This window comes from Myotis daubentonii, chromosome 8 (genome assembly GCF_963259705.1).
Source record: "Myotis daubentonii chromosome 8, mMyoDau2.1, whole genome shotgun sequence".
NCBI lineage: Eukaryota > Metazoa > Chordata > Mammalia > Chiroptera > Vespertilionidae > Myotis > Myotis daubentonii.
The window spans coordinates 7,918,673-8,051,341 of record NC_081847.1 but is presented as its reverse complement, the minus strand read 5'-3'; the positions used below and the strand labels follow the sequence as shown (position 1 = coordinate 8,051,341).

The following is a 132,669-nucleotide window of genomic DNA, read 5'->3' as shown; positions in this document are numbered from 1 at the left end:
GGAACAAACCTGGACAGTTTATTTTTAAGCTATAAATACATAGCTGAGCTAGCAAGAAAATAAGGGATTCCTGGGGCAAAAACAACCAGAATGCATAAATCCAGGAAGTTAACAGGACAGCTACCTGTCAGTTACACCAAGGACATTTATTAATCCCTCCTAGCCTAATTTCTGAGCTGAGTTTTCACAGGGTGGGAGCTTTGATCAAGACCCAGAAAGAAAGCCCAGAACCCAAAAGGTGCCCCCTCAGCAAAAGGGAGAACTTGACAAAAACCCTGCCTGGGAGAAGGAGGGTTCCTCTGAGACTCTGCACGTGCCTAGGTTTGCAGGGAGGGGCGTGGAGTTGGCACAGGGCAGGGTCTTCTCCGAGAATCACGTCCACAAGCTGTTGGTCCAAAAAGGCTGGAACAATTCACACAACCTGTGTGACTGGGAGAAACACAAGCCAGGAATTTTAGGCAACCCTAGTTGGCAGTGGCCTCAGGTACCCGACAGAAGCCAGCACAGATTCTCTGGAAGAACACATGGAACCCAGGCCTCAAGCCTCCTGATAAAGCTCTAAGACTCACGAGGCCACAACCCATGAACAGTTGGAGAAACAGCACTGTGATGAGAATCACTAGAAAACTAGAAACCAGTCAGACTTGGGAAGACTGATTATCAGATGCAGAAGAGAGGAGTATGTTTGAAGAACCACAACAAGGAATCAAAATGGGACCGAGGATCAAGACACTTCAGAAGTGACCAAGGAGATGGGAACAACCCAAACAGCTGTTAGGAAACATTTCGATTCCTGTAGCTTTCGCACTTCATGCTTTCACCCTGTTTCTGCAGCTTTTATCCTTTGCCTCTTGCTCCTTGGCCAGTGCCTGTCCTGCAGCCCCTTTCCCTGCGCCCTCGGGCGAAGCTGCCCCTCCCCCTCCCTCCGCCTGCAGGACTGCTTGCCTCTGGCAACACTTTCTGTCCTGCTTTTCCTCGTTCTCCGCTGATGTTCAGCCTTTCCCCCAGTCCCATGACCACTGCACGCCCACAGCAATCCCTTCGCTTTTTGTTCCAAGTCTTGCTCTGATTCCTTTTCCCTCTCAACCTTGGGATCAAAATTAAGGCTAGTATAGCGAGTTACCACTAGTAATTATGGTAGCTATGGGGTCTCAGCCATCCCATTTCATCCCTACGCTAAGGGAGGTAGGGGAATTTGTTGGCAGCTTATGCAATTCTAGTTTGACCAAAAGAACCATTTTTTATTTACCTTCACAAGGTTCAAATCTGCCAGCTAATCAGATGGGTTCAAAGCAGTGCAGTCTGGCGTTTCCTGCCACACCTTTAATGCTGGTGTCTGCTGTATTTTAATAAGCAGTATTGAGCCCAGCTGGTGTGGCTCAGTGGTTGACCTATGAACCAGGAGGTCATGGTTTGATTCCGGTCAGAGCACATTCCCAAGTTGTAGGCTCGATCCCCAGTAGGAGGCATGCAGGAGGCAGGTAATCAATGATTCTCATCATTGATGTTTCTGTCTCTCCTCCCTCTCTGACATCAATAAAAATTTTAAAAAGTAATAAGCAGGTATCGAGTGCCCAGTGTCCCACGGCCACTGCTCCAGGGGCTTGAGAGTTGCAGGTCCAACATGAGAGCAGTGGGAAGCATTTAAAAGCAAGTTCTGTAAATCAAAGCAATCTTCCTGCACATTTACTGAGCTATGGAAGTGATCAGACTCACTAGGTTCAGAAAAGAAAAATTAATCCCAAGTCCTGTTCTCAGTGGCAAATTTGTCAAGTGGGGAAATAATTACCTCATTGGAGTCTCACCTACTTGGTTCTCTTGAACTCGAGCTGTTTCAGCCTTGGGTTAGCAGGATATTGCGAGAGCCGGCTAACTTCCTAGAATGATCAGCTCTCGCAATATTTGAACACACAACAGACTCACTTGCTTTAAGAAGTAAATACGAGTGGATTACAGCAAAATGTGTAAGGCCTTTCATTCTGAAAAATGCCAGTGACCAAATATCAGGGTGAGACATCAAGCCCCTCTCGTTCACAAACTCCTGCATAGTTTCTGTGCAGGGGTTCATTTCAGGGCCAAATCCTATTGTTTTGTGTCTTGGTTTTGCTTTTTGGTCAAGGTGGTTTTTCCTAAGAAAAGACATGCAAATTGGAGCATTCTGATCTGTATGGTGAACTTGGGTCAGCCCTTTAGTTTGGGGAAGAGCTAGTATTAGGCATTTGCTAAGGTGATGAAGACTGTGAGAACTTGCATGGGTTGAAGTGGGCCTTTTTCTTTCCCGGGAGCCTTGGGTTCAGATTTTATCTCTGTCACTTTACCGTGTGGTCTTGAGCACATTTGTCTATCCTTTTATACTTTTTCCAAATATATACAAAAGTTCTATAATGCAATAGAAGCAGTGGTTGCCAGAGGCTCGGGGAGAGGAGAATGAGGAGTGACTGCTAAGGGGTATGGGGTTTCTTTTGGGGGTGATGTTCTGAAATTGGATAGTGGTGATGGTTGCACAACTCTGTGAATATACTAAAAAAAAAATACTGAATTGTACTCTCTTAAAGGGTGAATTTGTGGTGTGTGAATTATATCTTAATAAAACAGTTATTTTAATTGAATGTCAACAGTATAGAACAATGAATCCCCATATACCCATCACTCAGACTCCCCAATTTTCAGCTCATTGCCAATCTTGTTTTACCTACACCTCTATTCACTTCTCCTTTCTTGAATTATTTTAAAGCCAATTTCAGAAATACTTTCTCTGTATTTCAGTATCTATCTCAGAGATAAGCCTTTTTTAAGCACAATTTCTAGCATCATTACACCTTAAAATAGTAACATCAATTACCTAATATCACATATCTAGTACCGGTGTTCAAATTTCCTTATCAATGATTTGTTTTGAATTAGAATCCAAATGCCCATAGATTGTGAGTTGATGTGTCTTTTAAGTCTCTTAATCTTCAGATTTCACCTTTGTCTTTTTTCCTCCTTTGCAGTTTATTTATTGAAGAAACCAGTTTGGTTTTTTGGCCAAATCTCTATCTCTCGCTCTCTCCCCAAGAGTGAGGGATGTGTGACTTTTGTTTTAGAAAATGATGAGTTGTAGATAAGGGACATTTGGACTGAGCCCCTCCACTCTGGAATTTTCCCCTGTGGGTATATGCAGGGAAACATTGAGTGTAGGATTCATGGATTCCCACCAGAAACCTGAACCTCCACTGTCTGGAGGGCTCAGCTGCATCTTCCCCCTCAACGCTGCCTATGTCCCCCTCCCTCCTCCCCCCCCCCCACCCCCCCCCTCCCCCGCCAGCCCCTGACAGAGCCAGAAGAAGCAGGAACGAAGACACACCAACATTTAATCCAAAACATCGGCTGTTTCGGGTGCCCTTTGCCCTGCAAGTGTCACCAGCCACCCGCATTGCAGTATGATATTCTGCTATTCTAACGCTCTTATCTGTAAGACTAGTAGGATCAAAGAACTTCCGCTAGTCCCCACTGTTGTAACCTCAGCCTTTATGACTCACTGCTCTTTCAGATGAGTCTGCTTGTTTTCCTTAAATGGAACTTGCTAATTCCATCATTTTTCCCCAGTTTGCATGTTAATGGTGTCCCAACCGGACACAAGCTCTGCCTCTAAACCGACCTGCCCACCTGGCTTCTCACCTTGCCTTCCTCCTGCAGCCTTTCCGAAATGACCCCCCTTCCCCATCTCTGCCCTCTCCACCCACCTCCGCTTCAGCCTGCCCATCTCCCTTCATTCTGTAGGATCACTGTTCCTTCCTTGTTGTCAGCTCCCGTCAGCAACACATCAGTTACTTGGTCCAGGAAGTGAACTTTCAACAATGATAACAATTTAAATATGGATTGTCTCCGCCAGAAGTCGGTCCGCTATTTTCGTGGCAGCTCCTTCCGGGTGCTCAGACTTGTGGGGACTGCACACTGGGCAAGCAGCCCACAGCCAGTGAGTGTCATCACCGGAAGGGAGCAGAGAGGCGGCTCCTTGGAGGTGGAAGGGTGGGTTGGTGGGACTTAACAGACAATATAATTCTATTGCTATGGGCTCAGCATAGCCAGGTGCAGTCAGCACCCAGGAAAGGTGACCATCAACTGTTGGGTGCAAAGACCAGGAGGTGGGCATGGGGTCAGGGCAGGGAGAAGCATGGCCCCGAGTGGGGAGAGCCACAGGGACAAGGTCCTTTAGGGCCGTGCCCGGACTTGTTTTCTCCTGGCCGTCACAGGACAGTGTTAGGGGCAGGGAGGGGGAACACGGACCGCTCTCAGAAAGTTGGGCCCGTGGCCTCTAATCGGAGAAAAGAGCTTGGTCTGCTTGGTGTGGGCTGATCCACAGTGTTCCAGGGATAAGCATGCTACACGCTCACACTCTGAGCTTTTCAAAGTAGGAACTTCCACATACAAAGCAGAAGAGTGTTGGTGGGTTTTTTCTTTTGTGGTTTCACACAGCGAATGTATGACAATCTCTATTTATAAGCGAAGTGAGCCGTTCGGGCACTGGGGAGCAAGTGTGGCCAGGATTTCTGGTCCCCCCTCCTTCACCCTTTCATTTTTTCTCTTAGCCTGCTTTCCAGAAAGGGGGCTGCTGGGAGAGTCTGCTTGACTATTTCCCGTGCTGTCAGCTCCACAGAATTCCATTTCTGAGAACCTGCCCGGAGCATGCAGTGACATTGCGTAAGCCGCCTCCGGAGCGGGCAGTATTAGCCGTGGCGCTCAGAGCGACTGTTTCACCCAACATGAGAGGAGCGAGCGGCATGGAAGGGGCGCCCAAGGTGAGTGATGGGGGCCTTCTGAGTGGGCAGGGGGCAAACAGCCGGCAGCGACCAGTTTTTGTTCTGAGTTTAGTGTGTACTCGTAACATGTAACTTTGCGATGGGAAGGTTTCATGTCAGTTTAAGTGTAGAAAGTACTTCAAGCTCCTTACCAGTTTGACTCGGATGAAAATTACTTTCTAGCAGAAACCAGCTTCTGGGGTTGGTAACACAGTCTATCCCTTTGTGTCCATTCACCTTCTAACAAACTTCTTGAGCGAGTGAGACCTCAGCTCACCCCGACCTCTCCTTTCTCGGGACCCCGAGCACACTCAGTGTCACTCCCAAGTGTCCTGAGGATCCTGCGCTCCTGCCCCACCCTGGGCAGTCACTGTGGGTGCTCCTCCTGCTACCTTCACGTTAACTTTGGTATTGATCTGTGTGAGCGGAGCTCCAGGCTGGGACTTGAATCCAAAAAGAAGTCACTATTTAGGGAGTAGAAATGACTACAAAAAAAATAAACTTGCTCAGATACAAGGAAAGTGAAGCTCAACGGTTACTTTGCTACACCTTTTAAAAAAATATAAGTAGAACAGGAAAATAAGGAAACGGAACATTAAGTGACGAGTCTTCTTATATGAATTAAGTATATGTTACTTTTTATTCTAATAACTAGGTGTCATTAGTGGAATGTATAGTGGAGGTCGGGGTGAGCTGAGGTCTCACTCGCTCAAGAAGTTTGTTAGAAGGTGAATGGACACAAAGGGATAGACTGTGTTACCAACCCCATAGCTGAGTAACGCATGACATCCTCTCGTATGTAGGTCATGTGTAAATATCTTAGCTAGAATATTGTACACAACTATTTTCTTTGAAAATGTTTTAAGCCCTAACCAGTTTGGCTCAGTGGATAGAACATCAGCCTGCGGACTGAAAGGTCCCAGGTTTGATTCCAGACAAGGGCATGTACCTTGGTTGCGGGCACATTCTCAGTGGGAGGTGTGCAGGAGGCAGCTGATCGATGTTTCTCTCTCATCGATGTTTCTAACTCTCTATCCCTCTCCCTTCCTCTCTGTAAAATATCAATAAAATATATAAGAAAAAGAAAATATTTTAACCATGGGGAAAATAATAATTTAGTAAACCCCTGCATATCCTTGACTGAGATTCACCAATTCCAGCATTTATTTTATACTAGAGGCCCAAGTGCATGAAATTCATGCATGGGTAGTGTCTCTAGTGTCTGCTGGCTGCTGGCCGGGGCCTTCCTTCATTCCGTGCCACCCCCTGGTGGTCAGTGCACATCATAGCGAGCGAGCGATTGAACTTCCAGTCGGTCGAACTCCCAAGGGAGTTTACATGTTAGGCTTTTATATATATAGATGTTTAGATACTGGCACACAGTTTTTGTCAACCATTTGAAAACAAGTTGCACCTATAATGACACTTCCCCACATCTGCTAAAAACAAGGACATTCTCCTACACAACTCCAATATCAGTGTCACATCCAAGACAAATTACCATCGAATTAATAATTCCATCCTAACATTCAGCCCACATTCACATTTTCAAAAAAATACCCTTTCTGGCTTTTTTGGCTGTTATTTGTTTGTGTGTGTGTTTTTTCAAGACCACATGCTGTGTTGTTTGTCAGCTCTCTGTCATCTTTAATCAAGAATAACCCACTGCTTTTTATTTTTTTCATAACATCAATTTTTTTTTTTACTAACCCAGATGTTTTATGATTCAGATTTCTTATGTGCCACCTATTCTGCCTAGCTAATCTCTATAGCACTTGGTAATTTGTAATTAACATGTATGTGTGCATATAACTTATATTTGTTGCTCCCAGCATCGCCATAAAGCCCTATTATGACTATTATAGAGATAATAATAACTGTCGCTTTCTGGCTGTCCGTCCACCAGGCCTGCTGCACGTTGCATTACATCCTCACACCTTCAGGAAGCGGAGGTGTTATTTTAACCCCATTTTACAGACGAGGAAAGTAGGGTTCATTGACTTGCCAAGGCCACACGCTAGTGAGTGGAATGCCAGGAGTCAGACCCAGGCAGACGGAACCCAGAACTCGGCTCTTAACCAGCTCACTCTCTCCCGACCCTCAGACCAGCAGCTGGCAAACTTTTCCTAATGACCCAGATGGTATTTTATGCTTTGTGGGCCACCTACAATCTCTGTTGCATTTTCTTCTTTGTTTTCACAACAAACACTTTAAAAATATAAACTCATTCTTCACTCTCAAATCAGTCTTCCAGATTTGATTGACAGATCATAGTGGCCAACTCATGTCTTTCTTGGATGCATAATGTCTCAGCTCATGCCGGCTACTCCGCCCAATGGTGGAGTCTTGATCCTAGTCCAGGGACACACTCAGGGAACAGTTTCCTGGGTGCACCTACACAACTGTCAAAGCACAGAGAAGATAATATATCTCTAAAGGCTTTTCACAGACATGAGCAGTTACTGAAAAGGGTTGAGCTTCTTGCCTTTTGCAATGAAAAGTGCATGTTAGAGTTGCATTCATGTTAACCATTGATCCATTTCATTAGTTTTCCTTTTTGATATTTTTTTTAATTAATTTAGAGAGAGGAAGGGAGAGGGAGAGATAGAACCATCAATGATGAGAAAGACTCATTGATCAGCTGCCTCCTGCACATTGACTTGCCAATCCCCCTACTGGGGCTCATGCCCACAACCCAAGCATGTGCCCTGACCAGGAATCGAACTGTGACCTTCTGGTTTATGGGTCGATTCTCAATCACTGAGGACACCGCCCAGGGCACCTGATTAATTTTAATGCCTGACTTGTTCAATTGCTGTTTATATGGTAATGCGGTGCTTAAAAGGGCTGTCCTATGGGAGTGATGCCTTGGGCTTTACAGCAACCCTCGCATCCTGGGGCAGCCAGATGGCCCTTCTGATCCTGACTGGGCTGCGTGCACCAGATGGTGGCAACGACTGCTGTTTCAGCTGTTCCCTGATGTTGCTGTTGCCAACCAACAGTTCCACGTCGGCAGAGCTTTCACCTTAGTGTGGAGCAGATTTGTAGAATTGACTTTTATTATATTTTCCCCCAGTTGTCTTATAAAAAACAAGGGGACAAATGGAAGAGTAGACATGATGTTAGTGATAGGAAACGCCGGCCTCAAACGGTATGGTTGCAACTAAGATAGGCATCATTACACGTGGCAAGGGGGTAAATCTCGCCTGTCGCTCACAGGCTTGTTGGACTGTAGCTGATGGCTTCCCTGTTCAACGCCAATGCAGAAATGCTACAAAATTAGGTCTAAAACACAAGGTGAATGAGTGACTTTATTGTATGGAAGTCCTTGTTTTGGATTTTTGGTCATTGGAAAAGTGATTTTTGTCTGAGTGTGTGTGTGTGTGTGTGTGTGTGTGTGTGTGTGTGTGTGTGTCCACGCACACACCCCATTAGAGGCAATCTTGATCTTTTTGCACAGACATCTTATCTCACTGGGGCAAATGTCCAGGACTTGAAGGAGGATTACTGAGGTGCTCCTTCTGTGAGGAGGAGCCCTGTCAGGCTCCCCTTGACCTATAGCAGCTCTGAGATAGCAAGCAAAACATTTTAAAGTCAGTCTTTGTCCAAGAAAGGTCTGTGGGACCGTGCGCAGAAAACTAACTCAACCGTGGCCCACAAGGCCCTGCATGGAGTGCTCCTCTCTCGGCCACCATCTTGTCTTCACTCATCAGGATCTGAATTTGTCTCCCTTCTGGAAGGTCAGCTCCATGAGGGACACTGGGCTTTCCTGGTCAGTGCTGAATCTTGGTGCCTAGAGCAGTGTCTGCACATAGTAGGTACTCAGTAAGCACCTTGCGTTGGGTTGTGTGTGAATGAATGGGAGGTTATAGGACAGTGATGGCTAACCTATGACACGCGCGTCAGAGGTGATACGCGAGCTCATTTTTTTGGTTGATTTTTCTTTACTAAATGGCATTTAAATATATAAAATAAATATCAAAAATATAAGTCTTTGTTTTACTATGGTTGCAAAGATCAAAAAATTTCTATATGTGACACGGCACCAGAGTTAAGTTAGGGTTTTTCAAAATGCTGACACGCCGAGCTCAAAAGGTTCGCCATCACTGTTATAGGAAGTACAGATGGAGCCCCTTCTGACACAGCCTGTCCAGAGGCAGGAACTTCCTAGTTATCAGTCGTCATCCGTGACTCTCAGCCCTCTGACCCTACCTGGCCCCAGCCTGAACTTCCACGGAGCCTAGATTTCTGAGAAAAGGCCCCTTCCTTTCCCCGTGGTCAGATGTGGCCTTGGATTTGAGCTTTTGCAATTGAAGTCAAGGTCACGAGGACCTATGGCTTCATCCCTTCATCCACTTCCCAAGGCAGAATATCCCAGGCATAATACCCAGCTAGAAAACACAACTCGCTGTCCGTTGTAGCCATCACTCACACATAGTTATTGGGCTTGGAGGTTTGGGTGATCAACACAGAGCAGACATTCCGTGGGGACATATAACGTCAATAAGAGACTAAATGGGCACAATGATTTCAGGTGGTGAAAAACACCTTAAAGAAAATAAAACAAGATGATCTGATAGAGGTAATGGACAGAAAAGGGCTTCTCTGGAGACCTGAGTGATGGGAAAGGAGCAAGTAGAGGGAACAGCAAATGCAAAGGCCTGAGGCAGGAGTGGATTCAGCAGAGCAGAGTATCTGTAACAAGGTCAGTGTCGTTGGAGCAGAGTACACAAGGGGCGAGAATGGCCAGAAATGAGGTCTCGGGCAAGCAGAGTCAGCCTTGTAAGAACTCGGAAGTGCATTCTAATTGCAAAGGAAGCCACCGGTCTATTTAAAGCAGGAGATGACATGATCTGATTTGTGTTTGTGAGCGCTTACTCAGGCTGCTATGCAACCAGAGGGCTGTGGGCGGGGAAGAGCAGAAGCAGGACGGGGATCAGGAGGCGTGCAGGTGCCTTAGTCCTAGTCCATTGTGGGTGGTCCCAGGCTGTGCTCAGTGGACACGGAGAAGAACCGTTTGCTCTCTCTTTTGAAAAAAAAATAAAACGTTTGGTGTTTGAGCTGGTCAGGAGATGCGAGCAGAAACAATAGTAAAGGAAGGTGTAATAGCATGTATTTAACAACGTATGTTAGCTACCTTTTTATTTTATTTTTTAGAAATTGTTCCCCTTCCTGCCCACCCCCGCACCACCACCACCAACCTTATTTCTGTTTCTGTTAAGACAATATGCCTTGCATTCCTTCCGCCGATAGTGAGGGCCTACCCCGTGCCTGGCACTGTTCTTCTTTTTCTTTTTTAAGATATTTTTTATTGATTCAGAGAGGAAGGGAAAGGAAGAGAGAGAAACATCAATGATTAGAGAGAATCACTGATCAGCTGCCTCCTACACGCCCCACACTGGGGGTCGAGCCTGCAACCCGGGCATGTGCCCTTCACTGGAATCAACCTGGAACCCTTCAGTCCACAGGCTGACGTTCTATCCACTGAGCCAAACCAGCCAGGGCCCAAGCACCGTTCTTAATGCCACAGAGGACAAAGGAGTCCCACCCTCTCAGCACTTAATAACTTGTCATGGGAGTTAGTAAAGTGTCCCTTACAGCACATTATCCTTCCCCCCATGATAACCTTTTTTTTTCCCCCCCCATGATAACCTTTATTTTCTTAACACTGTATGTACTCGAGAGCTCACTCTTTAAAAAAAAAAAAACTAAACAGAGCACCATCCCACCCCAAGAGTTAAGTCTGCTGCAAACTCTTCAAAGGAACATCGCCCCCAGGATCATGGAAACAGGGAAGTGACCACAGAAACGTAGCTGGTCATTTGGGTACTGTGATGACTAAGGGTGGAAATGACCGCGGCCTGGAGAGGAAATAACTGCAGAGGAAAGTGGGAGGCTGCGAACAGAGGCCGCGGCCAGTGAGATTCTAGGCACCAGCCCGAGGTGCAGAAAGGGGAAGCGAACATTTTAGGAACCATTTCCAAATGCATTGCTCATGAGCCGCTTGTTGGCTGGATGGGAGAGGCTGTTGGTACACACGGTCCGAGTCCGGGTGTCCTCCGGGCCTGGGGCCTCTGCCTGGAGGCTCGCAGGCTCTTAGCCCTCCCCTCCTCCACATAGCCCACAGGGACCATGAGGAGTTCCTCACAGCGGAGCCCACGGCTCTTCCGCGCTCCCTCCTCCAGCTGTATGTTAGCCAACGTCCCTGAGCTCCTCTCTTTACTGTTGCTGCTCCTGAGAGTCCAGAGCAGCTTTTGTTTAACTACTGGCCAGGGATCCGTCTTCCGAAGGAAAGGAAGCAGTGGCCCCTCTCCCTTGGTCATATTAGCCACCCGGTGAACAGAAAGGAAGATGTGCCTTGTGCAATGTTCTCTCAGGCTCAGAATTTAAACTCGCCTGGAAGGGCGCAGGAGTCTTACTAGCAGAGTATGTCTAGCTGCTTCTCTCCTGCACCCTGTTCCCAAAGCGAGGGCTCAGCGACTGGAGGCGGCAGGGCCAGTGGCTCACAGCTGCTCTCTAACCTCCCGGTGAGGCAGGCGAGGCGCTGATCTGCCGCCCACCGCTGACAAGATGAATAAGCCCAGTGAGCTGGAATCAACTCACGCCAACAGAATGGAGCTTAATACCAGCGCGGCCCCTCGCTTGCCCGATGCCCCTGAAAATGACCCCGGGGGAGAGAGGATTCTGTGCGCAAGCTGGGCCTTCATTCCTCTCTCTGCAATCCCTGAAGTGGCTTCAGATTCCTCCTACCCAATCAGATGGAAAAATCACACCCGACAGGGACACCCAGGATGACTTTAGGTGCGGTACACGGTCAGGTAGAACAGTTTTCAAGGTTAGTTATATATTTTAATATTTAAAAACCCTCACCTGAGGATGTGCTGCTCTATTGATTTTAGAGAGAGAGGAAGGGAAAGGGAGAGAGAGACCAAAACATGGAGGTGAGAGACATCTATGTTGCCTCTCGCACGCACCCCAATGGGGGATCGAACCTGAAACCTGGGTATGTGTCCTGACTGGGAATCAAACCCACGACTCTTCAGTGCATGGGACGACATTCCAACCCACTAAGCCACCCAGCCTGATGGTCAGTTATGTATTCTCATTCCCATTAGAAAAAGCCAGAACAACTCAGCAGACCTGCAGTTTCATACAGAACACTGCTTCGGGGACATACGTTGTTTTTATTAGCTTAATTTAATATTTTAAGTTTAAAAAATGTACAAATGGCACATGGATATAGTTAAAGATGCATGAAGTTGAAAAAACACAGTCTTAGCCATGGCCAGTTAGGCTCAGTGGATAGAGCATCAGCTTGCAGGCTGAAGGGTCCTGATTCCATTGCGGTCAAGGGTATATACCTTGGCTGCAGGCTTGATCCCTGGCCGTGGCCAGGGCACGTGCGGGAGGCAACCAATTGATGTGTCTCTCTCACATGTACGTTTCTCTTTCTCTGTCTCTTCCCCTCCCTTCTACTCACTCTAAAAATCAATGGAGATATATCCTCGGCTCAGTGAGGATTAACACCAAAAAAACAAACAGTGTTAGACAAAGCTTTCTCCTAGGTGGGGTTGGTATAATTGTTTACGACCAATCCAGTAACACACAGCACTTTCTATTGTCTCCATGCCTTTCCTCTCCTTTCCCTTCAAAAAAAGAAAGAAGGAGGGAAAGGAAATGAGGAAGGAGAAGGGCCTACCTGAGACTTTCTTTACTCCCTCTGATGGCTTTCGAGAATGGAGAGACGAGAGTAAGAAGGGAAACATAGAATGTCGGCAGCTGCGGCTGGATGGGGCCCTGGACGCTGCCTCCCTTTCAGAGGAGGAAACGGTTACTCGCCCTTCTCCCTCCATGAGTTTCTCACAAGCAAAGACCGAATCCTCAACCACTGGCCTCGCTCTCCTGCAGCACTGCCTGCACCTCCTCTTTCCAACCCAGTATCTTAAACAGTGACCCAGGCACTCCGCTGCGAGGAGTGGACCTGGGGGAGGCGGCGGTGGAGAGACACGCTGGGGTCCAGGGCACTGCGGGCTGCAGAAGACGGTTTGGTGGAACATGGGCCACCATGGGCCACATCCAGATGCCTCAATCAAGGCCCGGGCCATCTCTCCTGTGGCGTCACCTCAGTCCTGAGCTTAGATCAAGCGCCTGGCTCACCCCGTCGCCCCAGCGCACATTGTCAGACACGCAGTGGGGTTAGCAAGCGACCGTGGAATCTCTGAGGCCCTGACAGCGCATTTCCGCAGGCTCCCCACGAACAGGACTAGGGTGTTCATTCCAACAAGATGATCTGGTCAAGACCCAAACCTGCTGGAAAGCCGCAGTATTGAGGCCTCAGGGGAGAACACGGCTCATTGCCAGTGGGTGGCTTGGGAATTTTTCTGGCCATAGCCTCTTCCTCAAAGTTTCGCGAGTGGGCAGCGCTTCCTGTGGCCGCGGAAGTCCCTCAATGCGGGGGCCTTTTCACCGGAACCACCAGCACGAATCCAGGAGGGGTCCCCGTGCAAAGGGAGGGTGGAGAACTCAGTTAAGGGTTGTGCTGTTCGCGGAATCCAGGGTCACTTGTAGAGGTGTTCACATTTGTCTTTTTCTCTCGGATCGCATCTCATTTCCAAGTTCTCCAGGTTTATTCACTTCGTTGTCCCCAGTGCCTGTAGATAAATTCGCCTCAGTGGCCATTTGCGCCCGGATGGAAAGGAGGGGGCGGTCGGGAACGTCCAGGGAGTGTGTGATGAACCGACCCCATCCCTCCCCGGGGCCGCTGGCTTCCGCCCAGACGCCCCAGCATTCCCGCTCGGCTACCGCAGAAGGTGCCCCTTCCAGAGTTTCCCGGGTCACGGAGCAATCACCTTTACGAATAATTTCTTTAAAGGATGAAGGTGAATGTGAGTGTCTGAGTTTCTCTTCTCTGGCGTCCACGTCCTGCTTGGAACACTGAGCTAGCAGTGGGAAGGAGCCCATGACTTGGTATTTCTTGATTTTCCCCCTTAAGTTTAGGGAAGTAGTAGGTTAAGATGTTTCCCAAATTATTTCACACCAGTGGCAATAATTGAAAGTTGTTAATGTTCCAGGTTTTGAAGTGAAAAAGAGAGAATTTATATTATGTTTAAGAAGTTATATTCTACTCAGTTACGTTTTTCTCGTTTCGCTTAAATGTTACTTTACATATAAAAGTAACTGGGGAAAGGGCATTTCAGTTCCATGACTTCAACCGTTTCCTGCACACTCTGGAGCCTCTCGTTCTAAAATGTTTCAACTTTTCCAAAAGGAGAACTCGGTGTTCCCAGCCTCTCTGGCAAATCAGGGTCGGCCGCAAAACCACAGCAGTTTTCTCTCAGCGTCTCGCGTGTAAATCTCTGCTCAGTTGTTTCAAAACAGCTCCAAGAGCAGCAGCTCTTCTTCTGTTGGCGATGATACAAGAACTTATTAGCTGTCACCTCATTATAAAAACTCTGTGAGAATGAAGCGCAGATGGGGGGCGGGGGGTGAGGAGGGGAGGACTGTGTCAAGGCCACAGCCCTGCACACGGATTCCCTCTGCCCATCAGCCTGACACACGTGAGGGAAGTCACTTAATAGATTTGCAAACCCCAGGGCCTGTTGTGACAGTGAGACACACCGTGCTGCTGTCTGAAGCGACGTGGCTCCTGTCACTTGTGGAATTCTACTTTTAAACGCTGATATGGAAAGCTGCAATCACAAGGAAAACAAGTCAAGGTCACGCTTCTTTCTTGGACACTGTGTCAGAAGGAGACGGTTTAGGAGGAGGGAAGGGAGAGGGAGGGGCAGAAGGAACACAGTGAGATGGAGGAAACTAGAGAAGATGAGCGATAGACGAGGCGAGAAGGGAGAGGAGGTGGCAGGTCGTGTGGTATTGCCATCTCACCCGCAGACCTCACAACACCCACGTGCAAGGAAAGGAGCAACGGGTCACACCCGCTGCCTCCCCCCATGTCACCCACGTGCGACACAGCTCCGGTGCCCTGCGCCTAATTTCCCATGTTGGCAGCATGTCTCCGCAGGGGAGGCCCTCCTGTCTGGTCCGCTGTTAGTGCAGGACCCAGATCTGTGCAGCTGGCTAAAGGGAGGCGGGCTGTTTGTGCAGGACCCAGATCTGTGCAGTGGCCAAAGGGAGGCGGCGCTGTTAGTGCAGGACCCAGATCTGTGCAGTGGCCAAAGGGAGGCGGCGCTGTTTGTGCAGGACCCAGATCTGTGCAGTGGCCAAAGGGAAGCAGTGCTGTTTGTGCAGGACCCGGATCTGTGCAGTGGCCAAAGGGAGGCGGCGCTGTTAGTGCAGGACCCGGATCTGTGCAGTGGCCAAAGGGAGGCGGCGCTGTTAGTGCAGGACCCAGATCTGTGCAGTGGCCAAAGGGAGGCGGTGGGGTGGTGGGAAGGGCAGCGCGCCTCCCGTTGGCCTGGACGTCCAGCTCCTGTGGTTCCCGGGGCGCCTGCAGGGATCCCCTGCTGAATCCCCCTCCCGCAGCCCTCGCTGCCTCTCTGTGTGCCTCAGACGGGCCCTGCTCTGGAGGAGCTGGAGAGAGGAACACACAAGGTCAGCAGCTTCTGAAAAGCCGTGAGCACTTCTCAGCATCTCCCGTGGCGGGATTGGCGCAGGTCCTCTGACGGTGGGGCCAGGGGAGCTGTGTCCGCGGTGTGAGTTGCCCTGAAGTTCAAGAGGGTTTCCCAGGTGCGAGGTGCCTCTGTGTGCCACGTGCCCTCTGCCAAGGTTAAGACTGGCCGGGAACTGGCTGGGAGTGGGTTGGGCATAAGCAGCAGTGACCCCTCAGAGCTTCAGGTCACCAACGCGGAAGCCGTGTTCTTCCACAGGAAAGCATCCTTATTAAAAACTAGATTTTTATATTGGAAAAGCAGAACACGTGCACGTGGTTTACACAATTTAAACTGCACCAGTGAACACAGACTGAAAGCATGTTTTCCTTTAATCCCAAATCTCTAGTGTCCTGGCCTCTGGTTCCCTGGCCAGAGGGGGAGAACCAGTGGCTTATGTAAACCTTCCAGAAAGATGCTACATTCATAAAAGCACAAATGAAGGCATACGATATACACAGTTTCTCATCTTGCTTTTTTTTAAGTGAATACTCTATTTTTACATTGTTCTAGGTCTGCTCATGAAAACCCTACCTTATTCTTTTTTCAGGGCTGTATAGTATTCCTTTATACAAAGATATCATTATTCATTTAGGTTATTTCCTGAATTTTGGTGCAGAATTAAATTCTGGTAAATAAACCCACAACTGAACCAAGTGAGCTAAAATGTTTTTAGCCGCTTGCCATCCCTCTCTCCAGCAGCACACCCTGTCATGCACTCATCTGTTGCCGTCTGCGCTGGAGTCTAAACACTGATTTGTAGGCGAAAAGAGCCAACTCTGGAGTCAGAACGGCCCATGTTCCAATCCTGGTTCTGTCCCTTTCTCTCTGAGCAACCTCAGGGTACTTACTCTCCCCCGCCCTCCCCTGTGCTAGCTTCCTCACCTCTTAAATAGGATATTAGTATCAGTACCTGCTTCAAGGGACAGTGACTCTCAAGTGAGATGATCAATGCTAATGATCGCAATCCCTGACTGAGTTTAAACTGTAAGGCCTCCTTATTAACAAGGCATCGGCTAAATAGTCAGCAGTAAAACTACCACGGTGCCTGACTCAATATCCATCCAAAAGGCTAGAGGGGATGTAGTTGCTCTTGGATTAATTTATAGGAAAATAATCCAGCTGACACCGACAGTAGGTAGCTAAGAAGTCTTTAGTGTGTGCGGTTTGCAAAGCCCAGATCCTTCCCAGGCCTTTGCTGCGACTCCTTAGTAAGTGTCTACCGCTCTTTCCACTTGCCCCAGGTTACTTCACAGAACACTGCTACCCTTCGAAATCATGTAGATTTTCTGTGTCTTCCTCTGAGCTGTCCCTCCTGTCTTCCTTCCCCTTTTTGGAAAATGTGGGTGGGAAAATGCAGGTGGTGAGGGAATTTTTCTTATGTTCTTGGAACTTCTTTTTTTTTTTTCTTTTTAAAACATGATGAGCTTTTAAAAAAAAGGAAACATTCACAAGCCAACACATTGCAGCATTCTGTGTGCTTTGATCTTCCCGAGCCTGCCCTTGTATTTTCATAACTTGAAACGCGTCCCAGCACATTCCAGGGGAGAAGGCTGTCTTCGCAGATGATCAGAGAGCTTTCTGGCTTCTGCACCGACTCCTGGGGTTCCAGGCTGGGCCCAGCCACCCTGGGAAGAAAGATACATCACCATTAGTTCACTGATCTCAAAGCAAAGGCTGCCTGGGGGACTTGCGGGGTTCACAGTTCCAGGCAGCGGAGGATTTGAACTAGTTGCAGGGTGTGCGTTTAAGAACGTTGTGATTTATCTATAGCTACTCTCCCGCGGCCCTCCTGGGAGAATGTGAACACTTACGCCGCCTTCCCCTGAGACGGACAAGAAATTCTTACAAGTCAGTCATGGAATCTGTGAGAAGGAAGTTAAAATGCCTAACACGGACTTTTTCAAGGGATTTTAATAGAAGGAAAGTGTCCGTCTGGTTAACATTGGGGTTCCATGATGTAGAGAGCAGGGGCCCAGCACTCGCTTGCCCGCAGGGCCCTCCACTCCCCACGGTCTCTTGTCTGGGGGGCTTGTCATTGACTGCTTCCTGCTAGGAGCTGTGACCATGCGAGATGATTGGCCACAGAAATGATAGCATTTGGTGACTGATGGGAACCATCTGAGAATGTCCATGCTCCTATCCCCGGCAGCAGCCTTTGACCTGAGGAGTGCAGGGTTGGAAGGGGAGCACTGTGAAAAGAGGGAGCAGCGGGCCTGGGCCCGGGGCTAATCTGACCCCGGGAGGGACAGAGGGAAGCAGCAGGAGAGGACAGACTGAGCCGCGCCTGGGAGCAGCCTGCGGTCCTGGACGCGACCCAGCAGTGGCTGCGGGTGGGTGAGCCACCGCGGAAGACAGAGTAGAGACCCTGTCCCTCTGCTTCCTCCTTGTCGGATCCCCTGTGAGTTTCTCCTCCTGTTTCACCCTGCCCATCTCACAAGACTCATCTCCAAGGTCACGTGCAACTTTCACCACCTCCTCCCTACAGCCACCCTGAATCCACCCTCAGCTGAGCCCTGGGCATGGCCCTCAACCGGGCCCTGACTCGTCCTGACTTCCCTCTGACCCCGCCCCAGCACCAGCAGCCAGATATAAACAGCAACCAACACAAAAATCGAGCCCCAGGTCCCCGTGAACGTCTCTGAAGCAGCCTGCTCATCTTTCAGTTCCTTTAACTCCCTACTGCCCACTTCACACACACTCACACTCACTCCGCTCTCCCACATTTCCTCTCTCTCCCACCCTTGATCAAGTTCCTACTCACCCCCAGTTCCCACTCCCACGGCCCCATTCCAGGTAACTCTCCCTAAGCCCTCGCCCATCATCACTTCCCAACTGCACCCACAGTTTCTCATAGCTTCTCGCGTTTTCCTTCATTGCTCTTACGAGAAGTAGAAGCCCTATACAGTTGGCATCCACTTATGGGCAGATTGCTTTCAATGAATAATGGACCAGTGTTTTCCCAAAAACAGTTTCTTTTCTGCAGCTTACTTTGTTATAAGAACACTGCATAATATACACAATAAAAAAATATGTGTTCATTGACTGTGTTAGCAGAAACGCTTCTTCTGCTCAACAGTAGGCTATTAGTACTTAAGTTTTGGGGGAGTTAAAAGTTATGTGTGGAATTTTAATGGGGCGGGCACCCTGACCCCTACATTGTTCAAGGGTGAACTGTAGCTACAGTATTCCTGCTTTGCCAGTGTATTTATTTTTTATTAGAGTGTCCTCCACGGGAATGGGCATTGGGGTGAGATCAGGAACCGTTTTGTTCACCACCATATCTCCAGCACAGCAGCGGGTACAGAGTAGCTGCTCAGTATGATCTTGATGAATGAATGAATGCGTGAATGAATGGATGAATGGATCCCAGGATTCTCCAAGTATAGCTCATTACCCCCAGAGCTGATCGCTGATTCAGCAGAGGTGAGCACATTGCATCCGGCAGGTGTGTGAAGGCCTCCCCGGGGAGGTGAGCGTCCCCATGAAAACAGGGAGCCTCTTCTTTGCCTTTGTTTCCCTAAGCTCCCTCCCCTTCTTCCTTCCATGTGTTTATTCATTTTCCTTTCTCCTCTCCCAGCTGTCGTATGAAGTGGGGAAATTGGTTAAGAAGGTTTCTTCCATGGTACCCAGATCTAACTAGCTGTGTGTCCACAGGGAATAAGAATATAAATATATATCATTTTTCATCTCAAATATTTATACAAATGTTTCCAAATTAACACCTTATTGAAAAATACAGAGGCAATTGTGATTGTTAGGAGGTTCCTTTGCTGAGGCTTGTCGATTGTGTCCATGTGTTGTCCACACAGAGGACAATGTTTGCTGCTCTTTTCTTGTTCATCCCACACTGCTGGCCTAGAGAATTACCAGCTCTCAGTCCCATGAGGATGGGGAGGAGGAGTGAAGCCTTGTGGTGGTCAGGGATGGCCTCTGCAGGAGGCAACTCCTGAGCTGACATCCGGAGGAGGAGCTAGTCATGCAAAGATCTGAAGGAAATAGTTCTGGGCAGAAAGAGTAGCAGGAACAAAGGTCCTGGGGTGGACACAAGCTTATCAGTGTGACTGAGCAAAGTAAGAAAGCAATGTGGCTGGAGGGAAATTAACAGGAGTAGTGGGCCAGGCAGGGCAATCAGGTGGGGAGTTCAGGTTTTGTTCTAAGCAATTGAAGGTTTTTAAACAAGAGGTCAACCGCTGTTATCTATATAATAGAGGCCCACAACAGTAGGCCTTCCTTCCCCCGGCTGCCGGCACCAGCTTCCCTCTGGCACCTGGGACCTGAGCTTCCCTCACAGCCCCAGCTTTGTCTGGAAGGTCGTCCAGTCTAATTAGCTTATTATGCTTTTATTATCTACACTAATAAAAGAGAAACATGGTAATTGGCGTACGACCGCTACCCTTTTCATTGGCTAATCAGTGAGATATGCAAATTAACTGTCAGCCAAGATGGCGGCCGGCAGCCAGGCAGCTTGAAACTAACATGAGGCTTGCTTGCCTCAGTGACGGAGGATCATTGGAGGAAACCAACGTTCCCCGCCTGCGGCTGCAGGCCTCTGAGCCTGCAGTTTCAAACATTGTAACAAATACCCCGGACTTCAGCCAGCAGATTCACAACATTGTAAGCAAAGGCCAGAAACCCACTTTCAGCCCAGAGGCCTAAGAGCTGGAGACAAGCCTCAAGGTAAAGCTGGCCCAGAATAAAAAAAAAAAAAAAAGAAAAAGAACAAAAGGAGTGGTTGGGAACTTAAGTCACTCCCAGCCTGAAAACAGCCCTCAGCCCCTCACCCAGACTGGCCAGGCACCCCAGTGGGGACCCCCACCCTGAAGGGTGTGTGACCAGCTGCAAACAGCCATCATCCCCTCATCCAGGCTGGCCAGGCACCCCAGTGGGGACCCCCACCCTGATCCAGGACACCCTTCAGGGCAAACCAGCCAGCCCCACCCATGCACCAGGCCTCTACCCTGTATAGTAAAAGGGTAATATGCCTCCCGGCACCGGGATCAGTGTGACAGGGGGCAGCGCCCAAACCCCATGATCACCCTGCGGCTCTGTGTGTGACAGGGGGCGGGGCCCCAACCCCCTGAGCAGCCCTGCTCTGTGCCTGATAGGGGGGAGCTCCCCAACCCCCCCCCCCTGGGCCCTGCTCTGTGTGTGATGGGGTAGAGCCATAACCTCCCCATCGGCCCTGCCCTGAGTGTGAGAGTGGCGGCGCCCCAACCCCCTGATCGGCCCTGCTCTGTGGGTGACAGAGGGTGGCGCCCCAACCCCCTGATGGGCCCTGCTCTGTGGGTGATAGAGGGCGGTGCCCCAACTCCCTGATGGGCCCTGCTCTGTGGGTGATAGAGGGTGGTGCCCCAACCCCCTGATGGGCCCTGCTCTGTGTGTGATGGGGGCAGCGCCCCAACCCCCTGATTGGCCCTGCTCTGTGCATGACAGGGGGTGGCGCCGCAACCTCCCCATCAATCCTGCCTTGAGTGTGACAGGGGACGGTGCCCCAACCCCCCAATTGGCCCTACCCTGAGCGTGACTGAGGGTGGCATCACAACCTCCCAATCTGCCCTGCTCTGTGCATGATGGGGTGGCACCCCAACTCCCCAATCGGCCCTGCTCTGAGCCCGACCAGGGGCTGCACCTAGGGATTGGGCCTGCCCTCTGCCACCCGGGAGCAGGCCTAAGCCAGCAGGTCGTTATCTCCCAAGGGGTCCCAGACTGCGAGAGGGCACAGGCCGGGCTGAGGGACCCCCCCTCCCCCCCGAGTGCACAAATTTTTGTGCACCGGGCCTCTAGTTATAGATATAAAAGCCTAAAGGACCATTTCAACGGAACGACCAGAATGACTGGAACAACCGGTCACTATGATGCACACTGACCACCAGGGGGCAGACGCTCAATGCAGGAGCTGCCCCCAGCCCATAGGCCCCAATTGCCAGTGGGGGCTGCTGGCCAACCTTCCGGTCCCTCCCCCCAGACGGCAGGTCCTGATCGCCCGATCGGGGCCGGGCCCCGTGTTGGGACAGGGAACCAGAAGTAGGTGGCAGCAGATTCGGGATACGAGGGAAGGAGGAGGGGCAGAGGCAGGGAGGCAGGGAACCTGATTGGACCTGATTGCTGGCCAGGCCTAGGGACTCACCTGTGCATGAATTTCATGCACTGGGCCTCTAGTATATGTCATAAAATATCATCCTGGCTGGTGTCTGGAGCATGGATTATCAGAGGAAGGATGCAGTAATGTATGTGAGGAGAGCAGAGTCCAAGTCACCATAGACAAGTCATTTGATCCTCAGTTTCCTCATCCGTAAAATGGAGCTAAGAAAACCTCTGAGGCTTCTGAGGATTAATGGGTATAATGACTTCCATGTACCCAACACAAAACAGGTCCCCACTCAATCGAATCCACTGTTATCTCCTCTTTCTAGGTAACACCCCAGGACTTCTCACACGTGTTTAATTCTTTGCTTTGTAACATAAAGTTTGATGGTCTTTGTTATTAAAACTCTGAGACATTCATTGGTTGCATGAGGTGCCCAGAGGCAGTCCCTGCCAGGTGTAGGAAAATACCATACCAGAAGGAATCACGTTACTGCAGCATATTCAGGGTTTTTCCTTCGCTGGGAGTTTACATTCTCAAGGCGTGGGCTGGTCTTAAGACAGCAGGCCGAAGGTGCAGTCTACCGTGTCTCCAGAATAAGGCTGTTGCTGCCGGTCTTAGACAGCTGTGGGTGCCCACAGGGTGGCTGTGGGTGCCCACAGGGTGGGTGACCGCACAAGCCCATTGTTCTCTGGAAAAGTACCCCTGCCTTTCACAACAGGCAAACCCGCCAGTGAAGCCGATGCCAGGCCGCACGCTTCCGAGCACCTGTGCCTCGCAGCCGCGGCTCCGCCTGAAGGCACACAGACGCCCGAGAGCCATCTCAGAGCGTGGGCTGTGCTATGTACTCGTGGGAGTTAGGAAACTGTGCTTTTGTGTTCCCTTTCTTCCCGATGTGGGCGATGTGTAATTTTCCAAAAGGTAAAATCGCAACTCTTGTGCAAATAGAAAATGAACTCATGTCAAAGATTGTGTTTAACTGATTAACGAGGGAACCAGACAAATGTGAAAACTGGGTCAAAGAGCATCGAGGGTCTCGGTGTCTGTAGGCAGTTAATAAAGGAACTTTAGGATAGAGTTGCAGGGCTACGTACAAATTTGGTTAAAGTCTGACAAGGTAATAAACCATAATCTTCCAGGATATCTTCTCCTACCGAACACAAAGTATTTGCCTATTTCACTGGAAAAAATTGTAAAGTAGCATGTAACTTCACTTGTCTTGAACTCTAACCCATACTCTTTTGTTTTTAATATATTTTATTGATTTTTTACGGAGAGGGATAGAGTTAGAAACATTGATGAGAGAGAAACATGGATCAGCTGCATCCTGCACACCCCCTACTGGGGATGTGCCTGCAACCAAGGTACATGCCCTTGACCAGAATCGAACCTGGGGCCCTTCAGTCCGCAGGCCGACGCTCTATCCACTGAGCCAAACTGGTTAGGGCTAACCCATACTCTTGATACGATTCCAAAGCCCTGTTCCCTCTAAATGCTTTGTCTCTGCTGGAGTCTCCAAGTGGAGCCCCACGCTCCCTTGAAACCTGCTCACAGCACATTCGAGGGACAGGAGCTGAGTGTGGGGACTAGCCAGGCTGAGACCCATCTTCTGGACATCGCAGTGGCCATTGTCACTGAAGGCCACCTGGAGGGAGGGCCGAGTGTCATGGACAGCGTCCTGCTTCCCTCCTCTCCACAGAAATAAGAGCTGTCATCTGGTGCCATGTGTCACTTTCCCTCCAAAGACCTGACTTTGGGGCATCACATGACTCACCCTTATCCACCCATCAACGCACCAGGTAGCCATCGAGCACCTACTGTGCGCTGGGACCTATATACCCTAATTCTCCTATAATAAACATGCATTGATATATAAGGAATGATTATATTAACCCCACAGAAACAAACTACCTTCATTTAATTACAGCACAAAGTTCTAAGGAGAAAGGAGCTTAGCCATCGCTGCTGTGGCAACAAGGTGATTTTACTTTTTATTTTTTTAGGAGTGTGTAGCTTATGGAAAGATCAGGTCTCTGAGAATTAGGGAAACAGACTGGATTGCATCCTGGCTGTGTCACCATAGACAAGTCACTAACCCGCTGAGTCCTAGTTTCATCATTCATTCATTAATGAACTTTTTTTAGCATCTCCCTCTCCACCGGTCCAGGCTTGCCTCTGGGGACAAGAGCAGCAAATAAGCGAGATATGGTCCCAGCAGACATGGGACTTCCAGTCCAATTCAGGAGAAAAATAACAAGAACCAGACAAAGAACGATGTAATAATTATGATAGTAACCGGCAAGCTTTACTGCGCACTTCCTAAGTACTTGCACTTCAATGAGCTTTATACACATCAACCCATTTAATTCTCACAAGAACACCGTAGGGTAAGATAGTTATTGTTATTCCCATTCTGCAGACAAGGAAACTGAGGCCCAAAGAGAGTAGCCAATTTGCTCAAAGACACACAGCCGGGAAGTCAATCAGCTATATAACTGCCAGGGCCGTGAGGGCATGTTAGGGAGATTGGACCTGGTCTCAGGGTGCAGGTCAGACTTCCCTGCGATGTGACATGTCACCTGAGCCCCCAAGGATGAGTAGGAACGAATCAGGCAAAGAGCAGGGACTGGAGCCCCTGGGGACGAGGAAAGGAGATAAAATAGCAATTGTGAAGGGCTCCAACGTGCCTGACTGAGCGGTATCGGTGCAAGGGTGGATGGCAGCAGTAACAACAATGAACTCTTTCTCCCTTCTCACCCCCAGGCGCTCTTGGCCAGGGCACTTTATAACAACGACCCGGACTGCTCTGATGAGCTGGCTTTCTGCAAAGGAGACATCCTGACCATTCTGGAACAACACGTGCCGGAAAGCGAGGGCTGGTGGAGGTGTTTGCTCCACGGGAGGCAAGGCCTGGCCCCTGCCAACCGCCTCCAAATCCTCTCGGAGGCCCCCGCAGACAGTCCCTGTCCCCCTTTCCTGAGACCCCTGGAGGAAGCTCTCACCAGCTCCAAGGAGGCCTCCCAGGTGCCCACCCTGCTGAGCTCCCCACCTCCAGGCCCTGTGTACGAGCCGATGAAGAGCTGGGTGGCGGGGCCCCCGCCACACACAGTCCAAGTCTACGAATTCCCTGACCCACCTGCCAGCGCCAGAATCGTCTGTGAAAAGATGCCAAGCTTTTCGAAACAGGTGAGCATATTTCCAAATGAAAGAGGTAGGGCATAGATGGATCCAGAGACAAATGGTAGGGGAGGGGGGTTAGAGAGCAACCAAAGGACTTGTATGCATGCATATCAGCATAACCAATGGACACAGACCCCGGGCGGTGGGGGCTTGCCGGGCTGGGAAGGGATGGGGGAGGGGGTCAACTGGGGGGAAAGGAGACTATGTAAAACTTTAGACAATAAAAAAGGAAGGAAGGAAGGGAGGAAGGAAGGAAGGAAGGAAGGAAGGAAGGAAGGAAGGAAGGAAGGAAGGAAGAGGTAGGGCTAGTGATGTGTGACACCCAGGGGCGGGACCACCCTTTAATCACTGGTGCCCATCAAAGCAAACGGGCCAGTGAGACCCAGACGTCGGTGTGATGAGGCGTGATGATGTAGTGGCCTTCCCACCTGCGATGCCCCAGCTCCCCAGGCACCCACACTTGGTGGGAAACTGAGCGTTTAGTCCAGCTGTGCCACAAAGTGCTGTGGGCATGCGTGGTGGCCGTTTTCACCCGAGGTGGGAACGGTAGGACAGCCAGTGATAAATGGGGGGGTTGGATTTCCATGGGTTCGAAGGCAGGTAATTACTCATCAGCTTTAAAATATATATTCCCTTCAACCCAGAAATTTTACTTCCAGAATTGCTACAGAAATCCACAAGAAGGCAAAGATATATCTGGATGGGGAGGCCATGCCACTGTAGCATTATTAGTCATAAGGAAAAATCGGAGCTGCCTAAGTGTTTGTTAATAGGAGACGGTTCATAAATGTTCATACTCCTGCAACAAACTAGCAGGCAGTTGTGAACAAAAGAGGAAGTAGTTTGTCCTGGCCGGTGCTCAGTGGTTAGAGCACCAGCCTACAGACCGAAGGGTCACAGGTTCAATTCCCAGTCAAGGGCCCGTGCCTGGGTTGCAGGGTTGCTCCCCGGCTCTGGTCGGGGGGTGCGGGAAGCAACTGATCAATGTCTCTCTCTCTTTCTCTTTTCTCTTCTCCCTCTCTCTCTTTCTCTTTCCCGCTCTCTCCCTCCTACTCTCTCTAAAAATCAATGGAAAAAATATCTTTGGTGAGGATTAACAACAACAAAAAAGATGAAGTAGTTCTCCGAGGTGTTTATATAGGGGAATGAAGAGCCATTCAAATAAAAACCAAGCAAACAAAAACTAAAAATTAAATTCGGTGTGTGTGTGGTGTGTGTGTGTGGTGTGTGTGTGTGTGGTGTGTGGTGTGTGTGTGTGAGTGTGGTGTGTGTGGTGTGCGGTGTGTGTGTGTGTGTGTGGTGTGTGTGGTGTGTGTGGTGTATGTGTGTGTGTGTGGTGTGTGTGGTGTGTGTGGTGTGTGTGGTGTGTGTGGTGTATGTGTGTGTGTGTGTGTGTGTGTGGTGTGTGTGGTGTGTGTGGTGTGTGTGGTGTGTGTGGTGTATGTGTGTGTGTGTGTGTGTGTGTGTGTGGTGTGTGTGTGTGTGAGTGTGTGGTGTGCTCACACATTGGAAAAAATGCACGCCACCAGTGGTTACCCTTAGGAAGTGGGATTGGCCGAGGAGAAAGTGAAAGAGGGCCTTAAGCAGGGCCCTTTATTTTATTCACTCCTATGTCCCCAGCCCAGGACCGTGGCCGGCCTGGGGTGGGCACCTGTAAATATTTCACGAACTGAGAGATTAGGAAGTTGATGTGTGTTATAGCACAGTGTTCATTACACCTGAAATTCTTTTTTAATGGGAGTTTTTTTTAAAGACAAAAAGAAGCACCCAGTAAATGCAGAGTGAAAAAAAATTAAAGAAGGGAAGGAATGGAAACAAAAAAGGAGAAAGATAATAATGCGCTGTTTTCCCCAAGCCCGCGCCTTCATGAGGTGCTGAGAACACAGAACAGATTTGCAAGGTCTGCAGCCACGGCGGCGTTCCCTGCCACCGTGCCTTCGCTTTCAGCTCCAGCGACAGTCCGCCTGGCACAGCTCTGGGCAGAGGGCCTGACAAGGCCGGTGTCCGGGAATGTCCACTCCCCTTGGAGGTGCTGGGGGCCCAGGATCGTCATGCTTGCGACACAGGCCTCCGCACACCAGCTCCCAGCACCATCTGCAAACAGGGAGGTGCTGACTCCTTAAAAGGCTTTGAATACTTCAGACGTTCTGACTCCCTGGGCTGCCAGGCAGAGAAGCAGGCAGCTGTCCCACAGAACAGCTGCCCCTGGGCACCGGCTGCAAACCCCCAGGAAGCTGGCTGGGCCCTGCAGCAGCCTCTGGGGTGGACCCAGGTCCTCCCCTGGAACAGCTGGGGAACTCGGCCTGGACGGGGCCTGGCACGCCCACCTCCCTCAGGAAATGCACGGGGCCTGTGCTGAAGTTAATTTTTCTTTTCAAAGAGACAAAAGAAAGGGAAAAAACGAAAGCCATTTCCCCTTCCCAAAAGGAAAACAGCGGGGATGCGCACAGGTCACCAGGTGTCCCTAACACCCAACACGCTGCCCCGTGAACGTTGTTGAATGGTTGGAGCGAACAGACACAACACAAGGCTTCCTAGCCGTGGACTTGCACTTCTAGCCTGACACCTGCTGGAACGGGGAGGGTGGGTGTGCTGTCTCAACAGGAAAGGGCCAGGGCACGCGCTCTGAGCTCTGTCCTTGAGTGCAGAGTGTCCGCGGTGAGAGCCCCGGCCCGAGTGGGCTGCAGAATCAGACAGAAACCACAGCTGCCGACGGGGAATTCAGAAACCAGGGGCTCCTCGCCAGGCCTTTTGAGGTGGACCCCGTAAACCCCCGGGGAACTTTTCTACTTTCATTCCCGCTGAGGTTCCCTCCGCGGCTGCCTGTCCACCACCACCGCCCTCTTGTTATTGCCTCTGTGCTGGGGGGGTCTTGGAGAGCCCGTGTGGGGCTCGGGATCAGGAGTCCTGGTTGACCTGCCCACCTGGGCCATCACAGGCGTCACAAGGCCCCTCCCCGCTTCTCTCTCTCTCCCTCTGTGCCACGGGAGCTGCAGACCGATCATTTCTAGGATCACCTCCAGTTGCACTGTTTGGTGATTCTAAGTAATTTTGCTGCTGCTTCTACACAAGAAGGAAGGAACAGAAGCCAGGGACAGATAACAAGTTAGGAGTCCCCCCACCCACAGAGCAGCCAACATCTCCCGCTTGTGTAATCCGGTGGTTAGCCCTGCATCGGAGGCTGCCCAGGAACACGCCCTGAGCAGAAGCGGTCGTTGCTAGAACAAGGCCAGGGGACCCATCTCACAGACTCCCCTACATCTGGTCAGCGATCTCCAGGTTCAGGCTGGCCAACAATGAGCCAGATGGTGGAGACGCCACTTTTCTCACGTCGGCCCAGCAGAGGAACTGCGTGTCAGCATCAAGATTCTCGATGGCTGGAAGGCACCTCTGTGGACCCTTAGGGTAGAACTGCCCTTCATTTTACAAATGAGGAAACTGATTCCTAGGGAGGGAAGAGGACCATCCAGGGCCACACGGCCGGTGGACACTGAGATTAAAGTGTCCTTGTTGGTCTGTGTGTCTGTCTGCATCCGTGCTGCCAACACCCAGGACGTGACCCCCGCACACCCTCCACCTGCATTTACCTGACTCTGCGGCAACACTGTCTGCTCTTTGCATTCATTTTTTAAAATTGAAGTTTAGCCTACAAATCCTAAAGGTACAGCTCAGTTACCAGGATTCAGATCAAGAAACAGAACAAAACTAAAAGCAAAACAAAAAAGTACGAGAACAAAGCCCCTCACGCCTTCTCCTGGCCACTTCCCCCTGGGAAACCACTGCCTTGAGCTGTGTTTTACTTTTTATTCCAACTTCCTTAATACCGTGCACTGGCCTGACTTGTTAGAGTCACCAAATGAAGAACGTATCTGATTTTGGTTTAAGTTCAGAGAAGGGAATCTCGTGTTTCAAGTGAGAAGGGTGAGATCTCCTGATGAAATCGCTCTCCGACCCACTAGTTCCTGGAGCTCCCTCCTAAGCCTTTCGAGACCATGCTTCTCAGCTATGCTCCTTAACGACTGCCATCTGAACCCAGTTTCCCAGGAAACCCTGGGCATTGCTGAGCTGGCTCCTCCCACCCGAACGCACGCAGGGAAGTCGTTTGCTGCTGCAGGTGATGCTGCAGCTCCAACCATCAGCAGCCTAAACACAAAGGGGCTGGGGTCACGGGGAGCAGCAGTCAGAGCCGCCCTGGGCAGCTGGGGGGTAGGGGGGAGCGTGGTGTGTTGAAGCACTCGGGTGACCTTGCCTGTCCCTCGGCTCTTTTTCTCCCCAAGGCCATCGTCCCGATTCCCAGACCGGCCCAGGCCTCCTTGCTCGCTCTATACGATGTGCCCGCCCAGAGCCGCGGCCCCTCTGCCTTAAAGGTGAGCCTTGACCCTGGCCCTGCTCCCCCGGGGGCCTCTCAGGGTCACAGGGATGACCTCCGGAGTGTCTGCCTGCTCCTGGCCCCGCTCAGAATCCAGCTTCCGCCAGGGAGCCAGACCCTCTCAGAATGTTATGACTGAGAGCTGAGCATCTTTAAAACTTCTGCGTCTCATTTGTAATAGACACTTATATCTATGCACACACGCTTACATGTGCGTAGACATAGACGCATTTTAGGAATAATATTTTGAAAGGTATACAGGGTGGAGCAAAAGTAGGTTTACAGTTGTGAATACACAAAAGAGTTTGTCCTTGTATTATTATGTATTAATTATTTTATTATTTTCCATATGAACAACTGTCTGCCAACTTTATTTAAAAAATATGTTTTCATTGATTTCTGAGAGAGGAAGAGAGAAGGAGAGATAGAAACATGAATGATGAGAAAAAAACATCCACTGGCTGCCTCCTGCACACCCCACACTGGGGATTGAGCCCACAACCCGGGCATGTGCCCTGACCAGGAATCGAACTGTGACCTCCTGGTTCATAGGTCGATGCTCAACCACTGAGCTATACTGGCTGGGTTGTAAGCCTACTTTTTTAAAAAATGTATTTTATTGATTTTTTACAGAGAGGAAGGGAGAGGGATAGAGAGTTAGAAACATCGATCAGCTGCCTCCTGCACACCTCCTACTGGGGATGTGCCCGCAACTAAGGTACGTGCCCTTGACCGGAATCGAACCTGGGACCTTTCAGTCCGCAGGCCAACATTCTATTCACTGAGGCAAACCGGTCAGGGCTGTAAGCCTACTTTTGCCCCACTCTGTACATCAGAGTATTAACATCATCATTGGTTATATTAGCATTGATTACTTCTGGGGGATAAAATTTTAGATTTTTTTAAAAACTTGTTTGTAACTGGTACGTCAAATTTGTAAGGCATGCCTCCTGTAATCAGAGGACAAGTCCCCTCACGTCTCAGCCCATCTGAGCTCCTGGGGCTGCAGCACGGAGCCCGCTGCCGCATGTAAACCCAGCACAGAGCTCCATGGCCCAGGCCCCACATCCTCAGCGTTTGTGTTTGCCTTTGGAAGAAGCAGGGGCGTGGGAGAGCTGAGAAGGCTCAGGCTTCAGGAAGGAAAAACCCACGTGGTCCTGCTTTGTGGTCTTTCCCAGGAGCCGGGGAAGCAGCAGTTATATGACATCCCCGCCAGCCCCCGAAAGGCAGAACGCAGTGCCCCGGCCAGCCAACCCAGCGTAAGTATGACCGGTGCTGAGATCCAGTGCAGCAGAGCTGCAGGCCTCCGGGCCATGTGTTAGCTCGGCCAAGGCGTGCCATGCCAGCTCCTCGGGGCAGACAGACCTCATTTCTCGGAGCCCCTCGCTGCCATGGTTCGGGAGCAGGGCGGCCGTGGGGGAGGGATAAGTCTCTCACCTCTGCAGCCTCGGTGTCCATTGCAGACTCCTGGTGAGCATGGAGACCCCTGGGAGGCACCCAACGCGGTGCTGGGCAGAGTAGGAGCTCAGCCTGCCTTAGAGAAGTGCTTCGGATTATCTTAGGCCTCAGAGCTGTGCTGTGTTTAAGTGGGTTTTGATTTGTATGTCGGGGAAACGCCTTAACCTGAGATCTGTGTCATCCCCGTGGATCCTGGATCCTGTCACATGTCTGCAGTCGATACTCAGACACCCAAGGTGATCAGGGAAGGCCGTACAGGAGGACTGGCATCTCAGCAGTGTCGTGCAGGATGCATAGGAGTTTGTTAGATGGAAAAGGAAGGCTTGGGAGGCATTTAGAGCAGGGGCACAGTTTGGGCAAAAGTAAATATCTCAGTATAAAGTGGCCATCCTGGGTCCGGGGAAAGGTAAGCAGCCTGGCAGCTGGGCCTACAGGGAGATGGGGCAGGTGAGGGGAGCGTGAAGCCAGCGGGAAGAGAGGCTCTCAGGAGAGTGGAGCCAGGCTGTGAAGGGCCTGGAGAGACAATGGCGGGGGGAGGGGTGGTAAACATTGCACATGTATCGAGTGAGGTGCCCCACCTCTTTTCGTTGCTACTAACCTGGGTGACTGCGCGGTTCTCCACAGCGACAGAGTGCTCCCGTGACAGCAACAGTTGCCCTGGGCAGAGCCTGCTACAAAACATTGCCAAACCCCCAGAAATCAGAGTGGATTTATGACACTCCAGTGTCTCCAGCAAAGGCGGATGTGAGAAATGTCTGTGTTACCGGCTTTGTGGAAGAACCGGGGTCCCACTCCCTCTCCAGGTCCGTGTCCAATTTCCACAGTCCTCCGAACAGCAGAGCGCGGTCCCTCGCCCCACACCTGCGTGGAAATGTGCCCGTGCAGAACCCCAGCCTTCCAGAAGTCCCCGCCTGCCCCGGGGACGCCTGCCCTTCCGATGGGGGTGTCAGCTACAAGGTCCCTTTGAGCTTTCTGATTCCCCGAGTGGAGCAGCAGAACACCACGCCCAACATCTATGACATCCCTATCCCTGTGCCCAGCGCCCCTCGGGCTGGAAAAGGGCCGGGGGACGCCGACAGGGCTTCAGGGGAGACCTCGGACCCTCACTGCCCATGCCTCTCCAGACAGGCCACCTGGCCCTCCCCTGAGCCGGACAGGCTGTCCGTGAACAGCTCTGACAGCAGGGCCAGCATCACGTCTTCCTGCTCCTCCATGTCCACCGACTCCTCGAGCAGCTCCTCCTCGGAGGAGTCGGCAAAGGAGCTCTCCTTGGACCTGGCCTTGGCCAAGGGCATGGCGACAGCTCTCCAGCAGAAGGTGGCCAGCTCGGTGGCCGGCCTGATGCTCTTTGTCAGCAGGAACTGGAGGCTCAGAGGCTCTCTGGAGGCCAACATCGACGCCATCCGCAGGGCCGCCGACCTCATCGAAGAGTCCCTGAGAGAATTTCTGGATTTCGCCCGCGGGGTCTGCGGGGCCGCCGGGAACCTCCCCAGCAGTAACCTTCAGGCCAGAATTAGGGACCAGCTGCAGACGATCTCCAACTCCTACCACATCCTGCTGGAAACCAAGGAGAGCCTGGAGGGCTGCCACTGGTCCCTGGACGTCCTTGTGACAGACAAAGCCCAGAGCAGCCTGGATGACCTGGAGAGGTTTGTCATGGTGGCAAGGATGGTTCCGGAAGACATCAAGAGGTTCACCTCCATCGTCATTGCCAACGGGAGGCTCCTCTTCAAGCAGAATGGTGAGAAGGAAGAGACCCCGCCGTGGGCCCCCAAGACAGAATTCAAGCTGGTGAAAGGCATCCAGCTTCCCCGGAGGGAAATGGAGTCCTACCAGCGGAGTGCGCCTCGTCCTCAGCAGCGGGAGAGCGGGCCCTGCCCCGAGCTGCTCGGGAAAAGCTGGGCCGGTGTCTGTGAGAAGGTGAGTCCGGGTTCTGAGCGGTGCAGCCTGAAGGGCTCTCCGCGTGGACCTGGCGTGGTCGCCGGAAAGTCAGGTGCTGAGAGTCTTCCAGGGATCGGATAGGCTTTGGGAGACAAATTCCTGCAAGTAAAATTCTAGATGAAACCTTAGAAAGAAGTCAGTTAAACATTTTAATGTTAAGGCAGATAGGATGTCTTCTGGAAATTTGGGGATTTGGGTTTTACCTCTGACACTAAGATGAGAAAGGACTTTAAAAGCCTTTTGAAGTCCATTCTATGAGTAAATTTCTTAATTTCACCATCAAGGTTTTTTTGCATTTTTTTTGAAAGTTATGAATTTAGTCATGGTCAGTGTGTTTCTTATGAATGGAAGAAGGGAGTGTAACCACCCTTCCAAATTGTGTGTGGTCTCAGCAGCCTCGAGACCCCAGTTGCTCTTAGAAAACTCTGCTGCCTGAGTTCAGATGCTATAGAAAGACCGTCTGGTTCAGGAACTGCAGGTCCCTGCGGCCGTGTGGCCCAGGTAACTTGGTGCTTTGGGGCTCAGTCTTGGTACCTTGGTTTTCTGCTAAAATGCCTTGTGGTGTAAGAGCCGCAACACATTCTAGACAAGCTAGAAATTTGGATATTTTGCATTTCCCAAATAAATAAATATTTTTTAAAAGGGCCTGTGTGTCATTATGCTAGGCCATATCGTAGACACAATTCAGCCCTTGGGTGGCCAGAGTGTCCTTGTTGCAAAAGGCTTCAGTTCACAGAACAAAAGCATGAAGCGGAGTGCTCGATTTCAAAGTGGGCTGAAAGAGCTGGCCAGCCTTATAACACCCGTTCCAGGGGGTGATTCAGAGGGATTGTCTTTTTCAGAAGTTGCCTAACCGGGAAGAGAAAGCAAAACCCATCCTGGAACAAAGATTGGATGAAAACAAAGACTTAGAAACACAGGTAAGCGAGAATGACCACCCTCCCACACTTCCCATCAGCTGCTTTCTCTGGGAGACGTTTCCGTTTCCTGCTGTGAATCATTCAACATTGTAGCCATGACACTGGCAGGAGGCTTGGGTTTTGTGATGGTTTTTCCTTGTTACGGTGGAAGGGCCCCTGGAGGTGGACCGGTGGAGCGCAGGGTGGGGACCGGGATCTTCAGCCACTCCTGAGAGGACGCAGAGCTCTGCCCCCGTCATGGGCGGCACCACAGGGCAGAGTCCAGGGCACATGCTCCCTTTGACATTCTCTTTTTCGGCTTCTGGTTACAGCTGAAAGGCTGTTTTGGTTCTTTCTAGATTGGCTTTTATTTATTTTTCTTCAACACTTTTTGACATTTGATGTTCTTTATTTTTAATCAAAGGTGTTATCATTGTGCTTTTTGTTTTATTTTGTTTGTTTTTATTTATTTTTTTATTGCTTAAAGTATTACAAAGAGTATTACATATGTTTCCCTTTCCTCCCCCCATTATTTTGTTTTGTTAATAACAAAATAAAAAATCACCCGAGGATATTTTTTCCATTGATTTTTAGAGAAAGTGGAAGGGTGGGAGGGAGGGGGAGAGAGAGAAAGAGAGACATTGATGTGAGAGACACATTGATTGCTTGCCTCCTGTACCCACCCCGACCTGGGCCAGGGATCAAACCTGCAACCCAGGCACGTGCCCTTGACTGGGAATCGAATCTGTGGCCCTTCAGTGCACAGGCCAATGCTCTAACCAGTGAGCAACACCGGCCAGGGCTCATTGTGCTTTTTAAAAATATATATTTTTTATTGATTTTTTACAGAGAGGAAGGGAGAGGGATAGAGAATTAGAAACATGGATGAGAGAGAAACATCCATCAGCTGCCTCCTGCACACCTCCTACTGGGGATGTGCCTGCAACCAAGGCACATGCCCTTGACCGGAATCAAACCTGGGACTCTTCAGTCCACAGACCAACGCACTATCCACTGAGCCGACCGGTCAGGGCCCATTGTGCTTATTTTTATTAATGACCTTTTCTTGGTGGCAAATGACAGCAGTTTTCCTTTTAACAGTTTAATAAGTTCCCTTTAAATTAACATAAGTGGATCCATTGAAAGACAAAGACTAAGCAAATTGGTATTAAGAGGAAGCCAGGAAGAGCTTAACTGGTGAAGGTTTTCTTTGAATCGCTGAAGCCTGGGACGCAGTGAGCCAGCCGACCTCGCTGGCTGGGGCGGGGCGGGAGGAGGAGGGCAGCGGTGTCCAGCCATGTGGACACTGCTCAGAGGTAAACAAGGACCAGACCCCAGCCTCCTGATCCACGTTTCCCGGAGCCTCCAACACCTCTCTTTGGGCCTGAAATCCTTGCTCTTTTCTGCAGCATGAAGTAAGCCTTAGACCAGGCCTCTCAGACTGGAGAGTGTATCACAGGCTCCTCCCCCCGTCCCCTCCCCCACTCCCCACCCCCCAACGCACACACAGAGTGTCTGACTCAGGAGGTCTGGGTGGGACCGAGAATTCCTTTCTAACAAGTTCCCAGTGAAGCTGATGCAGCAGGTCCAGGGGCAACACGGGAAACGACTGCTTTAGACGGACAGTGCCTCTCAGGGTGGGGGGCACCGCTGGCCGTTGTGTGGGTGGACACTCAGCACCCCCAGCGCTGCCTCTGCCTGCCTGCAGAACTCCCTGGTTGGTGTGATAGATAACCAGGAAAATCCCCCGTTCCAACGCCCCAGGATGAGAACCATGGCACATTCTTACTTACCTACAGTTAACACTTTCAAGCGAAGATGCTGACATTCCAGCGTAGAGATTGTTGCTCCTCATTCCAGCCTCTGCTGCATCCTCCTTGTGCTCCCTGCCCCCAGAGATCTGCCTCAGCCAGCACCCCGATCTTTCCGTCCCTTTACCTGTCTATCTTGGTCCGCGTGTGCTGCTGTAACAAAGTCCTGTTCATGGAGTGGCTTATAAACAACAGACACGTATTTCTCGCCATTCTGAAGCTAGGAGTTTGAGATCAGGGCACCAGCGTGGTCAGGTTCTGGAACAGCTCCCTGCCAGGCTGCAGCCTGCCTTTGCCCTGTGCCCTCTGGATTCTTACCAGGGCCCTGATCCCACCCAGGGGGCCCCACTGCATGGCTTCACCTAGTCCTAGTCACATCCCAAAGGCACGATCTCCTCGTCCCTTCATATTGGAGAGGGGAGTTTCAACATACGAATTTGGGGAGGACACAGTCAGACCATCGCACAGTGTAAGTGCTCCTGGGCTGTGCATTTTGAGGTCATAGGTCGAGGAGAGTTTCAGGATGCAGTTTAACAGGAAGAATGAGTTTCAGACGTCACTGACTCCAGCTCTTTATTTTTCTCATTGAAAGACTCTAGGCAGCCGTTTTCTTCAGGGAGCCTCACTCTCCTCACTTATCACCTAGCAATGGGGCTTTCAAATGTTCCCTGGAGTGGTCGCCAAAGACCATCCTGCATATCAGATATTTACATTAAAATTCATAACAGTAGCAACGTTACAGTTATGAAGTAGCAACGAAAATAATTTTTTTTGTTTCTTTATTTTTTTAATTAAATCTTTATTGTTCAGATTATTACAGTTGTTCCTCTTTTTTCCCCCCATAGCTCTCCTCCACCCAGTTCCCACCCCACCCTCTGCCCTTACCCCTCCCACTGTCCTCATCCATAGGTGTACGATTTTTGTCCAGTCTCTTCCTACCCCCCACACCCCTTTCCCCCCAAGAATTGTCAGTCCACTCCCTTTCTATGCCCCTGATTCGATTATATTCACCAGTTTACTCTGATCATCAGATTTTTTATTCACTTGATTTTTAGATTCACTTGTTGATAGATATGTATTTGCTGTTCATAATTTTTATCTTTACCTTTTTCTTATTCTTTCTCTTCTTAAAGAATACCTTTCAGCATTTCATATAATACTGGTTTGGTGGTGATGAACTCCTTTAGCTTTTTCTTATCTGTGAAGTTCTTTATCTGACCTTCAATTCTGAATGATAGCTTTGCTGGATAAAGTAATCTTGGTTGTACGTTCTTGCTATTCATCACTTTGAATATTTCTTGCCACTCCCTTCTGGCCTGCATAGTTTCTGTTGAGAAATCAGCTGACAGTCGTATGGGTACTCCCTTGTAGGTAACTGACTGTCTTTCTCTTGCTGCTTTTAAGATTCTCTCTTTGTCTTTTGCTCTTGGCATTTTAATGATGATGTGTCTTGGTGTGGTCCTCTTTGGATTCCTTTTGTTTGGGGTTCTCTGTGCTTCCTGGACTTGTAAGTCTATTTCTTTCACCAGGTAGGGGAAGTTTTCTGTCATTATTTCTTCAAATAGGTTTTCAATATCTTGGTCTTTCTCATCTTCTGGCACCCCTATAATTCGGATGTTGGTATGCCTGAAGTTGTCCCAGAGGCTCCTTACACTATCTTCATATTTTTGGATTCTTTTTTCTTTTCTGGTTGGGTATTTTTTCCTTCTTCGTATTTCAAATCTTTGACTTGATTCTTGGGATCCTCTAGTCTGCTGTTGGATCTCTGTATATTATTCTTTATTTCACTCAGTGTATGCTTAATTTCTACTTGGTCTTTTTTCATAGCCTCCAGGGTCTCACTAAATTTATCAGCAGTTTCTAGAAAATTCTTGAAAAACCTTATAACCGTGGTTTTGAACTCTATATTCAGTAGTCTGCTTTCCTCCATTTCTGTCATTTGTGACCTGTTTCTTTGTCTCTGCATTTTTTATGCTTCCCTGTGTTGGTAGAGTGGCTTTGTGTGCTAGGTGTCCTATAGGGCCTAGTGGCTCAGCCTCCCCAATTACCTGAGGTGGACACTCTTGGTGCACCCCCTTGTGGTCTTTGTGCAGAGTCTTGTTGTAGTTAAGCCTTGATTGTTGTAGGTATCACTGGGAGGAATTGACCTCCAGGCCAATTGTCTGTGAGAATCAGCTGTGTCTACGGTGGGAGAACTTCTGTGCTGAAGACACCCTTCTGGGGCAAGATTTGCTTCAGTGGGGCTTTGGTTCTCACTAAGTCTGCCCCCTGAGTGTGTCCCTTATGGAACTGAGGAGTTGTAATCTGGATGGTCCCACTCTGAACACTGGGTACACTGGCTCTTGGATCTCTAAGGAGGTACTAATTTAGCCTCTGCCTGAGGCTACCCAGCAGGAGCTAGGAAGAGTTCTACAGATTCCCCTTCTTGTTTGGAGTTGAAGGTGCCCAGATGAGGCCCAGCTGTGAAGCAATGCAAGCTGCTGTAGGTCCTTGGGTCTTCTCTTGGAAGTTCTGGGTCTGTCTAGCCCAGCTGCAGTTTGTTAGGTAATTTTCATATTGCAAAGGTCCAGGCCTTTCATATGCAAAAGCCTCTGGGCACAGCTTGGGTGGGGTGGGGTCTCAGGGAATCAACAGGGTGGAGCAAACAGCTATGGCTGATCCTCAGCCCTGCCCTAAGGGGCCCCGCGTCTCAGTGTCCCGGTAATCACTGCAAGCACCTCTGAGAGAAAGCCGCCCTCGAGTTCCCAGTTCTGCCTGCTGCCAGACAGTCCAGTTTCTCCCCGTATGAGTCTGGGTTCCCAGAGACTTCCCGAAACTGGAGTTCAGAGCAGTCAGGGGCTTGTGACTCCCTCCCGATTCAAAAAGACAGCTGCGTCCTCAGTTTGCCAGCCATTTCCGTGCGCACCTCCGTACCTCTGCACTTTACTTCTGCACCTCCGCTGAGTCTCAGTGTGCTTTTCTCTTTCCTTCTAGTTGTAGAATTTCCACCCGGCCAGCCTTCCTGTAGTTCTGAATGATGTCCGTTTTGTCTTTTAGTTGTATTTTTGAAGTTGTTGTGGGAGGCAGCAATTTCTGGTGTTTACCTATGCCACCATCTTGGTTTCTCTAGCAACGAAAATAATTTTATGGTTAGGTCACAACATGAGGAGCTGTATTTAAAGGGCCAGAAGGTTGAGAAGCACTACTTTAGGGGGACACTGGTTTCATAGTCCAGAAAATAAAATGAATGGAAGTGAAACTATAGATAAAACCTTATTAGCAAGCAAGAGAAATGTTTTTTTTAATATATTTTTTATTGATTTCAGAGAGGAAAGGAGAGGGAGAGAGAGAGAGAGAAACATCAGTGATGACAGAGAATCATTGATTGGCTGCCTCCTGCACACCATGGATGGAGCCTGCAATCTGTGCATGTGCTTTGACTGGGAATTGAACCGTGACCTCCTAGTTCATAGCTTTTGCTCAACCACTGAGCCACACCAGGCGGGCACACGAGAAATATTTTCATGTTAAGGCAGGCAGGTCAGCGTACTTAGATTTCTTCTGAAAAATTTTGAGGGTCAGGTCCTACCTCTGATACTGGAGTTAGAAAAGAGTTTTTAAATCCTTTAAAATCTGTTCTTTGAGGAAACATTTTAATCTCACCATCAAGTTTTCTTGCATTTTTTGAAAGTTGTAAATTTGGTCATTACCAATGTGTTTCTTCTAAGGGTTTGTTGATAGAATGAGTAAGATTTTATATATTTGTATAAAATATGGGAGATTATATATAATGCAATTCATGAGATTGCATATATCATAATTTTTATATAACAGTGCTTTGAAAACATAAACATTAATTAGTTAGGCAAATGTTGCACTATGGGGCTTCCCAGACAAAATGACCTTTTCTTATCAAAAGTCTACCAAACCGAGCAAAAGCTGGACAAGGGGCCAAGCACAGCCTGTCGGTGGAATCCGTCTCTTACCCGCTGCTCTCTCTTCCCTCCCCTAGGACCTCAGCTCCCCTGTGCAGCAGGACCCAGGGAAGAAGGCCCACCTCTCAGAACACTGCCGGCTCTATTTCGGGGCGCTCTTCAAGGCCATGGGCGTCCTCCACAGCAGCCTCCACCACAGCCAGCCCCCCGAGATCCTCGTGACGCAGAGCAAGCTGGTCATCACGATCGGGCAGAAGCTGGTGGACACGCTGTGCAGGGAGACTCAGGACAGGGACGCGCGCAACGAGATCCTCCGCGGCAGCAGCCACCTGTGCAGCCTGCTCAAGGACCTGGCGCTGGCCACCAAGCGCGCCGTGCTGCAGCGCCCCAGCCCCGCCGCGCTGGCGCACCTCCGGGCCGAGGCCGACAAGCTGGAGCAACACGCGAGGCAATTCAGGGGGTCATTGGACTGAGCCTCCCTCCCTCCCTTCTGCGCGACTCTTGTCTTAAGGGGAAAGCCAGCCCGAGGGAGGAGGGGTACACCAATGGGCAGAAGAGCCACGTGCCCGAAGCCTAGGCAACCCCAGGACATTGACTTGTCCCACAGACAGTCAGGGGAGAGAGACGGGTGTTCAGTAAGGACCTTGCTAAGTGTTCATGACGTAAGGTCGGTGTATGAAGTGACATTGTAGAAACTGATTTTTGTACTGGTTAAATGTGTGCCTGTTTTAAATTCAGTATTTATTTATTGGACACCTACTAGATGTGCAATTGCAGGTGCTGCTCATGTAGCAGTAAATTCATCGGAAACCTCGCCCTCAGGGAGTTTACAGTCTATGGGGAGACCGAGAGGGGAGACAGAGAACACAGTGACAGAGAAATACATATCCTGTATGTCAGGTGCTGGGAGAAAAGAAAGGGTGGCGGGGAGAGACTTATTTCCAAATGAGTAACGGTCACATCCGTTAGATAAGGTCATTGGTATTTCATTTTTGATGGAATTGATTCTGTGACATTGGTACACATTATGTATCTGTGTCTTACACCAAATATATATTTATATTTGCTATTTTGTCTTCACCGAGTTAAAGATGCATATTATACTTGCAACATAGCCTGTTCTGTTGGGTTCCCTGTTAATTTATTTTGTACACTGTGGAGTCTGTGTTGATAAATTCAGGATGCTCAATCAGCAAAGGTTTGTACCTCAACATTTATAGCATTACCATTTATAGTATCATGTAGATATAATCATGAAACATCCTTTGCACCAAGGCTTTCCTTGGAAAAGTCTTTGATCCTTGTTACTCGGATCCTGGTACCAAAGCAGTCTCCAGTGCTTTTGTTATTCAAATGCATCTCCCTAGAGTGTGCAGAAGGATGGAGTCGAGGCCAAGTTCTGGTGCACAAGGCTAGTGCGCAGGAAAAGCAGAGCCGTCCCTCGTTGTGGTCCAGGCAGGAAGTGTGTGGGGACAGACAGGACAGCCATCTCCAGGCACAGATCTGAATGTGGCTTGGAGCTCCCTTGCATCAAACCACCTCCTAGAAAAATACAAGCTTCCAAAACTCAATCAGGAAGGATTAAAAAAAAACCTGAATCGCCGAAACCAGTTTGGCTCAGTGGATAGAGCGTCGGCCTGCGGACTGAAAGGTCCCAGGTTCGATTCTGGTCAAGGGCATGTACCTGGATTGGGGGCACGTCCCCAGTAGGGGATGTGCAGGAGGCAGCTGATCGATGTTTCTCTCTCATCGATGTTTCTAACTATCTCTCTCCCTTCCTCTCTGTGGAAAATCAATAAAATATATATATTTAAAAAAAAAGATGAATAGGCCAATAACTACTAATGAAGTTGAAATAGTAATCAAAAACTTCCAACAGAAAACACAGCTCGAGGAAACCAAGATGGCGGCATAGGTAAACACCGGAGGTTGCTGCCTCTCACAACCACTTCAAAAATACAACTAAAAGATGGAACGGTCATCATCCAAAACCACAGGAAGGCTGGCTGAGTGGAAATTCTACAACTAGAAGGAAAGAGAAAAGCATACCAAGACTCAGAGGAGGTGCGGTGCGGAAGTAAAATACAGAGGTACAGAGGCACATGCGGAGAGGGCTAGCGGCTGAGGACACGGTTGTATTTTTCAATCGGGAGGGAGTCTCAAGCTCTGAGCTCCAGTTCTGGGTGAGTCTCTGGGGACCCAGACTCATATGGGAGAAACTGGACTGTCTGGCATCGGTTGGAACTCGAGGGCAGCTTTCTCTCGGGGGGTGCTTGAGGCAATTGCTGGGACACTGAGAAGCAGGGCCTCTGAGGGCAAGACTGAGAGCAGCCATAACTGCTCCTTCCGCCCTGTTGATCCCCTGGGACCCCACCCCACCCAAGCCACAGAGGCTTTTGCATATGAAAGGCCTGGACCTTTGCAATCTGATAATTACCTAACAAACTGCAGCTGGCCCAAGGCCCCAGAGCAACTTGCATTGTGTCACAGGTGGCTCCTGCTGGATAGCCTCAGGCAGAGGCTAGATTAGTACCTCCTTAGAGATCCAGGAGCCAGTGTGCCCGGTGGTCAGAGTGGGACCATCCAGATTGCAGCTCCTTGGATCCATAAAGGACACACTCAGGGGGCAGACTCAGTGAGCACCAAAGCCCCACTGAAGCAAGTCTTGCCCCGGAGGGGTGTCTCCAGCACAGAAGTTCTCCCACTGCAGACACAGCTGATTCTCACAGCCAATTGGCCTGCAGGTCAATCCCTCCCAGTGTTGCCTACAACAATCAAGGCTTAACTACAACAAGACTGTGCACAAAGCCCACAAAGGAGTACACCAAGAGTGTCCACCTCAGGTAATTGGGGAGGCTGAGCCACTGGGCCCTATAGGACACCTAGCACACAAAGCCACTCTATCGAAACAGCAAAGCACAAAAAAATGCAGAGACAAAGAAACAGGTCACAAATGACAGAAATGGAGGAAAGCAAACTACTGGATATAGAGTTCAAAACCACACTTTTAAGGTTTTTCAAGAATTTTCTAGAAACCGCTGATAAACTTAATGAGACCTTCAAGAAATCTAGTGAGACCCTCAAGGTTGTGATAAAGGACCAACTAGAAATTAAGCATACACTGACTGAAATAAAGAATATTATACAGACTCCCAACAGCAGACTAGAGGGTCGCAGGAATCAGTCAAAGATTTGAAATACGAAGAAGCAAAAAACACCCAACCAGAAAAGTAAAATGAAAAAAGAATCCAAAAATACGAAGATAGTGTAAGGAGCCTCTGGGACAGCTTCAAGCGTACGAACATCCGAATTATAGGGGTGCCAGAATAAGAGAGAGAGCAAGATATTGAAAACCTATTTGAAGAAATAATGACAGAAAACTTACCCTACCTGGTGAAAGAAATAGACTTACAAGTCCAGGAAGCGCAGAGAACCCCAAACAAAAGGAATCCAAAGAGGACCACACCAAGACACATCATAATTAAAATGCCAAGAGCAAAAGACAAAGAGAGAATCTTAAAAGCAACAAGAGAAAGACAGTCAGTTACCCACAAGGGAGTACCCATACAACTGTCAGCTGATTTCTCAACAGAAACTATTCAGGCCAGAAGGGAGTGGCAAGAAATATTCAAAGTGATGAATAGCAAGAACCTACAACCAAGATTACTTTATCCAGCAAAGCTATCATTCAGAATTGAAGGTCAGATAAAGAACTTCACAGATAAGAAAAAGCTAAAGGAGTTCATCACCACTAAACCAGTATTATATGAAATGCTGAAAGGTATCCTTTAAGAAGAGGAAGAAGAAGAAAAAGGTAAAGATACAAACTATGTGTACAACAAATACACATCTATCAAAAAGTAAACCCAAAAATCAAGTGAATAAATAATCTGATGAACAGAATGAACTGGTGATTATAATAGAATCAGAGGCATAGAAAGGGAGTGGACTGACTTGGGGGGGAAAGGGTGTGGGGGATGCAGGAAGAGACTGAACAAAAATCGTGCACCTATGGATGAGGTCGGGGGGGGGTGGTGAGGGCGGAGGGTGGAGTGGGAAATAGGTGGAGGGGAGCTATGGGGCGGGGGAAAGAGGAACAACTGTAATAATCTGAACAATAAAGATTTAATTAAAAAAAAACAAAACAAAAACTTCCAACAAACAAAAGCCCTGCACTGAATGGCTTCACAGGGGAGTTTTACCAAACATTCAAAGAACCAATCCTTCTCAGACTATTCCAAAATATTCAAGAGGAAGACACACTTCAAAGATCCTTCTATGAAGCCAGCATTACCCTAATCCCAAAACCAGATAAAGATACTACAAAGAAAGAGACTTACAGGCTAATATCCTTGATGAACATAGATGCCAAAATCCTCAACAAAATTCTAGAAAATCAGATTCAGCATTACATTAGAAAGATCATACACCATGACCAAGTGGGATTTACTCTGGGGATGCAAGGCTGGTACAATATCTGCAAATCAATAAATGTTATACATCACATAAACTAACTGAGAGACAAAAATCACATAGTCATATCAATTGATGCAGAAAAAGCATTTGACAAAATCCAACACCCTTTCCTGATAAAAAAAACTTTCAACATAATAAGAGCCTTATATGACAAATGTACAGCCAACATCATACTCAATGGGCAAAAACTAAAACCATTTCCCCTAAGAACAGAAACAAGACAGGGATGCCCACTTTCACCACTCCTGTGTCACATAGTACTGCAAGTGCTAGCCATAGTGATCAGACAAGAAGAAGAAATAAAAGACGCCCAAATTGAAAAGGAGAAGTAAAACTGACATTATTTGCAGATGACATGATACTGTACATAGAAAACCCTAAAGACTCCATCAAAAAACTACTAGACTTAATAAATGAATTCAGCAATGTAGCAGGATACAAAATTAACACCCAGAAATCTATGGCTTTCTTACACACCAACTAGAGGCCTGGTGCACAAATTCGTGCACCAGTGGGGTCCCTCCGTCTTGCCTGTGGGATTGGGCTGAAACTGGCTCTCTGACATCCCCTGAGGGGTCCAGGATTGTGAGAGGGCACAAGCCAGGCTGAGGGACCCCACCGGTGCACGATCAGGGTCAGGGAGGGACGCAGGAGGTTGGCCAGCTGGGGAGGGACCGCGGGAGGGCTCCAGGATGTGTCCGACCCATCTCACTCAGTCCTGATCGGCTGGACCCCAGCAGCAAGCTAACCTACCAGTCAGAGCGTCTGCCCGCTGGTGGTCAGTGCATGCACATCATAGAAAGCAGTTGAGCAGCCTTAGCATATCATTAGCATATTACACTTAATTGGTTGAATGGACAACCGGACACTTAGCATATTAAGCTTTTATTATATAGGATAATGAATTCACAGAAAAAGAAACTTAAAAAATAATTTTTTGCAACAAAAAAATTAAGATACCTAGGAATAAACTTAACTGAAGTAAAAGACCTGTGCTCAGAAAACTACAGGATGTTGAAAAAAGAGATAGAGGAAGACATAAACAAATGGAAGAACATACCGTGTTCATGGATTGGTAGAATTGACATCATTAAAATGTCCATACTACCCATAGCAATCTATAGATTCAATGCAATCCCCATTAAAATACCAATGGCATATTTCACAGACCTAGAACAAATTCTCCAAAAATTCATATGGAATAAAAAGAAGACCCCAAATAGCCACAGTAATCCTGAGAAAGAAGAACAAAGTTGGAGGGATCACAATACCAGATATCAAGCTATATTCCAAAGCCATCGTAATCAAAGCAGCGTGGTACTGGCACAAGAACAGACATATAGGCCAGTGATGGTGAACCTTTTGAGCTCGGAGTGTCAGCATTTCAAAAAACCCTAACTTAACTCTGGTGCCGTGTCACATATAGAAATTTTTTGATATTTGCAACCATAGTAAAACAAAGATATTTTTGATATTTATTTTATATATTTAAATGCCATTTAACAAAGAAAAATCAACCAAAAAAATGAGTTCGCGTGTCACCTCTGATACATGTGTCATAGGTTCGCCATCACTGATATAGACCAATGGAACAGAACAGAGAACCCAGAAATCGACCCAAGCCATTAAACTCAATTAATATTTGACAAAGGAGGCAAGAGCATATAATGGAGTCAAAATGGCCTCTTCAATAAATGGTGTTGGGAAAATTGGACAGATACTTGCAAAAAAAAAAAAATGAAACTAGACCACCAACTTACACCATACACAAAAATAAACTCAAAATGGATAAAGGACTTAAACATAAGATGAGAAACAATAAAAATTTTAAAAGAATCCACAGGCAGCAAAATATCAGACATATGTCGAGCAATAGCTTTACTGATAAAGCTCCTAAGACAATGGAAACTAAAGAGAAAATAAACAAATGGTACTACATCAAAATACAAAGTTCTGCACAGCAAAAGAAACCATCAACTGTAGGGAGTGGCTATAGGGTTAAGCCTTGGACTGACCTGTTTGCCAAGCCACAAACAAGTCCCAGCTTAGAAGGCACAGCCCTTTTAGCATAATTAAACTTGACTTTATGATTCCTTAGATCTTATCTGGGTAGCTAATGGGCTGAGGGGGGTGCAGCAAGTGTTGCCAAAACAAGTGAAACTCATAAGAACATTGTAACTATGGTGACCACTACCTTGTTTACCTCTGGCTATAAAATAAAGGCTCAGCTTGCCATCTGGATCTCTCTCTGTGGCCTCAGCCAGGCACAGGAAGATCCACCTAGACCCAGCTTATTCTCTCTGTCTGTCTTTTCTACATCCTTCACCACCACCCCTCAGGCTCACCAAACCCTTGGCTGTGCTGGCACGGCACAATCAACAAAACAAGAGCCCACTGCATGGGAGAACAACATATTTACCAATGTTATCTCTGATAAGGGTTTTATCTCCATAATTTACAGGGAACTCATATAATTTAACAAAAGGAAGATAAACAACCAATCAAAAAATGGGCAAAGGACCTAAACAGACACACAGAAGGCCAAGAGACATATGAAAACATGCTCAAAGTTGCTAATCATCTGAGAGATGCAAATCAAAACGACAATGAGGTACCATCTCACACCTGTCAGAATGGCTATCATCAACAAATCAACAAATGACAAGTGCTGGCAAGGATGTGGAGAAAAAGGAACTGTCCTTCACTGCTGGTGGGGATGCAGACTGGTGCACCCACTGTGGAGAACAATATGGAGTTTCCTCAAAAAGTTAAAAATGGAACTCCCATTTGACCCAGTAATCCCACTTCTGGGAATATATCCCAAGAAACCAGGAACACCAATTGGAAAGGATATATGCACCCCTATGTTCATAGCAGCACAATTCACCATAGCTAAGATTTGGAAACAGCCTAAGTGCCCATCAGCAGATGAGTGGATTAAAAAGCCGTGGTACATCTACACAATGCAATACTATGCTGCTATAAAAAAGAAGGAACTCTTACCATTTGCAACAGCATGGATGGAACTGGAGAGCATTATGCTAAGCGAAATAAGCCAGTCAGAGAAAGTTAAGTACCACATGATTTTTTTCACTCATTTGTGGAATATAATGAACAACATAAACTGATGAACAAAAATAGAGCCAGAGTCATAGAAACATCAAACAGACCATGCAACCTAAGAGGGAAGGCGGGAGGGGAGGTGGGGGGTGGGGGCAGGTAAGAGATCAACCAAAGGACTTGCATGTATGTATATGAACCTGACCAATGGACACAGACAGTAGGGTGTTGAGGGCATGTGCTGGGGGGGGGGGGGGGGGGGCGGGAGCAGCCGGGGAGAAGTCAATGGGGGGAAAGGGAGACATATGTAATACTTTAAACAATAAAGAATTTAAGTTTAAAAAAAAAAACAAGAAAAATAAATCATGAAAACTGCTGCTCTTAGCTAAATGTGTTTCCTTCCCTTTTTTGAAAGCCAGCAGTTATGGGATGAGTTCACACTGATTAATCCAATAGGATAATTACTTCTGAAAAATTTAAAGTTGAATGAGATCACATTTTTTAGCTGTTAGCATCGTTTTGCTGAATTTTTGTCTTTCTTTACTGCCCAGAATTCTGTACTGTTTCCTCTCGAGGGAGGAGGAAATGGTGGGTGCTGAGCTGGTGGTGGTGGCGGTAGCAGCCTGACCTCAATTAAGTTACATTTCATCAGGAGGATGGAAGTGGTGAGGGGCCTCGTTAAGAGATCTTCCATGTGACAAGCACGGGGCGCGGGGCGGGGGAGGCAGTGTTCTGGTTTGTGGTAACTTTTTTGTTTTTTGTGGTAACTTTTTAAAAACATTATTTTTTAATGTGCGTCCTTCCCAGGTCTCCAAAAGCTGCCTATTTGCAAAGGCTGCCTGTTTGTGTAGACATTTGTTCAGCCTCTTTTTTTATTTCAATCCAGGGAAGAGTGTTCCTGGGAGGGAACAGGAAGCAAGGGCCCGGAAGTGGAAGGGCACCTGAGAAGGCGCAAAAGGAGGACCGTCAAAATGGCTGGATGGGGCCAGGGACAGAAAGTGGCCGGAGGGGTGGCCAGGGCCAGTTCACGTAAACCTGTCCATTTCTGGAATCCTTGTAGTATTTCCCTAACATTGCACATTAAGAGCGAATTTTGGCCCGGCCGGCATGGCTCAGTGGTTGAGCATTGACCTATGAATTAGGAAGTCACGGTTCAATACCTGGGTTGCCAGCTCTCTCCTCAGTGTGGGGCGTGCAGGAGGCAGCCCATCAATGATTCTCTCTCATCATGTTTCTCTCTCTCTCTCTCCTTCTCCTTTCCTCTCTGATATCAATACAAAATATTTTTTAAAAAAGAGTGAATTTTGTCTTGAATTATCTTGGTAATCACCTCAATTTTCCATTTCGTTTTCCTTTAAACCTCTTTGGGACATCCTCCTAAGAGGATGGTTGTGAAATTCTTAAAGAATCCTAACCCCTAGTTGTTGTTTTCTTATGCTAACTCTTAAAATGTGTTACTCTGCATGTTAGCTTTTTCCAGACAGAATTGTAAACTGCAGCCATGGAAGAGCACATGGGCAGAGCCAACAGGAAATGAAACCCGCCACAGTTCAGAAGTCTGAAATAGTCGGGAAACTATTGTTAACCGGCCCTAGAAGCATTTCTTTCTCTTTTTTAAAAATTGATTTGAAAGATCAAGAGCGAGATCAAGGAACATTGATTTGTTGATTCACTTACTTATGCATTCATTGATTGATTTTGTCTGTGCCTTGACTGGGGATGAACCCGTAACCTTGGCGCATCGGGCCGACACTGACCAACTGAGCTACCCGGGCAGAGTAGAAACATGTTAAGCACTGGGTTCTTAGCCTGGGCCTCGGGAGCCTGGGAATGAAATACACACATGTATAAACTGTAGCAAAGTTTCCTAGGTACTCATGGGTATTTGGGGGCGAATAAGCCTGAAGTTTTCATCACAGTCTCCAACAGGTCCGGTGACCCCCAAAATGTTAAGAAATACTGGTTTGCTCAAGGATGATGCTTTTCTCTTTAATTTCATGGTTTCCTTCCTCTTCCCATCCTTCAAATCCACAGCTGCACTGGGGCAACGCTGTCACCCAGGATCCTTGTAAAGTAATAGCCATTATTAGTTCACTCAACAAAGGCAGCAGAGAGAAGGGCAGGTGACGGCACCAGCTTCCCAGCGTGGCTGGGCGGGCAGGATGGCTCCAGTCAAGTGAAGCACCAAGCACAGTGCCTGGTGCGCAGCTGCTCTCCACACCAAGCAGTTGCTATCGATGGTAATAAATCATGGAGACGTGTTCGCTGTGTATCGCCTATGGCACAGAGTTGCCTAGAGACCGGTATTCTAAAAGGGGAAACCAGGGAGGAAGAGAAGAAACATTTAGCTGCCCCGCCTCGGTGCCCACGCAGGCAGCCCTTATGAGTGTCCCCAGCACTTCTGGGGCAGAGGTCAAGGAACGTGGCTCATTCGAGAAAGCCCCTCACCTGTGACTCCTACTCATGGCTGTGTGTCCCTGGCCATGGGACACCTTCTACACCCGAGTCTTGGGTGTGTCACTAGGAAAAAGGAAGGCATTTTAGCCCCTACCTCCTGAGATGGTTGTGAACACAGAAGGAAAGGGTGCCTCCCAATCGCCAGGGCATTGTCCTAGAAAGAGCAGCTGTTTTTATTTTTCTTCCCCAAATGAACTCGGTGAGGGGTTGAGTTAGTTGCCCCAAAAGACCACTGGTTTGAGAGTCTATCTAAAGATCCTTGGTTTATTCTCTTCTGTGTCTGATTTTCTGTCCTATTGAGGGCAACAAAAAATCTTGGAACACGTTCCCAGCTCTCACTTACTAGCTGTGTGACCTTAAACGAGTCATTTGATCTTTCCAGGCTTCTGTTCCCTCACCTGTAGATGGATTTGAACAGTAGTTAATCTGTTTCAGGGGCAGCCTGAGTGTGTGGTTCCTTTCTGAATGATTCTGTACTTTCTTTTGATTCGTGGAGGAAATGACTATTGAGTCTGCCAAAGATTCTTCTAGGTGCTGAGGATGCAACAGGGAATATAACAAAGTTCCTACCCTCGTGGACTTTACAATTCTTGCGATTGGCATAAAAACAAACCGCAAGCCAATGAGAGAGCAACTGATTAAAGGGTTTAGTTTATTTTCACTCCCATTAGTTGCAGTAACAGAACACCATCTTAGAGCCCTGGAAGTTTCCGTATGCACATATTTTCTGTTCCAAAGTGGGAAATAGTTTCAGCTTTTTTATGCTTCACCTTGGCTAACCTGGTAACATCCAATTGTAACTTCCACCCTCCTTGTCGTGGGTAGGCTTTCTCCTAATATTTATAACTAATGGGACAAATAGAGACGGTCCAGAGCGTGTGAGCAGACAATCCAGAGCATGAGAGCCGACAATCATGAATGTTAGCAGGGGTTTTGCAAGGGATTTGAGTTCTCCTTATAGATACAGTGCAGCCTGTCCCTTGGAAATACTATATGGTGCTCATGGTTGGTTGATGTCGGTCTCAGGAAAGGGCATTAAACATCAGTGTACCTTTCATACTCTTATCTGTCTGTTAACCTGCTTTTTAATAAATATTTTTCAGACTTCAGGAGGCTGTGAATGAAAAACATATGTGTCCAAACTGTACGCAAAGTGTGTATGTATATGTATATACGTATATACGTATATATACACTCACATATATATACAATATGCATGAGACTATCAGAAAGTTCCAGGCTTTAGATAAAGGATCTTACTCCCCAGAATCACTTATAATTTCACAGGATTTGCTGTGAGTGCTTAGGTCACAGTTGGTGCTCAACAAAGATGCCTTCTTTTTCTAAACAGATACATGTAAACTGAATAATAGATTACATTCATATGCATCACTAACTGCATTAATAAAAGCAGCCATTTCCCGCAAGGCGCTCACAGAGGCACACAGGCTAGAGAGGGACAGGAGCCAAGAGCAGGGTGCTCCTGAGTTTGCCGCGCCCCCGGGGCGAGGGCGAGCGATCACGAGGGTGCAGCAGAAATCCAGCGCCCACCAGAAAGAGGAAGGGGCGGGCCGCGGCGGGCGTGGGGGAAACACAGAGCATCCTACTTTGCCATGCCAGCCTTAAGCAGCCCATACTGCGGGGCCACGCCCAGCGCCTAGCGACGCTCTCCATGGCAACCGAGACTTGGCAACGGCCCCACCCCGCTGCGTCAAAACAGGCGTGTTGCGTCATAGCGGCGCGCCGGAAGTGACTTAGCACTCGCCAAAGACTCCGGAAGTTGGCTCTGTCCGGGACTGTTGTTGACTCTGGCACCCGGCTTGCGATGGGTTGCGACGGGGGAACAATCCCCAAGAGGCACGAACTGGTGAAGGGGCCCAAGAAGGTTGAGAAGGTCAGTGACGTGGGCCCGGTGGGGACTGGGGTTGGCGGGGCCCCGGGGGAGCGAGGAGAGGTGGGGTGGGGCCAGCGGGTTCAGACGCAGCTGCGCTCATCCCTTGTGGAGAATTCAAAATTAAAACAGGATTAATAAGGGACCTTTATTGCGTGCTTGCTATTGCCACTCACCCGGAAGTACCCTTAATATGGGATGTCCTTTGCAATTCTCACATCGGTCCGTACTGCCATCATCCTCACTGTGCAGACATGGAACTTGAGAGTGAAAAGGAGAAAGTTGCGACGCTAGGGACAGCGTCAGGGTTTGAAGCCTGTCTGCCTTCGTGACAGTGACGCGAATGGGTACTGTTTATCGGGCTTTGTATACACTAACTCGTTTCTCAGGGCAGTCCTCCCAGAACGTCCCCTTATCCCCGTGAGGCAGGTCTTCTTAAAACCATACCGCCCCCTGTACACCGCGTTCATGGCTGGTTGACGTCGGTCTCGGGGACAGTGAGCTTCCGGTGGCAGTCTGTCCCTTCTACGCTCTGTAAGTAGCACAGTTACTAGCACACTAAAAACAACATAAAGAATTCCTAATGCGCACAGGTAATTGATCACATCATATGTCATTTCCATGCTACTGACAGGGAAATTGAGTCAGTAACATGGCCAAGATTTCACATCCCGTGGGTAATGGAACCAAGAATCCCATTCATTTGCTCAGGTTTTCAAAGTTAGGCCTAGTCATTGCTTTTTGATAGTAGAAGGCTCAGTCAGTGTTTGACTTGTGCTCCACTACAGTGCGAATTTTGATAAAAGCTATTTAAATTGCCAACGTGTAGCTTTGGATCCGGGGTATGGATAGAGTAACAGTTGCGGGAATGTGGGTTTGGTTCGGTTTGGTTTGGAATAATAGACAGCGGTGATTAAAAGCATGGTCTCTGGAGCCAGCCCACTCTTATCCCAGCTCCTTCATCTATTTGCTCTGTGACCTTTTGGTGCCTCACTTTCCTCAAGAACAAAGGTAAAAATACTGAATCATAGGGTTTTTATGAGGATTAAAAGATTAAGTTATACCACTTAGCACAGCAGACACAGTTGTTGCTTCAAAAACTCAACTTTAAGGGAATGTTTTTATTTTTCTATTTCTCTTTTCTCCCAAATGTGCCATCTTGTTACATTATTCAGGTTTGGCATTTTAGGAGGGGGAAAGAGTGGGAGATGGGATATTATATAGGTAAAACTATCATTAGAAGGTTATGGTCTTACATCTGCATTTTCATACTGTGGTTAAGGATTTGATATGCTCCCTGGTGAACAGTCTGCAAAAAACACTTCTGTTAAATTGGTGATTTTATCCAGAATTAAATAGTCTTTGTGCTAAATTTATAAATAATAATTCCTGTCTTCTCAGTTTTCCATCCTTATATTTTGCTAAAACTTTGGAGCCTTTCCCATTGTTAGAAATGAAACTGGACTGTTTGCTTTTTCTGGATGGCTTCCCTAACTTACTGTTAAGATGCAAATATTAATATTTATATGTAGCCTACATAGGCAATATAATAATGCGAAGTAAACTGTTTTGTCATAGCTGTCGTGTTTACAGGGGACTTTATTTCACATAGTATTGATTACTATGACTTTTTACATCCCAACTTTTGTGTCATTATCTTTATGAAAACCAAAAATCATCATAGTGTGATATTACTGTATAAGCCTTTATGTGGAGATCTGTGGATCATGTCTTTCAGAGGTGAAAATTAATTAAAATATTTTTTTTCTCTTTGTAGGTTGACAAAGATGCTGAACTGGTGGCTCTATGGAACTATTGTGCTCTAAGTCAAGAAATACTAAGGCGACCAATAGTTGCCTGTGAACTTGGCAGGTATGGTTTCTTAATTGAGATGAGTTTTTATTAAATGATTTTTTAAAGAATTTTAATGTGTAAATGCAGTTCTTGATTCATCAAATGTGAATTACCACAAGCAAATTTGTGAAACCTAGGTTATCATTCCCTGTGAACATAATTCTGTACAAACTTGTTCAATTTGATTTATTTAATCCATGGATCAGAAATTAATAGCTGAGTTATAAACATAAACACACGAAGGAGCCATGTGAGTCATTAGGGAATGATGGGAACTGGGGGAAACTAGAGAGTTCATGTCCCATCTACAGGGATAGCTGCTACTCAGTTCCAGCCAGTTGCAGTTCAAGAATGTGAGCCAGGTGGCTCTAGAACTTCTGATTTTATATTTTCATCCAGGAAAAGTTGAAAATATGTACTTTTATATTAAATTTCCCAATTTTTGAAATCCTTGTTAAGGTCACATTCAGCCCTCAGACTGCCAGTTTGAGCACTTGATTTTAAACTAGTTTCTTTCTTTGTATGCTCTGGAAATAGTTGAGAGAGGATTAAACTTACCTTTTGAATAAGGCTGGGCATTTCTGTTATCAAATGTAAAATGACTTTGGATTGTACTCAATATAGTCTTCGTCCTTTGTATGGTTAATTGTTGCCAGAATGTTTTCACTAATCTTTATTGTTGCAGACTTTATAACAAAGATGCTGTCATTGAGTTTCTACTGGACAAATCTTCCGAAAAAGCCCTTGCGAAGGCAGCGTCTCACATTAAAAACATTAAGGTAACACAGGTGATTTTGAAGTGCTCCAAGGGTCTCTGTGATTGAGGTTTATCTTATAGAATTCATGTACATTATAGACTGAACTTAAATATTTGGGATTTCAGTCCCACCCAGCCAGCTAATAAAGGTGTGATTTTGGGCGGTCACTTAAAGCTTAAGCCGGAAGGTCCCACGCCTGTACTTTCTGCATTATAAATCTGTTATGATTTAATATGCATGAAAGAGCTTTGAAAACTCTCAATGTGCCCCAGCCAGATTGGCCCAGTGGATAGAGCATCAACCTACGGACCAAAGGGTCCCGGGTTCAGATCCAGTCAAGGGCTACCTTGGTGGAAGGCTCCTCCCCAGCCTGGGCCCTGGTTGGGGTGTGTGCAGGAGGCAGCCAATCATTGTGTTTCTCTCTGTCTTTCCCTCTCTCTTTGACTCTTCCTAAAAATTAATGGAAAAATATCTTCGGGTGAGGATTAACGAAAAGATAAAAATATTTTTTAAAAAACCTCTCAGTGTGCTGTATAAACATTGGGATGCCTTATTTTTGTAGTTAAAACTCAGCTACTTGAATTTTTTATTTGAAAGACACTTTTATAGAATTAGAGAATTTTCTAGGTAGACCACTGTTAAATCATTGTGGTTATCTCTTGCTGCCTAGAAGTTCTGATTGGCAGTTAAAATTCTTTCATGAAAGTGGAAAAACAAGGTTTGTAGTAAAGGAAGTTTGTTGTGAGGACAAAATTTTCAAATTTGGTCAGTGGGAGAAAAATTAGAAAAGTAGCGAAGCATTTGAGAACCATCAAGCTGTCAAACACTTCGGCTCACCCTCACTCCTGAGGCACATGGCCAGTTAGTGAGGCTAAACCAGGACCAGAGCCCCTGACTCCTCATCTAAGACTTTGGGTATTTTCTTTTAGTCTCTTTCTTTTTAAATGTTTTATTATTATAATAGGCTTTTTGTTTGAATTCTTGGAATGATTACAGGATACAGGATATGTTTATTTCAGGCAAACCAGCAATTTTGGAATGTACCTAATCACAGTGATATAGAAATAACCATGCTGATTTTTGTCATCTTTTGCCTTGGGAAGAGTATTCACTTCTAAAAGACCCATGATAACATAATTTCTCAAAAATGTGGTTCTCATTGAAATTTATTTATACAGTTCTATACTAAACCAGTAGTATTCAATGTATGTGCTTGAACTTTTCATTTTAATTCTCCAAAAAACCCTCTTCCAAAAGTCTGAACTGTAAAGACAAAGTGATTCAAAGAAAGCAATGCACACGTGCAGGGTTGTCATTACTGTCAGCCGATAGTACACAAATGCCCAGAGCAGAGAACTTGATGGGCACATCTCTGCTGTAGACCAGGACGCCGACGGCGTGGTGGCTTTCCTGCTGAGGTGCGGTGCTCACTGCTCTCCAGAGTGATGAAATCAGTGGTGCGGTTAAATGTGGAAAATGCCTCAAGTGCTAAAGTTTGGCTAAGTCACTCCTTGTAAAGTTGAATTTTTTGAAAACCTGAATGGCTAGGTCTTGGAATATGAGGGTATTATCTGGCTAATATTTGCCATGGATTCATTAGACCAGGGGTGGGCAAACTTTTTGACTCGAGGGCCACAATGGGTTCTTAAACTGGACCGGAGGGCCGGAACAAAAGCATGGATGGAGTGTTTGTGTGAACTAATATAAATTCAAAGTAAACATCATTACATAAAAGGGTACGGTCTTTTTTTTTTTTTAGTTTTATTCATTTCAAACGGGCCGAATCCGGCCCGCGGGCCGTAGTTTGCCCACGGCTGCATTAGACCATGGCCTCAGATTTTACTGTCTCCCCAGCTATGGAGTAAACATGGTAGTCAGTGATACGGAATAGCCTCAGTGAGGATTGACGTGCAGGAAAGAGTCCTTTCTGGATGAAATTACTATAAAGCTTTCTCTTCGTGGAGTAATTTTGCATGTCAGAAGTTACTTTTCCTTAAATAGTAAATGTTTGTGAAATAGAAATTAACTAACTTATTTGCTAGTGAATTTTAAAAATCATGTTTTCTGTCACAATTTATGATTTAATTTTATAGCCATGTTAATTGATGGCCACAGGAAAGTAGGTAGGGAAAAGAGGTTTGAATGGGAAGGGACTAGAATAACAATTTCTCTGTTTCAATGGTTCTCAACCTTTGGGTTGCGACCCCTTTGGCGGTCGAACGACCCTTTCACAGGGGTCGCCTAAGACCATCCTGTATATCAGATATTTACATTACAATTCATAACAGTAGCAACATTACAGTTATGAAGTAGCAACGAAAATAATTTTATGGTTGGGTCACAATATGAGGAACTGTATTTAAAGGGCCAGAAGGTTGAGAACCACTGACTTAGGTGGTATTAAAGGAAGGGTGATCCACTTATCAAATGAATTCTTAAAATATGTTTGGTTTTTCACAGAATGTGACAGAGCTAAGGCTTTCCGACAATCCCGCCTGGGAAGGGGATAAAGGAAACACAAAAGGAGACAAGCATGATGACCTCCAGCGCGCACGTTTCATCTGCCCGGTCGTGGGCTTGGAGATGAATGGCCGACACAGGTCAGTCTGCTGGAGTGACCTGGTGCTGTGGGGCTCGTGCCTCGGCCTCGTGATCACACAGACTCTGTCAGGTGCTCTTCGGTTTGGATGGTTCATGCCCTGTCAGCCAAGTCCACTGATGTGGCGTCCAAGTGCACTCACCTTTGTTCTCGAGAGCAGGAGAACCTGCAGTAAAGAGGGATTTTAAACATTTCTCTTGTGATGCTTTTTTTAAAAAATATATTTTTATTGATTTCAGAGAGGAAGAGAGAGATAGAAACATCAATGATGAGAGAGAATCATTGCTCTGCTGCCTCCTTCACGCCCCCTGCTGAGGAGTGACCCCGCAACCCGGGCATGTGCCCTTAACAGGAATTGAACCTGGGACTCTTCAGTCCGCAGGCTGGCGCTCTATCCACTGAGCCAAACCAGCTAGGGCTCATGATGCTTATGAGACTTGGGTTGGGCTATCTGATCTCTTCCTATGGGAAAGAAAGCAAAGGGCAGATGTTTCCTATCAAACATCCCATTTCCTCATCATTGCTAAAAATTACTCAGTGGGTACAGTGTTACAGAATATGTGGTTGGTCGGTCAGCTGAAGGCCCAGCTGATAATTACTTGATTTGAATTTGTAGCCCAAAATACTCTAGCTAGAGTACCAGAAATCTTAAGGTTGAGATTTATATTGAAAATGTAAGTGCCTTGTGTATTTCTCCCTTAAAAAATATGAATGTTGAATGAGTTTGTAGGTGTCTTTGTATAGGGAGTCTCTAAGCCAAAGCTCTAAACTCTTTTCCCACCATTTAGAAATATTTTCAATAGCTGGTCGTCTAGACAGAATCTCCCATGTAACACATTACATGTTGAAAAGTAGTAACTTCTACTACTTTTATTCAGGAAAGGGTGAGAAAGCATCTCAAGTAAGTGAAACTTTTACTGAGCTGTAAACAACTGCATTTCGTCTGGGGCTTTCTGGCACATTTGTATACATTCGTCTAACAGACGTATGTGCTGTGTGTGGCCAACTATGCCAGAGAGCATCACCACTGCTGAGGCGGAATAGCCTAGGATTCTGTTCTTCTTCAAGTAGTCTGAATTTAAATCTTTTCAGCCTCGCTCTCAAACTTCAGCATGTAGCGGTTGTTACTCAGCCTGCTGTGCTGATCATTTTACAGTGTGGACGTGCATCAGATCATCAGGTTGTACACCTTAAATATGCACAATTCCTAGCCCTCAATTACACCTAAATAAAGCTGGAAAATAATAAAATAAAAGCTAACGTTCACCATTTGGGTCAAGTAGGTACTATTCGGGAACCAGACTCATGTACCTAATCCCCCTCCTTTCAGCCCCTGGCAACCACCCACCTGCTTCTGTCTCAATAGTTTTACCTCTTCTGGATATTCCATCTATAATAATAAAAGCATAATATGCAAATCAACTGAATGGCCGAACAGCGGAACGACCATTCAGATGACCTTCCAGATGAAGCTGGTGCTGTGATGGCCTACTCTTGCACGAATTTCGTGCATCGGGCCTCTAGTATAAATATAGAAGCATAGAGTGTGTAACCTTTTGTTTCTAGCTTCCCACTTCTTTTTAAGAAAGCCATGGTTCACCCCAAAAGAGGAACTTCGCAGAAGCAAACGCAGCTCCAGGGTCTCGAGCAGGGACTGGGAGCTGTTGCTCTGGTTGTAGCTTCTCCCAGTTTTTCCCTTCCTTTGCTCTTCTTCTCTCTCTTCCCAGGTAATTGGGCTTCCACTGTTCGGCTCTGCCCTCCTATTAATAGGGCTTTTGCACAAGAAAGTCGATTTGTCTGTCTGTTTAGTAAAGTTGGTATAGTAAAGATTTAAATATATAGAAAAATATAAATGAATTAGTTGTATAATAAAAAGTTGAGCCTTTGTTTAAAGAAAAACAAATAATTTCCTCAATTACTAATAATTAGTAAGCATCCATGAAATAGGATTTTTTTTGGTCCTAAACAACATTTAGTGAACTTAGTACAGTGTTACATATCGGGTTTTGTTAGGGCAGACTGCAGCTGCTATAACCCCTAGGAAACTGGGGAACCTTCGGTTGTGATTTTAGAGGAATATGTAAAGTAAAATGTGAAAGTGCTTTTGCCCGTTTCCCCCAATCCTCGCCCCCCAAGCAGCTTTATTAGCTGTTTACTGTTTAATGGTCCTGCAGACCCTCCCAGCGCCAACATGCCATGCTTCCCTCCACCTCTGCGACAGAAACAAACAGTCGCGGAGTCAGATTACACAGTTTGTAACTTTTTTTCCGACTTCTTGGATTTGAACATGTTTCATGGCCTTGCAGAGTCACCTTATTCTTTGTAGGAGCTGCCTGAGTGCTCATCGCTTGTCCGCCATCCCCTACCCGTGACCATTCAGGTGGCTCCTCGGCTTCCCTGTCCCGGGCAGTGCTGTCTGTACTACAAGCTCCGTAAGCACAAGGAGGTTCTGGAGCTCCACGCTTTACCCGACACTGTCAGACCGTCCTGTGTGTGGGCCGCGTTGTACGCCCGGCCCACCGGTGCTGTTTCCTCACACTTGCCACACATTACCGTCCCCCAGAATCCATTTCGGCCTGAGAGGGAAAGCATTCTGTCACTGTTCTGAAGAGCATTTCTTTAACTGTTGAGTTTAAGCGTCTGTTATGTGTGTTGGACATTTATATTTCTTCTGTGAGCCACATGTTACTGGCCTTTGTCCATTTTTTATTTTATTGTTTATTATTGCTTTTTTAATAATTTTTTTGTTGTTGATTTCAGAGAAGAAGGGAGAGGAAGAGGGAGAGAGAGAGAAACATCAATGATGAGAGAGAATCATTGATTGGCTGCCTCCTGCAGGCCCCCCACTGGGGATCGAGCCCACAACCCACGCATGTGCCCTGACTGGGAATCCAACTGTGACCTCCTGGCTCATAGGTTGACGCTTAATCACTGAGCTACACCAGCCAGGCTGTTACTGTTTTTCAGTACCTCTTTTAATATTCATAAACTCTGAATCATATGTATTTAAAATATTTTTTTCTGAGTTCCTATTCTGTCTTTTTATTCTGCTTTTTGTAGTACTTTTAAAAATGTATTTATTTTTATTTATAGGAGAGACTTTATTCTAAAGGCTTATAGCAAGGGTGTGGGGATGGGACTGCGGACTATGTGGTTTTAATTTATATAAATATATAATCAAATGGAACCATTTTTCTTTGTGGTTCTTGGCCTTTGAATAAACTGAACACATGTTCATTGATAGTGTGGCTAATAATTTTTAAATTTTCATGTAAGTCATTCTCCATATCACATTTTTCCTCCAGGTTTTGCTTCCTGCGCTGCTGTGGCTGCGTGTTTTCTGAACGAGCCTTGAAGGAGATACGAGCAGAAGTCTGTCACACGGTGAGTGGGTGACATGTGTCAGCTCTTCTCAGTGGCTGAGGAAACAGATGGCCTGGGGTCCTGCCCTCCACGTGTGATTTCAGTGTCCTCCACTTCTTTCTGAAGCATGGATCTAGTTAGTGTTTCTCTGTTTACAAGCCTCCCGTAGCTTGTCACTGCTGGAAGCTGGGTCTGTGCTGCCATGTCCCTGCTGCTGCCAGCTCAGAGCATGCTGTGCCTTGTTCCCTCTGCCCTGCCAGCCTGGAGGGTCCTTCCTGGGAGCCTTAGTCCAGAGTGATCACCGTTCCCTGCGCTGTGTGATCCCACTGACCTCAGCTATGTGGTGGCTTCCCCACTGGACTGTGAGGTTTTCCTCCTCTTTTTTTTTTAAATAGGACTATTTTTTTAGAGTACTTTTAGGGTCAGTAAAATTATGAGGAAAGTAAGTGATTTCCCATATTCCCTCTGCCCTGCCCATACACATGTGCATAGTCTTCCCTGTTACCAACATTCTCACCAGAGTGGCACATTCGTTAAAGTATGAACCTCTAGTGGCACGTTGGCATTACCCAGAGTCCACAGTTTACATTAGGGGTCACTCGGTGTTGTGTATTCTGTGGGTTTGGAGAGATGTATAATGACACGTGTCATCGTCATCATAGTGCAGCCGTGGGCAAACTACGCCGTTTGAAATGAATAAAACTAAAAAAAAAAAAAAAGACCGTACCCTTTTATGTAATGATGTTTACTTTGAATTTATATTAGTTCACACAAACACTCCATCCATGCTTTTGTTCCAGCCCTCCGGTCCAGTTTAAGAACCCATTGTGGCCCTCGAGTCAAAAAGTTTGCCCACCCCTGTCATAGTGCCACACAGTCTTTCCACTGCCCTGAGAATCCTCTGCCCTCCTGGTGTGTCTGAGGGCTGGTTCTCTCCAGGCACATCCAGTGCTCAGTAGGTGCTCAGACGAGTGAGCAAGCGCTTTACCTGGGCGCTTGCCTGCTCAGAGCATGTGACGGCTTTGCTTCCGCCTGTTGCTGCTGTAGCCGGAACGTTTGTCTCTGGTGTTCTGCTGGCCCTTGGAAAGCCTGGCATTTAGTTTAGTGTCATGGATGCCAGTGGCTCTGGTCTGTATTTTCACCCGTGTTAACCCTGTGAGGCCTCCCTGCGCTGTTTCTCTCTCTGGTGAACACCTCTCCTTCAGCAGCTTTTGTTGAACAATTGGTGGAGCCAGCACTGTTCGCTGGCTCTCATGGTGGATAAGACTGAGAGCCCCTGTTTGTGTGGAACCCACCATCCAGTTTGAGAGATAGACACTCAAATGACTGAGCAAGGCAGCATCAATGGTGGCAAATGCTAGAAAGGAAACACAGGGGGTGATGTCCCATAGGGAGAGAGGCCACCTTAGTGGGTCAGCAAAGGTACCTCGAGGTTTGAGCGAAGACCTGAGGGGTGCAGGAGGCAGCCAAGCAAAGTTCAAAAGCTCAGAAGTGACAGAGGCCTTTGCTGGTTTAAGGAACAGAAAGTGTGGTGGAGGATGGGGACAGAGAGAAGTAGGTGAGATTGGAGGGTCGGGCAGGGGTCACGCCACATAGGGCCCAGGCAGCCACGCTGGAGCAGTGGGAAGCCACAAGGCAGCTTTAAGCTAGGCCAGATGGCCATTCTTCTTAAAATGGTCCCTCTATTTAAGAAGCCAGATGTAGAGGAGGACACACTGGTGATTCTATTTATTTAGGACGCAAAGACAAGCAAAAGGTCATCGGTAGGAAGAAGTCATTGTGGAGTGATTATGAATAAAGCCATCGGATAATTTAGAATCTGTCCTATTAAGCTTTTACAAGAAAAGTTGAGAAAGTACATTCCGGAATGTACTTGCTACATCTCCGATATTAACAATGATGGACGAGTGTCCAAGGGAAACACGGACGTGGTGACAGCCCCTGTGCTCTTGGAGACAAGTCCTGCGGGAGCATATGTCCCTGAAAAGTCCTGTTCTGCCTTGTTGCTTGAGGCCAGGTACCAAACTGATGGTAAGGATGCCATTGGAGGCCCGGGGCCAGAGAGCTTCCCTTTGACAGAGCTGATGAGATTGGCTTTATGGAGGAGGAGTGTTTGTTCTAGGCCTTGAGGGCCGGGCCGTTTCTCCTCAGTCAGACTTGCCCAGAGAACGGGACAGGACCCGCCTGTGGTGGGAGGAGGGCGGTGTGGGGCGGTCCACGGACAGGACCGCAGACAGCACCAGAAGTAACTCCCACTTCGTCGCTCCTTCCGGCGTCTGCTGGATGGAGGAGAAAGTCTCTGCCCTCGTGTGTTCCAGCGCCTCTGCCCCTCGAGCTCCTCAGAGAGAGGACCTACGCTCAGAGCTGTGGCAGGCAGGCTCCAGTGGGACTGTTTTGTGGTCTCTGCATTTTTATGCTTATTTTATATTTATCGCAAGGGATGCTGTTTCTTTAATTCTTATGACAGGAATATAAAGTTAACTTTTAAAGTAAATTTAAGTAGAAACAATGGGTAGATTTAAAGAAAAAATGCTAAGATACTGACAGTAATGTGGCAGGGAAATGCCTGAAATTTGTGATATGCTCTTGCAAATGATAGTGGGGGAGGGGATAGGGGGGAAGAGTTGGAGGGTGTTTTGAAGAAGAGGAAAAGGAAGAGCAGCCCCACTGGGGGAGGAACCCAGGCAGCCCAAGGAGATGGGGCACAAGGTGTAGTCACACAGTGGGGCAGGACTGGGGAGCAGGGCGACAGGCCAGAGATGTGAGTAGACTGGGTGGTGGAAACTTTGAGTGCCTGACCCAGGAGCAGGTCCAGGTGGGAATGCGGTAGGGAGCCATTGAGGCAAGAAATTTGACAGCGGGTATGAAAAGGGAGCCTGTGGGAAGCGCTGTGAAGGAGCGGGAACTCAGGGAACTCAGCTGGTATGTGCTCCATGGGCAGGAGAGGAGCTTTGCGCCTGGTGTGTTCAGATGTGTGTGTACCAAGTAGTGTGTGTGATGTTGTTTCAGTGTTACACGCATTTCCGAGTACACTCAGGACGTCTGCTTGAAAGAATGTAAATAGGAGAGGTGGAAAATTAAGCAGAAATGTATTACAGAAGCCAAGTATCCTAAATCAGTAGTTCCTAAACTAGGCTTTCTCTGTAGAATCACCACTGTAGTTTGTCAAGTTCCCATTCCCCATCTCAGACCCTTACACCAAAGTCTTAGGTGGGTGTAGACTTCTTTTATTTTAGGGTTCTCAGAGTAATTCTAATGGGCTGCCAATTTGGGGGGACTCTGACCTAAAGCAATCAAACATTTTTCCTTCTACCATAATGGTGACCGTCTCCTGGATCAGGCAGTCTTCCTTTGCATTGGCTGAACCCACACATAATGTAACCACACTGACAAACATACATAACAGAGCTTTACGGAGAAGTTGACAGTATGTCATGAAAAGGCAGTATTACAAGGGAACTCTGAAATCCTTCTGTTGGTGCTTGGGAAATTTCACCGAACACCAGCAAACTTGAAAGTCCGCACCTTGAGCACTTCAAGGGAAGGGAAGGAAGCAGAGGAAAGGGGACCTGACTGTGTCAGGGTTGCACAAGGAGAGACCAGGTGAGGATGGGAGCTCCAGCTACATCTGTCTCCTGAGGGGCTGCCTGCAGGCAGACAGGACGCTGGCTCAACTCAGGAGTGTCTCAGGGAGGAAAGTATCTTAAACATAAATCTGTTGCCAGAAGAGCAAGATAAGCACTTTTCTCTTATGTAATCTACATAGATACTGCCTTTGCTTAACTAGATGGAGTACTCTACCCTTTAGTTCGCGAGGGCAGCCATACAAGGCATTGCAAACTGGGTGGCTTCCAGTCACAGTTTGGAGACTGGAAGTCTGCAGTCAGGGTGTAGGCAGGAAATTGTGTGTCTGCAGGGTTCCTCTCAGGCTGGGAGGGAAGGAGCTGTCTCAGACCTCTCTCCCTGACTTCAGATGGCCGCCTGTCCCTGCGTCTCCTCTTGTGGGCTTTCCTCTTTGGAGTCCCTCTCTATACCCATATCTCCCCCCTTTTTTTGAGGACACCAGCCATACTAGATTAGTATGACTAATGACACCTACAGTGACTTGATTTCCAACGGTCACATTCTGACTGACTTCAACATTTGAGGCGATGGAGGGTAGGGGAGGCACAGTTCAACCAAAAAAACTATAGAGTTTACAAAAGCATAGAACATGGGACATTCACTGGCATACGTGGGTGGGAGTCACTCATTCATTCACGAAACCAGTATTGAGAGCCTGGTATATCGGTTGTGGCTCACGCACCTCTCTGGGCTTGACATTCTAATATGTAAAATGAAGGAATTATAGTAAATTCTCAGACACTTTTTCTTTAGACCCAACTTCCAAACAATAACCCTTTTAAATGAGGAAATTAAGTGACAACTTTGTATACTTGTCATCAGGAATCAAACTCACACTTGCAATTCAAAGTCTCTAAAGTTTATTAATACGAAGTGTCTCAGGGCTGGCTCACTGCTGAGACAACCAGTGGGCAACACAGTGAAAGATTGTGGTTGGCCAGCTCTCTTCTGAGGGAAACTTAAGGACTCCAGCTCCTGCTGCCCTGTAGCTCGGGCCTCCTCTGGTGTTTGGAGTGTTCTCCACTTAGTTGATTGATGGGGACTCAGAAGGGAGCATTTAGCTTAGGAGGTTTTAGTGGGCCAGTCCTGGCCCTGGTACTCATCACTTCTGTTCGCATTCCATTGGCCAGAACTCAGTCATGTGGCCACACTTAACTGCAAGGGAATCTGGGAAATGTAGTCTGGCTGGATGCCCAGGAAGAGGTGGTGAAGACCAGCCATTCCTGCCAACTCTGCCAAAAGGAAGAATTATGGCGCCGTTTCAGGAACTGTAGTGCATTATGAAAAGGTGAATGAGTGAGATAGTCACAGTGTCAAAGCCTAAAAGAAATTTTTATTTTGTAGGTAAGGTCTGAAATTCAGAGGAACCAGATGTCAGGAACCTCAGTGATACTCAGAGTGTGCATTTCTCTACTTTTCATTCTGTAGTTCCCTCTGCATTTGCTGTTCAGTTAACTAGGAGAGACTGACGGGTTTGAAGTAGCTACCTTTGTGTTCTAAACCCATCGTGTTCTAAACCCACACTTGATGTCAGCAAACACGGTCCAAAGAGATGTAGTTGCTAGGTTTTTTTGTGTTCACTATAAACAAATCACTAGCCAAAATATCAATTGTTTTCCCCACTGTGTTCCTTCCTTCTTGTAACAAGAAGAAACACACTGGAGTAATTACAGTTTGCAAAGTAAATTATGTACTTGTTACTCATGGTCCTGTGATATGGACGTCGCCTGGGAGGTTTAATTCACTCTTTTTTGAGAAAGGCATATTCCCAAGCCCCTCCATAGTCTTGCCAAATCATCTGTATTTTAGCAAGACACCTGGGATTTTCTAGTTTATAGAGGTATGACCAGGAGCATTTGATTTGCTGGCTCTCTGGCTTCATTTCTTTAGTCTCTGTGATAGGTGAGTGGGGTGTGTGGGTGTTTTAAAGTCAGAAGAAAACAAAAATTTACACCCATACTGGTTGGGGATTTTCTTTTGTTTTTGTTTTTTTAGTTATTTTCATGGGGATTGAGAGGTGTGGGGTGGAAAAGAGAGAAAGTGTTTGGGAAGAGGATATATTTTCAAAAGCGGTCAGTGAATTCTAGTTTCCTCTCTGGTCTCCAGGTTATTTTATTATAGCTTTCTGCTGTCTTCATGGTCTCTGTGAACATTAAACCTCAGGGAATTGCATAATGTCCAGCACAGGCAGCCTTAAACTTTAACCTCTAGGGAAACTAATAGTTAGCAGGAAGGTTCTGTTCCTAGAAGGCTGGAGAAATTATCTACACATTAATTAATTAATTACTCATTAATACATTGCCTTTAAGATACAGTCCATAGCAATGTATTTCTTGTGATTTCTTTCTCATAGCTATAAAAGTGGCTTACAATTGATAGTAGAGCCTTGTCAAGAGCATTTTTCTTTTTCTTTTTTTTTAAATTGTTTTATTGCTTAAAGTATTACAAAGAGTATTACATATGTCTCCTTTTTTTCCCGCCCTTAACAATCCCCCGGCCTCCCCTACCCACCAGTGTCTTAGGTCCATTGGTTATGCTTATATGCATGCATACAAGTCTTTCGGTTGATCTCTTACCCCCCTCCCAACCTCTCAACCCTCCCTGGCCTTCCAGCTATAGTTTGACAGTCTGTTCGAGGCAGCTCTGCCTCTGTATTTTTGTTCATAAGTTTATAATGGTCTTTATTATCCATGAGTGAGTGAGATCATGTGGTGTTTTTCCTTCATTGACTGGCTTATTTCACTTAGCATAATGCTCTCCAGTTCCATCCATGACGTTGCAAATGGTAAGAGTTCTTCTTTTTTACAGCAGCATAGTATTCCATCGTGTAGATGTACCACAGTTTTCTAATCCATTCATCTACAGATGGGCACTTAGGCTGTTTCCAGATCTTAGCTATGGTGAATTGTGCTGCTATGAACATAGGGGTGCATATATCCTTTCTGACTGGTGTTTCTGGTTTCTTGGGATATATTCCTAGAAGTGAGATCACAGGGTCAAATGGGAGTTCCATTTTTAGTTTTTTGAGGAAACTCCATACTGTCTTCCATAGTGGCTGCACCAGTCTGCATTCCCACCAGCAGTGCACGAGTGTTCCTTTTTCTCCACATCCTCTCCAGCACTTGTCATTTGTTGATTTGTTGATGATAGCCAATCTGACAGGTGTGAGATGGTACCTCATTGTCGTTTTGATTTTCATCTCTCGGATGATTAGTGACTTGGAGCATGTTTTCATATGTCTCTTGGCTTTCTGAATGTCCTCTTTTGAAAGGTGTCTATTTAGGTCCTTTGCCCATTTTTTGATTGGATTGTTTATCTTCCTTTTGTTAAGTTGTATGAGTTCCCTATAAATTTTGGAGATTAGGCCCTTATCAGATATGACATTGGCAAATATGTTTTCCCACGCATTGGGCTTTCTTGTTGTTTTGTTGATGGTTTCTTTTGCTGTGCAGAACCTTTTTATTTTGATGTAGTCCCATTTGTTTATTTTCTCTTTAGTTTCCAATGCCCTAGGAGCTGTATCAGTGAAGAAATTGCTTCGACATATGTCTGAGATTTTGTTGCCTTTGGATTCTTCTAGTATTTTTATGGTTTCCCGTCATACATTTAAGTCCTTTATCCATTTTGAGTTTATTTTTGTGTATGGAGTAAGTTGGTGGTCTAGTTTCATTTTCTTGCATGTATCCGTCCAATTTTCTCAACACCATTTATTGAAGAGACTATCTTGGCTCCATTGTATGTTCTTGGCTCCTTTGTCAAATATTAATTGAGCATATTGGCTCGGGCCAATTTCTGAGCTCTCTATTCTATTCCATTGATCTATATGTCTGTTCTTGTGCCAGTACCAGGCAGTTTTGAGAACAGTGGCTTTGTAATACAGCTTGATATCTGGTATTGAGATCCCACCTACTTTGTTCTTTCTCAGGATCGCTGCAGCTATTCGGGGTCTTTTTTTATTCCAGATGAATTTTTGGAGAGTTCGTTCTAGGCCTGTGAAATATGCCGTTGATATTTTAAAAGAGCATTTTTCTAGATTTGCTTGCGGAGTAACTGGTATCAAAGGATCATTTTCCCATCTTTCTTCTTTGGTTGAATATTTTCTTATTTCAAGTCAAGGAAACAAGTGATATGAAGAAGAAAGCAAACACTCCTTACAGCTCCCAGCCCAGTGGTTCAGCTCACGTGAAAATGACTGTGCTGTTGACGCCAGTGTGGTTCCACGGCAGCCTCGCCTGCCGCAGTACCTTCCGTCTCCGCCACCTCTGCCAGCACGTCACCCCAGAGGGTCTGTCGAGGACTCGAATTTGTGGGCAAGCAGAGCAGGCGGTTGACTGGTCCTCAGCACGTCTCCTGGCCCATATACACAGCTGTCCTGGACTTAGCGGCCTGCAAAAGGAACCCCAAAGCTCAGCTGCCTTGTCCCGTGTCAGTTTACATTCACGCACAAAAGTGACCCTGCTTCCAAGGTCATCTGTGAGGCCTCTCTGCTTCCCCGGGGGTCAGATAACTACGAAGTCCATGATTGCTTTGATGGGGACTTTTACGCTGAATCTTGAATTTACGATGGAAGGAAAGTTTTTCTTCTTTTTGTTAGTGATCTGAAATGTTTGATGGCCCCTCTAAGGGAATACTGTGGGGTTTTAGCTAGTCATGAGCACAGGGAGATGTAATGACACTCGTTTGCCTGGTAAAATCTAAATGCTGATAGCAGCTGTTTTAAATTCTGTGAAGATGTAAGTTTTTTCTTGGTTGTGGGTAAGTGCATAAGAATTGCGCTGATTTTCGTGAGTCATCGTTTCAGTCCTTTATTGGTTTTGCAAGTGTTTGATGTAAACAGAATCCAGTGCTGCTTGGAGTCCTTCAAGATGAACTCATGAGACTGTTTTACATGCCTGACCCTGCGCTCAGCTCTTCCTTCTCTCTCAGTCCTCCTGCCAACTGGGGGGGAGGGGTGGCAGTGAGGAGGTAAGGGAGGATCTGTGATCTCCTCCAGTGCACAGAGGAGTGAGCTCAGTTCCTGTGCCATGACCTTCTGTCCATTTTGGAGCCTGGGTGTGAAGGTGAGCAGTGTGAGGGCACAGTGCACCTCCCAGCTGGGAGCGTGGGTGTGAAGGTGAGCAGTGTGAGGACACAGTGCAAGTGCACCTCCCAGCTGGGAGCGTGGGTGTGAAGGTGAGCAGTGTGAGGGCACAGTGCACCTCCCAGCTGGGAGCGTGGGTGTGAAGGTGAGCAGTGTGAGGACACAGTGCAAGTGCACCTCCCAGCTGGGAGCGTGGGTGTGAAGGTGAGCAGTGTGAGGACACATTGCAATGCACCTCCCAGCTGGGAGTGTGGGTGTGAAGGCGAGCAGTGTGAGGGCACAGTGCAAGTGCACCTCCCAGCTGGGAGTGTGGGTGTGAAGGTGAGCAGTGCGAGGACACAGTGCAAATGCACCTCCCAGCTGGGAGTGTGGGTGTGAAGGTGAGCAGTGCGAGGACACAGTGCAAGTGCACCTCCCAGCTGGGAGTGTGGGTGTGAAGGCGAGCAGTGTGAGGGCACAGTGCAAGTGCACCTCCCAGCTGGGAGTGTGGGTGTGAAGGTGAGCAGTGCGAGGACACAGTGCAATGCACCTCCCAGCTGGGAGCGTGGGTGTGAAGGTGAGCAGCGTGAGGGCACAGTGCAAGTGCACCTCCCAGCTGGGAGTGTGGGTGTGAAGGTGAGCAGTGCGAGGACACATTGCAATGCACCTCCCAGCTGGGAGCGTGGGTGTGAAGGTGAGCAGTGTGAGGACACAGTGTGATGGCCAGAACTTCCTGAACTGTTCACGCCTTGGGAGTGGTGGTTTTAAGACTTACAGCAACTAATTTTATTCAGGTGCCACTGTAATGATTCCGAATCATTACTTTATTATTGATGCCAACAGCCCTGACTTTCTGTGCTGCTTGTGCACGTAGGGCAGTGGTTTTCAACCTTCCTAATGCCACGACCCTTCATACAGTTCCTCATGTTCCTCATGACCCCCAACCATAACATTATTTTCGTTGCTACTTCATAATTGTAATTTTGCTACTGTTATGAATCATCATGTAAATATCTGATATGCAGGGTGTATTTTCATTGTTACAAATTAAACATAATTAAAGCATAGTGATTAATCACAAAAACAATATGTAATTATATATGTGTTTTCCGATGGTCTTAGGCGATCCCTGTGTTTTCGACCCCCCAAAGGGGTTGCGACCCACAGGTTGAGAACCGCTGCTCTAAACCCTCTGAGGTGATTTGAAAAATGGGATGTTCTGTGGATGTGAGAAATTATGGAAAAGTCCCGACCGGTTTCTACTGGATTTGTTGATTGTGCTGTCATCTGGACTGAGGAACTTAGCGTTCAAGTGGAAGCCAGGGCCCATAGGAGCCAGCCAGCTTTCCACAGAGAGAAAACAAGACCACTTGCGTGGGGGGCAAGGGGAGCAGGGGGCGCTTCCCTAGGCCTCCCAGAGAGCCTATCTCAACTGTCATACTTGCCATCAACACATTTAATAACTATTTTTCATTCTTAAGGAGCCCCTAACACAATGCCCAGCACTAGCAGGGATTCACTAGTTTATTAAGTGGATGGAGAACCTTCCAGATATTTGCATTTAGAATTTTCAAAAGGCTCCGTTTGATGTGAGTGCTTCTTCCTGGAGAGGGAACAAAAGCAGCCAGGTGGTTTGGGCACAGGGCACTCAGCCAACTTCAGACCCTGAAATCCCCTCCTGTGCTCCCCAAGTGGCAGGTCTGGCAGATAGAGAGCTGTCTGTCGGCCCAGCCGCATAAAGGAGCTGAGAGAGAGAACCTCAGTTAGGAATGAGCTGTGGCCGCCCATGCTCTAACACACAGCGTACTGCTGGGCTGTCCTCACCTTCCAGGCGGTCAGGGTCACCCAGAAGTGTCGCTCGGGGCTGCGGATATCTTTGGACCGCTCAAGCATGTCTCTGCACAGACATCGGTCAGTGCAGACTGCACAGACTTCCTCGTTAGTACATGGGAAGGCTTCCAGAATAAATTGTCGTGTTACAGGGCGGCTCTTTGAGTCCTTTGTTTGGAGACACAGATATTTCCTTCAGGGCGGATCGGGACGACTTTGCTTGTCTTGGATTTCATGTTTGCTGGTTGGCCTGCTCCAGGAGCGATGTTTTTGTCACTCCATTGCTTCCGTTGTAGTGTGTGACTTCTTTGTTGGTTTTGATTGGAAAATCCTGTCACAAAGATTAATGACATACTTCTGTTGGAATTTGGAATGGACTAGATCGTCATACAGTTACTGTCTGCCTGTCGTCTTATAAAGCCAGGGTGTGCCACCTTCTCTCTCCAGTGAAATGAGATATTTCAGAACAGTTCGCCAGGGTCTGCACAGCAGCCTTATACATCTTTGGGGCCTTTGCACCAATGTGAATACAGGAAACATTTTGACGTACGTGAACAGCTCTGAGAAGCTGCACAAACATGGCCAGCTCCTCCTCGCCCTGTGCTGTCCTTCGTTAGGCTGGTGCTGTACTGTAGCTTCAGTGTGGAGAGAGGTCGGAAGGTTTGGGTTTGTTGTCTTGGTTTTTCTTTTAAGCTGATGGCCAATGTGAAACATCAGGGTCCCACCACAGTGTTAGCCCCACTTCACGGACACATTCCACCCTTGGAACCCCAGAGCCCCTGGGATTGGGTATTTTCAGTCGTTTCAATGATGAAAGAAGATACGTCTCGTGTAGCGCACTGTCCTGCGGGGTGAAGCGTGGGCTAAGTGTGTTTCGCTCCCTGATAGAGACAGGCACGTGGGGGTGGGGTGCTGGCCTGCCGCCCTCCCCTCAGCTCTGTCAGTGCTGTGCTCACAGTTCCGGCTCAGGTTCACGCTGACATTTAGAAATCGGTGCGCAGTAGTATCTCTTTGGTCATTGCCTCCCCGAGCGTTTCGGGGTAGTCGGACTGAAGCCTCGGGCTCGCTGTGTCTGGCAGGGTGGGAGGTTCCCACGGAGGCCACCTGCAGGGCCTGGCGGTTTCCCTTTTTAAATAGCGTGAGCACCACTCAGTTTGCAAACATTTCCGAGCCCTGCTTCTTGGTGGTGGTGGTGGTGTTTGTCTCTGTCTTGTGCAGTCAGCTTTGTGGCCATAGTGAAAGTGTGTTACACGTGTGACTGTCACCAAATTCGTTTCCAAGAAAGTTAAGTGTTATTCTCCAGGTGGGAATGGGCAGCTCATAGAAAGTACAGTCCTCTGGGTGTTGGAACTACTGTTTCTCCCCACAAAAAATTCTATTTGGAATATTTACTTATTTTAAAGGCTGCAAAGAGAGTGGCCGTTCTCGTGTTACAGAGCAGATAGGATCTCTGTCCACCAGACCCGCGTCTCCATCCGTGCCCCAGCCTCTCGTGTGTCCCTGAAATCACAGGTGGTTTCCAGGGTGGTGTGTGTGTGAGGGAGAGCACGTCGGGGCTTGGTGCACGGTCATTGCATGTAGACACGTCCGTAACCCCTCAGCCCTCCACGCAGCAGCCTCTGTGGGCCGCACGCACGCGGGAGATTAACTGGCTCCCAAGCATGAACAATGGTTTGAAGACTAGACACTCAGCCCCCTGGAGACGGGTGGGGAGGTGCTGTAGACTCTCTCAGCAGCAGTCACCAGAGTTGCCTTAGGGTGGGGTTCACACCCGTTCCTTTTTAAGGTGCTGGAATCTTCAGTAGCAGAAGTGCTGTCCAGGGATGGTCCTCAGAATAGAATTGTTTCACATTGTAACTCTATTCAGGGTGAAGTGCTTTGCGGGCGTTGTTTCACAACCCACCACTGCCCTCATTACTCAGCCAGGAAAGGGGCAGCTCGGAGCGGGAAGAAGCCACAGGAAGCCGAGTGCCAGGGAGGGCAAGTGCGGGCTGCTGGAACCAAGGGGCACCTGCCTCTGCTGTTCTCAGGAGGCTTCCCGCACCCAGCCCAGCCCTGGGGCCTTAGCTACCCCCGACTCTGTTCCTGCGGGACCCTTTCGTTCCCCTCCAAGGAGGACACCCCCCCCAGCGGAAGGCTTTGCCCCTGTCTCCCTCAGCATGGGGTGTCCCGGGCCTCCTCCCGCAGAACGGGCTGCCCCTCCCCCGCAGGCCTCCCTGCGTGATGGCCAGAAAAGGCTCCTTTTCGTCCAGGCAGTCCTGGCTGGACGCTGTATTGGGACCTGTCATCATTCTTTCTTAAAAATATATACTTTATTGATTTTAGAGAGGAAGGGAGAGGGAGAGAGAAATAGAAACATCAATGATGAGAATCATTGATAGGCTGCTACCTGCACGCCCCCACTGGTGATCGAGCCCCCAACCAGGGCATGTGCCCTGACCGGAATCGAACCTGGGACCCTTCAGTCCGCAGGCTGACGCTCTATCCACTGAGCAAACCAGCTAGGGCTGTCGTTGTTCTTATACCTTCTCTGTGGCACCGACCTCAGGATTTGTGGGTCAAAGGACGGTCTCTTCAGTCATGAGACCTGCCCTAGAGCAGGAGCTGGCCCCAGAGTGATGGGTTTCGGAGACAGAGCACAGTAAATAGCCAGTGGTCGGAGCTGGCTAAGCCGAAGGTGCAGGTGGGACCGCGGGAATCCCCCCACGGCCCCAGGGGCTGTGGCTGGGCTGAGGGGGCGGAGGGGCGGCTGCCCCCTGGTCATGGACTCTGTCTGTCTTGCTCTCTCCAGTGTGGGGCCGCCTTCCAGGAGGATGACGTCATCGTGCTCAATGGCACCAAGGAGGACGTGGACACACTCAGGAGCAGAATGGAGGAGAGGAGGCTGAGAGCGAGGCTGGGGAAGGTAAGGGTCCTGTGTCCCTCCCCTGCTGCTCCTCTCCCTGCCTTGCAGTGGCTGCTGGGGGTTGGCAGGGTCTTAGGCCTTTTTACAACTTGGCAGGGCCTGGGCACTGGACAGTCCAGCCTGGCTCTGCCGCACCCTCACTGTGGGGTGGGCACAGCGCTTCTCTTCCTCGCTCAGCGTCTTCAGTGACTGCACAGGGTGGGAGCAGGGCCTGTCTGGGTGGGGTGGGGTGGGGTGGGAGCAGGGCCTATCTGGGTGGGGTGGGTGGGGTGGGGTGGGAGCAGGGCCTATCTGGGTGGGGTGGGTGGGGTGGGGTGGGAGCAGGGCCTGTCTGGGTGGGGTGGGTGGGGTGGGGTGGGGGTGGGGTGGGAGCAGGGCCTGTCAGGGACAAGCGTTGTCGGGAGGGTGACAGCACCACAGGCTGAGCCATCACAATTGCTGCTCTCACTGATTTTAGAAGAGACCCATCAACCCTCCGTATCAGCGGGTTTTCATCAGGGGATTCAACCAACCAGGAATCAAAATTATTTGGGGGTAAGGGGTGATCCCAGAAAGTTCCAAACAACAAAACTTAAATTTGCCGCACGCTGAGCGCTGTGCTGGATCCACAGGAATGAAGTGATGTGTAGGCACACCCTGCCGTAGCGTCTGTGCTCATGTAGGTCACGCGTAAATGCTCTTTATGTAAATGCCATTTTGCATAAAGGACTTGAGTATCCTTGGATTTGGGGCCCCATGAGGGTCCTGGAACCAGGGTACATAACTTGTGAATCAAGGAAAATTGCATTACCCCAGCACATCTGAAGAGCCCGCTGCCCAGATCTGAGTGTCCAGGAGTCGCCTGGACGCCTGGGCCCCCAGGAGCCTGTGCTCACCCCCGGGCCCCAGGTGCAGCCCCTCCAACAGCACCTGGAGCACCTGGAGCTGCCCCCTAGCCTTCCCCGCCCTCGGGGCCCCAGAAGGCACCCGAGCTCCGGAGATGTCCGCGTGGTGGCGGACACTTGACTTCAGTGAGTTGTCGCGTCTGTCCCAGGCTTCCCGGGACGCCCGTGCCCTCTCCGCCCTCTCCGAGAGGTGCTCACCGGGGCTCTGGTTACTGCTGCCGGACACCGGACACTTCCTCAGACACTCCAGCAGGAGGCGGCTGGCAGCTCCTCCCGACCCAGTGCTGTCCTTTCCCATGAGCCCTGCGTGAGCCGAGGGCTCGGAGCTCAGCAGCTGCCTCTCTCTGTTCTGAAGGGCTCGCTCTTGTCCTCGGGTTTTACGTCGTATACGAGTGTTACAGGTCACGTGCACGTGTGCACTGTAAGTCCAGGGCTCCTGCCCGAGAAAGTTCCTTTTCCCACATTGTCTAGTGAGCGGAACCTTCTGGATGGTTAGGCTGTGTTAGCGCCATCTTTTGGCTACTTAGGAAAATGGCATTTTTAAAGGAAATTCTCTGAATGAACAAAGTCCTATTTCTCCTGTGATTGAGTCGGTTCTAGCACAGCCATGCGGTTTAGAGTGGTTCGTTGCATTTTAAAAATTAGGAGCGACAGAATCCTAGTGCCTGGACATCTTAATGGCGCTAATCCCGAGGCGGGGGGACCGGCCCAGTGTCCTTCAGCACAGCCTCAGCCTCGTGGATCAGCGAGCCAACAGGAGGCGGTGTGAGCGCCCGGAGAAGCCCACTGGGTGCTCGTGCGGGCTGGATTGCTCAGTTAGCTGCTCCTTCGTGGACAGCAGTCACCATTCACGTTGATTTACCACCGAACACTGTCAGCATGCTGCGAATGTGATTTCTGGAACGGGAACGTAAGCAGCTCTCTATAGAGATGTTCTTGAGTGAGGCAGAGTACGTGACTGGGCACACGCGCAGTGGGTCCGGGTCTGGAATAAATGGCGCCTGGGGTTGTCTTCAAATGAGCCCCGCCCTGAGTGCACCGCACGGCCTGGCGTGAGGCTCTTGGGTGGCGGGCGGCCGCTGAGGCACTGGAGGGAATGAGGTGCATCTCCACTTCCTCTCCCTGCAGAAAACAAAGAAGGCCAAGGCGGCAGAGTCTGTCTCACACCCGGCGGCCAGTGACGGTAGGTGCTGCTCGCAAAGCAGGCGGCGGGGCGGTCTTCGCGCCCTGGGCGGTCTGCTTCTCTTACTTTGCTTCTCTTACAGAGTCCGCAGGGCCGTCCGGAATGAACACGGGAAAGCCTGAGGCCTCCAGCCTTGACTCCCGGGAGAAGAAAGTCGGCCCGGCTCCCAGAAGCACAGGTGGGTCCCACGGAGCCACGGCGGCTGCTCAGAAAGCTGGGCCCTGGGGTCACGTCACAGCTTTATTGGCCTGAACTCAAAAACTGAGGTTCATCCCAAGTCCTGTCTCGGTCATGCGCTGAGTTCTCTTGGGGACTAGAAACACTTCCAGACCCCAGAGCAGGAGCCTGTCGGGACGGACGGGTCTGGGCACAAGTGCTGATGTTCACTTGACCTGTGGAGCGTGCGCTTGGTGCCAGGCTCACGAGGCTGCCCGACCTGGGCCTGGAATCCCAGAGACTGGGTAAAGGGCTGGGGTTCAGCGTGGGGCGGGGGCTGGGTTTGTGTGCACCCCACCCGGCGCTCAGAGCCTCCCTCCCCCACCCGCCTCTCGGCCAAGTTCTGAAAGCCATTCAACAAATAGTCCAGAATTCAGCACATTTCTCCTGAAACCTGCTACCTTTAACTAAAAAGCAAAACATGATTTATTTCACAAAAAGGAAAACACAGACTGGTTAGGTACGAGAATGTCTGACCTCGTGTTGTGAGTAGCAGCCACAGTGGTTATGGGTTTCGACCCCTGCTCTCCACATAGTAGCCCCCAGCGGGGGAACTCACTCAGCCTCCCACTGCCTCTGATTCGGCCGTCAAACAGGCCATCCCACGCCCTCGTGAGCAGGGGTCAGTGTGGGCACGAGGCAAGAAGTTGAGTAGTTAGTGTGATTTTAAACGCCGTAGCTCCGTCTGTCTCTAGGAGGCGATGACTGAGATGATAAAGCAGGGGTCCTCAAACTACAGCCCACGGGCCACGTGCAAATACAAATATTGTATTTGTTCCCGTTTTGCTTTTTTACTTCAAAATAAGATCTGTGCAGTGTGCGTAGGAATTTGTTCATAGTTTTTTTTAAACTGTAGTCCGGCCCTCCAACGGTCTGAGGGACAGTGAACTGGCCCCCTGTTTAAAAAGTTTGAGGACCCCTGTGATAAAGGGAGGCGGAGGGAAATTCCCGGAAGGAGCAGGCTTGCTTTTCTCCCTTCGAGAACGTGCTGTTTGGAGTGATCTTTAGTTCCAGCCATAAAGCGCCTGGCGTTTCCTTTTCCCAACAGCTAATGGGAGCTCTTCTGGGAAAGCCGGGAAGCCTCCCTGCGGCGCCACGAAGCGGTCCATCGCCCACAGCGAGGAGTCCGAGGCTTACAAGTCCCTCTTCACGACCCACAGCTCCGCCAAGCGCTCCAAGGAGGAGTCGGCCCACTGGGTCACCCACACGTCCTACTGCTTCTGAGCCCCGACCGCGCCCCGCGCAGGCTGCGTCCGGCTCCTGGAGGCAGCGTGTGGGCGCTGGCTGTGCAGGGGGCCTGCACCGTGTCATCAAGGTGTCCCCAGACCTTGGTGCCAGTGGCCACTCCTGCCTCGGAGGCATGTAGGTGACTCGCACCCAGTGGCCACGCCACCCTCTCCCGGCTCAGTTCTCCGTCCTGGCCCCCAAGCCGTGCTGGCTGCACTTCCCAGGCTCAAAACCATTAAAGATTCCAGATGCCTCATGGGTGTGTGCTTGGCTCATTTTGACTAAAATCCAAGGTTTTGCTGCCAGCAGTGAATTAAAAAGAAGGAAGGAGCTGCGGCCGCACTCTGCCCACACGTGTTTGCAGGAGCACTGAGAGGCTGGGACCCTGGCCGAGAACTGGGGAGGGGCGTCCCTAGTTTATCACTTTGAAGATAGAAGAGATCAAGTTGGGCACCTGGCATTTGATACAAAAGTAGAGCAAGTCTGCCTTTTCTCTCCTCGGTCTGTATTTCTGTTCTGTCTCCCACTCATGTTTTGTAAGAAAGTTGAGCGTCAGGACTCACTCCATGGTGGTGTCAATTCCTGTCTTTAAATACTATTCATAAACATTTCCTAGTAACAAAACTCACGTGGGACAGAACTTCCTCAGTGTTTCTGTGGTTTGAGGTCATCTCTAAATCAAGGCTGTTTGTCCCTTCCTGCAGTCCCCCTAACCACCAAATATTAGAGCTATAACATGGGGCACACCCCTGGGGGCACCTCAGAATACTCCGCAGGTGTGGCCCAGAGCACAGGGATGCCTCTCCCACAGGAGCCATGTGAGGAGGGACGAGGGACAGACAGGGTGGCAAGGATGAGCCCCTGAGGGTCACGGCACACCCTCCAGCCGCAGCCATAGAGACCAGGCCAGCTGCTTCCCTGCTGCCAGGTGTCGCCTGCAGGAAGGCCCACCCCTGCAGACAGCACGCTGCCCCTGGGGGAGCAGTGAGGGCACAGCCCTGCTCTCCGACCCCTCTGGTGCCAGACCGTCTTACAGAACCTTTGCTGCTGCCCAGAGCTCAGCACAGCTTGAAGTTCCCAGTGGACCTTTGATCGTACTCAGCAGAAGGTTGGTTTCTGGGGAATACGTGAGCCAGGTGACCAGGGGACAGGGACAAGCCTTGTGTTCTGTTAATGGCTTTCCTGTTTCGTGTCATTCACTGGCCAGCGAGCCCCAGCTATACTCCACGCGTCGGCCTCACTGCCTTCAGGCTGTGTGCTCACCTCGGCCCTCGCCCGTCAGGTGCCAGTTCCCTCCTGATCAGCCTTCAAACTCGACCCAAATGCCTTTTTCAGGAAAGCCTTCCTGTGTCACCTGACCCTGCTCTATTCAACACTCCCTGCTCCAATCGCCGTTTAATAAATTACACCCTTATTCGCCCAAGGTCTGCACCCAGGTGAAAGCAGTGAGTGAGGCGGTGGTGACTGGCGGGTGCTGGAGAGAGTGTGACCACCTAGAAGGCATTCCTACTGGGACCATGTTTTCAGATCTAACATGTTTTCAAAAGGAGCCAGAAATCCAAGTTTTAAAAAGACCCTCCCCCCAACCCCAACATTAAATCCTGCAAATAATTATTTTTAGAAACAATGTAAGCCAATGGTTCCTAACGTTTAATTTTTGTTTTAGTCCTCACCTGAGGATATGTTTTTATTGAGAGAGAGAGAGAAACATCAATGTGTGACAGAAACATCCATCAGTTGCCTCCCGTACGCACCCTGACTGGGGCTCGAACCCACAACCTAGGTATGTGCCCTGACCAGGAATTGAACCCACAACCTTTGGTTACGGGACGACCTCCAACCACTGAGGCTCTGGCCAGGGTGCCTCTGGTTTAATGTCTTTCTCACTGGGCTCAGCTCCACAGGGCACATGCCCCGCATGTGTCACAGCATCTGAACTCAACAAACGAAACACAAAGGCAGGCAGGCCTCGGCCAACACAGCACCAGGGCGTCAGAAAGGCTAGCAAGGACATGGCAAGCACCATCCACCCTCTCTTGTGGACGGCCTGCTCGGAATGCCTCCAGCCCCCTACATCCTCCTTCCGGGCCCTGGCCTCACTGGCCTCCCTGCCGCCATCACAATGGCCAGAGCCGCTCCTGGCCGGGGCCTCTGTGACATCAACCCGGCTCAGCCCCAGCACTTAGAGTCCAGGTGCGAGGGCAGGCAGACCCACCATGAGCAGCCTCCTCCCCCAGCCCTGCTCACCATGCGGACCCTGAAATGGACCCTGTTCCTGCCCATATGCCTATCTTGCGGCTACGCCTTTATGTTTTCTTCTCTGAGGGAGAATGTCAAAGCACCGCCCGGGAAGGTGCCTTGCGGAGGGCACTTCCGAATTAGGCAGAACCTACCAGAGCACGCCCCAGGCTGGCTCGTCAGCAAGTGGCTCTGGTTCTTTTTTATTGTTATACTGTATCTAATTCTCAAGTTTCGAAGAGACCGTGAGAAGATGAAGGTAAGGACGGCTCCATGCTTTATCCCAGGTTGCTGCCCCCTCAGAAATCTCCGACTCCGAGACATGGGGGTGGTCCAGGCAGGACAGTAGAGTAGAAGGGATTTTAATGCAAAGTAACCACCGTGGTCCTGGGAGACGCTGGCCAGTCCTTTCCTGATGGAGCCCAGACCCACCACGGCTGGGACTACATTGGAAACCAGCTTCTGGTTACTGGTTGAAGGAAACCTTGCCTTGGTATTTAGCCTGTTCAATGAGTTTGTTCAATGAGGATAGATTCAAGAACTTGGTGTGTTTGGGGTCGAAATTATTCACAGAGCCAGATTCGCTGCCCGAGGTTTAATTTCCCTAGCGGTTGACTTCTTACAAGTTGCTGAGTTGAATGCAGTTGATAGCATTATCCCCAGTAGAGAACTTTGTAAAGGGATAGAGATGTGAAAAGGTGATAGCCCCTGCCTGCAGCAGCCAATCATCTCCATGATGGGGAACGAGACAGAAAATGGCAGCTTATTCTCTACCAGACGGACCCCCACACCTCCCTGGGCTGTGTCCAAACCGACCAGAGGGGCTGGCAGGCCTCTCTGTAGAGGCCCAGACACTAGATGTTTTCAGCGTTGCAGTGAGTGACTCAACTCGGCCACTGTAGTCTGAAAGCAGCCCTAGAGCAGTGGTCGGCAAGCTCATTGGTCAACAGAGCCAAATATCAACAGTACAACAATTGAAATTTCTTTTGAGAGCCAAATTTTTTTTAACTTAAACTATATAGGTAGGTACATTGTTATTAACTTAATTAGGGTACTCCTAAGGCTTAGGAAGAGCCACACTCAAGGGGCCAAAGAGCCTCATGTGGCTCGTGAGCCGCAGTTTGCCGACCACGGGGCTAGACAGTATGTGTGTGAATGAGCAGGGCTGTGTTCCAATAAAACTTTATTTACGATAACAGATGGTGGGCCACATTGGCCCTTGGGCAGTAGTTTGCCAGTCTCTGGACTAGAGCAACGCTAGGACCTTCTGTTACGTGGGCCCACGTCTCCTGGACCTGTGTCCAAGTCCCCAAAGCCGACGGTGTTATTCACCCCGCACATCTTTGTTGACAGGAAAAGACCCCTCCTAGCCCTCGAGGCTCTTTGGTTCGTGCTGCACCGAAGAAGAACCAGTGTGCTGACCCCAGCAAAGACTACGCACTGCACACCTTAAACCAGCTCGAGATGGACCTCGTGCAGTTCATGTCCAAGGTGCGGAATCTGAAAGTCGCCGTGGCAACTGCCGGTGACTACAAGGGGCAGAACTTTGAGGGGCCTGCAGACCCACATAACAATGTTACCATCTACGAAATATGGGGCGAAGAAGACTACGAATAACTGGATTTGTGTGTCAAAGTAGGACAGGAAAGTCGAGGGTAGACACACCACATGCAAACTAATAAAACAGTTCTGAAGAAAAATCTCAAATCTGAGATGTTTTCCCCTCTTCGCTTAAACCTGAAAAAATAAATGTGAGGCCAGTAGCCGTGGGCGTGGCCATGAAGTTTTGTTTTTTGGCCTTTCTTGCTTCCTCCAGGGTTGTGGTGGTGAGACGCTTGGCCAAGGGGCCAGGGCCGGAGAACAAGGTTTAGGAAATTTGGGGTGTTAATATCATTTCCATACTTGCTGTCTTTATATTAGCTATTTGTGCAAATGATGGAACTGATTATCTTATAATTGATGACATTATAAAGGACAACTCTAATGATGGGTGTAATAAAATGATTGAATTAGGGGTGTGTGTGTGTGTGTGTGTGTGTGTGTGTGTGTGTGTGTGTGTGTGTGGCGGATGATGGTTTCTAGAATCATTTGATTTTCTTACCCCCAAAAGTCTTATTCATTTTAGCTCATGAAGCATTGACTGTCTTCTACCAATTAGCAGTTACATATGTCCAATTGAATTAAGAAAATGGAGAATTGATTCATACTAACCAGGGCTCTGTCAATTGCTATGAATGTTCTTTATAGTACCTATTAAAATATGGATGCTTTGGCATGTTACTGTGGCTAATGGGAAGTACATGTGCTTAATACAGCTGTTAAGTTGGCTTATGACCCCTTCTGCAGGCCACCCTGACTGTTTATAGATGCGCCGTGCAGGGCCAGAGGAGCAGCTGAGGACTCAGGGCAATTCCCTTCCTTCCACCTTCCTTCCCACTACAGAAGGCTAAGTCCCGCCCTGGCTGGTGTGGCTTGGTCGGGCGTCCTCCCATGCACCCAAAGGTCCCCAGGTCCGTTCCTGGTCAGGGCATGTTCCCAGGTTGTGGGTTTGGTCCCTGGTTGGCAGCCATTTAAAGGCGTTTCTCTCTCATCAATGTTTTTCTCTCTCTCTCCCCGTCTCTCTTCCTCTCTCTCTCTAATAATCAATAAAAACATATTTTACCCCCAAAAAAGTTTATTCCCACTGTTTGAACAATGTCTTCAGCATCTGTCCCACGTGAGTGTAGGAGCTAGGCCTCTAATGAAAGCTGCCTGTCTGCTCCCTCGTGTCAATGTTACTCGTCTTTGAAAAGTGGTCCCTGAACACCTGACCTCGATTACAGGATAGGGGAGAACGGAAGGAGCAGAGATTATTTCTGGGTTCTTACTGTTTTCAAGCGAATGAGACTCCTGTGAGTTATTTTCACAGGGCACTCTGAAGAAACTCAGATAAGCACACAATACTTTGGTTTTAGCCTGTGAATTCAACACGGGACAGATTTTAGATTAGAATAGAGACCATCTAAAAAGCCAGTGGTGCCCGGCTGGCGTGGCTCAGTGGTTAAGCGTCGGCCTGTAAACCAGGAGGTCCCGGTTCGATTCCCGTCAGGGCACATGCCTGGGTTGCAGGCTCAATCCCCAGTGTGGGGCATGCAGGAGGCAGCTGATCAATGATTCTCTCTCATCATTGATGTTCCTATGTCTCTCCCTCTCCCTTCCTCCCTGAAATCAATAAAAATATTTTTTAATAAAAAATAATAAGAATTAAAAGCCAGTGGTCACCAAAAAAGCATGGCTCACAGGCCAAAGCCAGCCTGCGGGTTGCTTTTTTAGGGCCTTGAAGATAAAAATGGTTTTTATAGTTTTTAATGGTTGGGGGGAAAAAATTAAAGAATGAGTAATATTTCAGGATATGAAATTCAAATTTGAGTGGTCATAAGCACACGCCACTCCCATCATCCACATATCACCCGTGCTGCTTTTGCACTAAGTGCTGGATTCAATTATTGCACAGAAATCGCATGACCCGGAAGCTGAAAATATTTACTAACCAGCCCTTTACAGGAGAAGCGTGCCACCCCCTTGCACATGCTACCCTCATGTATTATGTTCGCAACCAGGAAAAGCACCGGCCTGCAGACTGAAGGGTCCTGGGTTCGATTCTGGACTAGGGCTCATACCTCAGTTGCTGGCTTGATCCCCAGCCCCGGTGGGGGCACATGCAGGAGGCAACCAATCGATGTGTCTCTTTCTCTCTCTGTCTCTCCCCCTCCCTCCCGCTCCCTCTAAACATCAGTGGGAAATGCCCTCGGGTGAGGAGTGACAGAGTGACCCCACGCTCTCTAGCCTAATACTCCGCTCTGCAGGACACGCTCCGCCTGGGAGTCCTGCCCTCAGCCCAGCCAGTGTCACGCGATGTTTTCACACAAAAATGCATGAGAGGAGATTCAGGAGCTAGAGCGCCACAAAGCTCCCACTGCTGCTGTTAGAGCATAAATGCAACTCCGAATGCCCCATGCTCCTGGTTCCAGCGGTCACTGCAGTGGCCATGCGGACGTGTCCCCGAGGGGCTCACTCAGGCAGTTGGCAGAATGCTTCCTCGCGCTGTAGGGTCACGGAGTCCCGCTTCTCCATCACCTCCGCCACGCTCTGCTCAGGGGGGGGGGGGGGGGCACCCCAGGGCGAGACCCCAGGGCCTGAGGATGGAAACCCGAGGCAGACCCAGCTGGAGAGACGAAGGGGATGGGGCTTCATGGGGACCCTACCGAAGCAGCATGGAGGATGGTGACACATACCTGGGTGAGGGTGGGGGCAAACTTCTCAGATGGCCCCAGGGCCACAGGCCTTGTCTGTCTCTCCCCTGAGTGTGGGCAGCTGCTGTGACTGAAGGGATGGCCACTCGAGTGATTACATTGCATTACAAGGGGCTCCCTCGGGGCCAAGACACCCTCCTGGTGGCTGGGAAGAAGCAGATGCCACTTTTGAGGGGGAGAGTCACAGGGCAAGGACGTGAGGGCCACCTCTGGGACCTGAGAGTGGTCTCCAGTCAGCATCTAGAAAAACCAGGCACCCACCCTGTGAAGGAAAACCCCTATTCTGTAAAACTACTGTTTGGAATTCCCTGCTCCTCTTTGGACGGCCTCTTATTCTGAAAAAGTAACTTTGCTTTCTAGCCTGCTTGAATAGTGAGGGGGATAAACTTAGCTGTCTGACCTTGTAGGCCTGAGACTAGATACATCCAATGCCATGCCAGGTGCATTTTTTTAATTGGATAGAACTGTATAGTTTTCAAGGCCGCCGCCAGCAAGCACACAAAGGGCTGGCTCTTCTATAAAAAGGGAAGTTCTGCTTGTAGCTGTGCTTAGATTTTGGATTCATTTCCCTGAGCCCGCCGCGGTGAATAAAGTGTAACTCCAAACTCTCAGAGCACTGTCTGGTTCTGGTCCGGTTTTTTCTGTAACACCCAAACCAGTGGCCTGGAGGAGGCCCCAGGAGGTGGGCCCAGCCCCAGCTGACCCCTGGATTCACCCTGACCTGCTTGTCTCCTGACCCACAGGAACTGAGACCGTAAGTGGGTGTCATTTCAGCCACTGAGTTTGTGGTATTTATTACACAGCAATAGAAATGGGTGCAGCATGCTGACACGTCCCCCCCCTTCCTCCCCCTGCCCCCCTGCCACACACACACAGCCTGCCCACCGCTGTCCCCAGGCCAGGGCCACGCCCATCCCCCTCTGCCCTGGTCTCCGGGTCTCAGGCCAGGAGGTGGGACCACAGGGTGGGCGGCCTTGAATCAAGGGGAGCGCCAGTTCCTTCCAACCAGAGCTCCCAGGCCGCTGGCTCTGCGACCACGCCTCCCCTCCCGTGGTTACTAGGCCCACGTCATTTATTTCACTTTTTATTCTGGAATAATTAGAGTCATGCAAAGTGGCAAACATAGTACACTTCTGCTTCCCATGGTTTTAGACGATCCGGAGCCGTGTAAAAACACCGAATGGAAAACTCCAGAAATGAACAAGTCGCTAATTTTAAGTTGCGGCTGCTCTGAGCAGCTGTGATGAAGTCGCGCGATGTCCGCGTGACTCGTCCTGTGCCCCGTCCTGTGCCCCGTGTCCACGCTGTGGTCACCTCCGCGTCAGCCACACGGCCGCCACCTGGGTGTCAGGCCCACTGTGGGGCTTGGAGGTGCCCGGGTTCGTCACCCTCGTTTTACTTGCTAACGGCCCCAAAGATGCCACAGAGAAGCCGGGAAGAGCTGCTCTCAGTGAAAAGAGGAAAGTTCTCGACCTAATGAGGAGAAACCTCGCAGGCTGAGGTTGCTAAGCTCTACGCCAGAACGGACCTCTAGCCCTGAGACTGTGACGGACAAAGGAACCAGCGCTGGTGTTGCTGTCGCACCTCAAACCACAAACACCTCTCCCCACGTGGGCATGTTATCATCTCACCAAGAAGCAGGGTGAGCACAGGGCAGTAGATACAGGGAGAGAGAGAGAGATATCTCAATGGACTCATCGCAGTGAATTGTGATAATTGCTGTATTTTCTTAGCAGAGGCTCTATTTTGTAGCCTCTGTGACTAATTTATAAATTAAACTTCATCACAGGTCCTATGGATGGGAAAAGGACCGTACGCATAGGGTTCGGCACTATCCATGGTGTCAGACATCCACGGGTTTCTGGTCACATTGTCCACAGGTAAGGGGCTAAGACAGAGAGAACCTCCTTGTACCCTCCCCCACTTCCCCCAATTCCCCCAGTTCCCCCAGTTCCACCAGTTCCCCCAATTCTCCAGTTCCCCCAATTCCCCCCAGTTCCTCCCAGTTCCCCCTGTTGCCCCCGTTCCCCCAATTCCCCCAGTTCCCCTAGTTCAGTGTTTGGAAAACTGGTTCGCGAGCCACATGCGGCTCTTTGGCCCCTTGAGTGTGGCTCTTCCACAGAATACCACATGCGGGTGCACGTACAGTGCGATTGAAACTTCGTGGCCCACGCGCAGAAGTTGGATTTCAGTCTGGGTGAGTCTATTTTGAAGAAGTGGCGTTAGAAGACGTGGGGGGTGTCGGTTGGTCGGGCGACGGGGATATCAGCGCAGTGGGGCCTCGGGATACACAGCGCGGGGGAGGTACAATGTTTTGAGGTACGTTCGCTGAGGTCAACCCCTTCCAAGTCTCCCATCCACACTCCTCTATCTGAAACAAGTATACAAGACGAGTGTGGATGGGAGAGTTGGAAGGGGTCGACCTCAGCGAATGTACCTCAATCAGATTGAGGACGTTTTTAGCAAAGGCCAGCTTAGGAGTACCCTAATTAAGTTAATAGCAATGTACCTACCTATATAGCTTAAGTTTAAAAAATTTGGCTCTCAAAAGACATTTCAATCCGTGTACTGTTGATATTTGGCTCTGCTGACTAATGAGTTTGCTGACCACTGCTCTAGTTCCCCCAGTTCCCCCCAGTTCCCCCAACTCCCCCAGTTTCCCCACTTCCCCCAGTTCCTCCAGGGGTCACACCTTACATAGCTGCCGCTCCCAGTAATTTTTTTTAGATTTTGGATTCGTGGCCAACGTTTCACAATGAGATTCACGGGCTGGGAAGGGGAACCAAGAGTGGATGGAGGCAGATGTGGCCCCTTTTCCAGGGAAACCGAGGGCCGGCTCCCTCCTCAGAGCTGGCCGCCAACCTCCCGCGGTACCTCTCTGCCCCCTCTCCATGCACGAATTCATGCACCTGGCCTTTAGTAATGAGTATAACCTTGTGCATAAGAATTTTTGTGTGGTCAGTGTTATTCTCAGGGCAGAGGCCTAGAGGTGGGATTCCTAGGTGGAAAGGCACGTGCACATGTACTTTTGTTAGTGTTGCCACACTTCAAAGGGCTACACCAATTTGCATTCTCACCAGGGAACCAAAACAGATCTTCAAACCCATGTGTGGAGAGATGGCGGGATACATCTATCTTAAAAGGTGTGGCTTGCAGTGACCAGAGATTGCCACTAGGTGGCAGGCACAGCCCATCACAAAGAACAATGAGTTTTTAAAAAGATTTTGCTTCAGGGGCCCTTGAGAAAAATAAGGTGGCAGTTGAAGTTATAGAATCTGCGACACATAATCATTTTGTGTTGAATGAGAGTCGTGATCCTGCCTTCTTAAGAGTTTCCCTTTCACAGTGCTGCGGCCTTCCTCAGAGTGAGTGCAGTCCCACATGTTACTCTGGACATAAAGAATTACATGTGCCCTGGCTGGTGGCTCAGTTGTTAATTCACCAAAAGGTCACTGGTTTGATTCCTGGTCAGGGCACGTGCACAGGCTGTAGGTTCGTTTCCTGGTCCTGGTGTGTGCAGAAGGTAAACGTCGATGTTTCTCTCTCACATCAATGTCTCTCTCTCTCTCTCTCTCTCTCTCTCTCTCTCTCTCTCTCCTTTCTTTTCTCTCTTAAAAAAATCAATAAAAATTGTTTTTAAATTAGCTGTAGCTCCATTTTGAAAACCTATAAAAAGGAAATCGGATGAGAAAGAAGGGGCCGTGGCGGGGGGGGGGGGGGGTGGAGAGGACTGGGGCGGAGGCAGGCTACTCCTCGGGCATCTCCGTGCCATCACAGGCGCCCAGGGTGACCTGCCCGAAGGTGGCAGCGACCTGGCCATGCGCGGAGGTGGGTGAATGGGAGGGGGATTTGGGAGGCAGCAAATGAGAGACTCAGCTTCCTGAGGGCAGGGCCAGGGCCGTGTCCCCCACCACAGCCAGCCCCATTATCACCTCGCGCCCCTCTCCCTCTCACGCTTCCTGCACCCCCTCCTTCAACTCCTTCAAGGCTGCGCTCACCACGCCAGCCCCTCCCTTGCTCCCCTCCAGGGTGAGGGCTCTGGGGACTGAGGCTTCCCCACCGGAGCCCACTCCTGGCACTCAGGAAGCAGCCCTGCCCGGGGCGGGGTGGGGGGGGGGGGGGGTGGGGGGGGGGACAAACTTCCGGATCAGCGCTCCCCCAGGTGTGTGTATGGTTCCAGACTCCAGGCAGACACTCCTGGGGTTTTGATCTCACTTGGACCAGTGCTGTCAGCAGCCACCTCACCTGACCTTGTTTTTCCAGAAACACCATCTCCCACTGACTCATTCATTCTTCCTCCATTGGGCCATTTATCTGCTCATCGTTCGGCCCATACCCAGCAGGCATTACTCCATGAGCATGTGGTGGGAGTCGATGCAAACGTGCACCGCGCTGTGATACCCTCTCACGCCCACAAGAGACGACTATCACAAAAACAGAAAATACCAAGTGTGGGCGGGGATGTGGAGTACTGGGACCTGTGGACTCAGTGGGAATGCAAAATGGTGCAGCCACTATGAAGAAGTATGGAGCTTCCTCAAAAACTTAAAGCCAGCCAAAACCGGTTTGGCTCAGTGGATAGAGCGTCGGCCTGCGGACTGAAGGGTCCCAGGTTCGATTCCGGTCAAGGGCATGTACCTGGGTTGCGGGCACATCCCCAGTAGGAGATGTGCAGGAGGCAGCTGATCGATGTTTCTCTCTCATCGATGTTTCTAACTCTCTATCTCTCTCCCTTCCTCTCTGTAAAAAATCAATAAAATATATTTAAAAAAAAAAAACTTAAAGCCAGAATTACTGCTAGACCCAACAATGCCACATTTGGGTACAGACCCAAGAGAGCTAAAAACAAGGTCTCAAAGAGATGTGCTTATACCTGGCATGACTCACAACAGCCAAGAAGCAACCCGGCTGCCCACAGATGGTGACTAGGCAAACAAAATGTGCTCAACACATGCAGTGGAATATTACTCAGCCTTAAAAATACCCGGCACAGTGGGAACCAACATGGGGGCCTGGGTAAACACCAGTACCCAACACCTCCCACAACCACCTCAAAATTACAACTAAAATCTACAACAGCCATCACTCAGAACCGCCTGGAAGCTGGTTGAAATGGAAGTCCTACAACTAGAGAAGTAAAGAAGAAAGCACATTGAGCCTGGGATTCAACAGTAGAGGAGAGGATTCTGAGAATCAAATCAACGAGTTGGAATATGAGCAAGAAACACCCAATCAGAAGAGCAAAATGAAAAAAAGAATCCAAAAATATAAAGATAATGTAAGGAGCCTCTGGGGCAATTTTAAGCATACCAACATTCTCATTATGGGGGCACCAGAAGGAGAAGAGAGGGAGCAAGATATTGAAAACCTGTTTGAGACATCAATTAAAGACCTTATATGCATATGTACATAACCCATGGGCACAGACAATAGGGTGCTGAGGCCTGGGGGTGGGAGGCTGGAGGAGGTCAGTGGGGAAAAAAGGAGACATATGTAATACTTTCCACAATAAAGAATATAAAAAAATTTTTAAATATAAGAAAAGAAAACCTATTTGAATAAATAATGACAGGCCCAACTGGCAAGGCTCAGTGGTTGAGCATTGACCTATGAGTCAGAGATCATGGTTCAGTTCCTGGTCAGGGCATATGCCTGGGTTGTGGGCTCAGTCTCCAGTGCGGGGCAGGCTGGAGGCAGCCAATCAATGGTTCTCTCTCATCACTGATGTTCTATCTCTCTCTCCTTCTGCCTTCCTCTCTGAAATCAATAAAAATATATTTAAAAAGAAATAATGACAGAAAACTTCCCCTATTTGGTGAAAGAAATAGACTTACAAGTCTAAGAAGCACAGAGAGTTCCCAAACAAGAGGAACCCAAAGAGGCCCACACCAAGAACATATAAAGAACATACAGAAACTTACAGCTCAAAAATAACAAGACAAGTTATAGTCTCAACAATAACAACCGAATTAAAGATGGGCAAAGGACTTAAGTAGACACTTCAGAGCAGATACAGAGATGGCCAATAGTGTGTGAAAGATGCCCAATGTCATTAGCCAACAGGGAAATGCAAATCAAAGCCCTGAGACCTGCTTATCCTCACTAGTGTGGCTGCAACCATAAGGACAGACAACAGCAGGTGTTGGTGAGGTTGTGGGGACATTGGGACCCCCACACATTGCTAGTGGGAATGTGAAAAATTATGCAGTTGCTTTTGAAAAAGGTTCCAGCATTTCCTCAGAATGTTGAACATACAGTCACCATATTCCACTCCTAGGTGTTTACCCACAAAAAATGAAACGTGTCCACACAAAATTTGCACGTGAATGTTCATAGTACTGTTGTTCATAATAGCACAAAGTGGAAACAAGCCCAATGTCCGTCAGCTGATAGATGGATAAAAGCAGTGTGTCCACACATTGGAATATTATTCAGCCATAAAAAGGAATGGAGGCTGGCTTATACTACAAACTGATTGAACCTTTATAATATTACCAGAGGCCAGTGCCCTCTTGCAGTCCGGGACCCCTCGGGGGATGTCCGCCTGCCGGCTTAGGCCTGCTCTGGGAGCCTAAGCCGGCAGGCGGACATCCCCCAAAGGGTCCTTAGTGCTGCCACAGGGGCGGAGAGGCTCCCTCCACCTCCACTGCGCTCACCAGCCATGAGCCCGGCTTCTGGCTGAGCGGTGCTCCCCCTGTCGGAGAGCACTGACCACCAGGGGCAGCTCCTGCATTGAGGGTCTGCCCTCTGGTGATCAGTGCATGCCACAGCAACCGGTCATTCCATCATTTGGTCAATTTGCATATTAGGGTTTTATTATATAGGATGCTCAGTGAAAGAAGCAAGATGCAAAAGACCAACTATGGCCTGATTCCTGTGGCAGAGGAAAAACTTCTCTGCTACCCTGTTAGGTGCAGTGCATGGGGCCTGTGAATTAAACTAACAGCTGTTCTGGCAAAGAGCTTTGGGCTCCAGAGTCAGGCAGGGGTCACTGGCTCTCTTGCTTCCTGCCATGAGAACCAGAACTAGTGACTCATCTTCTTGAATTTCCATTTTGTCATCAGTGAAATGGAGGTGACATGGGGGGCCAGAGAATCTGCCCTCCACCTCATAACTACTCTTTGTATCCTTCAATGCCCCAAATCCGAGAGAGAGGGCCAGCCAGCAGCCAGTGTTGCCAAACCAGGAGTTAGCAGCCAGGAAAGGAGGAGGGCCACATTCTTTCCCTGCAGGTTTTATCTTATCTGCAGCTTCAGTGACAATTTTAAAAGGACAGGAGGTTCCTCATTCCTTCCAGGAGGACAAGCTGCATATCTGGGGCCTCTTATTCAAAATCCATGAATTTCACAAACATAACATCTGAGCATAGGGGCCTGTGTGGCGACACCAGGCCTGTCCTCCGAGTTCCGTGTCTGTCTCCCAGGTTATGCCATAACCCCGTATGTCACCTGCTGTTTAACAGGCATATTCTCAAGTCCCTCGCCCAACAGGACAGCAAGCGGGACAGTTCCGTGCAGAGGCCTGATGTCACCGGATGACAGTGGGTAGGGAGAGGGAGATTCCCTTCTCCCGGCCCCATGGTCTCCCATCACCCTCTCAGCCCCTGGTTCCTGCCCTGGGTGGAGCTGGGAGGATCCGCAGAGGAGGGACTAGGTGTTACAGGATTCCAGGGCAGGGGGAACGGGAAAACTGAGACAGGAAAGTTAAATCAAGGCCAAAGAGTGTGGGCAATTTGCAGCCAGCATGTAACTAACCACCATTATCTTCTCCAGCCAGGGACACAAGAGCAAATGGTTAGGAAACCTCCCAGGCGTGGCTCAGTGGTTGAGTGTCAACCTATGAACCAGGAGGTCATGGTTCAATTTCCAGCCAACGCACATGCCCAGATTTCAGGCTCAGTCCCCTGTAGGGGGCGTGCAGGAGGCAGCCGATCAAGAATTCTTTCTCATCATGGATGTTTCTGTCTTTCTCTCTGAAATCAATTTAAAAAAAATATTTAAAAACAAAAGGCAAGCAAACAAAAACACCTCCCTAAGGAGAGGATGCAGAAAGAGAAGGGGAAAGAGAAGTCAGCAGTCCCGAGGCTGGGCGAGATAAAGCTGCCAGGTGCTTCTCGTGAGTCCTGGGAAGGCCACAACAAAGCAAAAAAGGGGCCTTAGAACTAATCTCCACCAAACTACTCAGCAGAGGAGCTGTGAGACCTGTAGACAGGAGGGCATACAACGCCTCAGACCCCCAACCTGCTCTTCAGATGAGCTGAGAGCTCGCCTGCGCTTCATACGCCAGATGCATGGGTTTGCTTGCTTTGCTTTTTCAATGAAGGGGCATGCTTTCATTGCTTTAGTAAATTGGCTTTCACAACGCCGTCAAGGTCTCTCGTATAAATTAATTTATATGAGAAGACAAGGACCGAGGTTGGGGACAGCCTCTCCCACTGACTCGGGGGCTGTCCGGGAACACCTCTCTGGTGTGGGTGAGAGGGGCCTACACAGGAGGTAGCGACAGCCACTGTGCAGGGGGGTTGGGGTACCCCCGGTGCACTGTGGGAAAGACGTGCCACCCAGGGGTGAGGGGTGAGGGACGCAGCTCCCCCCCAGGCCAGCGTCACGGAGGCACAAGGCTTCGCCACAGGACAGACAGGAAGTGGGCTGTTGCTGTGGCCGTGTGGGGCAGTGGTTACGGGCACAGAAGTTAGAATCTGGAGGTCCTGCCTTCCTAAACCCGGCGCTGCCTCTAGCCCGCTGTGTTACGCTGGGCAGGTTCCTTAACCTCTCTGAATCTCGACAGTGGGTTTGCACAGGGGTGACAGAGCAGGGTCACCGGAAAGAGTCAACCGAGTATCACCACGAAGCCCTAGCACAATGCCTGGCACACAGTAGGCGCTTAGCAATAACACTATTATTACACTGAAAACTGCGCTGCGGCCCTAACCGGTTTGGCTCAGTGGATGGAGTGTCGGCCTGCAGACTGAAGGGTCCCGGGTTCGATTCCGGTCAAGGGCATGTACCTTGGTTGTGGGCACATCCCCAGTAGGGGGTGTGCAGGAAGCAGCTGATGGATGTTTTTCTTTCATCGATGTTTTTAATTCTCTATTCCTCCCCCTTCCTCTCTGTAAAAAATCAATAAAATATATTTTAAAAAAACAAAACAAAACAAAAAACTGCGCTGTGGATGCCCCAGGAAACAATGTCCCTTGATAAAGGATTAAAAATTTTGAATCCTATGAGTGCTACATATGACATATTTCCCTGCCTTCAGACAGTCAACGGATCGTCTTGTAATCTTTTCTGAAGACATCGGGTCATTACTTAAAATGCAAAAACTGCCTCACAGCCCAAAGCCTGCCTGTATTTAGAAATCAAACAGCAATCCTCGCTTGGCTGCATGTACCCCAACACTCACTATCCAGACCCCTGGGTCTTGGGTCTCTGGGGAGACTGTGAGAGGTGTCGGAATCGCGGTCCACGTATTGGTCAGCAGTCTCTCCTAATAGGCCCAGGAGGGACACGATGTCCCAGCACCAGCCACTGTTTGCCCCCCCGGCTGTGGGGTGAAAATCCAGACACCCGGGCGGGTCACCCAGTCACAGAGCTACCAGTGACCGGCCAGAGAGGGTGACCAGCGCGTCTGAGGCCACACACCTGAAGCACAGTTGGATGAGGCTTCGAATCCAAAGCTCATTCTAGTCAGTGGTTCTCAACCTTCTGGCCCTTTAAATACAGTTCCTCATGTTGTGACCCAACCATAAAATCGTTTTCGTTGCTACTTCATAACTGTAATGTTGCTACTGTTATGAATCGTAATGTAAATATCTGATATGCAGGATGGTCTTAGGCGACCCCTGTGAAAGGGTCGTTCGACCACCAAAGGGGTCGCGACCCACAGGTTGAGAACCGCTGTTCTAGATTCTGCTAGTTACAGTTTGGGGGCTTTAGCAACAAAAAATACAGGATGCCCACTTAGGTTTGAATTTCAGGCAGACAATGACTGATTTTTGGAATCGGTATATCCCATGCCATGTTTGAGATGTCCTTACACTAAAAATGTATTCGTCCTCGTCTGAAATTCAGAGTCATCTGCCACCTGGCATGTTGTCTGGCAGCCTGCACTGCCTCTGCCCGCTGTTGGGTGGACACAGAAACCACCTTGGCAAAGGAGAACTAGAACATCCTGGAAGCCGTACTTGCTGTCACTCGGTCTGAATAAGGGTCATCTCCACAGGAGGCCTTGTCTGAACCTCTCAGCTCCCACCTGCTCTTTGTAACAACTTCATCCAGATACAATTCGCACACCAAGCAATTCACTCGCAGTGTGCAAATCAGTGGTATGTTTTATACATTCACAGTGCGTTTAAAATGTTTATTTATTGATGGCTTTTTAGAGGGAGAGAGAGGGGGAGAGAGAGAGAGAGAGAGAGAGAGAGAGAGAGAGAGAGAGAGACACGTTGATCTGTTGCTCCACTTATGTATCCATTCACTGGTTGATTCTTGTATGTGCCCTGACCAGGGATCAAACCCACAACGTTGGTGTTTGGGGAGGACGCTCCAACCACTGAGCTACCTGACCAGGCCATTTTAAACGTTTTCATCACCTCAGATAAAAGCCATCAGCAATCACTCCCATCCCCATCTCCAGCCCCTGACCACCACTCACCTACTCTAGTCTCTGTAGATTTGCCTCTTCCAGGCATTTTCTATAAAGGAAATCCTAGGGGTACGGCCTTTTGTGTCTGTGTCAGGTCTCGGGGCTCCATTCCTTCCTACAGCTGAGCGATGATCCCTCGTGGGACAGACCACAGTCTGTATGCACGTGGCCATGGAGGGGCCTGGGGGTGGTGTGGCCTCCTGGCTCCCTCCCAGGGGCTGGTGGTCCCATCGCCCCGCTTCCTGCCTGCGCCCCGCAGCGCTCTGGTCCCCTCCGTGCGTGCGCCTGCTCCCTCTGCCTCCCCGCGTGCGCTCCGCTCCGAGGGCGCCGCTTTATGGGAATCTCCGCTGCACATGGGGCAGCAGATGGAGGAGTGGCTGGAGCGGCCCTGCCGCCGCTGAGTCGGGGCCCTGGGACCCGGGCCCCCCGCGCGGAGGGGGAGGGAGAGGGGAGTTCTCGTCTTTTCCAGGGAGGAAACCCCAAGTGGTGCCCGAGACGCCCGCTCCTCTTGGCCACAGCGGTCTGTGTTTTGAGCGTCCGCGCGACCAACCTTGTCGCCCTCTGAATCTTTCAGGTAAAAAGGAGAGGTTGGCGCAGGTGGGGGAATGGGGTAATGGAGCGGGGAACCTCTTCTCCAAACTCGCTGGTTCCGCCAAGACGCAAATCCTGCAGCAGCGTCAAGAGCTGAGCGCCCTCCCAGCCCCGCGGGGTGCACCCGTGAACCCCTCTGCTCGCTGGTTCTTATTTTTGCAGTTTGGGAGACTTTTCCAAGCATCCCTCTCTTCTGGCAAAGGACACGTTTATCTGCTCATCTGAGTCAGGACTTTATTCATTGGGCAGTTCTTTAATTCCACCTGTGTCGCATTCATCACAAAGTACCCCAGCCTGGGTGGCCAAAACAGCAGCCTTTTATTCTCTCACACTTCTTCTTTTTTAATATATTTTTATTGACTTCAGAGAGGAAGAGAGAGATAGAAACATCAATGATGAGAATCGCTCCTACTGGGGATGAGCCTGCAACTTGCACATGCGCCCTTCACTGGAATCAGACCCAGGACCCTTCAGTCCACAGGCCGAGGCTCTATCCACTGAGCCAAACCGGCTCAGGCTCTCATGCTTCTTAAAGCAAGGGCTTCTGGAGAGCCACACCCCTACCAGCTGGGGTGGTCCATCTTTCTCCAGCCTGCTGGGGGGGGGGGGGGGCGGGGCTGCCAGAGAGCCTTGGCCCTGTCCTCCTGGGGCTCCCTCCTGCTCCCTCCTTTTCTCATAAGGACACCGTGGTCTTGGAGTAAGTCCCGCCCGCTGCATATGACCTCAAGACCCATTCCCAAGTAAGGTCAGATTTGCAAATGCTGGGGAATAGGACTCCACGGATCTTTGTCAAAGATACAGTTCAACTCGCAGCATCTCCCTCCGAGAAGGAAGTCTTCCTGGGATTGGAATTAGAATTGCACTCCGTTTCCATCATAATTTTTCCTTTCTCTCACTGAAGGATATGGTATTCTCCTGCTGGTTCTGTGTCATGTCATTTAGGAAGAGATCACTGTTTTCCTCATAAAGCACCCTGCCTTTCTTAATTACATGTATTTCTATTTTATTGTTTCAGTCGCTGCTGTGAATGAACATTTTTTCTTATTTTTATTCCTAGGTGTTTATTGCTAGGGTATAGGGAAGGTGTTGTTTTGTGTTTTTCTTGAACCGAGGGAGTGTGCTTTTAACAGCTAGTGTAGGTATTTGGGGGTTTTGCAGGGACAGAACTCTGTAAACAGAATGTGGCATCTTGGAATACTCTGCAGCTCACAAGCAGAATGAAGGGGAGCTATCAACAGACCTTGAGCTATTTCCACAACGTAGTGTTAAGTGGGGGAAAAGATGCAAGAATGTGTAATGGAATCCCAAGTTAGAACACAATGCAGAAAGGGCCATTCACACAGGTATCTGTGTTCACAGGAAAATACAGAATGTTAGCTGGTTAACCTGGGCGACTTCTTAGGGTGGGGAGTTAACAAAAAGGGAAGAGGAGGAAGAGGTGAAGGCACCCAAGCCAAAAAAGAATGAAAAATGACTCCAAAAGATCCAAAATCATAGGATACAGTCACTACACATTATGTGACTTTGTATATTTATATTTATACTAGTATTTATATTTACATTATGTACTTGTTCTATGTGTCCAGAGAAACTTCCCCCCCCCCTTAATTAAGTGAGGCTTTTTATTGTTTTTCTTTCTTTTCTTTTCTTTTTATTGTATTTTTTTTTAAATTAAGGGCCCCTCACTGGTCCTGCTTCCAGAAGTGGCCACGCCCAGGTAGAAAGAGGAGCAACCAGGCGGCCGGGGGAGGGCTCATCTCCACAACATTCCATCTACATACAGAACTAAACAGACAAGCACAGAGTCACCATTGTGGTTAGAAGTTGGCAGCATGGAAAGGGGTGGTGGGGGGAAACAGGAGGGAAGTAGGGGTGTCATTAAAAAAAAATACAGGCCCTCCTGGTGCCTGGGGTGGGGGGACTCGGTCTGCTTCAACCCAAGAGGAATCAGAAGATCAGAAGCTATTTGGGAGGCCAGAACCCTCAGGGATGGAGGGAGGAGGGAGGTCCAGGGGGTGGGGGCTGTTTGGCAACTGGGTGAAGGGTTTGCCCTCCCTCTGCTGGGATCCCCCCAGCCCTGGGGTCTGGCAAGGGGGAGGCAGCCTGCACCCCGCCACACAGGCAGGCCTGGGGCTGCCAGATGCTCCAGGCAGGGGTGACAGCACTGCCCCACAGCTTCTCTGCCAGAGGGCAGCGTCCTTGACCTCGGAGCTGCTTGCCTGTGACTCCTGCTTGATCCAGTCAGCTTCTCCTTGGTGGCAGCCTTGGGGCTGGCATAGGTCATTTTGCTCTTAAGGGGTGCAGACTCGGGGGCCCAGGAGGTAAACCCCAGGTTCCCTTGCTCTCCTCAGTCTCATGGGTCGCGTCATACAGGGCGCAAGTGGCAGTCTTTGTCCGGCAGCATCTTGACGAAGGTGGTGTCGGGGTCTCCTGTCTGGCCCACATCACCCACCAGGATCTCCATGCCTCCTCCGGAGTGACGTCCTTCCCGTCTTCACTCGGGCAGGAGAGCAGCCTTCTCGCGGGTCTTCACCTCCCTGTGCCAGGGACACGCGCACCTTCATGTCACTGAACTCTCGGTGACGCCGGCAGAGGCAGCCACACCGGAGGCCATGCTTCCGGAAGCCAAGGAGACAGCATGAGAGCCTGAGAAGAGGGAGCCGCTGCAGCTGCGGCCGGGACCCGACTCTGTCCGGAGCAACTTAAAAACATGATCCCTACTTTTGTCCGATTTTGTTAAGATGAGCTGACATAGCACTTTGTATTCATTGCAACAGAATGATTTGATGTCAGTAAAGATTGCACAATGATCACCACAGTAAGGTTGGTTAATCTCCATCACCTCTACACACTTACAATATTTTTCTTGTAATGTAAACTTTTAAGGTCGGCTCTCTTGACAACTTTCAAATATACAATACAAATATGTTAACTATAGTCAGCGTGCTGTACGTTATACCCCCGGAACTTACTGCTCTTATAACTAGAAGTTTGTACCTTTTGACCCCTCCCCCGTGTGCCTCCCCCACCATCTGAGCTCTGTGTCTGAGTTCTGTGTTTTCAGATTCCCATGTAAGTGAGGTCGCTTGGTACTTGTCTTTCTCTCTCTGACTTCTTCGCTTAGCACAATGCCCCCAAGGTCCACCCATGTCGCTAAGGCAGGGTTTCCTCCCTTTTGAAGACTGAGTAGTATTCCATCGACTATACATCCCACCTTCCCTCATCCACTCATCCAGCAGTGGACACTGAGGCTGTTTCCATGTCTTGGCTTCCGTAAAAAAAAATTTAAGTTCATGCCAAAGCGAAGAGGTGAGCGCCTGATGGTGTGGGTGGCCCTGGAAGCCAGGCCTGAAGGGGAGACACAGACCGGGTCCCAGAGGGCACCCGGGGGGCCTCTGGCTGCTGCTGAGAGGGGGAGGCACTGACATCTGGGTTTTTGTTTGCAGGTATCTATGTCCCATTTTCCAAGAGCAGCCAAACACTTCTTCTGAGCCTCCTCTCTCCCCTTCCCTCTCCATCACCTGCACTGCCCTCTTTTTTTTTTATTGATTTGAGAGAGAGAGAGAGAGAGAGAGAGAGAGAGAGAGAGAGATCAATTTGCAGGTCCATTTATGTATGTATTCATTGGTTGCTTTTTGTATGTGCCCTGACTGAGGCTCAAACCTGCAACCTTGGCCTATCAGGATGATGCTCCAACCGACTGAGCTGCCTGGCCAGGGCCACTGCCCTCCTCTTGGTGGGGTTTTTGGCTGTGGTCCTGCTCCTCTTCAAGTCTGACTCTTGAGCCCAGGCAAACCCACCGGCAGCTCTATGAGCCCCTGACAAGATTGCTCCTCACCTGGCGATACCTGGCCTGTGTCCTGTCTGAGGCCGGGTAGGGAGGTCTTCCTTTTCCTTTGACATTTTTAGCCTTCCCAAATATATTCCTTTCTGGCCTAAATTAGCTACAGACCATCTCTACTTACAAAGTACTCTAGGTGATTAAAAAAACAACAACAACTAAAAATCTCCTACCGTCTTAAGCACTTTGCACAGTGACATGACAGCTGTGATGCGGACGTTGTTAGCATCCCTGTCCGTTTTCACAGAGGAGGAAGCAGCTGGCTGTTACTTTGCCTGGAGCCAAACCGCTGGTGAGCTGCAACACTAGGATTTGAACCCGTGTCTGTCGGTCTCCAAAGTCTGTGTCTGTGGCCCAGCAGCGTGGCCCAGTGGTTGAGCATCCACCTGTGAACCAGGAGGTCATGGTTCTGTTCCCTGTCAGGACACATGCCTGGGTTATGGGCTCAATCCCCAGTGTAGGGTGTGCAGGAGGCAGCCGATCAAGAATTCTCTCTCATCATTGATGTTTCTTTCTCTCTCTCCCTTTCCCTTCCTCTCTGACATCAATTAAAAAAGAAAAAAAAAGTCTGTGTCTATGTCTGTGTCACTGTCCTGTGACTACTCCGGGACAGTAGGGGGTACAGAGACATAAATGGGTGTCACTACCTGAACACAGTTAGAAACCAGTACACAGACTGTTTCATGCCAACACCAAGATGGAGAGGCCAAACAAGCCGGGCACGGTGGTCGGGGGGTCAGGAGAGCTTCCTGGAGGAGGTGGCTGCCATCTGAGCTCAGCCCTAGAGAAGGAGCAGGGGCGAGCCAAGTGACCCACGCTGGGAAGGGCGTTCTGGGCAGAAAGAATTGCATGTGATGTGTCGAGAACTGAAGGCAGAGCGTACTGGTTCAGACTCTTAGCTGCAACCCAAATATGACCAAACAGAATGAAAATTTCACCGTCTCAAATAACTGGAAATTCAAAGTGGGGAGAGTGGTGCTGAGGACACAGGTCACCTCGTGCTGTCCTCGGGATCTGGTCTCTCTCCACGGCCGGCTTCCCTGTGTTTGCGAGATGCTCTGGGGAGCTTCCAATCTTCCTTCAGCTTCCTTGTCGATGGTCTCACAGCCTGTGACTGGCTCTTTCTAGAGCCTGAGCTCATCCTATCAATCGCGATGGCTATGGTACAGCAGAGTGCTGACTGGCTTAGGTGTCAGTCACATGACCCACCCTTGGCCAGGGTGGGTCAACTTGGGGGCCTGGACTTGGAGAAGGGACGTGAGGGCCCTTGTGGGGATGTAAGGTGAAAGCCTGGAGCATGGGGTTCAGGCTCAGATATAGGTGGGACCAGGTCAGGGAGGGCCCCAAGGGAGACAAGCTTAGACAGCAGGGGGACGTGAACCAACATCTCAGGGTGCGCACGGCACATCCACGGTCTCCCGGCCCCAGGTCTCCGCGTGCCCCCTGAAAGGACACCTGCCAGGATCCCTGGTCCAAGTGGTGGTGGCTGGTGGTTTGATCTCTGAGTCGATTCTCTCTCGTCTTGACAATAATTACAGGGTAGGGATTCTCCGAGGAGGCTGCTCGTCCTGAGTTCCTTGTAATCCACCCAACATACTCAGCGGTCCACGCGCTTTTTCTGGAGTTGCCCAGAAGTAGTAAACATTTTGGGCTTTGCGGGCCATCTGGTCTCTGCCACAACGACTCAATTCTGATTTAGTAGTGACAGCAGCCATATCATTTGCATATTGCCAGTGGCTGCTTCTGAGATCATATAAACCGCAAAGCCTAAAATTTCTATCTGGCCCTTTACAGAAAAGGTTTGCCAGCCCCATCATGTACCAAGAACATCTCTCTCTCGTGAGCCCTTAAAATCCTTCCTTACCACCATTTTCAATGACTGCAGTTGGCTTCTCTCCCACCAGGGTTTCCAAAGCTGCTCCACGGAGGGCACTCATTTCCCTGGCAAATGTCCGTGAAACTGAGTTTGCCAGGGGAAGACACCTTCTGAATTTGGGGAGCAATGGGAAGTGTCCCCAAAGCCTCCCTGGCTGCTCTCCCAGCCCAGCCCTGCTCTCTAAGCTCTGAGAGGCTAAAAAACATTTTCTAAATCATTTTTCCTGACCCAAGATCTCAAAGCTTTGCAAACCCATAAATTAGCAGGCCACCTGCTGAGGAATCTCGTTGAGCCTGTCCTGAGATAGTCCCTGCAATCGGGTCCCATCCACATTGAGCTATTTTTCAGCTCCTTGAAATCTCCCCCCCCCCCCCCCTTAATTACAGTTTACAGCTGGGCCTATTGGGAGCAAAGGCGCCCTCCTTGCCTGGGGTCGTTATACATCAAGCTGGACTAGGGGGAGGGGTCTTCCTGCAGAATCAACCAGGTCAGGAGGAGGACTCAACCCCCGGAGGCCAGTTTTTCTGGTTTCCAGGAGCTCTCCTGGCCTCCCTGCTGTACTGTTCTTAGGTAGAAACCCTTCTTGGATTTGCAAATGACACGGGCTCTTTGTCACCTCAAATCCCTTGAGAGCCCGTGGGGAAGTCCATTGTTTAGAAAGTGTTGCCTCTTCGGCTTTTCTTTTTCTATAAAAGAGGCCTTACAATCTCTGTGCCCCATAACCTTGGGCTCCTGCCAAGCTCCTAGGTAGCGTTTGCTCTTGATAAATGTGAGCCTTTCTCCTCCTGAGCCATGAGCGTGTTTCTTGTACCGGTTGGTTGGTTTGTCCAGTCTAAGATTTTCCAATTATTCTCTAATGACCGTAGATCATTTTACAATAAAAAATCACATTGCAAATGTAGCCAGGTGTGAAAGCAGAACTTCTCCAGCCGGTTAGGCCCCTGCATGTGTCATGTCAAGCACCCCGCGTGCAGATGGCACCTCCCGCCCGACTTTCAGATGAGCTGATAAAGCCAGAAAAAGCAGAGGCCATGGTTCGCTCATTTTCCACATTCATATCATTCATTGCTTTGAGAATTTTGGGGGGACTTTGGTGTGTGTTTTTAAACATTTGCAATTTTATTTTTTATCATAAAATGATCTGTGGTCATTAGAGAATAATTGGGAACTCTTAGACGGGGCCAACAAACCACAGCCACCCGCCCACGTCCAGGGATGTAGACACGAATAACATTGCAGGACCCACTTTTCCAATCCTCGTTAGTAGAGTAACAGGCACCATAGGGTGCTACTCAGTATGCGTTCCTTCTCTTCCCCTTTCCTAAGAGCCCCCTGATTTTGCCCTGGCCTCCTTTCAGAGCAGGTGCCGTGAGGGACTGAAGCTTGGCCAACCTGCGATTGCTATGTCACCTCCTTTCCCTCACAGACCCGAGCACGCATACAGTTATGGGCAATGAGATAAGGGGGCAGATGTTGGCTAAGGGACTTCTGGGAAGGTTTCCTTCCTCCCAAATGAGACTCGGCACGAGAGGCCCTGGCTGTTCTTCCTGCTGACCAGAGAGGATGCCTGGAACCTGAGGATGAGACAGATGTGGGGCAGAGGGTGGAGCCCAGAGAGTCAGGAATAGAGCAGGAGCCCCGTGCCTTGTGCCTGCCCTGCCTCTGCACTTCTTGTGTCAGGAGACATCCCCAGATTTTAAGCCAATTTGAGCTGTGAGTCTGTTACTGTAATGATGCTGAATAGTTGGTGTATGTTCTGTTTTGAAGCCCACCAACCAGATCTGCATAGAGGTGAGCTTGGTCAGCTGCGGCGGCAAGGCCCAGGGGCAAGCACCCAGAGATGCCTTTGGGAGAGTCTTGGGAGGGGAGGACGGAGGGAACGTGAGCTTGTGCTGAGTGATTCTAGGGAGAGATGGGAGACACAGGGCCAGGTCTGGAAGGACACTGTCAAGAAGTGGAACAATTTGACCATCGACTGTCTTCCCGGTGATTCAAGCAGGACTGGACTGGAGTGAAGCAGGTGGGAACTGACATTGGCAAGTCAGCAAGCACTCGTGTTAGGGAAGAGGGTGTTTATTTTCACGGTCTCTGTGTGGCCTTGCCTGTGCCCTCTCCGAGCCCCGCTCCTGTTCTGTTGAGAACGTTTTTGTCTGGTTTTCAGCAAAGCCATCTTCACTGCTCTGGCTGCAAGCAGGGCCACTTTCACCTCCTCCGCATGAGCACACAACTGAATACAACATTGGGCCTCATCATCCATTCTCCATGTGAGGTGCGTTCGAAGACACAGAGCCACCCCAGAGTCATTAAAAACAGCTGAAATATTGTGTGTTTTTTTTTGTCATAGCAAAATATACACAGAGAAATACATAATGCAACTGCCATGCAAACTTTAAAAAATTATTTGTTCAGTAGAAAGAGAACAAGAAGGAAAGTCAAGCAATCCTGGAATACATGGCTGTTCAGTACCTTATAAGAGAAAGACTCTGGCAGCTGATGGAATTCCTCATTTTATATGTAGGCTTCTCTGTATCATAAATCAATGACTCCTGGTTCTGGGGGCAGCCCAAGCAAGGTACATGAGAACCACCGAGGTTGCTGATGAAAAAACATAGATTCCCGCCTGCTTCCTCACCCGAGATTCTGATTCAGTTGCTCTCATCTGGGAAGTGTCTTCCAGTGCCTCTGCCTCAAAGGCAAATCTCTTTCTCCTCCAATTCCAAGGACTCTGATGGGCTCCCCTTGAGTCGCATGTCCCACTCCTTGACTAATCACTGTGGTTAGTGAAGTGAGGCACTGTGATTGGCCAGTTCTGGGTTATGCACTTCTCAGTAGCCAAGAGTATGGGCTGCTGTGATTGACAGCTATGCTGAATCAAATGATGGATTCAGGGAGCAGTGTTTCTCCACAAAGGAATTTGCAGGGAGCATGTTGGGAATGTCATTTTAGGAACACCTGAATCTTATTTTAGCTCAGCCCACTCTTTCCCTTTAAGGTCCACCCAACACGAGAGGCAAAAGCAAATTAAAAGTCAGCTTCATTGGTATTAATGGAGCTTTGGGCAGAGCTCTAATACAGAGTATCTATACTAATAAAAGGGTAATATGGTAATTAGACTGGGAGACCTTCCGGACATCCTTCTGGACAAAGCCATGGTGGTGGGGCGGAGACAGAGGCAGTTAGGGGTGATCAGGCCAGCATGGGGGGCAGTTGGGGGCAAGCAGGCCAGCAGGGGGCGCAGTTGGGAGCTAGCAGGCCAGTGGGGGAGGGCAGGTGGGCACAATCAGGCCAGCAGGCAGAGTGGTTAGGGGTGATCAGGCAGGCAGGCAGGTGAGCTGTTAGGAGCCAGAAGTCCCGGATTGAGAGAGGGATCCCAGATTGGAGAGGGTGCAGGCCAGGATGAGAAACACCCCACCCCCAGGCACAAATTTTGTGGACCGGGCCACTAGTTTACAAATAAGGAAGTTGCAACTGCCCTTCAGCCTTCACCTGGCCACAGGGATGAATTATGGCAAAAGATGAAAAGCAAGGATGCAGACCATGAAAACCCCATGCTGGGGTCAGGAGCTGCCATTTCAAGTGACAGTGATCTGGCCCATTAGTAAATCATATTTGTTCATCGCCTTAGAATTTAACCCAATCAGATTTATAAGGCTTTTTCCCTGAAGGGTAGAAGGTTGGAACTACAAGATTTCAAGTTGGCAAATCCCAGCGAAGCGCTATGATTGGCTCAGCTTGGGTCACATGGAAGAGGCAAGTGGAGAGAATACCAATATGCCTCCTGCCTACAGCATTCTGGGTACATAAATGATTCTTCCAAATACCTCCTTACTCATTTTAAGATGCTGTGATGTAATAAAAAATATATATTTGGTCTCTATCCAAGTTCTAGGCACATAGCTTCTAACCCCTTGGAATCACAGAAGTGATATGTCTTTTTTTTGAGAGAGAGAGAGAGAGAGAGAGAGAGAGAGAGAGAGAGAGAGAGGAAGGGAGAGAGAAACATCTATCAGTTACCTCCTGTATGCACCACAAACCTGCAACCTGGGTATGTGCCCTGACTGGGAATCTAATAGCTCTTGCTTTGACTCAAAATTATTTTAATTTAATATAATGATAACAGCAAAAACAAAAACCAGACTGATAGTTTCTGAAATTCTATGGGTAAGAGCAGGAGGGGATAGGAGTGGTGAGCAACAGGGAATATAGGAAATTATCATAAAGCGGTGTTGTCTTAGAAAGCACTTTCTTTTTATGCCTATGTGGGTGGCTTGATATGGGGGTGCTGTTGGAGATGGAGAGGTAGAGAGGTGACCCCCAAATAACAATAACCAAGTAGAATACAGCACAGTGCTGGTGTGTTCTGTGTACTTTTGAGCATGAACTCATTTCAACCTCATAACAATCCTAGGAGGTAGGTCCTTCACTAAGATCGACAGCTAGCAAGATTTGTGTAACCACTATACCACCCTGAATCTAATGTTAGCTCAGCCCACTCTTTCCCCTGAAGGTCCACCCAACACAAGAGGCAATTCTAGAGTTGTCGGGAAGCATTCAAGCTCCTGACCTTGGTGCTTAAAAGATGAAAGTTGTAATACTTATTGCCGATGTGGAGTTCAAGGGGCATTGTGCCAGGATTCAGGCATTGCTGAGCCCAGCTGAGGCCGAGGGGCCATGCCGGGAGCGCCGCCCGAGCCTCAGCCTGCACAGAGCGTGGCTATATGTGGAAGGATGGGACAGTCACTCTGGAAGCTTCTCCCCTTGAAACACCTTGACATTAAGGAATCTTCCTCTTTCTTCCCTCCCTGTCTTCTTTAGACACCTGAGTCAGTGCTGTCTTTGCATAAGCACCTAACTGAGCAGGGCAGGCGTGTGAGCAGGGTTGGCATTGGGCAGGATTAAGGGAGGATTAAGGCCCTTTGTCAATTTCTCATCTCCTCTCTGCAGAAACAAGACCTGAAGTCTTGCTAAAGAATTCCCTTGGTAACAACTTTCTCCGGGCTCTTTTGGATCGCCTCTGGCTGGGTGGAGCTCCTGCTGTGTGCAGCCTCCACCAGGAAGTGAGCCAGGCTGCCAATGTGAGCTTTGAGCCAGGGCATTTGCATGGGTGGGGTCTCCATTCCAGGCCAAGACGACTCACCTCTTGGGCCAGTTGCCTCAGACCTTGGAGACAAGCCACATCTTGCCAAGAGACTTCTGTTCCCCATCCCAGTGCCCAAGGGTGCGGTCCCGCTGTCTCCGCAGCTCGCTCCCCCCCTTGTGTTCCCTTCTGCTCTTCATTTCCCCTGGTTTAAGGAGACACAAACCTGCTTTCACAGAGGCCCGTCTCCACTGTTTTACCTTCTCAAGGACTTCAAGTCCTGAATGACTCTCTTCTGAATTTCCCTTTCTCCCCACCGTCGCTTCTCATCAGCCCACAGGACTGCTCCCATGTTGGAACAGGAACAGACTCCCTCTGACTCCTGCGGGGGACACCAGTGCCCTCCCTCCCACCCTCCTTTCTCCGCCGCCCTTCAGAGACAAACTTCTCCATTGCCTGCACTCCCATTCTCTAGCCCACTTCCGTCTGGCTTCGGTGCCCCCCTGAATTTGCTCTTGCCAAGGTCATGGTCATGGACATGACATGTTCAAGTCTTCATGTGATGGGGCTTCTTAGCTGTACGTGACACAGCTGACCACTCTCCTCGCTCTCCTTCGGTGACATGCTCATGGTCTTCTTGCCTCGTCCCCGCCACTCCTGTCCTCATCCTCGCTCTTCCTGCCTCTAAACGTCAGGCCCAGCAGGGTACCTTTCGTAGCTGGATGCTCACAGGGTGGTCTCCTTCATCACCGTGGTTTCAAACACCATCAGGCGGCTGAGGACCCTCCCATTTAGGCCTCCAGTCTCGTGGTCACCACACAGTTCCATTGCTGCATGACGCCCTCATTAGAACGTCGCTTGGGCATTCCATACTGAACGTGTGCATAATGAAACTTTACATTGTCTCCCTACCTATGTCCCCCCAGTCTCCAGCTATGGAAATGGCAGTCTGCGCCCCTCAACCCAGACCCCCAAGTCCTCACCCTCAGTCCCTTCATTCTCCTCCTTTAACCCTCCCACCCAGGTAGCCACCCACGGTCAACTCTGCTCCCAGATGTCCTCAGATCTCAGTCTCCTCTTTCTTTTTGTTCTTTTTTTAAAAAAAAAATATTGAATTTATCAGGGTGATGTTTGTTAACAAAGATCTCACTTTTTTTTAATCTTTAAATTCTTTGTTAGTTAAGGAATTACAAATGTGTCCTCATTCCCCCCCTATTAACCCCCATCCCCCCCACACACACTCATGCTCTCATTCCCCCCCACCCCCCGTTGTCTATGTGCATTGGTTTGGCTTATATGCATGCATACAAGTCCTTTGGTTGATCTCTTCCCCTTACCCCCCCCCCTACTTTTCCTCTAGGGATTAATAGTCTGATTGCTGTTTCTCTGTCTTCAGATCTCACTTTCTTCATCATCACTTTTATACCCTAGGCTAGGCCACCGTCAACTCCCACCTGGGCGCTCTGAAGACCTCCTAAGTAATCACTAGCCCTTGTTTCTCATATTGCTGCTGTTGAGATTTTTCTAGAAGGAAAACTGAATCAGATCTCTTGCTGAAAACCATCTCATGCTCTCCACTGCCCCCAAGAAGTCTAATGCACTTCACTCGGTTATGTAGCCCTTCAGCCCTGGCTGCTCCCCGCCTCTCCAGCCTGCAGTGCCGCCCCCACGGGTTAGTGAGCACCTACTCGGTCTCCAGGCACTGACAGGCTCTCAGGTCCCAGATCGTTCTTTCCCTTCCAGGCCTTTGCACTTGCTGCTCCCTCTTGGGGAGCCCTCCCCTCCCCTACTCCCCAGTTCTGGTTGGCTACTGCTAATCCTTCTATCCTTGGCTTAGTTTAGATGTCACTTCCTCCAGAAAGCCTTCCCTGACTCATTCTCCACAAAACAAAACAAAATCAAATCAGATCAAAAAAGCTGAGTCATAGCTCCTTTCTTCCCTGAGGAGGGATTAGGAAAGCCGTGTCTGCATGGCAGGCACGTCCTCCTTCTATTTTTCATCTTCGTTACAGATAAACAGACGTGTTGAGGACAGCATCCAAATAGAGATACTTCACTGGGTTTTTATAGAAACCATTCTTTTTTCTTCCTAATGGGTGGTCCATTATTCCAATGACAAATTAAAGAATTGGTTACTGCCTTTCACATATTAAAACACCACCTTCTGGAATTTTAAACACACCCTTGGCTAATTTTGTTTTATTTATATTATTATTATTATTATTATTATTATTATTATTATTATTTTGGATGGCTTGAGGGCTCTAGTGGGTAGGAGGCAGGCTATAGTGTTTTTAAAAATGTATTGATTTTAGAGAGAGAGAGGAAGGCAGAGAGAAAAAGAGAAGCATCAATTTGTTGTTCCACTTATTTATGCATTCACTGGTTGATTCTTGGATGTGCCTGACCCGGGATTGAACCCACAACCTTGGCAAATTGGGACAATACTCTAACTGTGCTACCCCGCCAGAGCACTATAGCATATTTTTGACACCCTGTGGCATCACTATTGGTTGTAACCGAGTGTAGGGGCTGGATCAATATTGATGAATGAAGGCATGAATGAAATTGCTCTCAAACCAGAGTGTACGTTTCATGTTCTGGTCTCCAGGGGTTAATTTTATCAGCACCCGTAGAGCAGGCACAGCTTCACTCTGCGAATCATGGAGCGTAGGTTGACCAGATGGCAGAGTTCCTAGAGCACCCAGGGCTCCTCTTCTGAGCCTCTCAGTGGGTCCAGCTGAGCCCTTGCTCACGGGCAGTGGTCACGAGCAGGCAGGCTGCCCTCAGGATGGAAGAAAGTAGGGGTCAGTAAGGTGAGAAGTTCTTAAAACACCCCACCTGCTTTGATTGCCTGTTTGTTTGTTTGTTTGTTTGTTTGTTTGTTTGTTTGTTTGTTTTAAAGATCACAGCAAACCTCTGGAGAACCGGATTGGGAACTGGGGAAAGTAAGGTGTCAGTGTCAACACGCATTTGTGACACCCGCTGAGCCCCTGCTCCCCCTAATGGCAGGGCCCAGCGTCGGATCGCCATCTTGTGGTCAAACCTGGGGACTGTGTCCTTCCCACCTTGGTTCCCAGTGCTCCCGCAGCGGTGGAACCAGGGTTTGGACCCGTCTGTGGTCCCACCAGAGTCTGGGGTCTAAAGGCCTCGTTCAAGTCCTGGTTTGACCACTCCCAGCCATGATCAAAGAGAACTCTGTTTACTTTTTTTTCTTTTTGTTAATCTTCATCCCAGGATATTTTTCCATTTATTTATTTTTAAATATATTTTTATTGATTCAGAGAGGAAGGAAGAGGGAGAGAGAGATAGAAACATCAATAATGAGAGATATTCATGGACCGGCTGCCTCCTACACACCCCTCACTGGGGACTGAGCCCACAACCTGGGCATGTGACCTTGGCCGGAATCGAATCCTGGACCCTTCAGTCTGCAGGCCAGTGCTCTGTCCACTGAGCCAAACCAGCTAGGACTCCATTAATTTTTAAAGAGAGTGGAAGGAAGAGGGAGAGACAGAGAGAGAAACATCGATGTGAGAGAGACACATCAATTGGTTGCCTCAACTCTCAACTGAGGTACCTGTCCTTGACCAGAATCAAACCCAGGACCCTTTAGTCCACTGGCTCTATTCACTGGTCAGTACTTCGTTTTCTTCTCTGAATTGTGGACAGAGCAATGCTCTCATCTCTCCGGGTAAAGACCCGATGAGAAATGAGCCTGTGGCGGTCACAGGCTTGCCAGGTCTCCTGAGTGTGGCTGATGAGTATTGTTTTCTGAAGTTGATATAAGAGCACTTTTCTTCAGTGTTACCTTAAAACAAGAAAGTGAGGTGCCTGGGTGGTTTGGATGTTTAGCACTGGAAGGGCTTTGGGGGTCAGCAGGTGGGACCTCCTATTTTCAGAGGAGAAGCTGGAACTCAGGGAGAGAAGAAACTAGGAGTCAGAGTTTTCAAGGCTCAGGTGACAGAGTGCGACTTGCCGCTCCTCGTTCAGCAGGTTCGGCAGTGAGCCCAGAGCTCTGCCCTCAGGGGAGGACTCTGCAGGGCAGAGGGTCCCAGGTAGGCACCCCACATGGGGTTCAGGAATGGCCCTTTGCAAGCCAAGTCCTTCTTCAGGTGGATGGAGAGGCACCCGAGAACCTGCGAGTGGGACTCAGTGCCCCCGGCAGCGCCCAGGTGTGCCGAATTGCTGGCATTGCGTGGAGACCGTGCCCAACATCCTGCCACTCCACAGAAGCAGACACTGAGATGCAGGGAGAGAGGATGGGGCCTGCCCAGGCCACTCGCCGCTGCCAGTGGCTGTTCCGTCCCAGCAAACTGTGCAGCTGCCCTCGCGGCCCTTTGTCTCATCAGGACCGAACACCTACTCTCCCCGGAGGGCCGTGGGCCATGCCCTTGCTCATCATCCGTTTCCTCTTCCCAGCAGCCTTGCAATGGCTTCTTTCCATTTCACAGACGAGGAGACCGGGGCACAGGGAGATGATGGGAGTGCACCAGGCTAGTGAGTGCTGGGTCTAGAGTTGAACCATCTCCACTCAACTCTAGCGACTGGTTCACGGCCACCACAGGGCCCAGCGCCACCAGCAGCTTTGGCCTCTGGGGCGGGGGTGCTACAAAGAGCTGGCGAGGAGGACATGATCTCCTAGGGGGCCTGTCTCCTGAGTTTACTTAGATTTACTCTGGGATCTGGAGCAAATCGATTATCCTCACTCATCGCTTTTTGAGAAATGGAATAAATGATACAAATGGCAGCCATATGCTCCTGCCCCAGGGCTGACACGCAGGGAGGCCCCCTCTGTCCCACCCACACTCAGCTGCTGGCACCCACCTACTTAGGACCCAAGGAACGAGGCCTCTAGGGCTGGGAAGGAGTGACAGTGAGGGCCTCTGGGGGTTTCTTCCTCCCCCTAACAGTACACCCGTGGGAAGAGGAGCAGGGACATCCCTTGTTGGAAATACCCCAATCCCTGAGGGACATGGCAACCACTCATTTAATGGGAAACAAAAGCCTGCCCAGGAGTCCTGGAGAGCCCGGGAGGGCATGGCCGGGGGGCAGACGCCGTCTGAGGCTCTTGGTCCTGAACCTCCCAACAGAGGCAGGTCTCAAACCACAAGCTGACCTTCCCTGACCTTCCAGCTGCCGGGTTACCTGCTGTCCACTCAGAGACTGTACCTTGGGTCATCTGCTCACTGTGTCCTCAACCCTATGGACAGGAAAGTCCCCATTTGATTCTGCCATTGTTCTATGTTTCCTCGGAAGTTTTCTAACTAAGCCTGGAGAACAGACACAACGGGCTGGGCCCGGAGGAAGTCTGCCAAGGGGTGAAAAATGCTGATGGAGGGATGATAACTTTGGGTGCTTTCTTCCTGGTGCCCACTGTCTCTAGGTCCCTTGGAACCAGGGGTCATCTTTCACTTCCCACAGCATCTCCTGTCAGTCTCAGCTGTCTGTCCATCTCAAGAGTCCAGCTGAAGGTGTTTGTAGGGCTCAGGTATTCACATGCTAGTTAGTGCCACCTCACAAACTATAAATCATATAAAAATGCATCCACTGCACACATTAAAAATATTTTATTGGGGCCCAGCTGGCATGGCTCAAAATATTTTATTGAGCGTCAACCTGTGAACCAGGAGTTCACAATTTGATTCCTGGTCAGGACACATGCCCAGTTGCGGGCTTGATTCCCCAGTGTGGGGCGTGAAGGAGGCAGCAGAGCAATGATTCTCTCTCATCAGTGATGTTTCTGTCTCTCTCTCCCTGTCCCTTCCTCTCTGAAATCAATAAAAATATATTTTAAAAAATAAATAAAAACATTTTATTTGGTATAAATGAAAAAGGATTTTACAATTGAATTTTGCTAGGAACAAATTATTTACTTTGTCCTTGTGATCAGAATTTAGTATTTTTATATGCAACACATAATGAAAACCAAAACATTCTACATGCTTGGAAATTTAAAGACAAATTTCTAAATAATTCATGACTTGAAGAGGAAATCACAATATAAATGAGAAAATATAACTGAACAACAATGAAAACCCTACCTTGTTAAAAGGTAGTGCCTAAAGGGAAACATGTCTTTAAATGAACATATATAATGAGGAAAAGAGACTAAAATTAATGAGCTAAGTGTCCAATGCAACAAATTAGAGAAAGACATCAGAGTAAACGCAAAGAAATTGGGAGAAAGAGAATGATCTATAATAATAAAAGTGTAATATGCTAATTAGACCAGACAGCTAAACGACCTTCCAGACATCATTCCGATGTCCTTCCAGACGAAGCTGCAGCAGTGGGAGCTGAGGCAGAGGTGGTTAGGGGCGATCAGGAAGGCAGGCAGGTGAGTGGTTAGGAGCCAGCGGTCCTGGATTGCAAGAGGGATGTCTGACTGCCAGTTTAGGACCAGCAGTTGGACATCTCCTGAGGGGTCCTGAATTGCAAGAAGGTGCAGGCCGGGCTGAGGGACTTCCTCCCACCCACCATGCATGAATTTTGTGCACTGGGCCTCTAGTACAATAATAAAAATGAATTAGAATCAACTCAGATATCAACAAACTAAAAATTGGTATTCAAAAATAAAAGCCGATAGATAAAACCCTGATTATATTACTTACTAGAGGCCCAGTGCATGAAATTCATACACTGGGGGGGGGGCGGTGTCCCTCAGCCTACCCTAGACCCTCTCACAGTCCGGGATCCCTCAGGTGATGTCTGACTGCCGGCTTGCTTAGGCCCACTGGGGAGCCGGCAGTCGGACATCCCTCTCGCTGTCTGGGACCCCTCACTCCTTACTTCCCGCCTGCTCACTGCTCCTTACCACTTGGCTCGCTGCTCCTTAGTGCAGCTGTGGAGGTGGGAAAGGCTCCCGCCACCGCCACTGTGCTCACCAGCCATGAGCCATGAGCCTGGCTTCTGGCTGAGCAGGGCTCCCCTGTGGGAGTGCACTGACTACCAGGGGGCAGCTCCTGCATTGAGCATCTGCCCCTTGGTGGTCAGTGCACGTCATAGCGACCGGTCATTCTGGTCATTCCACCTTAATGGTCGCTTAAGCTTTTATTATACAGATGGGGGGGAAAGAAAATATAAATTTTAGTAATGAAAAGAGTTACATACAGATACTGTAGAGGTTATAAAACAAGATAACCCTGGAAGCAGCTTTATACCAATAAGTTTGAAGAATTAGAAGAAACTGATGAATTTCTGGAAAAACATAACCTTTCAAAATCACGAGGACTACAATAGACCTATGTCCATTTGATTGTATCAGTAGTTTAACATCCAGAGACTCCATAGGACCCTAGTGATTTCATAAGAAACTTCTACCCAAAACTCAGATAATCCTTATATTGTTCTGGAGGATAAAAAAATGAAAAAAAGCTGCCCAGCTCATTTTATGAGGCTAGATTGGCCTTGGTATAATATCAGAGAAGAACCTGTGAGAAATTAAAACCATGGCCAAGAACATTTGTGATCTTGCTTCCCAGCATATGTCAGCAGTTTGGCTCAAATAAACTCATAGAAATTCTCCAAAACCAAAACCAAAACCAAAAACCATGGCCAACAGCCAGGTCTTTGAGCATTTGCTCACCGTTGACTCTGGGCATGGCGCCATCTCCTTGACTAATAAACTCATTCTTGGCTACAACAGCAAAAAAAAAACAAACCAAAAAAAAACATGGCCAATATAACTTATGAACATAGATTCAAAAACCATACATGAAGAAATCTAATGAACAAAAGAAACTGAGAAACAAAATAGATCTAGAGACATGGAAGCATGCAACAAGCTAAGGATTCTCAGAGGGAAGGGGGTGGGGGTGGGAAGAGATCTACCAAAGAACTTATATAACCCATGGATGCAGACAATAGTGTGGTGAAGGCCTGGGGAGGGGGCGGGAGTGGGGAGGAGAGGGGGTCAATAGGGAAATAAGGGGGGACATCTGTAATACTGTCAATAATAAAGATAAATGTTTTAAAAACCTTACATCAAGTGTCACCAAGTCCAATGGAACTAAATATGTAGAGTATCCATGCGGACGGAGCCCTGGTGTGGAGGCCCTTGGACATGGTGGAGTAACAGCCAGCAGTTGATGTTCATCTAAGGAGGATGTGTGAGAACAGAAGCCTAGTGATTTGGGTTTGCTGTACACAAAGGATCAAGAAAATATGTAGCTATATTGAGAATAACATGATCCATGTTTCTTACCATTAGAGAAAGGAGATCCAAATATGAAAGGAGGGGCCCTGGCCAGGTGTCAGTCCCATACACTAAGGTTGCAAGTTCGATCCCTAGTCAGGGCACATAGGAGAAGCAACCAATGAATGCATGAATAAGTTGAACAACAGCCTGGCCAGATGCTTCCATTGTTTGGAGCCTCGTCCCATACACCAAAAGGTTGCAAGTTCAATTCCCGGTCAGGACACATACTTAGGTTGTGGGTTTGATCCCTGGTTGGGGTATATGCAGGAGGCAACCAATTGATGTTTCTCTCTCTCATCAATATTTCTCTCTCTCTCTCTCTCTCTCTCTCTCTCTCTCTCGCTTCCTCTCTCTAAAAACCAAGTTAAAAAATGAAACTGAATTAGCATTGGAAGGGTTGATATGAATACATGTTTTTCAACGTAAATATAGAAATAAATATGCAAATACACACACAATTTCCCACCTTGTTACGAAGATGGCCTGGGAGCAGCCATCCCAGTAGCAATGAGCACACCTAGCACCCAGATCTTGGTGTCTAAATTTCTAAATACCACTCGGCACTAAAAGAAACCAGGACTGCAGAGTCCTGTATGGTTGTAGGGCTAGGGCAGAAAAGAACAAGATGTTCGTGGAACTTCTTTTTATGCAACCAAGTCAGAAAGGTCTTCAAGACTAATACAGAAATACAAAAGCCACGGAGCTCAGTGTGAATAGGCTCCCACTTCCAAACCTGGGGCACCCTGAACTTCACAATAAGGAATGACAGAAATGAATTACAACCCGCTGAGTCAAATAGGAGTTCCTGAGTCACACTGACATAAATAAGAGGAGGAGATGCAATGCAACGATTTTCAACCCTTTCCGCCTCCTGGCACACACAAACTACTGAAGTCCTGTGGCACGCCAATATATATATGTTCTTTGCCGATCTGACAAAAGAAAAAGGTATAACTGGCTGGGTGACCCATCCCCATCTGAGAAGCAGCAATGATGCCCAGACCAAGCGGGAGTCCGCATCTGAGAGGAAACAGGGAGAGTCGGAGAAGATGGGGACCCTGGGGCTTCAGCTGCCTCAGGACCTTCCAGATCTGAGGCCAGGGGCGGGGGTGGGGGGGTCAGACCCTCCTAAGGAAGATCTGATGGAAATGCTGGTCGCTCCTCAGGGGGAACCAGGAGCCCAGGAACAGCACGTTTGGCCCACAGTGTCCCGGCCTTCACAGCCTCCTGCAACCCATCTTCCCAGGATCTAGGTTTAGAAATTGTACCTAGAAACAGGGCTGCGTGCGTGCGTGAGTGCCTGTGTGTGTGTGTGTGTGTGTGTGTGTGTGTGTGTGTGTGTGAGAGAGAGAGAGAGAGAGAGAGAGAGAGAGAGAGAGAGAGAGAGAGATGCAGTGTAACTTACTGGAGAATCTCCTGTCCAGACCTACTTTATAGAATTTCCTTCTTTTTCTATTAAGACATGGAACTTGGGTTTCAAACCCCTTGCCTTACCCACCCTTCCTACCCCTCCCCCCATGAACTTTCTTGTTCCTGTTGCTAACTGGACTGCCTTTCTCCTTCTCCGAGGTATTTTATGCAATCCGTGGAGTAATGCAAAAGGAGGAGGAAGGGGAGGGGAAGGAAGGGAGGGGCAGGAGCTGGGGAGGTGGGGCAGGAGCTGAGGAGGGGGAGGGGCAGGAGCTGGGGGGGGGAAAGGGCAGAATTGGGGGGGGGGGGGCAGAAGCTGGGGAGGGAAGGAAAACTAACCACCCAGACCCTCTCTTCCTCTCTGCCTGGCCTGTGTCCTTCTGCACCTTGCTTCATGCTCATGCAAAACATAGACCATATATAGATACAGCCACTTAGACAAACATGCAATGTACTTCATGGAAATCACTTTTGCAGTATATGCAACAGGTTGTGTGAATTAATACATGAACTGTCAGGCCCTGGCCAGGTAGCTCAGTTGGTTAGGGCATCGTCCCAGTAGGCCAGGGTTGCGGGTTTGATCCCTGCAATGTAAACAACAGCGACTTAAAACAACACGGATGTATTCTCTTACAGCTCTGGAAGGCAGAGTCTGAAATGGGTGGGCAGGGCTGTGTTCCTTCTGAAGCTCCCGAGGAAAACCCATTTTCTTGCCATGTCCAGCTTCTGAAGGCCCGCATTCCTTGGCTCGGGGCCCCTTCCTCCATCTGCAGAGCTGCCGCTGCCACCAGACTCTGGTCCTCTTGCCTTTCTCCGACAGGGACCCTTACGATCCATGACATTGGACCCACCTGGCTAATCCAGGATACTCGCCCCGCCTCCGGCTTCACTTACTCACACCTGCAAGCCCCTTGCGCCACGTCAGGTCACATGCACAGGCCCCCGGGGTTTGGGCGCAGGCATCTTTTGGAGGCCGTTCCTAGATCTACCACACTTGGTGATTTCCAGTTTGTAGAATTACAAACATCATTTCTGAATGCCTTCCCAGGCCTTAATTCCGTTGATTTGACGCCCCCAGAAAAACCTGTTGATCCATCGAAGCTGGGTTTATTAGGCCTCCCTCGGGAAAGGTCATTAGAGGGACGAGGGAATGCTGTGTGTAGGGTTTTAGGGCCTGCCCGGTGATTTAAAAGCAGGTCATGTCAGGCCAGGAACTGGTCAGGAACTGGTCAAGACTGGACAGCTTCTGACCTAAGAGCTTTGGAATGGTGGGCCCAGGGAGAGAGGTTTTGAAGTGAGAGCTGATGCATAATCTTATCTTCCCGAGGCAGGTATTTCCTGGAACAGCAGAGGTGACTTTTGCCAGATCCCGGGACTGTATTGCTTAACAGGGGGATTATGTTGGTCTGAGTTCTCACAGTTACAGTAATAATAGTTCCCCTTTTTTTAGTGCCTCCTACAGGCCAGACGAGTTGAATACATTTTGGCAGTTCCAACAACCCTAAAGGCAAGTATTTCAACCCAACAGTAGTATAGCCTAATAATTCCCCTCTTCCATTTAGGAGTCAAAAGTTCCCCCATATGCCCTAGCTGGTTTGGCTCAGTGGATAGAGCATCGGACTGCGGACCGAAGGGTCCCAGGTTTGATTCTGGTCACGGGCACATGCCTGGGTTGCAGGCTCGATCCCCAGTTGGGGGTGTGCAGGAGGCAGCCAATCAATGATTCTCTCTCATCATTGATGTTTCTCTCTCTCCTTCTCCCTTCCTCTCTGAAATCAATAAATATATATTTTAAAAGAAGTTCCCCCATAAAAATCCTGGCTCCCCCACCTACTTCCTGGGTGAAGGCAGGCAGGTAAACTCAGGAGCAGGGCCTGTTTCTTCAGCTGTAAAATCAGGACAACTCTTCATACCCCGCGGTGGAGGCGGGTGGAGAGGATCCGTTTGCCCACAGCAGACCTGGTCCTCGCCTGCCCTCTCGGAGTCTTTATTAACAGTGCCCTTTTATTATCCTCAAAGGGGTCCTTCTGTAGATGGTACATTATACAGGCGCAGTGTAAAGCAGTGAAACTGCAGTTATAATTTCTCTGTGGGAGACGGGGAGGCTCAGAGGGGTAGGTGGCCGGCTCAGGCCACACTGCTGAGGGGGGAGTGCTCCAGGTTAAAGAGCTCAGCAGGCCCAGTGCTATCCCTCCTGCCTGGAGTGGCCCCCACCCCACCCCCACACAGTGCTACACTCTGTAACTATATGTTGGTGTGATTTTAAAAATTCAGCCCTTGTCCCATTAGACCAGGGTCCCATGGGACTCCAAATGAGGTCAGTCTCAGTCATGGCTGGACAGCAGTGCCTCGGACAGTGGGGAGGTCAGGGTCATTTACACACATGCTCAGCCTGCCCCTGTGTATGTGTTCAGGAAAGGGGGTGTCTGTGTGCAAGGCAGCTTTTCCGAGACTCAGCCTCAAGGTGCCGCCCCAAAGTCTGGAAGGCGCGCAGTCAGGGACCAACAGTACCTGCTTCCACCCTCATCACGGGCCCCTGGAGACGCCTAGGACTTGGGGAGAAATGGCATTCTTCATTGTCTCCCCCAGAAGCGGCTTTGAGGAGCACCCCCTTCGGCAGCTGGGGACACAGGAAGTGAGATGGACTGTGCGCAGGCAGGGGGCGCTCAGGTGTGGCTTATACCGTGGGCGAGGCCTCACCACAAATGTCCCCAACAAACTGGATTTTCTCCTGTAATTACCATACTTCGGGCTTGGCCTTTACAAGGTTATCACCATCCAATCAGGTGGGATTTCTTGGCCCCGATAAAATAGCGCCTGCTGTTAATGCAACAGATTAAGGAATGCTTTCTGCCTTGGTCTTCCTGACAGGGGTGTCCCATGAGGAACTAAACCCACAGATAGTATATATTTAGAGGACGGTCACGGGTGGTCCCGGTATTAAAACTTCTGCCCTGATAGGAAAGTTTAAGACAATCCCAGCAGATCCCATGACTCAGCAGTTTCAATTCCTGGAACCTCATCCTCTGAGACACACGGGGCCAACAGGTGCACGAGCTTTTATCGGGAACAGCAGGAAGAACTGGAATAACCGAAGGGTCCATTAAGGGGGGAGGGGCCATGACGCACACACATCAGGGTATCATACAAAGGAATGCCTCCCTTCTCAGAAAGTAACGAGACAGTGGAAGATGACATCAGGGACCGGGCAGGAGACAGCAAAACAAGCGTTGCTGTTTGGCCAGAGCTCCCTGCAAGGTCTGAAACCAGGTTGAGAAACCGAAGGCCAGTTTCCCAGCCTCGCCACTGCTGATGCGGGGACCGGGTAACTCTTGGTCATAGGCGGGTCAACCTGTGCTCCCTGGCATGCTGGGCAGCGTGGCCTAGACTCCCCACTTGGTGTCTGCAGCAACCCCTTTCCCTAGATGAGACAACCAAAATGACTCTGGACACTGACTGCTGTTTGTCCCCTGGAGGCAGAATCGCTCCACCCCCACCCCTGCCTGAGCCATGGCCCAGGGCCGTGGTCGGCAAACTGCGGCTCGAGAGCCACATGCGGCTCTTTGGCCCCTTGAGTGTGGCTCTTCCTAAGCCTTAGGAGTACCCTAATTAAGTTAATAACAATGTACCTACCTATATAGTTTAAGTTTAAAAAATTTGGCTCTCAAAAGAAATGTCAATCGTTGTACCGTTGATATTTGGTTCTGTTGACTAATGAGTTTGCCGACCACTAGCCTAGGGTGACCGGTGACCAGGTCTCCTCTCCGGAGCTGAGGAAATGACTAACATCACCCCCTTTCATTCTCAAAAATGCCTTGTGCCTTGTCTGATAAAGTATACGATTACCCTTCTCTCCAGAAAAGAGCACCTATGCTACGGCATCATTGTCCAGACAGATGGCTGGCATCCGGGTCCCGTGGACCGTAAAGGTACTCACACAGGTAACAGCACCATGAGCCTCAATCCGGTGCATTAGCTAATTGTCACCATCCCTGAAATCTGGGCACTCAACTCCTGACTGCCACAGTCCACTTGTTTTTCCTGAGGCCAAAGTAGGGGCGCTGAGGACATGGGCACGGTGCTGTAGGTTATTTGAATGAAGTTCTCCTGAGTGGGTATCAGCAAGTTTCCAAGTTTTTCAACTTTACCATCTTTTTTATTTTTTTGAAATCTGAGTTCTAGAGAGTAGGGACTTCCCACATAATCCTGTGAATAAACACAGAGTGGCGGGATTGAGTGTGGGGACTGAGGTAATTCCTGGGGATAGGGCTGACCAACGGCAGGGCCCCCACCTCCTGGGCGCCTATCTGTGGTAGGCAGTGGAGGTGTTAACATTGACCAACACGAAATAAATAAGAAAATGAGAAATCAGGGATGCACCAAAAATTGTGACAGCTCACATCCCTAGTGGGAGGTCCTCCTGGCCACCTCTGGCTCTAGCTGGCGACTGTCCCCACCCTCTCACCTGCCTGATTAGTCCTCATTTTCTCCTTGGCCCCGTGTCTTCTGAGGCTGTGAATATCTGACTCGCTTATGTGTTAGGGCCTTTCAGGAGGATGGAAATGTGAGTGCGCGTTGTGTACTGTTGTGTCCCTAATGCCTGGAATAGCTCTGCCACGTAACACGTGCGCCATGAATGCTCGTGGAATGAGGATGCGGAGAGACAGCTGGGGCGGAAGTGGGGGGTCACAGAGTGGAGGACGATGGGGAGCGGGTGGCTGGGGAGGCCAGTTTGAGAAGGTGACACGGGTAACCCAAGCTCATAGGAGACGGGCCACTAATCTGGGCTTCTCCCATGCTGATGCCCAGGAGCTCGGGGGCACTGAGCACACCACGAAGTGACCTTCTGGGTCAGGGCTCCCACCAAGGGCTTTGCTTCTCACTGTCCTCCCCGACCAAGAGCCTGAGAATGTCATTTCGGTTAGATGTGTGGAAACTGAGGCATGGCGAGGTTATGTAGCTTGCTAGTGAGGGATGAAAATGCGATTAGAATGCAAGGCGGTGGGACCCCATGGTCCCCACCCCCCTCCCCATACACACGTGGACAGTCCCAGGCATGAGGGCCGACTGCCTCCATCCAGGTCCCGCTCAGCATCTCACTGGCTCTGACACTGACCAAGCCCTGGCCTGGCCGAGGGGAGTGTGCACGGACGCCCATGGAATGGGCGAAGGGAGCACGAGGCGTGGCATTCAGGTTGGCTGAAGCAGCCGGTCTGGCAGGTCCTCCTCTCCGGTGAAAGGGTCAGGACCACCCAGAAGCTCCATGGAAGTGCCGGCAGCCCAGGCTGCCTTTGAAATGCTGGCCCTCCACCAGCCTCTTGTTCCCTAATCCCCTGTGAACCCTGACCCAGACCTCTGGGAAGTGGGATTAGGTAGGGAGTGAGAAATCGCACCCTTTATTTGTTGTTTCAATGTTGTTTACTATAAACATACATATTTTTTGTAATAATTCTAATTCTTCCAATTTTTGACCAAAAAGTACAATCATCTGGTACTAGCAAAAGGAAAAGCAGACAGCTCAAGGGGTCTCTGGGAAATGGCAGAGAAAGAATTATTCAAAATAATATTAACCAAAGACATTTTTTAAGTGACACCTCATTTAAAGGGAAAGGCTGGTACATATCACTGCAAAAGAATTGCAAATGTGAAATGTTTCAGGCATGAAGCCAGAAAGGGGCACATTAAACACCACGACCTCCTGTGTGCTCAGCCCCCAGCTCATAAGAGGACACAGGAGAGGAGAGCCCTGGCCGGGCAGCTTATTGGTTAGAGCGTCGTCCAGATACGCCAAGGCTGCAGGTTCTAGCCCTGACAGGGCACATACAAGAAACAACCAACGAACGCATAATAAGTGGCACAACAGAATCTCTCTTTTCCTTTCTCTCTCAATCAATTTATAGATAGATAGATAGATAGATAGATAGATAGATAGATATAGATACCTATATATCATCTATATCTATCTATCTATCTATCTATATATAATAATAATTATTATTATGATAATCTTTAAGAGGACACAGGAGGAGCCCTGGGTGCATCTCCACCAATGAATGCCCCCCGCCACATCCTCCCCACAGATAAACGGTCTTGAATTTAAAGTTTTTCTTCCCTTTCATATTTTTATTCTTTTATTTCCTGTGGAGTTATTAATACCTCTTTTGCAGGTTCTTAAAATCGATATAAATATATTATATTGATATACCATTTTTTAAATTGAGGTAAATTCATATAACATAAAATTCACTATTTTTTTAACCTTTTTTTTTTTTTAATTCACCATTTTAAAGTGTACGATTCAGTGGCATTTGGTACATTCACAATGCGGTACAACCATCACTTCTATTTAGTTCCGAAACATGCTCATCACCTGGAAGGGGAACCCTGGGCGCATTGGGCAGTCACTCTGTGCATTTGCCTGTTCTGGGTATTTCATATACACGGGATCATATAGTATGTGCTCTTTTGTAACTGGCCTTTTTCACTTAATATGATGGTTTTGAGGTCCATCTGCATTGCAGCCAGGAGCCACCCTTCCTTTTTCAGTACTACTCCACTGCATGGCTGGACCACATTTGTTTATTTATCTGCTGAGGGACCTTTGGGTTGTTTCCATTATAACCATGCAGGGTGTGTGTGAAAAGTTCTGAAAACTTCTTAGCAATGACTTTCTTTAACAATATCTGTATTGGCACATATGGCTTCCCACAGAAACATGTGAATCCTTTAAGGGGTTTAGGACATTCCACCCTAAAATGGGCCACTTTGCCATATTCGTTATTTTGAGCTGAAGGTACCTGAGAGACAGGTACAGGAAGGGCTGCCTGACCTCCCGTCTCTACCTAAAATCAGGCCATAAAATTTCCCATGAGAAAGAACATTCCCTGCATCAGGAAGAGAATGTTCCAGAAACTGGAAGCAGACGCTGAAATAAATCAGCACAAACAAACCTGCTGACATCGCCTTTATCTCCCACTAGCCCTTCCCCATGGCTCCTCATCGCTTCTCCACAGGTACTCACGCTAACCCTGTGTCTCGTCATTTCTTCACCAAGGTATCATTTCTGTCTGAAAAGGGTAAAAGCCCCCTGTTAGGGTCACTTTTGGGGTCTGCACTCTCTTACAAAGGCCCCATGTATCTGGGAAACTGAACAGAACTTGCACGCGTTTCTCCTGCTCACCTGTCTTGCGTCAGGTTAATCCGTAGGCCCGGGCCGAGATCTAGGAGGGTGAGAACTTTCCCTCCCCGTGGCCTCCGAGTAGCCCACAGGGTGGCACATCAGTGCCCTGCCCTCACCAAGCTCCCTACAGGAATCCTTCCACTCACTGGTCACACCAGCTCTGGGCACGGTAGTCACCCCACTTGGCTGGTGAGGCGACCGAGGCACCAATCTGGAAAGTCCTGACTAAGAGGCAACCTCAGCCACTGACTCCTTGCTCATCGTTTTTCTCCTCAAAACTGCACTGAAACTAAAGACTTGGTCATAATTTGTGTGTAGGCTTATCTTTCATATATTTTTTAATCACAGAGATTTGGGGAGAGCAGATGCGGCCTCGACCCTGTCCTCAGCATGACCTGCTCCTGAGGTGGGTGGGCACTGGCCAACGGTGGGCACCTGCAGTGCCGGTGACACGTTCCTGTGCCAGCCAGCACCCGTCTCTCTGTCCTTCCCTGGTGGTGTCTTTTTGTTTTATTTTAATATATTTTTATTTATTTCAGAGAGGAAGGGAGAGGGAGAGATAGAAACATCAATGACTCGAGAAACTCATTGTTCGGCTGCCTCCTGCACACCCCACACTGGGGATTGAGCCCGCAATCCAGGCATGTGCCCTTGACCGGAATCGAAACCGGGAACCTTCCGTCCATAGGCTGACACTTTATCCACTGAGCCAAACCAGCTAGGGCCCTAGTGGTGTCTTTAACTCACTATCTATTTCCAGAAACGGGAGGTGGGCTTTATGGGCTTAATTAGATTCAGGTTAAACTTTTTTTTTTTGTCAAAAACTCTTCATAGGTAAGATCGATAGATACAGCAAATCAATATATAGGGTACCCTACATTTGAATGTCAGATAAATAATGCACTCTTTTAGTATAAGTTATGCCCCACGCAGTATTTGTATAACCTACTTCTACTAAGAATGATATTAATCGTTTATCCAAAGTTCAAACTTAACCACATTTTATCTGGCCACCCTGTTAAAACCATAAGGCTGCTGTCTGTCTATTTCATGGAGTCTCTCTGTGGACCAGTTACTGACCCCCGGGTTACCATGGTGACTTCCAAATCTCTCCACGGCCAGGTTTGGAACCCAACACATCAGGCCCTGGAAATGCAAAATCCAAACTGACCTTTGTCCGCAAGGAGTCAACGGCCTGGTGTCTCTGGCCCCTTCCGTTCGCCTCTCCAGCCTGCGCATACTTGGAGCTCAGCTGGTGCTCGCTGACTTTCAGTCGCAGGCCCGCATGAAGAGCTGACAGACAGATCACAGATGCTGGGGCCCACGGACTCCGAGCTGACATCTCCAGGCAGGTTGTTCTTGCGAAAGCTCAACCTCCCTGGGTCTTATCTGCCCATTTCATAGATGAGGAAACCAATACCTGGCTCATTGGGTTGTTTTGAAGATGAAAACAGACAATCATTCAACAAACATGTTTAGGCTCCTTGATTCTATCAGTAGGTACAGAAAAGGCATTTGATAAAATTCCATACACACTCAAGTTTAAACAAATCAACAATCTCTTCTATAAGAGCAACTGAAAAAAAAAAAAAAAAGAGCAACTGAAACTGACAAAGAGTATCCACCACCAACTTCATTCTTGATGGTGAAACTGTTTCACTAAATCTAGGAATGAGATCGAAACTCACACTGTTGCTACTTTTATTCAACGTGACACTGGAGTTCCTGGCCAGTGACCAGAGACCGTCTTTTTTTGTCCTAACACATGGATTTATTTGGATCATATGCACATTTTGTTTTTATAATGAAAAAAAAAACACCAGTTATTTTATTAAAAACTAGAGGCCCAGTACATAAAATTCATGCATGGGAGGGGGACCCTTAGCCTGGCTTGTACCCTCTTGCAATCTGGGACCCCTCAGACATCTCTCTCGCAATCTGGAACCGCTGGCTCCTAACCACTCGCCTGCTTGCCAGACTGACCACCCCTAAGGACTTGCCTGCCTGCCTGATTGCCCTTAACTGCCTCTGCCTGCCTGTCTGATCACCTCTAACAGCTCGTCTGCCTGTCTGATTGCCCCTAACTGCTCTCTTGCCTGCCTGCCTGATCACCCCTAACCACCTCTGCCTCAGCCCCTGCCGCTGCGGCTTCATCTGGAAGATCGTTCAGCTGTCCGGTCTAATGAGCATATTGTGCTTTTATTATTATAGCTAAGACCAAACACACAAGCAAAGGCACAAAAGTCCAACAGAAACAGCCTTAATAAAAGCCTCAGAGCTCCCCACTTACCATTTCTAAGCCAAGCCCATCCCTGCTGAGAAAAAGGAAGGAAAGAGCATAAGGATTAAAAAGAAAGAAATGAAAAATGCAATAGTAGTATGACTGACTACATCCAAAATCCAGGAGATTGAGCAAACTATTACAAGTGAAGGAGTTCAGTAAGATTATTAGTGAAAATATTTATATATATATTAATCCTCACCTAAGGACATGTTCATTGATTTTTTTTTTTGAAACAGAAAAAAACACAACAATGTGAGAAAGAAACAGTGATTGGTTGCCTCCCACACGCACCCCAATCTGGGATCAAACCCGAAACCTAGCTCTGTGCCTAACCGGTAATCGAACCCAAGATCTGCCAGTGTGTGGGAGGAGCTCCAACCAACCGAGCCACATTGATCAGGGCAGAAACATTAATATTTAAAATCAAAAGGTATAATAATCAATAGAGTTTCTATACATAAGGATATAAGAACTAGACATATAGCTAAAATAAAGACATGCTATAGTAGCAACAAAAATGATTAGGAATAAATCTAATAAAAGATGCAAAAAATGTGGGGGAGAAGTTTATAATGATGTATTAGAAAACTAGTAGGACATTTTACATGAAGGTCAATTTTCCTCAAATTAATCTCTCAATTTAATGGAAGCCAATAAAAAAAAAACAACCTGATACATTGATTGAAAAATTTGGTAATGGTGATTTTAGCATTCATCTGTTCTCTATGGATTTTAGACTCCAGAGTCTGGGTTCTAGACTTTGGAAGTTTATTATTTTGATCAAGAAGTGCCAAAAAAACGTTTTACAAAAGAGAACTTCCTTAAGAGATTTCCATCCTTCCCTAACACTGTGCTAAGTGAAGCAGTGTGGTGTCAGGCTAGTGGCCTAGAATGGAGCTCAGAGTAGACCCACACTTCTGTGGAAAGGTGTATGCGGTAGGGAAGAAATGGATCAATTGACAAGTGGTTCTGCAAACTGGCTCTATCGCAAGAAGACAAATTAGATTCCTGTTATGAGTCTTTCACAAAATAAATTTCAGATGGATTAAAGAGCTAACCGAAAACTTGAATACAGGAAATATCACCATGATATCAGAGTAGGGAAGATTCTTGAATCAAGATAAAATAACTAAAGCCATAAAAGAAAAATGTTGCATTTATTGCATTAAAAAAAAGTTTCCTGCCCTGTCCAGGTAGCTCGTTAGAGCATCAGCCCAATACACCAAGGTTGTGGGTTCAATCCCCAGGCAGGGCACATACAAGAAGTAATCAACGAATACATAAATAAGTAGAAAAACAAAGCAATGTTTATCTCTTTCTCTCTCTCTCTCAAAATCAATAAATAAAAAAATTAAAAAGAAAAGTTTCCTATGGCCAAAAAAGTGCCCTAAGTGAAAAGACCACCTATCAATTGGGATAAGACACAGACAATAGAAAGTAGGACAAACACAAAAGTTGTGAACAGGCAGTTCACAGAAAAGAAAACCAAGTGACCTATAAAGTAATGAAGGTGCTCAATCTTGCTAACGATGAGGGGAAATGCAAATTAAAACCTGATTCTGTTTTCCACTCATCAGATTGGCACAAATTAATGAGTCTGAAGACCTCAACCGCTGGTGAGGAGGTGGGGAAGTGGAAATTCTTACTGCGATTGTAAATGATACAAATACATTCATAAGATCAATTCAGAATATGGCTGTGCTGTAAGATATGACAACGGCCGTGAAGAGACTATTTTAGACAGGCTGATCGAGAAAGGAATGTTTGTGAGATGATGCCCCCCCCCCCGACCCCCAATTCTAGCAACAGTGTCTGGCACAGGACAGTTGCCCAGTAAGTAAGTGCTCATTAAATTTACCCAAACTCTGCTCATGTTCCTCCAGCCTCGCTCAGTCTTGTGTGGATATGCCCTGCATTGTCTTTCAATGAATCAGTGGCTATGACATTAGCTTCTGGAAGGTTAAAGGTACACAGAGGAAAACTTTAAACAATGCAGACAGAAAGTGACAGGGAAGGGGCAGGGAGCTGCTGGACTAGGCAGTGGGACTGTGTGTGGACAAAATGGATGGCCAAGAAATGGTGGGTTGGACACTCATGGGGGGTAGGGATGGGGAGAAGAGGGATGAAGGGGGTAGCGCATGGGGGCTGTCCAAAGAAGCCTCTAGTTGGGGAGGGACTGAGGCAGGAGGATTAGTGTTCATTAAGGAGGGTGCCAAGGAGACAGGAAAAGAGGGTGCAGGGTGAGGGCTACATGTCCTAGGTTTGCTTGGACTCAGAGCCCAGGAGCTCATCCCTATTTGAAGCTCTGAAGAAGGACATTGTACCTTCCTTTGTACTAAGTTGTACTGAAATATGGTTGGTGAACAGAGCCATCTCGACACAGTTCTGAAGGCCTTCCAGCCACAAGAATGCTAGAGTGAGTGGGCCATTGGTTTTGCGCAATAAAAGACAGTCATGTGCCACATAAATGTTTGGTCAAAGCCCAGCAGCATATAAGATGGTGGTCCTGCCCAGCGGCATGGCTCAGTGGTTGAGAGTCAATCTATGAACCAGGAGGTCACGGTTCGATTCCCAGCCAGGGCACATGCCTGGGTTGCAGGCTCGATCCCCAGTGTGGGGAGTACAGGAGGCAGCCAATCAGTGATTCTCTTTCATCATTGATGTTTCTATCTCTCTCTCCCTTTCCCTTCCTCTCTGAAATCAATTAAATACACACACACACATTTAAAAGATGGTGGTCCCATAAGATTGTAATGGAGCTGAAAAATTCCTATCGCCTTGTGACATCCTAGCTGTCATAATACCACTGCAACACATGACTCACATGTTTGTGGTGATCTAGTTATGTATATAGTACATAGTCCTTGATGAAGATAATAAATATGTTGTTGGTTCATGTATTTGCTATACCATACCTTTTGTTATTATTAGCGTGTACTCTTTCTACTCATTAAAAAGAAAAAAGCTTGCTGTATAACCATAGGTCCTGTACGCCAACAGCAGCCTCATATATCTCATTTACCGTGTCTCTTGATTGCATCACTGTCTCTCGGGCCTGATTTAATCTCGTGTTGTTTTGAGCAGTGACATGCTGCACAGGCTTGTAGCCCAGAAGCAGTAGGCCGTGCTGGACAGCCTCGGTGTGTCCTGGGCTAGCCCACCGAGGCTTGTGTAAGTGCACCCCGTGATGTTCGCACAACAATGAAATCGCTTCGTGACGCATTTCTCAGGCCTTATCCCTGCATGACTGTACTTGAAAAACTGTAAAGTTATGTAAAAATTAGGAAGTGAATGTCGGGAAATGGAGAAGCCGACTCTTTATTTTCTGCCCTTCTGTTCTATTCTCTTGTTTTTCTGGGCCACACATATGTTTTGTTTTTATGATTAAAAACGACTTGTTTTGTTATGCATCAGTGCAAATATATTAGCATAGGCCTTTCGGACCTATTTTAGCAGAAACTTCACGTCTAAGTCTCCCACTGCCCACTTGTCTACCCACCCCCACCTCTTGCTTCCTATACACCCCAGTTATACTCAGCCAGGGCCAAGTTCCCACTGTCTGACCTAGGCTCCTGGGGGGCTTCTTTCCTTACAGGTTCCCCGGGGCCTGACCTTGAGGTGTGCAGGAGATGGGCCCCCCTGAGGAACCCCTAGCACATAGGAAATGTTCATTTGAGGAATTACAGGCATACCTCGTTCTACTGCACTTCACAGATGTTGCGTTTTTACAAAGTAAAGGCAAGATCCTCTGACAGCAAAAACAATTCAACTCATTTTTTGGTGATACCTGCTTTATCGCGGAGGCCTGGAACCCAACTTGCAGCCCCTGCGAGGTACACAGTGCTAGCTGTGAGCCATGGTCATGGAGCACCTACTGCTGGTTCCTGAATGATGACTGATTCATAGGAGCCTGTGTATGCCATCCCCTGCTGAGCGCTGGCTGAAGGGGAGGAGGCCTGCAAACCTTATATTTCAGACAGAGCAGGGATCCTGAGCTTGACCTTGCAAAGGCGTCTAGGGAGGGCTGCTGGGACCCACCACACCACCCACGCTGCTTCCATTCCGGAGTTCCAGGGTGGGACCAACCATTTGCATTTCTAACGTCTTCTCAGCTGCTGCAGAGGCCGCCTGTGGGGGATCTTGCTTTGAGAACCACTGTTCTAGAGTTTAGGAAGATGGCCAATTAGGGTAAATGGGCGAACTCCCAGCAGGAAAGGGGAAGGACTTTTCAGGGGGCACAGCCTGCTTTTTGGCTCTTTCCTGGGCTGAGGCAGCCCTCTGTTATTCCCACAGGGGGTCTGCCTTTACAGTCTCCCACCTGAGGAGCCTGCCTGCTGAGGTCAGGGCTTGGGCCAGCATCTGGCTTTTCCTCTTACTCTCGGTTCTCCAGGGTCCTGCTTCCGAGCCACACCGTGGGCTCTCCTGGGCCTCAGTGACCGCATCTGTAGAATGGGTAGGAAACTGAACTCCCAACATGGTTGGGTGGAGGCAGGAATGAAAGGTAGCTGTGGAGAATGTAGCACAAGGCTGGGCCCCCACAACTCCGTCAGCATCGCTACTGCTGCAGTTTTGCATTTTCCTGAGCAGAGCACCTGTGTCAGCACAGGGGGACCTCGAGGGTGGATCTCCTTGAAGGGGAACGCAGTAGCAGAAGGATGCCAAAAGTGAGCTGGCATTTATATCGAGCCTGGGACCTGCATAGGGCCCATGGATCCTACGTCAGCAGTAAGGAAACCCCAATTTCTCCAGCCTCTGTTGGCCTGGGGTGGCCACTTGCTATAATGCTTTCCTTCCTACACTGGGAGGGATTTTAATATCTGAAATATCTCATTTGGAAATTTTAGGTAGTAATTTTGTCAACGTTTTTTCTTCATCGCTTGGTGTGAAAGTCATGTACATTATGCCTTTTTTAAATTACTTTATCACTTTATACCTTTAACTCTTTGTTATAAGTGCACCCTTTTCAGGCACAAGAAGTTACGTTTCCCTCTCCTTAAGGTCACTTATTGAATCATATGTTCTTTCTTCACTGATGTGAGATTGTACCTTTCACCATTTGCTAAGTCCCCATGTATATGCACATAGGGGCAGGGTATTAAAAGCTTTATTTAGCCCCATTATGTTTTCTGATTGCCTCTGTACCAACAACAGATGATTTAATACAAAATTAAATTGGTATTTTTATAAAAGTAACACGTTTATGGTAACCAATGTTGGAACAGCGCAGACAGGTGTAATTTGCCACCATCACCAATCCCACCTCCCAGAAAGAAAGGTCTGGGTTAGGGTTTGTGGCAGGCTTAGGGGTGGGAGCCCAGGATTAGGGAAGGGGTGTCCGCATTTCAAAGGCAGCCATGCCAGGCTGTGGCTGGCAGCGGGGTTTCAGTCATCTGGCCAGCCTTGGTGGTCCCCATTCATTCCCTGAAAGTGATCTGTGACTGATACTACTTTACAGATGACAAACATGTGCTGAGTGGTTGGTTAGTTGTGTTGTTCAAAGTCGTGCGGCCAGTGGGCTGGTGAAACTCTTCAGGTTAGCGCCGCATAGCAGGACGTGGGCTGTTTCTTTTGCCTGGAATAGCTTTCCTCCTACATCACACGTGCTCCGTGTATTTGACTGAGGCTGTCTCCCCCAATAGACCGGAAGTTCTGTGTGGCAGACACGAGGGCTGTTTAGTCACTGCTCTATGCCCAATGCCTATAATCATGGGAGGCACATAGTAGGTGGTCAACAGATATTTGTGGATTAACAGGGTAATGCTTATTCTACTGCTTGGTGCCTAAGACATGCTAATAACTACACTGAGAGAGCTTTTATGTACTGAGAGACACAGGCTCCACGTGGTTCATAGAGAATCTTCTAAGTGTGTTACAAATTCCGACAATATGGTTGCGTGTCAGTGACAGACATGCCTGTTTCCACCATTCATCTGTGGAGGTGCCACAATCCTGGGTCTAGAGTAGCAGTGAGTCTGTGAGTAACAGCGTTCATCATTTTGGCTGCTTGTATCTAAACTTTAGTAACAAGCCACCTTTCACACGGTCAGCTAGCGCCTGGATTGGAGAGAAACCACCACGCACTGGGCTCCTCAGACGGGGCTCAGGTGCCATGTGGTTTGCCTACCGGGCTCCTGGCTGGGCCACCCAGGCTTTTCCTTAATCACCATGCTTCTAGGGTGGAGGTGTCTCAGAGATTCACTGCCACCAATAAAAGTTCTAGATTCTCCTGGAATATTTCCTCAGCTGCTAGGATAACCAACCCTTCAACTCCTGGTCCTCCTCCACCTCAGAAGAAAATGATCGATTGTACTTATTGGATAATTTAAATCCCATAAAAGGGCCTAGTCTAAAGATATTTTTAAAGCTGATCTCCTATATTTTTAATGAGATATGGCAATAGAGCACGGTGCAGAATAGCCAAGAATATTGCTAGTGGTAGATTTGTGTGAAATGGCAAAAAGCTGTGTGCAGAGATCTATTTATTTACTTGACTGTGCAGAACAGGGACTCCAAGGATCTAACCATCGCAACCGCGGTGGCTGCTGGGCAGAGCGAGGGTCCCATTCACCCTAGCAGCAAGGACACCGCACAGGAAGGAGCCTGGCAGGAATACCTGGGTTACCAAAGAGAAAAACCCCTGGGTTACCTCCGGAAGGAAGTTACCGTTTTGGGGAAAAGCTACAGCTATGTGTTCTGTAGGTGTACATTTTTACATATTTCCACAATATGTTATAACCAGAATAGATCCATGCATTACTGGGTAATTTTTGAAAAGTACATTAAAACAGGCAACCAACAGGAATTTATAAAATAGGGAAAATGCAGAGCCCTGGCCCCACCCACTCACCTGCCCTCCTCCCTCCAGGTAGCACCACACACTCACTGCGTGCCTGGGACCTGTCATTGTTCCTTTGTCAGTGCACATTCATGATAAGAAACAAGGTTAATAGCCGTTTTCTACAGTAAAATTGGGTGGTTCGGCATGGCCATTGGAGGAGGAAGGAATTAAACCCTATCTTCCACTAATAGAAAATAATATTGGATGTCAACTGGCATGGGAACAAAACAGACATATCTCCCCCTAAAAAATAAAAAGGAAGGAAGGAGCCCACAAAATGGACACCTTCCTGAAAGCTGATCCCCTATGCATTGTGGACATTGCATAGACACAACTGTGGACTGCCAGTCTCTTAAATAACAATGACGTACATTAGAATAATACTGGCAGCCATTGTGTGCTTGACCCCGGCTTCCACTCTGGCTTAATGGCCTTCGCTCTTGAAAATCAGGCTCCCATTGTATTTCCACTTTATTTGTTATTATTATTACGGAACCTTTCAAACACACCCAGCAGCAGCGAATGGTCCAAGGGTCCACCCTTCTCCCTGGACCCAGCACCAGGTCAACAGCAACCCCTTGCTGTCACCTGTGCTTCCCCCGTCCCTCTGTCCACTTTCAGGCCCAACATGTTAAAAGGAACCCCAGGCTTTGCGTCAGTCCCACAGAAACACTTCAGGGTGTCTCTACCTTAGCGGATAAAGACTCTTTTTGCTTGTTTGTTATTCTGACCGTCTAAACCGCAACATGACTATCCCTCCCAACGGAAGTTAATAATAAGGTCTCACCATGGAATAACCGGTGCCTTTTCAATTCTGTGTTTGTGTGAATTTAAGTCAGACCAGAGGAAGAGCGGGCAAGCTTTGGAAAGTTGGCAAAAGGCCAAACGGCGTTTAAGGAGTCTCTGGGGGAGCTTGTTAGAGATTCAAGACCCCCGTCCAGACCCACAGAAACCAAACTGCCAGTTTAATGAAGCTGTGGGTGACTCACGTTTGAGGCTCCCTATCTACTGCAGAGGCCGCAATGGCGTGGACTCACCCACTTTTCTTCGCTCTGGGTCTTGTAGGCTACGAGGGGCAGCTCCTTGGAGTCCTCTCTCCAACAGTGAGAGCCCGCCATTCCGCAGGCGTCACCAGGCCCCCGGGGACAGGTGAGGCCCTGTCCTTCTGAGGCTCTCCCTCCGGGGGAAGGACCAGGGCAATGAGAGGAGTTCCATGTGGGAACAAGGCTGAAAGCTTTTCCCGATCCATCTGGTACTGGCGGAGGAAAGTCTGTTGAGCTATCAGGCAGATCAGAGAATTGTCCCAGACTCATCATGCCTGTCAGGGAATCTAAGAAACGATAAAGGCAGCACTTCAACCTGGGAGGGTTTTTTAAATAAATGCTGTTGGGGCCCTGGCCGGGTAGCTCAGTTGGTTAGAGCATCATTCTGATATGCCAAGGCTGCGGGTTTGATCCCTGGTCAGGGCCCATACAAGAAGCAACCAATGAATGAATAAATACGTGGAACAACAGATCCATGTTTCTCTCCCCTCCTCCCTTTCTTTTCCTAAGAATAAATAAATAAACAAACAAATAAATAAATACTGTTGGGGAAATCAGCTGGAAGTCTGTCCATGTGGAAACTGTGACCTGAGTCTTCCCCCTCCAGCCTCAAGTACATGCAAACACACATTTCAATTCCATGTGGGTTTAAGACCCGAACTGGAAAACGAATTCTGTAAGATCGCTTGACACAGACAGGTGAAGAGATAATGCGGCACAA

At 48.7% G+C, this 132,669-nt stretch overlaps 3 protein-coding genes and 1 pseudogene across 4 annotated transcripts; 3 read left to right on the top strand and 1 right to left on the bottom strand.

Moving 5' to 3' along the window:
- The first annotated feature begins 4,092 nt into the window (after nt 1–4,092).
- On the top strand, nt 4,093–40,539 carry CASS4 (Cas scaffold protein family member 4). The gene is made up of 7 exons (XM_059705240.1): nt 4,093–4,781; nt 24,240–24,662; nt 28,934–29,023; nt 30,204–30,284; nt 31,108–32,403; nt 33,267–33,344; nt 39,126–40,539. The coding sequence occupies exons 1-7, from the start codon at nt 4,746–4,748 to the stop codon at nt 39,519–39,521; spliced, it is 2,400 nt and encodes a 799-aa protein (XP_059561223.1). The 5' UTR covers nt 4,093–4,745; the 3' UTR covers nt 39,522–40,539.
- Nucleotides 40,540–50,784: 10,245 nt separating this feature from the next.
- Nucleotides 50,785–76,690, top strand: RTF2 (replication termination factor 2). Of its 2 annotated transcripts, XM_059705238.1 has the most exons (9): nt 50,786–50,935; nt 52,710–52,804; nt 53,472–53,565; nt 56,005–56,144; nt 59,449–59,527; nt 72,811–72,924; nt 74,937–74,991; nt 75,074–75,169; nt 76,256–76,690. In XM_059705238.1, exons 1-9 carry the CDS (start codon nt 50,867–50,869, stop codon nt 76,429–76,431), a joined length of 918 nt encoding a protein of 305 aa, XP_059561221.1. In that variant the 5' UTR covers nt 50,786–50,866; the 3' UTR covers nt 76,432–76,690. The 2 variants fall into 2 exon arrangements, with proteins under 2 accessions (XP_059561222.1, XP_059561221.1); XM_059705239.1 differs by lacking the exon at nt 72,811–72,924 and having other exon boundaries at nt 50,785–50,935.
- A 1,471-nt stretch (nt 76,691–78,161) lies between these two features.
- Nucleotides 78,162–80,960, top strand: LOC132240220 (protein FAM209-like). The gene is made up of 2 exons (XM_059707526.1): nt 78,162–78,931; nt 80,026–80,960. Exons 1-2 carry the CDS (start codon nt 78,491–78,493, stop codon nt 80,287–80,289), a joined length of 705 nt encoding a protein of 234 aa, XP_059563509.1. The 5' UTR covers nt 78,162–78,490; the 3' UTR covers nt 80,290–80,960.
- Nucleotides 80,961–86,710: 5,750 nt separating this feature from the next.
- LOC132240138 (cofilin-1-like) lies at nt 86,711–132,023 on the bottom strand (annotated as a pseudogene).
- Nucleotides 132,024–132,669: the final 646 nt, after the last annotated feature.

What these genes read in the sequence shown, in the direction of transcription:
- CASS4 (XM_059705240.1), top strand. Translation starts at nt 4,746, where the DNA reads ATGAGAGGAGCGAGCGGCATGGAAGGGGCGCCCAAG. An exon ending in GCGGCCCCTCTGCCTTAAAG is followed by an intron (nt 29,024 to 30,203) that starts GTGAGCCTTGAC and finishes GGTCTTTCCCAG; the next exon opens with GAGCCGGGGAAGCAGCAGTT. An exon ending in ACAAAGACTTAGAAACACAG is followed by an intron (nt 33,345 to 39,125) that starts GTAAGCGAGAAT and finishes TCCCTCCCCTAG; the next exon opens with GACCTCAGCTCCCCTGTGCA.
- RTF2 (XM_059705238.1), top strand. Translation starts at nt 50,867, where the DNA reads ATGGGTTGCGACGGGGGAACAATCCCCAAGAGGCACGAACTGGTGAAG. An exon ending in CTCACATTAAAAACATTAAG is followed by an intron (nt 53,566 to 56,004) that starts GTAACACAGGTG and finishes GGTTTTTCACAG; the next exon opens with AATGTGACAGAGCTAAGGCT. An exon ending in GAGCAGAAGTCTGTCACACG is followed by an intron (nt 59,528 to 72,810) that starts GTGAGTGGGTGA and finishes TGCTCTCTCCAG; the next exon opens with TGTGGGGCCGCCTTCCAGGA.
- LOC132240220 (XM_059707526.1), top strand. Translation starts at nt 78,491, where the DNA reads ATGCCTCCAGCCCCCTACATCCTCCTTCCGGGCCCTGGCCTCACTGGC. An exon ending in GAGACCGTGAGAAGATGAAG is followed by an intron (nt 78,932 to 80,025) that starts GTAAGGACGGCT and finishes CTTTGTTGACAG; the next exon opens with GAAAAGACCCCTCCTAGCCC.